The 116,655-nt window shown below is 50.6% G+C and overlaps 2 protein-coding genes and 2 long non-coding RNA genes across 10 annotated transcripts; 2 read left to right on the forward strand and 2 right to left on the reverse strand.

Annotated features, from left to right (window-relative positions):
* Positions 1-13,673: 13,673 nt before the first annotated feature.
* On the forward strand, positions 13,674-44,639 carry HMGXB4 (HMG-box containing 4). Of its 7 annotated transcripts, XM_032416645.1 has the most exons (11): positions 14,221-18,373; positions 18,726-18,830; positions 19,026-19,174; positions 19,420-19,498; positions 19,606-19,720; positions 20,270-21,225; positions 33,584-33,665; positions 34,650-34,714; positions 35,712-35,817; positions 36,475-36,644; positions 41,895-44,639. In XM_032416645.1, exons 6-11 carry the CDS (start codon positions 20,338-20,340, stop codon positions 42,168-42,170), a joined length of 1,587 nt encoding a protein of 528 aa, XP_032272536.1. In that variant the 5' UTR covers positions 14,221-18,373; positions 18,726-18,830; positions 19,026-19,174; positions 19,420-19,498; positions 19,606-19,720; positions 20,270-20,337; the 3' UTR covers positions 42,171-44,639. The 7 variants fall into 7 exon arrangements, with proteins under 7 accessions (XP_032272533.1, XP_032272538.1, XP_032272536.1 ...); XM_032416642.1 differs by lacking the exons at positions 18,726-18,830; positions 19,606-19,720 and adding an exon at positions 13,674-13,754 and having other exon boundaries at positions 18,275-18,373; XM_032416644.1 differs by lacking the exons at positions 18,726-18,830; positions 19,606-19,720 and having other exon boundaries at positions 41,895-42,017; positions 42,509-44,639.
* Positions 44,640-48,194: 3,555 nt separating this feature from the next.
* TOM1 (target of myb1 membrane trafficking protein) lies at positions 48,195-85,918 on the forward strand. Its single transcript, XM_032416500.1, has 15 exons — positions 48,195-48,478; positions 65,419-65,503; positions 67,949-68,027; positions 68,935-69,084; positions 69,430-69,564; positions 69,667-69,813; positions 72,641-72,757; positions 74,710-74,843; positions 76,492-76,525; positions 76,845-76,938; positions 77,795-77,915; positions 79,660-79,735; positions 83,776-83,835; positions 84,882-84,921; positions 85,005-85,918. The coding sequence occupies exons 1-15, from the start codon at positions 48,427-48,429 to the stop codon at positions 85,157-85,159; spliced, it is 1,479 nt and encodes a 492-aa protein (XP_032272391.1). The 5' UTR covers positions 48,195-48,426; the 3' UTR covers positions 85,160-85,918.
* Positions 85,919-86,572: 654 nt separating this feature from the next.
* On the reverse strand, positions 86,573-89,387 carry LOC116639836. The gene is made up of 3 exons (XR_004300932.1): positions 88,959-89,387; positions 87,646-87,685; positions 86,573-86,655 (listed from the first exon to the last, which is right to left on the reverse strand). It is a non-coding gene; the product is annotated as an uncharacterized LOC116639836 (long non-coding RNA).
* Positions 89,388-100,039: 10,652 nt separating this feature from the next.
* On the reverse strand, positions 100,040-104,167 carry LOC116639951. Its single transcript, XR_004300948.1, has 3 exons — positions 103,260-104,167; positions 100,909-100,992; positions 100,040-100,392 (listed from the first exon to the last, which is right to left on the reverse strand). It is a non-coding gene; the product is annotated as an uncharacterized LOC116639951 (long non-coding RNA).
* Between the last annotated feature and the right edge of the window lie 12,488 nt (positions 104,168-116,655).

A 116,655-nucleotide genomic window follows, 5' to 3' on the forward strand; every position in this document is an offset into this window, starting at 1 on the left:
TCCCTCTCTCGCTGTTGTCTCTCTGTCAAATAAATAAATAAAATCTAAATAAATAAGTAAATAAATAAATAAATAAGATTGTCTACTTCGGAGGGTGGTTCTAAGAATTCAATAAGATGATTCACATGTAAGTGCTGCCTGATACAAAGGGCATTTTGATCTGTAAATTATGTTTTAAGGAAAATGTACTGACATGGGCATACTTTTCTGCCTCTCAACCAACACTTCTGAAGAAATCGCCTGTACTATGCACCCAAGAAAACCCACCCAAGGCCCCAGTGACACTGCACAGGGTAGAGAGGGTGTGTGTCCACCTCATGCATCACTCTGCAGACCCCAGAAGGGGGCGTGACTCTTCTCCAGAGGTCCCCCGCCCCCCAGCATGTCCCTGTCTCCCAGGCCATCACAAGCTTTAGAAAAAACCCACCACGTGGGGCGCCTGGGTGGCTCAGTCGGTTAAGCAGTTAAGCGGCCTGCCTTCAGCTCGGGTCATGATCCCGGACTCCGGGATCGAGCCCCGTGTCAGGCTCCCCGTTCAAGGGGGAGCCTGATTCTCCTTCCCCTCCGCCACTCCCCACTGCTTGTGCTCTCTCTCTCTCTCTCTCTATGTCAAATAAATAAAATCCTTATTTAAAAAAAAAAAAAAGCACCACGTGAACAGAAGCCTGGAAGTCCCCTACACAATGCAAGATGGATGGGGCTAAGGGAGCATTTTCTTTTTTGACAAATTTTGACATAATTTCAGATGGAGAAAAAAAGTTGCAAGAATGTAGCACAAAGAATTCTCACGTGCCCTTCCCTCAAATTCCCTACACGTGCACTTGTATCACACAGTCCTTCTCCGTCTCTCCGTCCCTCCCTCTTGATAGATGGGTGTCTGTGCTGTCTCCAAACCATCTGGAGAAAGTTGCAGGCGTCATACTCCTTTGCCCCCAAGTCTTCAGGGCGTGTTTCTCAGCAAGGACATTCTCTTACACAACCACAGCCCAATTGTCAAAATCAGGCAATTAACATAAAAGCAATACTATCATCTACTGCAGGAACCTCATTCAGAAGTCACCCACTGTCCCAATAATGTCACTCATGCAAAAGAAAATCCAGGATCATGATTGTGCTCAGTTGTTACGTCTTTTTAGTCTGTTAACCTGCAACAGTTCTTCAGTGTGTGTGTGTGTGTGTGTGTGTGTGTGTGTGTGTATGCACATATCCATATGTGCATGCTTCATGACATTTTTTAAGACTATTTTCTAAAGCAGATTTAGGTTTATAACAAAACTGAGAAGGAGGTTTCCCTCATAACCCCTGGCACGGACATTTTTTAATAATACAGGCCAGTCATATTGTGGAATGTCCTTCGTTTTGAGTTTGTCTGATGTTTGCTCACAATTAGATTCGGGTTAAGCATCTTTGGTAAGAACATCAAAAATTTATCGTGCCATCAATTTATCATGTGACCTTGGATATATCACTTAACCTTTCCGAATGTCACTCTCCTCATCTGAGAAACCAACAGGATGAGACCAGCCAGGTACCAAAAGGAGTTCTTATGGGAATAAGATGTGTATCTCGAACTACCAAGTGGACTAACTGGTATCTATGAACGTGATCTTCAGTTTCCTGGTTAGCGGGGGAATGGGCAGATACGTACACCATGCTGATTTCTCTTATGCTGGACTTGACCAGGAAATTGCAGCTTTGAGAATGTTTTGGAAGACTGAAATTCAAGAGGTATTTAAGGTTATTTCAGGTCTGGGTGAGAGGGGCAACATTGTTTCTATCACCTAGGATCAACCTTGATCGGCCGTCTCATGGATAAGAGGAATGGAGCAGAGGGAGAGAGATGGAAGCCCCCAAATCAGGCAGAACAGACCTCAGGAAGCCAAGGGTAGGAAAAATACAGAAATCCACTCAACCACTTTGGAAAGCAACTTGACAATCTCTGGCAAAGGTAAATATATGTCCTAGGATATAGCATTTCCATTCCCGGGAGTCTCCTCAAGGAAATTCTCACACAATTGCACAAGGGACTTGAACAAGATTATAGTGCTACTGCTTCTAATAATCATTTAAATGGATACGATGTAAATGCCAATAGTAACAACAATGAATCAATCAAATCTGGCACACTGCAAAAACAGAATAGTATACAGCTGCAAAAATTAATTACCTGGACGTACCTGCACCAACGTAGACTGAGAGCAAAGATAATTGTGTGTGTGTGCGTTTTATAGCTTGATCTCTGATCGAGGTATTTTATGCCTTCTTTTCTTTTTCCTGATCATTCCAACTAGGGATTCATCAACTGTATTGGTCTTCTCAAAGGACAACCTGTTTAAAATAAGCCCTTTGTTAATTTTATTTTTTATTAACATATAATGTATTATTTGTTTCAGGGGTACAGGTCTGTGATTCGTCAGTCTTACACAATTCACACCGCTCACCATAGCACATACCCTCCCCAGTGTCCATCACCCAGCCACCCCATCCCTCCCACCCCCCACCACTCCAGCAACCCTCAGTTTGTTTCCTGAGATTAAGAGTCTCTTATGGTTTGTCTCCTCTCTGGTTTCATCTTGTTTCATTTTTCCCTCCCTTCCCCTCTGATCCTCTGCCTTGTTTCTCAAATTCCACATATCAGTGAGATCATATGATAATTGTCTTTCTCTGATTGACTTATTTCACCTAGCATAATACCCTCTAGTTCCATCCATGTATTGCAAATGACAAGATTTCATTTTTTATGGTTGCATAATATTCCTGTGTGTGTGTGTGTGTGTGTGTGTGTGTATACACATATATATATGTATATGTATATATATATACCACATCTTCTTTATCCATTCATCTGTTGATGGACATCTAGTTTCTTTCCATAGTTTGGCTATTGTAGACATTGTTGCTATAAACATTGGGGTGCACATTCCCCTTCGGATCACTACATTTATATCTTTGGGGTAAATACCCAGTAGTGAATTGCTGGGTCATAGGGTAGCTCTATTTTCAACTCTTTGAGGAACCTCCATACTGTTTTCCAGAGTGGCTGCACCAGCTTGCATTCCCACCAACAGGGTAGGAGGGTTCCCCTTTCTCTGCATCCTCGCCAACACCTGTCGTTTCCTGACTTGTTAATTTTAGCCATTCTGACTGTGTGAGGCGGTATCTCATTGAGGTTTTGATTTGTATTTCCCTGATGCCGAGTGATGTTGAGTACTTTTTCATATGTCTGTTGACCATTTGGGTGTCTTCTTTGCAGAAATGTCTGTTCATGTCTTCTGCCCATAAAATAAGCCTTTTATTTGGAATAATTTTTGACTTAGACAACTTGCACAGACAGAAGCAAAAGTTCTCATACACCACTCACATTGTTTTGGTTTTCCCTAATGTTATTATTTCACATGACTGTTGTAAATCCGTGAAGTCCAAGAAACCCATGTTGGTACGTTACTGTGAACTAAACTGTAGACTTTGGGATTTACCAATTTTCTATCACTGACCTTTTCTGTTCCAAGGTCCAGGCCAGGATGCCACTTTGCATTGAGTTGTATTAATCTCCTCTGATCTGTGACAGTTTATCAGTCTTCTTGTTTCTCATGACCTTGACAATCTTGAGGAGCATGTCCCTCAATTTAGGGTATATCTGTGTATTTTCTCATGATTAGGCCAAGATTGTGGGTTTGGGGAAGAATGCCACAAAGGTGAAATGTCCTTCTTAGCTCATGGTATTTGAGAAGCCTCCTGCCCCCAACTCCCCCCCACTCCCCCCCCCCCCCGACCCCCCAACCAAATGCCAAGTTCCCAGACATCAGCCAAGGGCCAAACTCATTCGTAGACTTTTCTAGGGATAGTAGCCTTGGGCCCACAGAGGTAAGCCCTGTGTGCACATAATGTTTTTTTTCCTATGGATGCTTTTTTTTTAAGATTTTATTTATTTATTTGAGAGAGGGAGACAGCATGAGCGGGAAGAGTGACAGAGGCAGAGGGAGAAGCAGGCTCCCCGCTGAGCAGGGAGCCCGATACAGGACTTGATCCCAGGACCCTGAGATCATGATCTGAGCCACAGTCAGACGCTTAACCAACTGAGCTACCCAGGTGCCCCTCTATGGATGCTTTTAAGGTTTTTCCTCTATCCCTGGTTTTAAGCAAGTAGATTATGATGTGCACTGGTGTCATTTTCTTTATGTTTGTGAGTTTGGAAATTCAGAAAATTTTCTCTCATTATTTTTTCTAATATATATATATAATAAAATACATATTTTTTTAATCCACTCTCTCCTCTTTCAGAGACTCAAATCGCACTTCTATTAAGCTTACAGTTTTCCCACAGTTCACTGATACTCTTCGTTTTGGGGCGTCTTTTTTCTCCGTGCTTCATTTTGGATTGTTCATCTCATTCTATCTTCAAAGTTCATTCACCTTCCCTTCTTGAGTGTCTAATTGGTCATCAACCCCATCTCTCACGTTTTTCATCCCAGATGTTATAGATTTCACTTCTAGAAATTCTGAGTCTTTTTTTTTTTTTTTTACATTTTTGACACCTTTATGTCAGTATAACTGACATGTTTTAAACTGCACACATTTAAAGTGTGATATTTGGGGCACCCTCTCCCACTCCCCCTGCTTGTGTTTCTTCTCTCGCTATCTCACTCTCTGTCAAATAAATAAATAAAAATCTTTAAAAAAATAAAATAAAATAAAGTGTGATATTTGATGGTGTTTTGACATAGGTAAACACCAGTGAAACAATCACCACCGTCGAGAGAATGAAATACTACCCATTGTGTTGGTGGACCACAGTGGAATCAAACTAGAAATCAAGAACAGAAAGATAACAGAAGAATGTCCACATGCTTGAAAACTCAGCAACACACTTCTAAAGAATCCTTTAGTTAAAGAGGAAGTTTCAAAGAAATGCACAAAAGCACTGAACTGAATGCAAATACGATATACCAAAATTCACAGGACAGCAGCTAAGCAGGGCTAAGAAGGACACTGACAGCAGTAAATGTATACATCAGAAAGAAAGATATGTCTAAAATCGGTCCTTGAAGCTTCCGCCTCAAGGACCTAGAAAAAGAAGAGAAATTCAAACCCAAAGGCAGCAGAAAGAAGGAAACGATAAAGAGCAGAAATCAGTGAAATTGAAAACAGAAAAACAATGGAGGAAATCAGTGAAACAAAGATCAATAAAACTGACACAGGGAGAGAGAAAACACAAATTGCCAGGATCAGGAATGAAACGGGGTATCACTACAGACCCTGCAGACACCAAAAGAAGGAGAAAATATTAAGAACAACTCTACATACGTTTGCAAGTTTGACTCTTTCTTTTATTTGACAGATTAAAAAATTACATATATTTAAGGTATACAACATGATGTTTTGATATATGTATACATTGTGAAACAATGAACACAATCAAACTAATTAACATCCATCACCTCCCATAGTCATTGTGTATGTGTGTCTGTGTGTGTTCCTATACTTGAGATCTACTCTCTCAGCAAATTTCAAGTACACCATACACTGTTACTAACTACGTCATCATTCCTTACACTAGGTCTCCAGAACTTAGCCATCTTTTAACTGGAGATTTGTACCCTTTGATCAATATCCCTCCTTTTTCCTTGCCCCACCTCTAGCCTCTGCGAACCACACTCTACTATTACTATAAGTTTGAGGAGTTTGGGTTTGGGGGAGAGAGGACTGGTTTTTTGGTTTAGTGGGGTTTTTTTTTTTTTTTTTTTTGGTTCCACATATAAATCTTTCTGGCTTATTTCACTTCACATAATGTCCTGATATATATATCTATATACACGTTTCGTTTATCTATTCATCTGTCAACAGACACTACGGTTGTTTCCATATCTTGGCTATAGTGAATAATACTGCAGTGGACATGAAAATGCATGTATCTCTTTGAGATGGTGACTGTGACTTGATTTCTTTTGGGTATATACCCAGAAGTGGGATTTCTGGATCATATGGTAGTTCTATTTTTAATTTTTTGAGGAACCTCCACATTGTTTTCCACAGTGGCTGTACCAGTTTATATTCGCACCAACAGTGCACAGGGGTTTCTTCTCCACATCCTCCCAACACTGGTTATCTTTTGACTTTCTGATGATAGCCATCTCTAACGGGTGTAAGGTGATCTCTCGTGGTTTTGATTCGCATTTCCCTGGTAATTAGTGACACCGCACATGTTTTCATGCTTCTGTTGGCCATCCGTGGGTCTTCTTTGGAAAAACATCTATCGAGGTCCTTTGCCCATTTTTTTTATAATTTTTTTTTAAAGATTTTTTATTTATTTATTTGAGAGAATGAGATAGAGAGAGCATGAGATGGGGGAGGGTCAGAGGGAGAAGCAGACTCCCTGCTGAGCAGGGAGCCCGATGTGGGACTCGATCCCAGGACTCCAGGATCATGACCTGAGCCGAAGGCAGTCGCTTAACCAACTGAGCCACCCAGGCGCCCCCCTTTGCCCATTTTTTAATTGGGTTATCTGTTCTTATGCTATTGACCTGAATGAATTCTTTATATATTTCAGACATTAAACCCTTACCCAATATATGATTTGCAGGGGTACATGGGTGGCTCAGTCAGTTAAGTGTCAGACTCTTGATTTCGGCACAGGTCATGATCTTAGGGTTGTGAGCCCAGACCCCACATTGGGCTCTGTGCTGGGTGTGGAGCCTGTTTAAGATTCTTTTCCTCATCCTCTGCCCTTCACCCCCCAAAATATATATGTGTGTGTTTATGATTTCTGATTATTTTCTCCCATTCCATAGGGTACCTTTCCATTTTGTTAACTGTTTGCTCTGCTGTGCAGAAACTTTTTAGTTTGGAGTCCTACTTGTTTATTTTTGCTTTTGTTGCCTTTGCTTGTAGTGTCATATACCCAAAAATCCTTGCCAAGACCAATGTCAAGGAGCTCTCCCCCTGTATTTTCCTCTGGCAGTTTTATAGCTTCAAGTCTTCCAGTTAAGACTTTAATGTATTTTGAGTTGATTTTTGTATAAGATAAAGGAAGGATACGTTGTTTAGGTCCTGAAATCTACATTCTTCTCCCCACCTTTCAGTGTCTTCTTAATTTGTTTGGTTTTGTTTTGCTTTAAGATTTTATTTATTCATTTGAGAGGGAGACAGAGAGAGCAGGAGCAGGGGGAGGGGCAGAGGGAAAGGGAGAAGCAGACCCCCAGCTGAGCACAGAGCCTGACCGCAGGGCTTGATCCCAGGACCCCAAGATCATGACCTGAACCAAAGGCAGATACCCAACCTATTGAGCCACCCAGGTGCCCCTGTTTTGGGGGATTTTATTTACTTAGTGGGAGGATCTGCCCAGAACCTGGTGACTTCCTGGACCCCTTTTATACCTTTCATGTCTCTGCTTAACATGCTTAATCTTTGTTCTCTCCTCTTGAACATATGGAATATAGTTATAATTACTGTTTTAATGTCCTTGTCTACTAATTCTATCATTTGTGTCTCTTATGGGTCTGTTTATATTGATTGATTTTTCTCCTTGTTATGGGTCATAGTTCATTGCTTGTTTGCATGCCTGGTGATTTTTACTGACTGCCGGAGATTGTGAATTTTAGCGTGGCATGCACTGGATATTTTGTATTCCTATAGATAGTCCCGGGGTTTGCTCTGTAATACAATTAAGTTACTTGAAAACAGTTTGATCCTCCTAAGGTTTGTTTTTAAGTTTTGTTAGGTGGGATCAGAGCAGCCTTTATTCTGGGCTACCTTTCCCCCACAACTGAGTGCTCTGCAAGACATCCCATGAATTACAACGTTTTTCCACTCTGGTTGATGAGAACCTGAACCATTCCCAGCCCTGCATGAACTATAGGAATCGCTCTCTCTAATCCTTTTGAGTTCTTTCCCTGGCTTTAGGTAGTTTCTTCACATACATGCACTGATGCGTCCTCAGCAGAAGACTCAAGGGGGGCTCCCTATGGTGCTCCGGAGCTCTTTCTGGACCGGGCTCTCCTCATTCATACTCCGCCCGAGAATCCGTCACCCTGACCTCTCCAAACTCCCAGTTCCATCTCCACAACTCAGGGAGACCACAGGTGCCATCTGGGTTACCCTTCCCTACGCTGAAGTCTGGACACTTCAGGCGGTAAACCGAGGCAATCATAGGACTCACTTTGTTTGTCCCCCCACATCTCAGGGACTGCTGTCCCGCGCTGCCTGATATTCAAGGTCTGAAAACCCTTGTCTCTTATATTTTGGTCTGAATCTTTTTGTCGATTGTTTCGGGCAGCAAGAGAAATTTGGTCCCTGTCATTCCAATTTGGCTAGAAGCAAAGTCTCCCAAATGTGGTATGTTGAGTGAAAAACACAAATTGCTACCCAGATGGTTCTATACCACTTAGCTTTGTGAAACAATGATGGTATAGTGCGATACAACGTAACACCATATATTATTCGTGCATAACAGTAACTAACACATACAGCACCTTCCAGGTACCAGGCACTGCTGTGTAAGGGCTTCACTTTCCTTATTTCCATTTTGAGAAGATAGACATTAGGGCCCAGAGCTCTCTAGAACTTGCTCAAGATCACAGCTAGAAAGTAACGGGGTTAGACTTTAACCTAATAAGTCTGGCTCCTGAATTAATGCCCTGAACCATTAATTAGGCTACTCTCACTTCCCATGCATATACGTGATCAGAACATGGACAAGAAGGACACACACAATTTCAATTCTTCTGAGAAAAGAGGGAAAGGAGTGAGCTATTGGTACTGGAGGCGGAGATGCGATTCAAACTGTATTCATGTTTTCTTTCCTAAAAAATTTTTAAATTAAATAAAATTTAGAACAAGCCAATATAAGTAGAATAGGGGCACCTGGATGGTGGTCGGTTAAGCATCTGCCTTCCACTCAAGTCATGGTCTCGGGGTCCTGGGATCGAGCCCCATGGTGTGAATCCCTGCTCAGTGGGGAGTCTGCTTCTCCCTCCCCCTTGCTCTTTCGCTCTGGCTCTCTCTCTCTCAAATAAATAAATAAAATCTTTAAAAATTTATATATATATATATATAATGTTAACATTTGTTTCATCCAGGAGGTGCATACATGAATATTTGTACTTTGAACTTATAAGTTTAAAATTATTTTCCTGCGGGGGTTGGGGGGGGAGGAAAGAAGAAACAGAGGGTCACTGCCATCAGCTAGAAATGTGCAGTGGGGGAGAGAGACAGCCAGGTGGGGTGCTGGTCCCTGCCCTTTCAGATGAAGTACAAACTCTCTGGGTGGCCCCAACCTCCCTCAGCATTCCCACTGCTGACCCCACTGCTTGTCATTCTGAGGATATGATACGGCCCTGAGCCTCCCTGCCTCCTTTTACCCGGTTTCTTCCACCAGGAATGCCTTCCCACCCTATCCCACCAACCATACCCCACAGACACGGATCAGCTCAAGGGGTCCCTCTTTCTTGAAGCCTAGGGACTAGGGAGCCCAGAGGGGCTCCAAAGGACAGGGAAGCCCCCAGCCAGCACACACCAAGGGGGAGGGGGGAATCCCTGGTTCGCACAGTAAAGCATGGAAGGGGCAGGAGACAGCCTGATCTAGCCCCAGGAAAGCTCAAGCTGTGGATTATGATTACCAGGCTGGAGTCACATGGCCATCCCTGAGGTCTGCACACTGACGTCTGGGGCAGAAGATGAGCGAGGGTGTGGGCAAACCAAACCCAATGCTGCCATACCTTCTGTAACTCTCCCAAGCAGCTTTCATCTCTCTTGCCCAGAGTCCCAGGAAAAATGGTCTGTCCCACTCTTCACTCAACAACATTTCATCAAAAGGATTCACTGAACACCTACCATGTGGTTGGAGGGACAAAGATCCTACACTTGAGGAACAGGGAAAGGACGTATGTCAAAGGATGACTGCAGTGCAGGGTGGGAAGTGCATGTAATCAGGTGCGTGGGAACACAGAGCATGATTGGAGAGGGGGCATCCAGGCTATGTCTTGAAGAATACATAGGAGCTTTCTGGGCGCCGAGATGGCAAAAGCAGTGGAGTGGGGGAGACACATTACACATAAGGACATGTGTGCACAATGGCATGGGTGCACGACAGGGCACCACATGCTTAGGGAATCGGGAGAAGGTCAGTGTGGCTGGGGCAGGTATCAAGGGATGAGCCGAATCAAGGCTGCACACAAGATCGGGGCTACTCAGAAGCAGGAACAGAGCATCATTGCCTCATCACAGAGGATTTTTTTTCAAGGTTTTATTTATTTATTTGACAGAGAGAGAGAGCATGAGCAGAGGCAGTGGCAGGCAGAGGGAGAGGGAGAAGCAGGCTCCCCACTGAGCAGGGAGCAAGACGCGGGACTCGATCCCAGGACCCTGGGATCATGACCTGAGCTGAAGGCAGACGCCTAACAACTGAGCCACCCAGGTGCCCCTCATCACAGAGGATTTACTATTTGTTGTCCCAGAAGAGATTCCTGTACCCTTTTGTGGATCAACTCTCACCCGGTTCCAACTTAATGGTTCTGCTGGGAACGGTCCATCACAACACGGAATGACCAGTGACCCCAAGCCAACCAGTCGTTCCTCCCTGAGATTCCTTCCCATGGAGCAGGTGTGGGGAAGCCCTCTTCCCTCTCTGGTCAGGAGATTGTAAGCACAGAAGCCTGGGCTACCTGCGGCCATGACTCCAGGCCCATGAGGACGGCCAACTTAAGAGAACAGAGCTAGGAGGGAGGGATCTGAATCCCTGGACCCGGAGGCCTAGACAGCCAGCTTCTCTCTGACTCTTAATGTTTTTTCACATGAGCCATAAACTTCCTGTTGCTTATGGTAGTTTTAATTCGGTCCCACCACTCCCAGCCAAAAGGGCCTTGTCATGTGCATATCCATTGGGCCTGACACAACAAAGCTGCTCCAAACACAGCTGCAGAGGGCAAAGCACAGGAAAACAATCCGAAGAAGAAAACATCCAAATCAAGCACAACTTGATGGCCACCTGTTACTACCATGTGCTGGGCAGCTTACTGGGGTCCAGCGGGCCAGAGACCAGCCCCAGGCCCAGGGAGCACCCAATCTTCACACATCTCAGATGCCATCACAGGACAAGATGTTCTTACTCACAAAGCCCACCGTGACCAGGCCCCTCTCCACCTGGGGCTACCAAGCCATCCTCCTTTCTCCCTTTGCAAGTTGCAGAAACAAAAGAACCAGGGCAGGATATTCAGTCGAGAATATTTTTCCATCAAGGCTCAGAAGAAGGCCTTGCATCCACTCCAGAAGGCTTTGGCCTCCCAGCCCCCACCACCAGCCCACTTCTGACTGAGCCACCAGCCTCAGCCTCCGGTGTGCACCCCATCAGAGGAGCCTCCCTGATCACATTTTAATAAAAATCCCCACCTCCACTCCCTCCTGGTATCACTTACCCTACCTGGCATTTTTCTCCACCTTTGATCACCACCTAACATGGTCCTTATTTATTTATTTTCTGCTCCCCACCCCAATTAGAATGTAAGCTCGGGGGCGGGGGGGAGTGATGTCAAAGACTCTCAGTTTTGTTCATTGTTCTCTTCTGAACAGCCAGGACAGTGTCTGACCCATGTCATGTTTCCAATCAGTATTTGTTAAATGAATGAACATACACACAGTGATACAAGACTGGAGGAAGGGAACAGACTAAGGAGCAATGTACTTCAGGTCTTCAGGAGGTTAAGATGGGCAATAACTTGATATGCCCAACCTCAGGTGGGATAAAGGAAGGGACTGGACAAACAGGACCCTGAGGCAGGCAGGTCCACGCTAGTGGTAGAGCTGGGTGGACACCTTCCCTACCTAACACTCCTTTATGCATCTGACAATAACCCCTGATTTTCCTTGAGTTTATCCTGCTTTGGGGGGTGAGCCTGTGACCTGATTTAGCCCATCAGCATGCCCCACACCTTTGCTCATACTGATTGCTGATCCAATTCAGGCAATGAGAGTCTCCCAAAACAAATGGGTAAAAGAAACTTCCTGTCCAGGGACACTGGTAGTTGGAAGGATGGTCAAGCCGGGAGGTGGAATCATCACCTGGAACCCGAGAATAAAGCCAACTCAGAGGAAAGCACCTCTGTTGAGAGATTTGAGTCCCTCCCTGGATCCGGCCATGCCCACAGGAACATTTCAGTAATGTCAGCCAATAAATTCTCCTTTTCCAGTGAGCTATTTTGAATTGGGATTATGTCATCCCCAACTGAAAACATCCTGACCAATACTGAAGAACAGGGGGGAAATACGTTCTCACGGCTCTTCAATACCTCGCAGGGAAGCCTAATGTCAGGCAAGGTGTCCCAGAAGAGCAATCCCATACCTTTTGGTGAAACTTATTGACTATATTTCTGGTGAGCAGGATGGGACCATGGTGGTCATTTTATTTACTATTCGCAGTTACATTTGGGGAATAAATTCAACAACTTTGAATGTTTCTTTTAGCATCTCAGCATCTCACAACTATAAAAGCAGATTAAACAGAATCCAATATTCCACTCAGCGCAGAGGGAGAGAAAGAGCATTCAATCTTGGTGAAAAGAGCACTGAGTCAAGAGTCCAATAATCTGGTTTCTAATCCTTATCCAATCACTATCTAGCAGTGTGTTCTGAGTCAAATCATCTGCTTCTCTTGGTCGCAATTTCTAAGTCTGCAAAATGAGCAGCGTTACTACATCCCCTTAAAGCACCCATCCAATTCTGGACTGGAAAGCCCTCTAAAATAGGGATTCCTAATCTTTGATAGGATCTAAACCCCAGAAAAACACACAGTTGCACAAAAGCATAATTTTGCACAGAGTTTCATGGGGTTCACAATGCTAGAAACCAATCTAGATCTCCAACCTCTCCATTCTACAGTAACGAAGGCACTAGCTTCTTCTTGAATTCCTTTGGTAATGGGGAGCTCACTACCTTACAAGGTAGCCAAACACGACTTAACTGCTCTAGAAAAATGAGTTTGTCTTCATATGGAACAAAGAGCTTCAAACAGTAATTTCTACTTATGAGTCCAAATTCTCCAGAGCAAATCAGAAAAACCCCTCTTTCTCCTGTGTGTGGCATCCCTTCGTTTGTCTGAGGACTGTTTCCAACTTTTAAATGCAAATAATTTGTGAGGAGAAATGCAGAGGATTCACCATGCAAATTATGTTATAGTGCATTGTTAGAAGAATATGTCCTTCCACCTCATCCGAAATATGCCAACCACCCAAACATAGACGCCAAATTCCAAATAAGCACCGATGCTATTAATCTGCATGATCTAGGTTTCGCAGAAAGAGCATTTATGTACAAAAATATCTCGAAGGAAATGGCACAGTCTTGAGGAAAGAGCACTTCATTAAGAATCAGAAGACTTGGAGTAGTATCTGCCTTCTCCTCCAACTACCTGTGTACGGTTGTGCAAGTCACCTAACCTCTCTGAGCCTGTTTCTCATCTGTAAAATGTGATCAAACCTACCTCACAGGGATGCAGTGAGGATTAAATGATATAATGTTCATAAAGCTTCCAGCCCAAGCCTGGCCCCACCGCAAATTCTCAATCAACTCGGGTTCCCGGGCTCAGCAAGCAGCGCGCTTCTTTCGATGCGCTCGGCGCTCTGTCAGGAGCGGGATTCCCCTTCCCCGAGCCGGAGCCTGCGCTCTGGGCTCGACTGAGGCTCCCTGGCCGCTCGCGCTTTTCTCTCCTTCTCCAAGATGGCGGCGGTCGGCGGCGCTGAGGCGGGATCCGGGCGAGCCGAGTGAAGGTAGCGGCGAGCGGAGCCCCCACGAGGCCGGCCTGGGCCCCCTCCCCGAGGCGGCAGCGGCCCCGCCCCGCCGCCACCCGCCGCTTGGGCCCGCGACACCGCCGCGGGGGCGCGTCAGGCCCGGTGCGGCCTAGCCCAGAGGCCGAGCCGGGGACTGGAGTAGCGGCCGCAGTCCGCCCCCGGGAAGGGGCTGGAGCGGGCCGCCGAAGGAAGGCGGGCGGGAGCTGTTCAAATGGGGAAGGCGGGAAAGCTGCGGGGCCGGGAGGGGGCGTGCGGCCGCCCCGGGGGCCTGCGGGCCGGGGCCGCCCCTCCCCCTGCCGGGGCCGTCTCCGCCCTCGGGGGCGCCGGGAGGCCGCCGGGGACGCGGGGACCGGGTCGGGGCCGCGCTGCGGCTCGGGACCCGGGGTGCGGGGTCTCCGGGCTGTCAAGGCGAAAGGGCCCCGGGGTCGGGGCGGCGGGAGGGCAGGGCCCTCGGCCAGCGGGAGAGGATGCGAGGAGCTTTCTTCTTTTCCTCTTCACAGAGCTTTGTTGAACTAGCTGTTGCTGCAAAACGGCCGGGAGAATCCCATTGGTTTGCGTGGGGACCGCAAAAACGGTGGTCCTGGGGGCTCTCTGTGTAAATAACCCGGTGTTGTGTGTCCTTTTTGCGGGCGACCCAGTTGGAACGTGCCTTCGTAGTGCGATCTTCTCCGTGCAGGCCCGTTTCCCCCCACAGCTATTACTTGTAGATTCACTTTATATCATGCACCATCTCCCCCTCTCTCTGCCGATTAAGCAGGTGGCTGATTATATTCCCTTATAGCAGAACAAATAAAAAAACTCAAAGGAAAGCTTGTTGATTGGACAAAGCTTGTCAAAATTTGTATTGGTGGTTTTTTGGAAATGTGTGTTGTCAGCCGATCTGTGCGGTGGTCGTGGTTCCGTTTAGCTGCCATGCAGTGATAGGATTCAATCCCCATCCCAGGCTGCCGGGATCTCTGCAGTTTCCAGAGCTGGCAGGGGCTGTGAGTGCTGCTTAGGTAGGTTCCTGGAGAAGGGAGTGGCAGGAATTCGGAGTATCTGTGTTCTGAGATTGGAGGAGATCTCTACAAAAATGACAAGACAGCACCTGCGCTATCCCAGAAGTAAACAACAACAGCAACAATTTAAAAACTGCCAACAGCTGGATGTGCACCTTCCTTCCTTTTCCTCCACGGAGAGGCGATTTCAGTTCGTGGAGGGAGTGCTGGAAGAGAACGCGGACTCTTGAACAAGGCTCTCATCCCGGACTAGACCCGGAATTCAGGATTTTGCTTACTGCTCGGATCAGGGGGATTAATTTGTTCTTTTTCAACACTCATTTACATTCTGGAATGAAGAAGCTTGTTAACGATTGCTGGGGCTCAGATTACCTCAAACAAATCACCTTCTGAAACTTTTTTTTTTTCCCCAATAATTATCATTTGGACCTGCAACATAAGAAAGTACTATACCTGATGATTTTTGCTTTTTCATTCATCACTTTGGTAATCCCGAAAGCTGTGCTGAACAAAATGTGGACACTTCTCTACACGTGGAACAGCAGCTCCACCTCCCCTTTTTCATATCCTGAAGAGTCCCAGAAGAGCCATTTAACATTTTGCACATTGCAGAAGTACGCATTTTTTGTGATGGCATGTATCTGGCCTCCGTACGCAACATTAAATAATGAACTTTCACTTATGTTGTCATTTCTTAGCACACTGAGAGGAACATAATTGTAAAACTATCCCTGCCTCTTGAAGTTGACAACATTGAATTCAATGGAATTCAGGAGAATGGGATTTAACACCTGTTTTACTATTGCCAACATTTAATATAATTATGGCCTCTGCTTTCTAATGTGAAAATCAAACCTAATATTTTTTTTACTTTCGTTAATCCTACAATCTGCTGCCTAACCCTGAACTCTGAGTTTATCATGGATAATATGCAAGACCTGGAAGGAATATCAATGGGTCATCTGATCCTATATAAATGTTGTCCTAACTCTGCCTTTCTTCCACACTGTTGCTTGAGACTTCTTTATCTGGTTTCATCTTTCCTTTATGAGTCAGCAACCAAAACTAACCCCTGAGCTGCAATAATATCTTGATTTTTAAAGAACCTAAAAATTCAAGGTCCATCAGTCTGCCCAGGCTGTGAGTGGCATAGTCCATTGTGTTTAATTTTATTTTTTAAACTCTTGACTGTTCAGTTCTTTAGCGAATGGGCCTTGCCTTCAGGCCCCACTCAGTTTTTTTCTCTACAGGTTATTTAATCCTGTAATTTATAAAACGCTTTTCCGTGTTTTTATGAAAATTTAAACAGCAGCAGGCCTAATTTCAATACATAGTGCTCACACCAGCACGTGTTTTCTGTGTTGCCTGTGCCTCTGAAGATCAACTGATTTCCTGTTCCCTTTCACAACTTTTTAAATCCACTGGTTGTTTTTCAAAGCAGTCAGTTACGAGACCATGAACATTTTTTTCATAGTTCAGAAGTCACATCATGGTTTTCTTTCTCTTACTGTCTCTGGAGGTGCTTATTCCCACTCTGTTAGATTGTTCAACTCTGTTTTATGTTAGTTTTGATGTTACTAAAAAGAAGGCTGGCCTGTAAGTCTCAGGGCCTGCCTTTGCTTCATTTAGAAGTGAATTTTCTTGTTGACAACAGATTGATGGCCATATTTATGACAATGAATGTTTAAGATTGTTTCCTTGTCAAACATTCTTAGCCAAAATTCATTTGGCATGAAAACATTTAACTTGAGGTCTCAAGTTGTCGTATTTCTTGGCATTACCAGCCTATGAAAACTAACGGGACCTATATATTTTTTCTAATGAAGTCAGTATATTGTAGTGCTAGTGAGAGGGCATACAATTTTCAAATGAATGGACGTGATTCCCTATGACATTCCCCCTTCCTTCACTACTTTTGGAGTCAGCGCCACTTGTGTGGAAAGGGGAGGACAGTAATTTCTATTTGAGAAAGTTGAGAATGCTGGAGCATGAAAAACTGGCTACATGATGTACATTACTTCGTATTTCTACATGAGCTCTGACCTTATATCCCCTTCATTTCCTGTGAAAGCCCTGGGAGCAAGCAGTTCTTTGGTTTATCACTAAAATAATTGAATCCATTTGGTTTCTTTACTTCACTCTAGATTCTCTTAACTTTGGCCAAGTCCATTCTTCCTTCTCCTCAGGGAAGTGGAGAAATGCTTTTTTATGTTACTTTTCTTTATGTTCCTTGTAAATCATTCTTGGTAATGCTTTTTCTCTTTGTTCAACTTAGGCATGTCTGCGCATTGTATTTTATCTGACTTGTGCAGTTAGGTCTTTTTTCCTTTCATTTATTTTAAATGTAACTCTTAGGAGAGTTTCCCTTGTTAATCAAATTTTCTTTGACAAGAATTACATACTTCAGTATTACCCATACCCACCTGAAGGGACTGGCAATGTCTCACTGAAGAGCCCTTCAGCATTTCTAAATCCCCATATAGTGATGAAGGTAAAATAAAATGTAAATAAATAACCAATCCAGTCACCTTGTAAGCATTTCACTAACCAGATGAGAACATTTTCAATATATTTAGAATGTCATTCTTAAATTTCCTGCAAAGAATTCCTACAGGATTTGTGACACTGCCTGTCCTTAAAGTATTTGAAGAACTTTACCTTAGAGTACAGTCTGTGGCTTGTCATTGTCAAAGTCAGTGACATAAACTTGGATGTCCAAAAAAAAATTTTTAACGAATACAAAATAATATTTAGAACATTTAAATTACAGTAATTCTTCAAATCAGTGAAAATCTTAATAATCATAAAAACTCACCACCAATGGACAAATGATAATTCTTCCTTATTTTCACCTAGTCTTTAAGAAAGGCCTGATAGCCTTGAAAGCTGTCATGTGACCAATATAAGAAGTGTCCTTGCTTTTACACTTCTGTGGTTTTGAGCAAATTCATATAAACAAAATGCATACCAAAAAATTACACTCTAAATCTCTTTAATATCCCTTTAATCTTATCATTTCTGTTTAAACTGCAATACAATAGATTTTAGCCTGTCACCAATCCACATGGTAGGATTTTATGGTCTGGAATGTTTGCTGTAATCTGTCTTCCTCTGCATCCTGCTTTATCTGTGCATTTTGTAACTGTGATTGAACTTATCCCTCTGACTTAATGTCAGTATTTACCATCTCAGTGTTGTCAGTCCTGTTGGCATTTCAGAAATTCTCATTAATTTTGAGATATTTTTTATTATATGGGGGTATTTTATATACTTCACCAAACCACAATTCTAACTCATAAATCAAATCAAATTAAGCCCAGTACACTTCCTGCAGTTTCAACCCCAGTATATTTACAAACAGAATGAGGAGGTGACAAGACACTCCTTTATTTCTTGCTGCCCTTCCAGTCTGCCCTTGGATCACTACGCATTTCCATCTGGAAGGTTGCTTCTCCACAGTGATTTCGCATTACAGGAGGGTTTTCCTTCTTTGTTTCTCAGACCTGGTCCTGTAGACGGGAAGGAGCCTGGACACAGTGACACATTCACAAAGGCCCTGCAGGACCGCCATGGCTTATGATGACTCCATGAAGAAAGAAGGTATGACCCCTTAATCTGAGAAGCATTCTAAAGGGAGTTTCCTCTTCAGTCCTTGCAGCCCATGGACATAGAGACCAGGACTGGCCATCACAGCCTGGACTCCCAAGTGATGGCCTAGAGCAGTATTATGACACTCAGCCTCCACATCATCCCCAGACTGGGCCCATGGAAGCGAAAACCAGGACAGGGTTCCAACATGAGAGTCTGAAATATAAGTCTTTGTAGTCTATTGGGGTGATCCCCTGCAGCACTCGTGGTCCTTGCCAGCTCCAGTGTGCAGGAGTCTGGGGATAGGAATCACATTTTGGACTCCCACAGAGCAGCACAGCACGTGAATCCTTATTCTTTTCAGCCTTACCTCTGCAAGTCTGTGTCCACCTGCCAAATCACAACTAAGAAACCATGTCTGAGGATGCACACTGGGCCTTTGCATAGCGTGGAAGCATTGTTTCTTCAGGTTTGGTTCTTGTATTTGCAGCCAGGTCATCAAGAAATACTCTTGTCCCCCTGGATCTAGCCCTATATTCCAATGGACTTGTTGAAACATTATATTAACTTGGAAATGGAGGGACTGTTGCATTACATATGTGGTTATTTGGTTGTCACTTACTTGCCTTTCTCCTTCCCTTTCCCAAACGAACCTGGCTTTCAGATTGCTTTGATGGTGATCACAGCTCTGAGGATACAGGACTAGCCGCTGGCCGAAGCCAACGAGAAAAGAAACGTTCTTACAAAGATTTTTTAAGGGAAGAGGAAGAAATCGCTGCTCAGGTCAGAAACTCTTCCAAGAAGAAGTTAAAGGTAAATTCTAAACATGTGAATTAGGAGAGTTTTTAACTATCTCACGTCCTGTTTCCTAGTACTTGAAGAAAGAAGCGTATTTTTAAAACTTTAAAAAAATAAACATCGTTTGCTGTCTATTTTTAATATTTCCCGTGTTTTACTTTGTTTTCCAAAGTCAGAAATCAGAGAACAAAATTGGTTCCAAACTGCTTTTGCCTCATCATCTTATTCAGTGGTCAATTCTTCTTCCTCTTCAATTCCAGGATAGTGAGCTTTATTTCTTGGGGACGGACACGCACAAGAAGAAGAGGAAGCACTCCTCTGATGATTACTACTATGGAGGTAAGGAGGGGAAGGGGCAGCAGGTGGGATGAACACATCACTGGTTCTTGGAGTCGGGGTAGGGGAAAGGGATCCAGATGTTGCTGACTCAGTGGCCTATTTAACAGGACAGTGGTTCTTGTTCTGAGTGCCGATAAACCAGTGTGAAGGAGGAGAGAGGTGGAGGGCTGGTATTTTGGAGGATTCAGCATAGAAGAACAGTCTTCATTTGTGATACACCAGGTACCAGGTTCCTTCTCCCCCCAATCATCCACTTATCTTCTGCCCATTGTTACCTAGCATCCCTTTTGCCATATGTAGTCCTGGGCCCTCTGGCCTGCACCTGTGGGTTACTTCTCAGTCCAGTGCATAGCCACTCACAAGACCAGTTTTTCTTAGCTTTCTTATGCGCATAGCTGATGAGACTAACCCTTTACTAGAATGGGCTTGTCCTGAACACAGAAGCAAATGACACTCTGTCTACAGCGTAACCTAAATTGTAACTGCTCGTAATCCCACAACTTAGTCCGTTCTTCTGGGTCTACCCTCTCTGGTTACTGTGAAGACTCCGTGAAGAGAAGCAACTTTAGTGGCAAGAACTGTGTCCAGGGTCAGGCAGCATTTACCGAGCCAAGAAGCACACGGGCGTCATCAGGAATCAGTGGAAGGGCCTCCCCTCAAATCATTTCTCTTAGCCTCTTCCTCATGTTAGTTGAGTGTTTTTTGGTGAGAGAGGAAACTTGTTGGAAGTTGGTTTGTCGTGTGGACATTACTTCTTTCGATTATTTCCAGACCTTTCGTCTTTGGAATCGTCACAGAAGAAAAAGAAAAAGTCCAGCCCGCAGTCTACCGATACAGCCATGGACCTGTTGAAAGCCATCACTTCCCCGCTGGCAACAGGCTCCAAGCCCTCCAAAAAGATGGGGGAGAAATCCTCTAGTTCTTCAAGTCATTCAGAGAGTAAAAAGGAACACCACAGGAAGAAAGTAAGCGGAAGCAGTGGGGAGCTGTCCCTGGAGGATGGTGGTTCCCACAAATCAAAAAAAATGAAACCGCTCTATGTGAACACAGAGACACTGACCCTCCGCGAGCCCGATGGCTTAAAGATGAAACTGATTCTCTCACCAAAGGAGAAGGGAAGCAGCTCAGTTGATGAGGAGCCTTTTCAGTACCCCTCTCAGCAAGCGACTGTGAAAAAATCCTCTAAGAAATCAGCTCGGGATGAGCAAGGTGCTTTATTCCTAGGACACGAGTTACAGAGCTTTCTGAAAACAGCCCGGAAGAAGCACAAGTCCTCCTCAGACCCACATTCCTCTCCCGGCCCCGAAGCCTGTGGGGCGGATGGCTCCCAGTTCCCAGAATCCCACAGTGCTAACCTTGATCTTTCAGGACTTGAACCTATTCTAGTAGAATCGGACTCGTCCTCTGGTGGGGAGCTAGAGGCTGGGGAGTTAGTCATTGACGACTCTTACCGGGAAATCAAGAAGAAAAAGAAGTCCAAGAAGAGCAAAAAGAAGAAGGACAAGGAGAAGCATAAAGAGAAGCGGCACTCCAAGTCCAAGAGAAGTTCAAGCCTTGCAGCTACCGCCGTGGGAGAGGTCGCGGTAGCACCTGGCCCTCCTCCCAGCGTCCCCCACACTGGAGCCGCTGCCCCTCCCCAGCCACTGCCTGGCCTCCACACAGACGGGCATAGTGAGAAAAAAAAGAAAAAAGAGGAGAAAGATAGAGAAAGAGACAGAGGAGAAAAGGTAAACCATTTTTTTAAAGTGTGGTGGTAAGAGATGATAGTAGTAAGCAGATTTGGAATTAGGCAGCGGAGGTGAACGGCGGGGAGCGTGGTGAGGCCAATCTGATGGGATGACAGGAGGTAAAATATGGCCAGTGGCCAAGTCTCTCTGGTGCAAAAACAGGAGTAATCTTAATTTTTCCTGGGTTTTCTTAATAGAGTTGTTCTCCCATCGTGCCAAGCGTAGGCTTAGGGATACTGTTGAACTTGGAATTCACAGGATCCAAACCTGGTTTCTTTCACTGAGCAGCACTGTCTGCCTGGGGCAATTGAGAGAGATGAAGAGGTATTCTCTGAGTTCCTTCTGAGAAACAGATCTTCAAAATTAGGAAAATAATGACCAAGTTCATGGGATAAGCTAATGGCTTTCCACTACCCTTCGTGGGCCACTTTCTGGTATTTTTAGTGTTAAATGTGTGTTCTTTCACTATGTGAGTGCTTACTGTTTGCTGGGTCCAGTGCTCCAGTGGGTGGAGAGAGGTGCAGAGCTGAGGAGGACATAGCTCCTGACCTTAGGGAGCATGCTGATTGCTGAGGAGGTAGGAGGGAGAAATCAGCCACCTTGGTTTAACTTCTTTTCCTGCAACTTGAGAAATCTTCTAGCAGTTTGTACTTTAGGGGCTGACGACTATGTCATTAAAGGTTTTCTGTAAAAAATAAGCTTTTTTCCCCCCTGCTATCAAAGTAATATATTAATTTTATAGAAATTTAGAAATTCAGAGTCATGGAAAGAAAAAGGTCAAAAAGGTTAGTTTCACCACCTAAGGACAACCATTTTCTTCCCATGTTTAGAGTTCTGCAAAAGGAAATGTCAGATAAAGTCTGAAAGAGGCGCTACTAAGAAGGAGAAAGTCAAGTGTATTAAGAATTTGGGAATGGCGGTTTCACGTCAGTCTGTAATTGAGGTTCAAGTCATGTTTCCCACTACAAAGAGTGCCTTTTTTTTTTTTTTAAGATTTATTTATTTGAGAGAGAGTGGGCACGTACGTGTGTGCCTGTGCACACACGGGGTAGAGGGAGGAGGAGAGAGAAACTCTAAGCAGGTTCTGGTGCTCTGTCTGACTGACGAGGGGCTCGATTTCAACAACCCTGATATCATGACCTAAGCCAAGACCAAGAGGCGGACACTTCACTGACTGAGCCCCCCAGGCACCCCAAAGAGTGCCCTTTAAGTATGTATACCTCAGAAATTAAAAACAAAACTATACCTTCTGAGCCGAGAATGAGTGTGAGCATAAAGAACTGGATAGTCAAATACTAGGTCAGGTTTTATTCATTTATTTATTTGAAAACTGCTTCATGAAATCATATATATTCTGTGTAAGATTCTGTTTATCCAGAGAACTTCCATTCTATTAATGTATGATAATGCCATGAACTAATCTTACGGTGTTGAATGCAGGAGGACAGGGTAGTCAGGGAAAGCTTACAGAAGAAAAAGGATTTCACTGGAAGGGAATACAAGAAGGCAGAAAGATGTTTAGGAAGTAGCACAGCAGAACAAATGAACTCTAGTCCTGCATTTCTAACTGCCTGATAAATATTTCCACCATAATGCCTTGGATTCCTCAGACCCATGTGTCACTGATTAATAAGCTCATCATCCAGCCTCCCAAACCTGCATCTCCTCCTCCATCTGCTTCTTTGTCCCCCGTGTCCTTCCAGTCAACCCAAACTCAAAACTGTATGCTTATAAATCATTTTTCTCAACACTTCATTATGAAATTTTTCAAACAAAAAGCTTTGAAATCATACAGTGAACACCATATGCCACTCAATGAGATTCTATCGTTACTGTTTTGCTGTTTGCTTTATCACACATCTGTCCGTCCATCAATCCATCTTTTGTAATGTATTTTGAAGTGAATTATAGATATCATACACTTCACCCCCAAACACTTCAGCTTACATATCATTAACTTAAGTTCAGTATTTGTTTTCAGGGTTTGTTTTTTGTTTTTTGTGGTTTTTTTTGGTAGAATTTACTTATGCACAAGTGTACACATGTTTACCATTTGTGTGAGTTTTGACAGTTGCACATACCTGTGTGACCAAACCTCTGTCAGGATATAGACATCACCATCATCCAAAATAGCATTCTCATACCCCTTCCCAGTCAGTCCTCACTGTTCTGATTTTTTCCCAGTCTTACAGCTCATTTTTACATCTCCCTCTTCCCTGCTTGCCCTCTCCTCTATGTCCACTCAAGTGTTGAGCCTGATATTCTTCCTCCTTCATAACTTCCACACCTTTATGTCCTCCATTACCACTCCCCCACCTTGGGCCTCATCCCTCCCTGTACTTAATGTAATAAATGGCCTCCTTTCTGTTTCTTCCCCAATGTAATTAGTATACATTGATGCCAGAATGTTCTTAAGTACGACTTTGTTGTGGACAGTCCTCTGGTTCAGCATCTTCAGTGGATCCTTACCTCCTTCACGTTAGAGCGTAAGCTCCGAGAAGACCAGAATCATGTCTGTCATGCTCTCCACTTCATTCCTAGCACTGAACCTGCAGTCTGGCCTGTCATAGTTAGTCCATAAATACTTGTTGAATGAATAAATATCAAAGTCCAAACCCTTCGTCAAGCATTCATAATTGTCTGGGATTTAGCCCTAAACCTCCCTTCTCAGCTCTACCTCTTAGTCTGCGTTACACACACTGTATGGAAACCAAACTTAGCCCTTACAGTCTTACCTCTTCCTTTGCTTGTTTTTTATAGTGATCTTCTTTGTTCTCCTTCATCTACTGAAGCTCTGCCTTCCCTTCAAGACCTAATCAAATGCCGCCTCTTCCAAGGCATCCTGATCCTCCAGTCAGAATTAACTTCTGACTTCCCATAACACCTTGCTATGGGAAGTCACTGCACTTATTGTCCCTTATGTTGGAGTTTTCTTTGTGCATATTCCATTTCCTCTATTAAAGACTATAAGCTCCTTAGGGACTGTTTTAGTCACCTTACTATTATCTTCAACTCCTCAATGTCCTTGGTTGGCATTTTGTCATAGATGTCAAATGAATGAATATATGGATGCAAACATAAGTATTGAAAAGGTAGGTCAGGTGCAAATTGCAAAGAATCTTGAATTAAGGCTTTGGCAGCAGGCACTCTGGGCTTATGAGCAGGACTTAGTAGATGTGCTTTCAGTGATCGTTTAAGAATAAAATGATAGCACTGCAGCGGATGGGTGAGACTGAGGAGAGATTGTAACAGACCACCCAGGAGCTTATTACAGTCTGAGGTTTTGAATACTATAAAAGCCTCATGGAAACAGCCGAAGAGACATTCAGGAGAGGCTCTGAAGGAAAAACTGACAAGATCTGGCAGTAGGGCTTAGGTCTGGGAAAGCAGAAGCATAAATGAGTATAAAAATGGCCCTTAAAGGGGCACCTGGGTGGCTCATCGGTTGAGCGTCTGCCTTCAGCTCAGGTTGTGATCCCCGGATGGGATCGAGCCCCGCGTCGGGCTCCCTGCTCAGCAAGGAACCTGCTTCTCCTTCTCCCTCTGCCACTCCTCCCCGCTTGTATGCTCTCTCTCTCTCTCTGTCTCAAATAAATAAATAAAATCTTTAAAAAAATGGCTTAAGGTTTTGAACCTGGGCGCCTTGGAAAATAAAATTATAATCTCCTCCAGTGTAGGACTTATTTATAATTCCCCCATGTAGCTAGCAATTGCTAATAAAAAAAAAAAAGATACTTTGATTTATAGCAAAAATTTTACTAGGAATCAGTATTTGATCATGACTGTCCAAACCTGAGGTAGTCATACTAGGAATGTAATCATTTATTTATCCAGCAAATATTTATGGAACATATACCATGTTTTTTAAAACCTGACCTATACATAAAAATTTCCTGTGGAGTTTGTTTTTTGGTTTTTGGGTTTTTTTAGAGAGGGCTCAAACGCATATGCGCAAGCAGGGGTTGGGGGTTGGTGCAGAGTGAGAGCGAGAATCTCAAGCAGGCTTCATGCCCAGCGCGGAGCCCAATGCAGGGCTCAATCTCATGACCCCAAGATCATGACCTGAGCCAAAATCAAGAGTCGAACACTTAACCAACTGAGCCACCTAGGTGCCCCATCCTGTGGAGTTTAAAAAAAAAAAAAATCCTTCCCTTGGTTTTGTTTCAGTAAAAAAGAACTATCTAAAAGTCCACCAAAAGATAGAAGGGAAGGCTTCAGGAATAGCATTCCTCCAACTACAGTGAGCAGAGATGGGAAAGCCAACTGGTAGGAACGCTGAAAGCCTCTGTGTGCCCTTTCTACTTTGGGTCCTATGACCAGGACTGGAACAAAAATAGACAAGCAAGAAGGATGGCTGGTTTCGGAGAAGATAAGTCAGGTTAGATTTTAAGATATACGTGTCAGGAGATTCAGCATCTCTCAGGTTAAGTGTGTGGGCTGGGGAGCCAAACCACTTGAGTTCATTTCTTTTTTTTTTTTTTTTTTTTTTAAAGATTTTATTTATTTATTCATGAGAGAGAGAGAGAGAGAGGCAGAGGCAGAGGGAGAAGCAGGCTCCCCGCAGAGCGGGGAGCCCGATGCGGGACTCGATCCCAGGACCCTGGGATCATGACCTGAGCCGAAGGCAGACACTTAACCGACTGAGCCACCCAGGCGTCCCAAACCACTTGAGTTCAAATCCTGGCTGTGCCAGTCACAAACCATGTGCTGTTGGGCAGGTTGCTTAAGTTCTCCATCTAGAAAGTATGGATGACGACAGGCCTACCTGATGGGGTTGTTAAGGGTTAAATGAGGTGATAATAGATGTAAAAGGGTTTATTTAGGGCCACAGTGTGCCAAGGCCCTCTGCGGCCACAGCCAACTCACAGGGGCACCACTGGATATTTTAAATATATTAAGTTTTCAAGAGAAACAGTGGTATGTGGCATCGGTCGGACACCTTAGGAACCACTAGCTCAAGGTAATTCATGGTTGCAACATCTTATCCTGTTCCACTCCTTTCAATAATGCCATGTCTTTTCAATGCTGTCTGCCGTAATGGCTGTGGTGAAAAGCCAGTACCACATGAAAACCTACATGGGCACCCAGCTGAGTTCAGGAACTCTGGCTTTGCACATTCGTGAGCATCCGGTAAAAGTTAGTTGTTAAAATCATCATCGCGGGAGAAGTTCCAGAGAGCGATGGAAATGCAAGACCTGGAACTCAGTAGAGCGGTTGGAACTGGGGTGAGAGCTGGAGTGTTCCTGTGCACCAGATGAAATCCGTGAGCGGGGACAGGGAGGAGAGCCCAGAGCCAGAATCCTGTAGGGCGCGCAGCTTGGGGCACCGGAGAAGGAAGGGGGGTGCAGTGGTGTGGGAGGAGAAACCAGAGAGCGGCCAGTGTCACAGAAGTGAGGGAGCAGATGGTTCGAGAACAGACTGGACTCCAGTAGAGAGGATGAGGAGCTCCAGTGCAGCAGGGAGAATGGGAACCAGCCTGGCCGAGTCCATGCAGGAGTGAGAAGTGGAGGCAGCAGGGGCGGAAGTTCTCACTGGAGACTCTTTATACAGACGAGGGGACTGGGCTCTGTCTCTGGGGAAAGGTAATGCTCTCAGTGCTGAGTTTTGTTTGGGGAGGGGCTTTTTGTGGTTTTATTTGTTTGCTTGTGTGTTGGTTCGTTGTTGAATCCTGCTTTCTGAGAAGGAGTAGAGCAATCAGCTGGTAATACCTTGATGTCCCCTTTAAGATCATCCCAGTGGCGTGGGAGTCTTTATCTGTATTGGAGGAGCAGGATCCAGTAATATTGCAAAGATACCTTACTTTGGGTTTTACTAAATCAATAAAAGCCCATTCACTACTATTCAAAATAGTATCTGTGATGTTGCCACTTCAGAGGCATGCCTCCAATTATCTGTATGTTTCCAGAACGTTCATGTTTCCTCTAAGCAAGCTGAGGACAGCCAGGTGGCCTGGTATCTGGCACACACAGACATTGTTGTTGATCAAGTGATACCCTGAAGTCTCAGCTATAGCTAGACTTGTGATGGTATTACACACATTCTCCCTCTGGTAAAACCAAAGTTGAGTGACAATAGCGATAAATGGTAAAAGTTAGTAGCTGCCATCTAATGTGTGCCTGCTCTGTGTCTAAGGCATATGACATCCTAGGCATTTGGCATCTCTAACGGTCTTCACTGATAGGTATCAGTAGCCCCATTTGACAGAGGAAGAAGCTGAGAAGAAAAGACACAGAGCTGGAATTTTAATAGAGGTTTCTTGAACCCCACTCCCATAGTCTTTCAGCTATACCACATGGCCTTCTAAAACTTCGAGAGATGGTCGTCCAGTGCCGTGTGTCTTCGTCAAAGCTAAAAGTAGGTTCTGGGTCAAAGGAAACTGACGCCATGTGCTAGTGTCTGAGATCCGTCCCACTGAGACATACAGACATTGTTTCTAAGTCGAAGAGGCAGAGTATGATGAAGTGCAGACAGCTTGGGCTCAAGTACCACCAACTCGGTCCTTGTTCTAGTCTGCTACTACCAGCTTTGTTCTTTGGTGATGCTTCCTCACAGCTCACTTGTAAAGCACGGTTGTTTTAGATTAATAGCAGATACACAGAACACGCTCCACACAGGGCCTGGCCCCATAAATAGCCGTGGTTACAATTACTGTTTTTTATCCCAAGTTCTTCAAAAGCATAAATATGCTTGAAAACATCTTTTTAAAGCCTTTTTCTCATCTGGTCATTTCACATATTAGACCAAGCAAGGAGACTATGCTTTTATGGTTTTGTTTTTGTTTTGTCTTGCTTTATAATATAACACCTACCTTGTAGGAAGCAGACTCTGCAGTTATCTCACCTGTTTGGACAACCGTGAAGATCTAGAAAGAAAACAGGGTCTGCAAGGAGCAAAAACAAGTTTCCTGCAGCTCTTATGAGCGCTTCCTGGGCGCTGGGGAAAGGAATGCTGGCCAGAGATGAGTCACGTGACCTCCCTGCCCCTGTTCTGTTCTTCGTAGAAGAGCGAACTAGCACCCAGCCTATGGATTCACACTCTGCCCTTTTCACACACAATTCTGAGACTTTGTTATCCATCTAGTGCATATTTCTTCTGCACTTAAGTTGTGCCGGGCACTGGCCAGGTGCTGTGGATTAAAGATGAGTAAGATGCCGTGCCAGCCAGCATCCTGTCAACTCAATGAGCACTCTGGGTGTAGGAAGAGAGGTCAGAAAGTATTTCAGTGAGTCGAGCCTCAGCGCAGGCATGTGCGGAGTGCCGAGGGAGTACAAGGGAAGCCTGGGTTGTCAGAGGTTTCCTCAGGCGGGCCATATCATCTGAACCGAATCTTAGGGCCAAATAGGAACTATCGGGTAGAAATGAAGAGTAGGTATTTCATTTGAGGAATGAAAGGTGTGTGTGAAGGTACTGAGATGCCAGAAGGCAAAGGATGTTCAGGGAACCACAGGAAGTCCAAGCGACTGAAGTAAAGCCGGCAGAAGGTTAGAGTGAGCACGTAAAGGCGGAAAGAGTTGCTGCCGGCCTGCCTTCTGGGAAAGGGTTGTGGAGCTGAGTCACAATTAGTACATTACGACAAGAACGGCTATATCTATGGTTTGCAGTATGTTCTAAGTGCTGCCCTAAGTGTTTTATCAGTGAATTTTCATAGGAACCCAATGAGGTGAGGACAGTATCATCTCCATTTCACAGAAATAAGCTCGAAGAAGTGAAAGAACCTGCCCAGGGCACCCTCCTGTTTCAGGGGCAGAGCAGGAATCTGAACCCAGGTTTTTGTGATTGCACAATCTGTGCACTTTCCACTGTACAGAAAGGTTGTTTAAATTATATTCAGTGGTGTATTATGAGAGATAACAGAAGTATAGAGTATGTTTCAGAAAGATTTCCATTCAGAATGGTTCAAATAAAAGCTTTGGTGTGAAAACCTTACTTCTCTGGTACCCTTTCCTTTAGCCAGATCAGATTTAGGGATCTCAGTCAAGTTAGTTCAGAAGAACATCAGATGGTATCATGGTTACAGGTACGGGCTCTGAAGCCAGACCGCCTGCATTCAGATGCTAGCCCTGCCACTCCTAATACATACGACTCTGGAGCTCAGTTTCCTCATCTTTAAAATGGCAGTAATGGGGCGCCTGACTGGCTCAGTCAGTAGAGCATACAATTCTTGATCTCTGGGTTGTGAGTTTGAGCCCCATGTTGGGCAGAAAGGTTACTTTAAAAGATTTCTAAGTTTGAGGGGCGCCTGGGTGGCTCAGTCGTTAAGCGTCTGCCTTCGGCTCAGGTCATGATCCCAGGGTCCTGGGATCGAGCCCCGCATCGGGCTCCCTGCTCCGCGGGAAGTCTGCTTCTCCCTCTCCCACTCCCCCTGCTTGTGTTCCCTCTCTCACTGTGTCTCTCTCTGTCAAATAAATAAACAAAATCTTTAAAAAAAAAAAATTTCTAAGTTTGAAAGATAAAATGGCAGTACTAATGGAATTTACCTCATAGGGTTATGATAAGGTTTAAATGAATTTCTACAGATAATGCTTTTATACAGCATCTCCTACATAGTATTAATATCAATGAGGCAATTGGATTCTTGTCATCAGCAGAAGAAAGCCAGTTTTTTGTGGGGTTTTTTTGTTTTCTTTTTGTTTTATTGGGGGGGTGTGCAGAGGGAGAGGAAGAATCTTAAGCAGGCTCCACACCAGCTGTGGAGCCCTATGCGTGGCTCAGTCTTATGACCCTCTGAGTTCATGACCTGAGCTGAAATCAAGAATTGGATGCTTAACCAACTGAGCCACCCAGGAACCCCTTGTTTTTGTTTTTGTTTTAAGGTTTTATTTATTTATTTATTTTAGAGCAAGAGACAGCTTGTGGGCGTGGCCATGAGGTGGGGGAGGGGCAGAGGGGGAGGGAGAGAGAATCTTGAGCAGACTCTGCACTGAGCATGGAGCCCAACACAGGGCTCAGTATCACGACCCTGAGATCATAACCTGAGCCAAAACCAAGAGTCTTAACCAACTGAGCCAGCCACCCAGATGCCCCAAGCCAAGTTTTATTTTTAAGATTTACAAGTTATGTTTTGCCTTAGGCTCCAGATGTTTTTTATCCTTTAAAAAATGTTCTTAGACTAGAGTTTTGAGTGGGCTTGAAGAGGGATTTTCATCAGATTGTCAAAGAGTTCTATTGTCCAAGACTTGAGCATGACTGCTTTATAAAGAGCATTATTAAGAAGTTACTCTTTGAACGGTCTTGATATTGTGGTATATGTCATCAAACACTTAAAAGGAGCTTCCGGCTGCACAATTACAACATTGTGAGTCACACTTAGTAAGTGGATTTGTTGGCAGTCATTTGCTACTAATAATAAAGTATCCAAGTTTTTGAAATATTACCTTTGTATTAAGGGGAGTCCTGTTACTCCAGATGTAACCACTGTGATTCACTTGCAATACTGTGTGTTTTCTTGCATTAGAAAGTCTAGAGTGGAATTACGGGCCTTGTCTTTGGAATCATGTAGAAATGTTTTATATGCAAAGAGATCATCCATTATTTGTATATTTCTAACTACTAAACTACATTTAGAAAAATCACTGTACCCTGGAGAAAGTTGAACCCTTCAGTTTGAATTCCCAACTTTCAGTCCACAGAGGGGAGTTGCATTTTGCACAGTGGTTAGGTTCTAAGATCAGCACATAAGGTGAGGATTTTAAGTAGTCCAAGTTTCCCTGAAAATCCCTTAGGAAGGCCGGCTTCACAACGAAGGCTGACAGACTCTGAGTCCGACAGAATGTCAGCCCAGTGCAGCTGGTTTCTTCTTAGCACCAGGTGAAGTCATTGGCGTAGGTTCAGGAGCCATAAAAATTATTTTTTTTAATTATGTTAACTACAAATATCAGAATCACATTTGAGTAGTGAGTTGCACACACTAAGAGGGACCTATAGGAACTATCTAGGGAAAGCAGATTTATGCTGTTTGTCACACTACCTCCAAAAAATAGGTTCGTGGAATCACCCAGACTAATCAGTCCATCCCTCTCTCTCGCAAATGGCCAAATGTAGAACTTACATGAACTCCCGTCTGTGCAGCGCCACTCCATTGTATCTGGGGCCCAATAAAGGGGATTTGAAATAATCAAACCTTAGTTAGAACCCTTAGAACATTTGTGGATATGCGGCTGCTCCTAAATTAATAACAAAGATGCAGCACCCAGAACTCACTTCTGTAGCATCTCAAAACAGGACTGGCTTCACCAGAACACCAAAAATAGGACCTTCACTATTCAGATGAAATGGTTAAAGTAAAGGCCTTGCTGCCGTTTTCTTTATCTGGTTGAGGTCAAATGATTTTACCCTATATCCTTCACCAACATTCCTTATTTAAATTAAAAAAAAAAAAAAGGCTTGTATTGGCTTTTTGGAGGGAATAGAAAAGAACTCACAGTAGTTTTCCATTGTAGCCTAACAAATTAGCACAAATTTGGTAGTTCAGAACAACATCCATTATTATCTCACGGCTCTGTAGATCAGAAGTCCAGGCAGGGCTCCACTGGGTTCTCTGGACTCTTACAAGGCTGTACCAAGGTGTTGGCCGGAGTAGGGTTCTCTTGTGAGGCGAGAGGTCTTCCTCAGGCCGTCAGCAGCATTCGGTTCCTTGCAGTTGTAGAACTCTTGGCAACTGTTTTCCTCAAGTTCAAGGCCAGCAGGAGGGCGTCTGCTGTTGTGTCTCATCTCTTTCAGGGGCTCATCTGACTTACCAGGATAAGTCAGGCTTACTCAGGATGCTCTCGCTTTTGATTAACTCACATTCAACTCTCTGGGGACGTGGGGCGCCTGGGTGGCCCAGTCGGTTAAGCATCCAACTCTTGATTTTGGCTCAGGTCATGATCTCAGGGTCGTGAGATGGAGCCCCACATCAGGCTCTGCACTCAGTACGGAGTCTGCTTAAGATTCTCCCTCCCTCTCCCTCTCCCTTCCCCCGCCCACTCGCATGCATGCTCTCTCTCTCTCAAATTAATTAACTAATTAATTAATTAATTAAATCTTAAAAAAAGAAAAAAGGTCAACTCACTGGGGACCTTAACTACAGCTGCAAAGTCCCTTTTGCCATATAACAACAATCACGGGAGTGATATCCCACCATATTCACCAGTCCTGCCCACACTCACTGGGAGGGCATTATGCAGGGTGTGTACACCAGGGGGCGGAAATCTTGGGAGCCATCTTGGAATTCTGCCTCTCAGAGAAATAATACTGTAATAATGTTACCAAGTACCTACTGAAGTGCCAGATACTGTTTGATTAATTCCCACCTCTGGGTTAAATGGTGTTATCCACGTTTCACTTACCAGGAAACTAAAGCTCAGGGAAATGAAGCAGTTTGTGTTGCTAATAAGTAGTGTGGTCAGGATTCTAACCTAGATCTTGTGGCATCCAAACCCCAGGCTCTTTCCATTTTGCTATATTGCCTTGCTAAATCCTGTCACTCTTCCCTTCCTGCTTGTGGAGGTGTCATAATACAGTGAAGAATAAACATGCTTCAGGTAGCAAAGCAGTTTGTTGAAGTGAGAGAGGATCATCTTACACTGACTACCAAAGAATTGTCTTCAGTTAGTTATTTACTTCTCACATTGGACCACAAGAATGTGAGTAATAAAATAATGATAAACTACAAGTAATAGGAAAAGCAAGATCAGGAAACTTAGAAGACTAGAAATCAAAACCAGAGGAACAAAACAAACCATAGATTTGGCTCTTGGCTTTCTGGTCCCAAAGTAAAGGGAAATTGGGGCGCCTGGGTGGCTCAGTTGGTTAAGCGACTGCCTTCAGCTCAGGTCATGATCCTGGACTCCCAGGATCGAGTCCCACATCGGGCTCCCTGCTCAGCAGGGAGTCTGCTTCTCCCTCTGACCCTCTCTCCTCTCGTGCCTCTCTCCCCACCTTCCCCTCTTTTAAAAAAAAAAAAACTTAAAAAAAAAAAAAAAAATACAAAGTAAAGGGAAATTACATGGTTCTTCTTTTCAAAGACAAGAAAAATAACCCAGGAGAGGGTATAAGGTTTTCTCAGCATGTAGTTCTCAAAGAAACATGTAACATGGGATTGTATGTAGGAAGAATGAATGGCTTTCCAAGTAATTATCAAGTAGTTGCAGCAACTTGAAAAATCTAAAAATCATTTAGCATGTGATTTTATTAAATAAATATAATTACAAATGAAATATAATTAAAAATTATCCTGTTTAAGAAGCTGGTTAGGGGTTTAGAACTCTTCCCTTGATGAAAAAGTATAGGTCTCTTTTCTGTTTTGTAACCATGGATTCAGGGTTACCCGACTTGTGTTCTAATGAAGTCTTACCCTGTTCTATTTTTGTCACACTAGCCAAAAAAGAAGAACATGTCAGCCTACCAGGTGTTCTGTAAAGAGTATCGCGTAACCATCGTGGCTGACCATCCAGGTATAGGTAAGAACATTTCCGATCTTCAGTTTTGTTACTTTCCATTTGTATCTCTGCAGCAGTGCAGTTAATTCAGCCAATCAGCAGGCAACTTCTTCCTATCTTTATAACACACATCTCATTTTTCCCCTCGGTTCTGAAGTCACTTTAGATTTTGTCTTCGTCCACCCCATCCATAAAAGAGATAAGCTTTCTGTTTATATCTCTTAAACTGATAAAATGGGAAACTGAGTAAGATTAACTGTTCTGAAGCGTAGTACATAAATCCTCGGTTGTTTGTTTCCAAGATCCTACAGCTGACCTTTTCCTTAATCTGGCCCTTGGGTGTGAGTTACAGCAAGAGGACTTACATTGCTCATATTTGTCTCTGTGTCAGAAGTTAGTGAGGTGAGAAAAACACTCCGCCACAGACCTTGACAAGTCACTTCACCTCTACAAATCTCATTTGCCTAATGCGTACGATAACTTCCCAACCTGCACATCAAGGTTGTTGTGAGGCACCATGAAGTACCATAAAAGATCTGAGTGCTTTATAAAGCATGACCTTGCCGTACAAATGGAAGGGCAACATAGCGCATCTAGAGGACTGCTCAAGGGAAATTCTTTGGTTCTGTGCTCTCAAAACTCGGTAAAAATCTGACAGCTTTTATCAAATTTTACAGAACATGTTTTCTTTAACCTAAGTTGATAAGCTCTGTAAAATGAGATCAAATTAAAAGACACCAGAAAGATGTTTAAGGGATAATAAATCCCTAGAGAATAGATGTGTGAAAATTTGAGCCTGTCTCATGACCACTAAAATAGCCCCTTCCCTCCCTAGAGAAAAGAATCAAGAAAAGTGATGGGGTTTTAGTTTGGTTTTCTGAAAGAACCTTGTGCTATTTAAATCTGAGTGGAAAATCCTTTTTCTAGTTTTTGCTCTTATCAGTCTTCTGTTTGGTTTATAGTCAAGCCTTTACTGTGTTATGTTTTTTTACTCTTTTATGCCAGATTTTGGGGAACTTAGTAAAAAACTGGCTGAGGTGTGGAAGCAATTGCCAGAAAAGGACAAACTGGTGAGTACACTTCCTTACGAACACTGTTTTCATTGCTTTATGCCTTCCAAAATGTGTCATTCTCCTGTAGCCCATCCAGCCAACAGTGAAAACAGCGGGGGGGAAAAAAAAAATCACAAATCAATAGAAAATGGTTTTGCAGAGGGCGTTAACACTGGCTGGTGCCAGTTTACTCTAGTGAGGATTCAGCTACAGGAAGGCTATCTTTTCTAGCCTCATCTAGTTATTTTCCACAACCTTACATTTGAGCCAAAAGACGACCTAACTTGGGCAGTGATTAAGGGTGAAAAGAGAATCTAAAATCAGCCCTTTCCTGCAAACAGCAACTGGTGAGACCAGATCTGAGAATGGAGAAAGGTCACCTGCCTCCTGATTACTGCCAACCATAAAAGTATGGGCTGTGCTCACTAGGTGAGCTGGTTGCAGGTCATCATTCTCATCAGCTGTTACCAAATAATGTACCCCACTATCAACAAACCAGGAAGGCAATGGTAACTAATCCTATCGGAATCATTCCCAGTCACTCTCCAGTCAGGTGATGTGAAGGTGGTCTGGGAATTCATCTGGGTGAAACGAAAATATTTGTCACCCAGGTTAGGTTATTTTTTGTTCCCATTTCCGTGTCATTGTCATCCTGCAATTGGCGTTGCCAACCAGCAGGTCGAAAGAACTGTTTGAACCCCATGGACAGCGTACTGAGCCACTTGTTTACCCCATGATTTTACATTTCGACCTTCGAGTGATCTCAAAATCCATGCCGAGACCTGCCTGTTAGCACAGAGGAACGTTTATAGAGTCTCCACTAAGATATCACGGTAGTCAGCATCTGAGGCCTGCCTGTTTAGTAAGCTTCAGCTTCTAAGTTGCCGTCCAGCCCCTGCCCTCCCCCCTCCAGGCTTCCCTTTTTTTCCTTCACTCTCCTCTCCCATAACTGCTTTTCCTTTTATGTCTTGTCGTTTCATTTATCATAATTTATTTGGTCCTGATCTGACTGCAGATTTGGAAGCAAAAAGCTCAGTATCTGCAACACAAACAGAACAAAGCAGAAGCTACAACTGTGAAAAGAAAAGCATCCTGCTCAGAAGTTCCCGTGAAAGTGAAAGGTAGTGACTGCGACCCTCTCTTCCCTAGAGCATTGTGAATCTTGTTCCTTACTAGGAATCGGGAGAACAGTCTGTTCAGAAGTGGATCTTGATACCCAGATGTTATTACCGAATATTACAGGTTGCAAAAAAAATTTAGAAAATGTGAATCAGAAGTCAGCAAACTTTCTGTAAAGGGCCAGAGTAAATACTTTAGGTCTTGTGGTCCATACCGCACTCTGCTTTATTTTTTTTTTTACAACCATTTAAAAATATAAAGCCAGGGGTGCCTGGGTGGCTCAGTTGGTTAAGCGTCTGCCTTCGGCTCAGGTCATGATCCCAGGGTCCTGGGGTCGAGTCCCGCATCGGGCTCCCTACTCAGCAGAGAGCCTGCTTCTCCCTCTCTCTCTCTGCCTGCCTCTCTCCCTGCTTGTGCTCTCTCTCTCTCTATCAAATAAATGAATGAAATCTTTAAAAAAGAAAAATAAAAAATAAAAATGTAAAACCATTCTTAGCTCACGGGCTATACAAAAACAAGCCATGGGCCAGATATGGCCCACAGTCCATAGTTTTGCTAATGCCTGATACAGCTCATAAAAGGGGAAAAAGCGGGAAGAACATTTTTGTGGTGTTCCAGGCCATAGGCAAGCTTTATCTCTCTATTTCATCTGTTCTCAGCTTCCTCTGCAGGAGTACTGTCACCCCAAAAAAAATCCCCGCCCACTACCGTGCTGTTGCCGTCCTCTCCAGCCAAAGCCCCTGAGACAGAGCCCATTGATGTCGCTGCTCATCTACAGCTGCTGGGAGAGTCCCTAAGCCTCATCGGACACCGCCTGCAGGAAACTGAGGTGAGTATGACTGTCAGCGTAGCTTATTTCTGATAGGATGTGAGTCCGTTTACTCCTTCCACGTGCATCCATTGAGCAACTACTGCTGTGTGCTAGAATATGCCAGGTGCTCAGGAGACAGTCACAAAGAAGATATATGCTAGTAAAAACATCTAGAGATTTGGAATCTTCCTACTGGCTCTCAAAGTTTACCCTTACACCATCCTATTGAACAATGGCACAAAAAGGAGTTAGAATCTCCTATAACTTTTTTTCCCGGTTTTTATTGAGATAGAGTCGACATATGATCCTGAAACTCATTTTGATTTTTTTTTTAAATGACATGGGAAAAATGAATACAAATCCCATGGAAGTTTCAATCACTTGTACTTCTAAGATGGTTTGAATTTTTCTGCACATTTCCAGTAAGGTCTCGGAGAGACAGAGTAAACTGTATAGGGGATTAAGGGTGCCTCTACTTCTTTGAAAATAGGTAGCAAGGGGCACCTGGGTAGCACAGTTGGTTAAGCGTCTGACTCTTGGTTTCGGCTGAGGTTGTGATCTCAGGGTCTGAAATCGAGCCCCACGTCGGACTCCGCGCTGAATGCAGATTCTGCTTAAAACTTTCTCTCCTTCTCCCTCTGCCCCTTCCCCCGCCCCCCCCCCGGCCCACATGCTGTCTCTCATGCTCTCTAAAATAAATAAATAAATCTTTAAAAAAAAAAAAAAAGAAGAAGAAGAAAGAAAAGAAAAGAAAATAGGTAGCAAATAGGGAAATTGAGGTTCTCAAGCTCTTCATTACTCCACGTTGAATTATACAGCACTGTGTGCCCTAGGGAGATCTTTGTCCTTTTAAGCTTCAGTTTCAAAATCACTTAACCTGCAAAGCTGTCATGTTCCATTTCTATTACCATATTCAGTTTCTAATCATATTGCCCCCCTGGCTAACACAATAGTGTAGTATTTCAGTTTTCCACTGGGTCCTAATAGGACATTCCAGCAAGGAAATCAGTCTCAGCTGCTAAAGCCATTTCTAAGCTGAGAAATCAGTGTAGGAATATAAAACTATTCACTTGCTTCTCTGTGGAAGTCGAATTATTATTCAACAAATAAAATGGCAAAAGCCGCAAAAGATGAAGGTTATCCAGGTTTTTTGACTAATTTCAATAACTTAGCAGATTTCAAAACAACTAGGGTATTTTCATATAGACTCAGATATTTAAATAAATATAGATATTTCCAGAGTAAAATATTCTGGGATCCTTATTTATTTTTCATATTTAGTGATTCTTAGTTTCCTAAAAAGTTAGAAGTTAAAATGATTTGTTTTATGCCCCTTCCATATTCCACACTTCCCCTGATATTTCCATTTAGTTTAGCAAATATTTGTTGAGTACCTAGACATTATTCCAAAACTTGGGGGAGTAGAAAATCTGATGCTCTTCCTGATGGTTTCCTGATGATATCATTAGGAAACTTAGAGTCTCATTGGAAAGGTAGAGCATATACATAATCTGCAATTAAAACAAGCCAGCCTCGGGGCGCCTGGGTGGCTCAGTCGTTAAGCGTCTGCCTTTGGCTCGGGTCATGATCCCAGGGTTCTGGGATCGAGCCCCACATCCGGCTCCCTGCTTGGCGGGAAGCCTGCTTCTCCCTCTCCCACTCCTCCTGCTTGTGTTTCCTCTCTCGCTGTCTTTCTCTGTCAAATAAATAAATAAAATCTTTAAAAAAAAACAAAACAAACAAAAAAAAACAAGCCAGCCTCTATGAGCAGCTGCTTGGAGAGAGTTACACATACATGTGACCAGAAGAGGGAAAGACTTGCATAAGTTTTCCAGCCACTTTATTTTATGTAACAAATGGTCTTACCGAGATCTAATTCACACACTGTAAAGTTCACCTTTTCAAACTCTAGGATTTAGTGGTTTTCAGTATATTCACAGAATCATGGCCCCATCACTACCTAATTCCAGAACATTTTTGTTACTCCCAAAAGAAACTCTGTACCCATTAGCATAATTCCCCATCCCCCTCCAGGCCGCTTTTTCCCAGACTTCAGTCACTTGCGTATATCCTCACGATTTTGCAATTTCCTTGCACCACTCACACTGTTATTTACCTTATATTTTTATTTGAATAAATCTATCCATGCTTTCACAATGATATCCTTGATGTCACAAGTCTGAGATTCTAATATTTTTCTAATATAGTACATCCCAATGGGTATGTCAGAATAATTAATGTACACCTATATGCCACCTGAAATTGCATACTATGCTTTAAGGAACATTGATTTCTACAAGTCACTCATTTATAGATTGGATACCAGGAGCCTACTAAAATTAAGTGACTATTACAAGTTGACACACTGTGGCAGAGCCCAGCATGCGTTGCTCCTAACCCTGTCTCCCTCTTTGCTCTATGCTCACTGATGCAGTGAGAGCAGCTAGAGAACAAAGAGAGTTAGGGGGAGTCAGGAGAGGTTTTGTCAAAGGGAGGTACTCTTCTAACAGGGCCTGAAAGGATCTGGAGGGTTTTGTCTCATGGAGACTTTGGAGAGAGACCTTCCAAAACCAGAAAATGGTGCACATCTCTGTTTCTCGACCTTGCGGTCTTCTGCAGAGATGGATGAAAGGAGCCCCACTGGGGCCGTAGACCCCACTCCCACTTTAACCAGATCTTCCAGCTGTTTTATATATTGGATTCCATATCAGGGTTTCTTTTAAGTTTTTTTTTTTTTTAATTCCAGTTAGTTGGGACGCCTGGGTGGCTCAGTTGGTTAAGCGTCTGCCTTCGGCTCAGGTCATGACCCGGGGTCCTGGGATCAAGCCCTGCATCGGGCTCCTTGCTCAGCAGGGAGCCTGCTTCTCCCTGTGCCTGTCGCTCCCCCTGCTTATGCTCGCTCTCTCTCTCTCTCTGACAAATAAATAAAACCTTTTAAAACAATTAAAATTTTTAAAAAATAAATTCCAGTTAGTTACCATACAGTGTAATAGAAGTTTCAGGTGTACCATATAGTGATTCAACACTTCATACATCACTTGGTGCTCATCACAACAAATGCACTCCTGAATCCCCATCACCTATTTCACCCATCCCCCTGCCCACCTCCCTTTTGGTGACCATCAGTTCTCTATAGTTAAGAGTCTGTTTCTTGGTTTGCGTCTCTCTCTCTCTCTCTCTTTTTTTTTAAGGATTTCATTTATTTGAGAGAGCACGAGCGAGAGGGGCTGAGGGAGAGGGAGAGAGAATCTCAAGCAGACTCCACACTGAGTGTGGTGCCCCGACATGGGGCTCGACCTCAGGACCCTGAGATCTCAACCTGAGCCGAAACCAAGAGTTGGATATTCAACCAACTGAGCCACCAGGCGCCCCATCTCTCTCTTTTTGTTTTCCCATTGCTCGTTTGTTTTGTTTCTTCAACATCAGGCTTTATTTGAAAAAAGGGTTTTACTACTAAAATGATGAAAATCTAGAACATCCAACGTGTAAGGTGGAAGAAGGCTGAAAATTAAGGCTGTAGCCCAAATTACAGAAGGCCTTGGATGCTCTCAAATGTTTATACTCTGTTATGGAGGAACTACAGGGATTTTTTTTTTTTTTTTTTTTTGAGTAGGGAGGGATGTGATCAGAGCTTGCATTTGGTTTTCTCTGGAAATATCTTCTATTTCAGATTGGGAGTGAAAAGAGACCAGAACTGGGGAGACGTTATGTAACAGTAATGCAGTCCAGAAATGACAAAGATTTGAATTAATTCAACAAATATTTATTGAGGGCTTACTGTGTGCAGAACACTAGTAGTTCTTGAGAGGATATAAAAAGGAATAGGACATGATTCCTGCCCTCAAGTTGTTTATAATTCATTAGGAGAGTCAGATATAAAATATTAGCTATAATTAACTATAGGGCAAAAGTAATGGAATAATACTATTAATTGCTAACTGGTTGACTGCTTCCTCAGCCAGCTTTGGTTCAGGTGCCTCATGTGGATTCTTTCATGTAATTCATACCGCAGCTTCATGGGGCAGAATTTGTGTTCCCCCTCTTCTACAGAAGAAAAAAACAGACTTAGAGAGACTAAGTAACTTGCTCTGGAGTTCAGCCCCAAGTGCTAAAACAGAGGCTTGAATTTGGTGGCATGACCTTGAGGTCCAGGCTAATCTTAACCCCTTGCTGCACAACCTCCCTTGGGAGGAGGAGAGGGAAGCCTCCTTAGGACAGGGGGAAAAAAGAGTCAGTAATGGCAAGGCCTTGAGACTGGATAGTCGTGTGAGTGGTGGTGACTTTAGCAGAGAAGGGATTCTAGGAGGAGAGGAGGTGATTTCTCTTTACAGCATGTTGAGATCTGGAAACACAGTGAGAGACCTAGCAGGCAGACAGAAATGCAGTTTGGGAGACGAAGATTTTGGTAATAATAATAAGAACTACTGATACTTTTTGAGCACTTACCATGTAACTGGGACCATCCCAAATACCTTATACCTTTTATTTCCCTTAATCCCCTCTGCATAGGCTCGTTGACAGCATAGGAAGCATCTTGCCCCAGGACAGAAGCAGTGAGTTGGGGACCCAGCAGTCCTGAGCCCAGAGCTCATTCTCTGAAGGACTGTGCTGTGCTGCCTCCCTAGATGCCATAGTACGCCAGTGCTTCTGGATAAAGCAGATGATACCAGAGCTGGGCAGGCACACTGGCAGCAAGCAGTCTTATTTCTTACCTATTTGAATCACAGAGAGAGACATTATGAATTGTGCAAGATGTTAAAATTTGACATGAACTCAATTCACTTCTTTCTGAGAGTTAACAGTTCAACCCAGAAAAGTGGTATCATCAGCTATTAAAAAGCCACGTAGGTGGAGAAGTACACGTATGTGTGTGTCACATGTTAGTTGGGTAGGGCTGTAGAACTCTCGTAGTTATCACATTTGAGCTATGCTCGTGGAGTTCATAAGAAAAGTACTTTTGCACACATGACCTCCACAAATCTTCCCAGGAGCTCTCCGGAGTAGGTTAGTCTAAGTGACTGACCTTAGGTCGCACAGAGGGTAAGGGGGTTGGGAATATAGAAAAGGAACCTGGGAACGTACTGTAAAAGTTTTCTTTTTAAACAACTTACAGAGTTTTCAAAGCAGATACCTTCCCATTTCTGCTGCAAGTTGCAGAGAAGTGGCAAGACTTCAAGAACAATGTGAGGAAAGCGGCCAGAACATGGAGGGCGTGTCAGGAGTGGGACTCAAGTTACAACCCGCTCTCCCTTACTGCTCTCCTTTCAGGGTATGGTGGCTGTGTCCGGCAGCTTGTCAGTGCTTCTGGATTCCATTATCTGTGCGCTTGGCCCCTTGGCCTGTCTGACCACACAACTACCTGAACTGAACGGCTGTCCCAAGCAGGTCTTGGTGAGTTTTCCTTGGATTTTTTCAACCAGACCCCTCGGGAGCCACAGAGGTCCTGCCTTAATGAGCTCTGTCGGGCACAGGCTCATAGGCTTCCTGGCAGATGGTGGTGCTCCCTTTGTCTCTTGGCCCACAAACACGGTACCGTATTGCTGAGCGCAGACCATGCCTTCAGGGCAGCTAGAAATCCTGCCATTTCCCTAAACAGTCCTTTGGAGGGAAGCCTTCTTGCCCTCGAGGGGCTGCAACGCCTCTGTGGCCTAGTTGCTCTTCTACACACAAAGAAAGTACCAGGAGTCTTCTGCCTTTTCTCCGAGGATCAATGGGAAGAGCCAGCAGAGAGGCTCCTAGCAGAGCAGACAGCAGGGTGCAGCTCCCGCTGCTTTCTCGAACGCTCGGTTTCCTTTCTCATCTCTTGCCTCTGAACAAAGAAATAGGTCTCGGGGAACTAGGGTAAAGTACTCTTCAGCTGAACCTTTTCCCTTGTTTTGCAGTCAAACACACTAGACAACATTGCTTACATCATGCCTGGACTGTGACAGCAAGGAGTCCCGGGACAGAGACCTTATCCTCCCCCATTGCTGGTTTGTGTATATATGACTGTTCCAGATCCCTTCACTGGCCTCCAGGTGTAGGTTTTAAATTTTTATATATATACATATATATATATATATATATATATAATGTACAATATATACATAGGACTGCAACTACTTTGCTTTTAATAATTTTATGAAATGGCAAAGGTTTAGCCAAGAAGAAACCTTGGCATGAATATGGGCTTGGGATTCTTTTTTCTCCTGTGGTGGATAAATCTGCCTTAAAAATCAGTGTAACTTGGGGGCTGGGGGCTTGTTCTGGGTGCCAAGGGCATCTCTTTATGGACAGCTAAAATGTGATTTTTTCCAAACTCAGTTGTACCTCCAGACCCATCACTGACCATTTGCCTTACCTGTCTTACAGTCGGAAATGTAATAGGAAAGATTATGGGAAGATGCCAGTTGACTGAACGTACAAAGCCTTTCAACTTAAGTGACCTAGATAGGAAGTGATGAAATCGTTCCCATCTTACAGTTACTACAGTGGCTTAGGTGAACTTCGTAGGGGGTTCATTCCCATTCCTGCTCTACAGGTGTCCGTGTCTCAAAATTTCTTGTAATCATTGGTACCATTAGCAGCCTCAGTAGGGGCCAAGGAGTTACATGAGCCCCAGCAGCATAAAACACCTTGGAGAGGGTAAAGCTGTTATTGCACAAGTTGAATTGCATATATTGTGAGCTGACCCAGAATATTCCATCTACAGAACTAACTGCTGATATCTTCCATCGGCAGCATTAGCTCAGTCACTGAGTCCTCAAAGGTTTTGCTGCTTAGTTGCTTGATGGTTGGGGAAGATGAACTTTGCCCAGCATGATTCTTGGGTTCATCCTGTTGGCTCCCCTGGTGGGCAGATAGATACCCAGTGTTCTGCATTCCACACATAAGTGAATTGCGAAAGAAAGTACTCGATTCTCATGTAGGTTTATTTATGTGCGCGTGTGAATGTGTTTTAATTATGTGTATTTAACTCTTTAAAATCTCTTAGATTTTAATTTATCCTGTAAATTTCTGTATATATAATTTAATAACAAAAGCCTCCACCAGCAACAGCATGTGGAAGATACAGATTTGTCATTTCTTCCCTCCTTCTTTTCCTCTGGTCTCCTCTGAGAACTTCAAATCATCTACATTTTAAGGTATCGTGCCTCAAAAAGGAATCATTATGTCAGGATTCTAATTCTTTATAATTCAATAATGTCAAGAAAGCAAAATTAAAAGGAATGTTACCATTCCCAGCTGCCCACTTTTCCAAAGAACCAGACTTTTGCTTCCCAGTTCCAAAGAAGACAGTTGAGCACTTCAGGGTTGTTATTCAATCTGGTGTGAGATTCCCTGCCAAAACCAAGCTCCGGGGTAACTGTGCTTTCTTCCCCTGGCCTAGACGGAGCACTACAGCATCAGAGTAGATCTTTGAGGACCGTGCAGCCAGCCTGCATCTGACTTAATGCCTTCCCTTCTCCCCACCAGTGTGGTCACAGGGCTTTGTTTCCTGATGGTACTCTGGCTGCTGATCAGCCCTCAGCTCAGAGCAGTTGTGAAGTTTAATTGGGGAAACAGAAGGAAACGGGTATGTTTGGGAACCAAAATCAAGAAGAGCTGAAATCTGGGTTTGATTTCGTGTGTTAGACCCTGTGCCACGCCTCATCCGTACCCATGGAAGTTTCCTGTTTGACACAGGGGCCTTGAAGACACAGATTAGTACGGAAGAAGTCAATCCTACGCTTGTCATTTGTGCACATTAATGAAATCCTGATGAGGACCTGCTTTTTGTTTGTTTGTTTTCCTTTAAAACCCAACCCTATTGTATTTGTATTTAAATTTGTACACATTTGTATAATAATCTGTACCTTGTGGTATTTGGTACTACTAGAGGAAAAACTTTGGATTCAGACCTTCTTGCAGTTTTTATATCATTGTTTTATTTTGTTTTTTAAATAAATTCTAGCGGTTTGATCCAAATCCCATTACAGTTGTATAAAGAAATAAAATTTTGTACTTATATTATTAAAAATCACATTTTTAATATTTGTAGTCCGGTCTCTGGTATCTTTTCCCTGTTCCTGGCCAAGTTGCTATGAAATTCTAAAACCTGTCATTTTCCACCTATATCCCACCATGATTTTCTTAAAAAGAAAAATCTGTCCGGACTAGAGGCCAAGTTTCTGATCTTAGCCATTTTCCTAACATACATCTTGCTCTGTCTCTATTAACTTTTACATTGTAGAGTCTCGTGTTCTCTCTCTTGCAAACTAAAAACCAGTGACTCTGATAAGAGAAGCTGTATTCACTGATAAATGAAATTGTATGTACACCACAGTGTTGGCCTAACACAAGAAAATAGCAGTCGTGTATTAAGGGTCACATCTGAACCATGTGCTTAGACATGACATATTTCATGCCGTTTCAGTCCTCTCCTGACTAAATGAGTGATGTTGGATAGGTCACTTAGTCCTTATGGGCGTCTGAAGTCCCACCAGTAAAATAGTGTTCAGGTCACTCCCACCCCCAAGCCTGCGGCCAGCCAGCCTAAGTGTCTAGTAACACTGTGAACATTTAATATATGGAGACCTGACCTCTCAAGGTAAAAATTTCAATGCAAACCCAAGGTGTTACTAGTCAGAAATAGTGGAATATTCGATCAATGGGAAGGCTGACCTCTTACAGAGAGGCTACAAGAAAGAGACCAAGACGGCTGAGTGACTAGGAAAGAGCGATTTGCATGTTTTCTCTCTCTTAATCCTCCCACGAGCCTTATGAGTGTTACCCCCTTTACAAATGAGACAGATGCAGAAAAGTGCTCCTCCTTGGGTCGCACAGCTAGTGAATGGCAAAGCCAGAAGCAGCACACTGGCACAGCTGACCCAGGGCCTAGGCTCTCTTCTGCCCCAAACCACATTCACAGTCGGATCATGTATGGAATCCATCAGAATCCTTCTCTGTTATCGACAGTCCTGAGCAAATGAGATCATAGGAAGACTACCCAAGACTTTTCCATTGTTCAAATGTCTGCTTGTCCTGGCTGGCTTTTGCTAGACAGGCCTCACTTTTGTCATACTCTTGTCTTTCAACTTTGGAGGTAGAGGATCTTGATTTTTGTCTAAAAGGACTTGAAGGATATAACAGATTACATCCCATTTATGCAATATGTCAGTCTTAGGGACATATTTGCCCTCAAGAAGGCATTTTATATCAATATTACTAAAATACTTAAAAAATTAAAACACTGTTTACTAAATGAGTTTATTCCTTGTTGGCAAACACTTAAAAAAAATAGGCTGGGGACACCTGGGTGGCTCAGTCAGTTAAGCGTCTGCCTTCGGCTCAGGTCATGATCCCAGGGTCCTGGGATCAAGTCCCACAATGGGCTCCCCACTCAGCGGGGAGTCTGCTTCTCCCTCTCCCTCTGCCCTTCCCCTCTGCTTGTGCTCTATGTCAAATAAATAAATAAAATCTTAAAAAAGAAAAATAGGTTCTCAGGACCCTGAGAACAAGAGTCACATGCTCTACCAACTGAGCCAGCCAGGTGCCCCTTAGCAGTCACTAGTTTTTTGTGTTTTTTTTTAATGTTTTATTTATTTATTCATGAAAGCCAGAGAGAGAGAGGCCGAGGCAGAGGGAGAAGCAGGCTCCCCGCATAGCAGGGAGCCCGATGCGGGACTCGATCCCAGGATCCTGGGATCATGACCTGAGCCGAAGGCAGATGCTTAACCATCAGAGCCACCCAGGCACCCCAGCAATCACTAGTTTTAATCAGTTTTGCACTACACTTAATGTTTGCCATTTACATTCTTATCTGTTGTGTTGACAAATCCACATACTTCCACTTCTAATTTAAGAGCTATATTGTATTCTGTTTGCATGGAGTTGACATGATTCCACTCCCTGTTTGGGAGTATGTGGATTGTTTCTGCTTTTTCACCATGAAGGATATAACTTGTGGCTGTTTTATTCTTGTCAATAAAGCCAAGATCTGCCCATAATCACTTTAAACCAGAATGGTGCAAGGAGGCAAGAACCTCATTCAGGTAAATCACCACCAACATGAGCATGTTAAAGGTTGCTAATGGAAGAATCCAAAAGAAGTTTATGCTAAAATATCCTCCATACAACCTAGCAATATGCTTAATGAAGAAAAGCATGGTGGGTACCTGACATGGAAGTCATCTTAAATGTACGTCCCCCCCTTTATAGTCCAAATACCATTATTTGGTAGATTGATTTAAATTTCAGGGGCACCTGGATGGCTCAGTCAGTTAAGCATCTGACTTCGGCTCAGGTCATGATCTCAGGGTCCTAGGATCTAGGATCTAGCCCTGCTCAGCGGGGGATCTACCTGTCCCTCTCCCTCTACCCCTCCCCCTGCCACTCGTGTTCTGTCTCTCAAATAAAATCTTTGAAAATAAATAAATTTTCATATATTAGTCACCATGCTAGACAACAGTGGTGAGCAAAGTAGACAGTATCCCAGCCCTCACAGAGTAGCTAGACTAGTGGGGAGAAGGGTATTTATGAATAGGTCTCATGAGCATTATTAAAACACTTCAAAGCGCAGGAGTACAAGACTTCCATAAAGTTCTTATACTGTACAGTAGTAAAGTTATCAGCCCCTGTGGCTGCTCAAACAAGGTAACATAAGGAAGTGATTAAGTTTTAATTTAGGTTCTCCTTCATCCTAACTTTGTACAATTTACTAGCCTTTCTAATTAAAATCACAATTACTGTGATCAATTAAATATGAAAGCACCCTGCAGTAGCCCAGACTACCAAAGCAGTGGTTATTGTATCTTTTGGACTACATATGATCAAAAAAAAAAACATAATAGGTCAGATCTGATCTAATGTGTGGGTGAAATATCTAAAACCTGGTACATAGGAAGGTTGAAGAAGATACTAGAATCCTAGAACTAGGAAAGGCCTTTGAGAGTCAAAATTTGTAACTTGGGGTCTACTGCTGTACTTCGGGGACCCCAGAAAGTCCCTGAAGTTAAATTGTATCTCTGCCCTTTTTTCTTCAGAAAGGTTGGTGGTTTTCTTCAAGTTCTCAAAGGAGCCTGTGACCTAAAAAAAAAAAAAAAAAAGGTGTACAGTCCTTGATCTAATTCCAGCATCCGGAAAAAATGGAAGCTCGCTGTCTGAATCACACAGTAAATGGTAAAGATGAGTCCCAGGCCCCACTTATGACTACATCTGGGTGCTTTCTGCCACTCCGGGCTCTAGCCCATTCTCGCTGCAGGTCACTGAGTGGGTTCTGTCAAGGGATAGCAATCCCCTGGTGCTGGCTTCCAATTTGAGATAAGCGAATGCGGGCTGCAAGCAGCGTGCATCTTGCCACCGGGAGGCCCGGACATCAGATGGGAAGAGCTCTACCAGGGCAGGGAGACAACAGGCCAGAGATGCTGTCAACCCCAGCGATGGGGGCGTAGTCTAGTGAGGTCACTAGAGTGAGAACTGATCTGAGCTTGCTGTGTAACCTTACCCAAGTCATTTCCCTGCCCTACGACTCTGACAGCAGCGCCCTTAAAAAAAACACTGGGGCGTGGCTTGGAGAGGCCACGCCCCCAGATCCGCCCAGCCCTACGCTGTGCGCGATGTCCGCAGGCGCCGAGTGAGTGGCAGTGAGGTCATCGCCCTCCGACTCCGGGCACCAGACCCTCCACGTCAGGGGTGGGGCCTGTGGCCGCGCTCGACTCCCTACGCCCCGCCTCCACGGACGCCTCCTCGCGGACCTTCCGGCACGTCACGTGACGGGTCGGCGTCGCTGGCGGTTGCTGTCAGCTGATTCCCCGGGTTGGTGGCTGGGGCAGCCGCAGCGATGGACTTTCTCCTGGGGAATCCGTTCAGCTCTCCGGTGGGACAGCGCATCGGTGAGTCCCCGGAGCCCCAGCTAGCCCCACCGCAGGGCCCTGCACCCGGCCTCAGTCTCCCGTGGCCCCTCCAGATCCCAAACCACCCTCTGGAGGGAGGCTGGGAGGGGAACGAGGCTGGCGTGTCTCTCCCCGACCTGGCCCCGCCCAGCCTCCCGCCTACCTTGATTGACAAAAGCTACGGTCCATTAGGAAGCCTGGACTTGTAATGGATGCCTACGCCAGCCAATAGCTAAAGAGAGAGGGCGGGTCCGGGCGGTTGCGGCTCAGCCAATGTGTGGCTGCTGGGGTCGGTGAATCCAGGGAGAAAGTTTTGGGGGTGGAAGGGGCTGCGTGGTTTTACCGTTTTGGGGCCCCTGGCCTGTCTCCTTCGTCGCCTGCCCAGCCCGGAGCTTGGCGCCTGGGCTCTTGCCTACTCCCTCCTGGCTCGCCGCGCTCTCGGGACACGGATACCGGAGAAGGGCTATAAGTCCCTTCTCTCAGGACCAGGAGACCGGGGCTTGGCGTCTGGGCCGGCGACTTGTGGGAACGGGGACAGGCAACCCTGCTATTCCCGGGGCCCGGCCGGACGCTGGCGAACCTGCCAGACCAGCAGCAGGTCGACCGCACGGTCGCAGACTCCTCGAGCTGGAAGTGATCTCAGGAACCACCTAATTCCGCCTCCCTCGTTTCTCAGTAGACGGGTGGGCCAAGCACCCTGGCGGGAGGCACAGACTCGCTGAGAGCCCGGGTCTCCTGGCTCTCCTGCCCCCTGTTGATGGGAGACTTACTAGCTCTGTGACGTTGCCTCCTCCCTGTTTCCTCACTGTAATTAGGGGTATATTAATGGTCCCTGCTTCCGTGGGGTTGTTGTGAAGGTTCAGCTCGCTAATAATTGTAAAGTACTCAGAACCGTGCCTGGCACATGGCCCTGCTATATAAAAGAAAGTGGTAATATTTATCCGCATTGTTACTGAGATACCACCAAGTGAGGGTCGGGAATCCCTGGAAATAGCTGGGCGGAGGGTTTCATAGGTACTCCTTGTGGTGCACCAACAGAGGGAAGAACCACAGGCCCTGGCCCAAACAGCCAGCACTTCCCCAGGGGCAGTCTGGATGTGCCTCCTCGAATTAGGAGACTGTGGCCATTACTGTGAAATTCTTCCTTCATCCTCTTGATGGCCTTTAGCATTCAGTCCAGACTGGAAAAATTGGAACTTTTAGACGTTCTTTCCTTTCTTACTGTCTTGGAAGCGAAACCTCACTTAACTGTCAACCCAGGTCTGCAATGTAATCAGCGCCATGGCTGTCTGTGGCTCTTCTGAGGTTTTGTAATCAAATTTGTCCAAAGGGGGGTGGGGGGAAGTCCAGGATTTATTTACAGCCAGAAAGCTCCTGGACCAGAGAGGGGAGGCTGCTCTCTGAGGAACACCCTCCCAGCTCCTGGCCACCCACACCCCGCAATGAGTCATTGTATTGGAGCTGAAAAGAGAAAGCGGCTCTTCCCTCATCTTTATTTCTCCAACAACAGATACCGCTCTTTCATCACATGCCAAGTTGGAGACTTCTTACTTCTTACCTTCAAAGTCAGCCACATTTTCTGAACCTTTCTAGAAAAGCTCACCTGAGCTCTGGGCCTTAGTTTGTCAAAGAAAACAGCTTCTCTTCTTATCCTGACGGTTGCCTGTTTGTCACAAGAAATACTCTGCCCAGAGAAAATGCTACTAAGTTATAATAGCTTAGATCCCAAACAAAATTTTACTACTGAAGCGGTCTTTACCCTAGGGGTCTTCTAACTCAGGGTTCTCCTCAGAATTCCCTGGAAGACTTGTTAAAGACAGATGGCTGGGCCCCACCCCCAGAGTTTCTGACTCTAGGTTCTGGAGTGAGCCCTAGACTATGCATTACTAACAAATTCCCAGGAGAGACTAATGCCACTGAATTGGAAACCACATGTTGAAAAGCTCCATTCTAGCCCATCCCCTTCATTTTACGCAGGAGAAGACTCTGACTCACCCAAGCCCCCAGTGAATTGGTAGTGAAGCTGTGATGAACTCCCCAGAACCCATGAAATTATGAAATTTGAACCAAAGCTGAAGAGGCTCTAAAAGTAGAATTAAATGAAGAATAGCTGCCATTTGAGTAAATGCCGTCAGTATTCTTTTTTTTTTTTTTAAAGGAGATGAGTCTTTTTTTTTTAAGATTTTGTTTCAGAGAGTGAGAGAGAGAGAGCACAAGAGGGGCTAGGGTCAGAGGGAGAAGCAGACTTCCTGCTGAGCAGGCAGCCCGACGTAGGACTCGATCCCAGGACCCTGGGATCATGACCTGAGCTGAAGGGCAGACACTTAACTGACTGAGCCACCCAGGCGCCTTGCCTTCAGTAGTCCATATGTTTTAAACAAAGAGATGGAAGGACTGCTGATTGGCTGTGATTATTGATGACCTAGTAGTTCTATAAGCTGTAGGAGTAAAAGAATCTCCAGGCTGCCGACTCCATCCCCTTTATTGCAAGTAGGGCCCTGTAGAGTTGGCCTCCCTGAGCACAGAGAGTTCCAGTGATGCTCATCAGGGGTGAGTGTCACTCAACTCACAAAGCCCACATCTTCCCACACACCCAAGCACCTTTCTGTTTGCTGCTCCCTCTCCCCGGCGTGCCTGCTCCAGTGTGCATCCTTCAAAGCTCAGGCACTGTCACCTCCTCCCTGAGGCCTTCCCTGACCCCTTTCCTGACCCCTTCAGATCCAGCCATTGCTTTCGTGCCCTTGCATCTCCCCCGCTCCTCAGGCTTCTTCACTCTGCCTTTGGGCCCTGAGCCTCCACTTCCTCCTGGCTGGAACGGTGGCTACAAGAGCATCCACCACCTCTCCGGGTGGTGGTGAGAATGAAGCAAGCCGCCCCCCACCCTCCCCGGGAGTGCCTGGCACATTGTGGGTGTGCAGGAAACATTAGCTCTTGCTGTCCTCACCATTGTTTTTATTATTTCCACCATCGCACGCTAACAGAGCACTGTCCCGTTCTATTAGTACTTGTGCATGTGTGTCTCCCCAGCTAGACTAGACTTCCTGAGAACAGGGACTGGACCCCACTGGTCAGGACCCTCGGCACCTGGCATGGTCCCGGGCCCATAATAGGAGGGAAGAAAGGAGAAAAAGAAAGTAACATCCTGGGGCGCCTGGGTGGCTCAGTTGGTTAAGCGACTGCCTTCGGCTCAGGTCATGATCCTGGAGTCCCTGGATCGAGTCCCGCATCGGGCTCCCTGCTCGGCAGGGAGTCTGCTTCTCCCTCTGACCCTCCCCCCTCTCATGTGCTCTCTCTCATTCTCTCAAATAAATAAATAAATAATCTAAAAAAAAAAAAAAAAAAAAAGAAAGTAACATCCTGGGAGCAAATACCATGGGCCACGGACCATGCGTGGTTATTAATATTCACAGTGACGCTGCAAGGTTTTGCTGTTTTTTCCATTTCACCAAAAGTAAGTGTGAGGGAACATATCATTTCACAGTTACTTGGGGTCGGGATCCAGACCCAGGTTTCTCTGGCTCAGAGCCCCTGTCCTCTCCTACCCCTCACCACGCTGTATCTGGCTGATCGGTGCCTATTTGGAATTCACATTAGTCCAGCCCTCCAAGTTCCACAGTCTCTGCTCTACCCACAGATTAGCTTTGCTGATGATCACGTGCACGTGAGTCCATGCCACTGCCAGGTCACTCAGCCTTATCGTTCAGTAGGAGAGCTTCCCAAGTGCAGCAGCCTGTGGCTGAAAGGATGCCAGATCATTAGAACGAGGTGGTATTGACACAGCTCTCTCCTTGCAAGGATTTCAAAACCCTTTCCAGTATCCTCTGAGGACACATCCTAAGGGTTGTTTTATAGACAGATGTCAGAAGGCAACCCAAGAAGCGCATGGCCCGTTTCTGACTGTCAGCTCAGCCCTGGCGCTTTGAGTCAGAGACCCGACTGACTCAGAAAGCACACTGCACGCGACAGATGCTGTCAACATGGGCAGTCCCCGAGGACCAGCTCCCAGGGCTTGGGCTGGAGGTGGTGGCTGCTGGATGCTGGATGACGGGAGAGCTCTGCGCCTAGGGCCAAGCCCTGGGATGGACGGGAGAGGGGAAGAAGTCAGGCAGAGCTGCCCTTGGGGATCCACAAAGGCCAAGCCAGGGGAGCCACAGGAAGGAATCGTAGAGGGAAGACCCCAGGTGTTAGTAGAGGGAACACCGCGGGCCTTCTGGAGGGCCATTTTGGGAGTGATGAGCTGGAAACTGGCCGCCCAAGCGACGTCGTTAAGGGAACGGCGAGCTGGGAGGCAGGAGACCTGGGCCCAGCTCCAGTTCTGCTCCTACCTATGGCACGTCCCCCTCGCCGTTGCCCGTAGCCTGCCTGCAACGTGCTGCCGTTTTCCCTTTCCTTCCAGAGCACTGAGGAGGAACAGCCGAGGGAACGGAGGAGGACGGGGAAGGGTGGGCCCTAGAGAGAAGAAAGGAACCAATGGCCTCAAGAGGAGTGGTAGAGCGACTCCACAGACTTGGAGGGCAGAGAGCGACATCACCAGAGGGGAGCTCAGGGTCAGCACACACAGCCCCAGCCCTTTGCATCGGTGTTGCTTGCTCTCCACCGCTGGAGGGGCGAAGGTAGAGGCTGGAGGGAGGGAGGCTGTAAGGAGGATTCCCGCAGTGGCTGCCAAGAAGGACTAGACCAGGATTTGCAAACTTTCTGGAAGGGGCCAGAAAGTGAATGTTTACGGCTCTGTGGGCCTGTGGAGTCTGTTGTGATTGCTCAGCTCTGCCGCTCTACCGGAAAAGCAGCATAGACTGTGTGTAGGTGAATGGGCAAGGCTGTGTTCCAGTCGGACTGTTTGTGGGCACTAAAATGTGAATTTCATATCATTTTCACATGCCATGAAATGATATTATTTGGATTTGTTTTCAGCCATTTAAAAATGTGAAAACCATTCTTAGCCTTTGGGCCATACAAAAGCAGACTTAACTGGCACGTGCGTTCATAGTTCGCCACCCTGGATCAGACCAGCTGGCCAGATGCAGAATGATGGAAGGCAGTGTTCCTCAGAGTGGGATCCCAGAGAACCCCAAGTCACAGATGCCTGAGGATGCTCCAGCACTGGGCCTCCCAAGTCTAAATCCCTCCTACTTCCCAGAGTGTGCCCTTCGGGGCGTGGGGGGTAGAGGGCTCATGTCTTAAAGCTCTGGGTCCCTGCTCTCTAAGTGCTAGAACCAGCTGAGAGCCCAAGTCTCTGTCTTGAGGACAACAGGGAATGATGTCTAGAAAGGGCTTTGGGTCAACTGGGGCTACATAGTAAGGCATCCAGGATGAGCTCTTGAGTCACACCAGATGGTCTGAGTCCTGGTTCAGCCTCCACCGGCTTTGTTACCTGGGGCGAGTTACATAACCTCCCTGTTCTTCAGTTTCACATCTGTAAAATAAGAATTTTTTTACACGTTATCACTTGGGGTTGCCATTTTCCTGTGTTGGGCAGCATGCAGCCCAGGGCCTGCCAGGCAGTAAGTGTCCGTAGCTGTCAGCCGCTGCGATTTCTTTACTGGTGTTATCCTCGTTGCTGGGGCATAGTCTAAATTATGACAGAGCCAAGGTATCAACCCAGGGCTGTGGCTCTGGTGTTGGTCTTGCTCTCCCTGGGTGATGAGCAGTCACTGGCTGGTGGCAGCCACATTCATAGACAGGTCAGGTTTCAGGCTGTGGGGTGGATCCCATTCTTCCTTGGGAATTAAAGCCTTTGCCTGACCCTGCGGATAGAACTGGTGAATAGGTTTTGTTCCCTCGCTGAGCTCAAAGAAATAAGAATAAAGTGCCGGATTTCCGCTCTTCTGGTTTTAGAAAAAAACGAAAAACAAAACCTTCAGTGTCTTCTAATTAGCTTGGGACCGTTCCCCCCCCCCACCCCCCCACCCCCATGAGAAACAGGGATTCAGGACAAGTTAACTCTTTACCTTCTTACCAAGGAGGTCTCTCTCTAGGCTAGCACTCTGCAGACTTTTGTCCCTCATGCACCACCTTTGTGGTTTATATCTGCCCTGTGCCACCTTTCATTTTATTTTCATAGGGTTTTCCTTTTATTGGCTCACCATTGTTAATATGACCTCATCCTGTGTAATTATATCCATGAAATCATGAAGGAATTCGTGTTTGTTTTTCTCGTCCACGTTCAAGTAAATACACAACTCTAACAATGTCCAAGTTGGCCCGTGAGCCCACCTGATGTGATCCTGCGTAGCACCTTCTGGTCACTCCGATGACAGCAGTGTGAACAGGGTCAGAGCTTGGATCCTGCATCAGGAGATCTGGTGTCAGCACCAGCTCTGCCCTTTCCTGGCCCTTTCTGTGCCCCCCAGGCAAGTGACAAAACCTCTGAGAGACCCCTGCCTCCGCAAACGGGGAAGGTGGAGGAGGGAAGGGAAGAGCCAGGGACAAGGGCGAGAGGAGAAGAGAACAGAGCCCTCCAGACTGCGTGAGGCTGAGACCTGCAGAATCTCAGAACAAACAGAGGTGTCCCCTGTTCAGTGGGAACTTGTTGGCGTTGAGGCAGTATAAACCTGGGGTGGTTAACTTTATGTGTCAACTTGGCCGGGCCATGATATCCACAGATATTTGGTCAAACATTATTCTAGATGTTTCTGTGAAGGTATTTTTCAAATGAGATCAGTAGACTTTGAGTAAAGCAGATGATCCTCCATAGTGTGGGTGCGCTTTGTCTAATTAAGTGACGGTTTTGATAGAAGAAAGGTGGCTTCCCCAGGTGAGGGAATTCCACCAGCAGACAGCCTTTGGACTCGAGCTGCCTCTGTTCCCCGGGTGTCCAGCCTGCTGGCCTGCCCTGCAGACTTTGAATTTACCAAGCCTCCACACTCACAGGAGCCAATCCAATAAAATTAATTTCTCTCAGTAGGTAAAGAGAGATGAGAGAAAGAAGGACTGAGGGAGGGGAGAGGGTGTCGTCAGTAACGTCTTTTACACTCACAAGTTGGAGGAGGGAAAAAGAATGTCACAGGCACTTTGGCCAGCCACGTCAAGCCTCTGCTTTTACGGCCTTGGCTCCTCTTACCTGGACAGTTTTACCAAACCCTCCTCCTCGTAACCGAAACTGTTCTTCAGTTAGCTATTGTAGTTAGCTACATCAACTTTAAAAGTGTGGGTTGCAGAAGTAATGCCCTCTCAAGGTATTTTAGAGTTCCTCTTGTGGCCTGTGGTTAGAGTGGCAGGAGAGAGGGAGCCACGGTTTTGAGGAAGGACGGCTCAGCAACTTAGGAAACTGGTAGAACTTTCCATGCTGGGTCTGGAGAGACTTGTTCATTTGGAGTGTAGGCCTCAAGACAGTTTGCTGGCCGAGAAAAAAATGGCTTCTGCATGTATGTGATTTAAAAATCTAATTTGTATGGGGCGCCTGGGTGGCTCAGTTGGATAAGCATCCTCTTGATCTCCACTCCGGTCTTGCTCTCAGGGTCATGAGTTCAAGCCCCATGATGGGCTCCATGCTGGATGTGGAGCCTACTTAAAAAAAATAAAAATAAAAATCCATTTTGTGGAGTGCTTGAAATTTTCAAACATTTTTTTATTGACATTTTTGTAGTTGATAACGTTTGTTTTCATGATCACTGTGTGCTAGGATGCAAAGCACTTGAAATGCATTCTCTCATTTCCTCCTCACACAATCCTGGAAGGTGAATATTTTCTTTATCCCCATTCTGCAGGGGACAAACTGAGGTACAGAGAGTTTAAGGAATTCATTCAGGATGGGGGCTCCTGGCTGGCTCAGTCGGTAGTGCATGCGATGCTTGATCTCGGGGTCATGAGTTCAAGCCCCACGTCAGGTGTAGAGTTTACTCAAATAAGTAAATAAGTGAATAAATATATATATATTTTTTTTTAAGAAAGGGGAATTCATTCAGGGTCCCACAGCCAGTGAGTCGGGACTTAAAGTGGGATTTGTCTTTGTCCAGATCCCACTCTTCTAACTTTTTCGCCTCATTGCTTCCCCTTAGAATTGGAAGGAGGGTGCTGGGTTTCCTTTTGAGTGAAAATGTCTGCGTCCATCTGGAATGATTTTATTTGTAATGGTCTTTCTTTTTTTTTTTTTTTTAATTTAAATTTTTTTATTGTTATGTTAATCCCCATACATTACATCATTAGTTTTAGATATAGTGTTCCATGATTCATTGTTTGTGCATAACACCCAGTGCTCCATGCAGAACGTGCCCTCCTCAATACCCATCACCAGGCTAACCCATCCTCCCAACCCCCTCCCCTCTAGAACCCTCAGTTTGTTTTTCAGAGTCCATCGTCTCTCATGGTTCTTCTCCCCCTCCGATTTCCCCCCCTTCATTCTTCCCCTCCTGCTACATTCTTCTTCTTCTTTTTTTCTTTCTTAACATATATTGCATTATTTGTTTCAGAGGTACAGATCTGAGATTCAACAGTCTTGCACAATTCACAGCGCTTACCAGAACACACCCTCCCCAGTGTCCATCACCCAGTCACCCCATCCCTCCCACCCCACCCCCCACTCCAGCAACCCTCAGTTTGTTTCCTGAGATTAAGAATTCCTCATAGCAGTGAGGTCATATGATACATGTCTTTCTCTGTTTGACTTATTTTGCTCAGCATAATACCCTCCAGTTCCATCCACGTCGTTGCAAATGGCAAGATCTCATTCCTTTTGATGGCTGCATAATATTCCATTGTATATATATACCACATCTTCTTTATCCATTCATCTGTTGATGGACATCTTGGCTCTTTCCACAGTTTGGCTATTGTGGACATTGCTGCTATAAACATCGGGGTGCACGTAGCCTTTCGGGTCCCTACTTTTGTATCTTTGGGGTAAATACCCAGTAGTGCAATTGCTGGATCATATGGTAGCTCTATTTTCAACTTTTTGAGGAACCTCCATACTGTTTTCCAGAGTGGCTGCACCAGCTTGCATTCCCACCAACAGTGTAGGAGGGTTCCCCTTTCTCCGCATCCCCGCCAACATCTGTCATTTCCTGACTTGTTAATTTTATGTAATGGCTCTTTCTATAGTTCTCCCCCACCCCCATCATTAGCATATTGCTTTCATCCTCATGCTTGTCACTTGTCCCTGTGTGGCAGGAGGCGCAGGTGAAGGGGCCAGCTGCCCTGCCCCTCTTATCAGGGGAGCAGAACCTTCCTCAGGAGCTGGCCAGACCTGCGTCACCTGGCCACTTCTAGCTGCAGGGGAGACTAGAAAAGCTAAGTGCTGTGGCCAGTGGAGAATGAGTGCCTTTCACAAGGACAAATTCTGTAGGAGTCAGCTCCACAAGGTGGAATTAATAAATATCTCACATAGTCACAGAGTGCGTTAATACAAATACAGTATCCAGTGTGGGCAGGTGAGTGAGTTCCCATGCTGCATTTCCAGAAGGACTGGTGAGCTGGCCTGCACCCCAGTGGCAGGAGCTGGGGTGCCCAAGAATGGCAAGGCTCTAGAGATCACGTCTAGGGTGGCATGGTTGCAGGGACTGAGGACGTTAGTGTAGAGGACAGATTAAGGGGGGACGTGGCACTTTTTAAAAATATTCAAAGGAGGGGCGCCTCGGTGGCTCAGTCGGTTAAGCCACTGGCTCTTGATTTTGGCTCAGGTCATGATCTTGGGTCGTGAGATCGAGCCCCATGTTGGGCTCCTCGCAGAGTTTGCTGGAGATTCTCCCTCTCCTTCCCTCTGCCCCTGCCCCTGCTCAAGCACATGCGCGCTCACTCTCTCTCTAAAACAAATAAATAAATCTTTTAAAAAAATACTCAGAGGACTGCCAGTTGGGAGAAAGATTAAGATTCTACACAGTATCTACTAAGGGATCAATGGAGGCTGAAGGGTGGGAGTATTTCATTTAAATTAAAATGTTAAAAAGGTTTATTATCCTGGTGTGTATGACCTCATCCTTCATTCAGTTAGTTATTCAGCAAACACGTACCACAGGTTTATCAGGGGCCAGGTTCCGTCTGATGTACCGAATTCCTGAGCCATAATAATCTCCACCCTTGAGCTCACAGCCTAATGGGAGAGACAGAAACAAAGAAATCGATTCTGTAGTTATTTTAACAGCCCCGCAAGCAGAACTTAACAGTTGGGGCCTGTGCAAAATGCTGTTGGCCCCAGGAGGGAAGGAGCAGGCCCTCTAGGGGGTCAGGGCAGGCTCGGCATGGTGACCTTGAGCTGGGCTTAGGAGCATGATTTAAGGTGGGGAGGCAGGCAGGAGCACATTCCTGGAAGGGGGACAAGCTCACAGCACAGAGCCCTGAAGGAGCAGGACCCGGGGGTGTGGACAGAAGGCCTGAGTCGGGTCTCCACCCCAAGTCCTGCCGCCAAGCCCCGGTGCAGCCCAGCGTAGCTCAGGTCCCACAGCTGAGTCTGGTCTGAAGTTGCAGGGTTGGTTTGTTCAACAGTGTCTTTAAACACCCAAGGTGGGGCGCCTGGGTGCCTCAGTCGTTAAGCGTCTGCCTTCAGCTCAGGTCATGATCCCAGGGTCCTGGGATCGAGCCCCGCATCAGGCTCCCTGCTCAGCGGGAGGCCTGCTTCTCCTTCTCCCTCTCCCCCTGCTTGTGTTCCCTCTCTCGCTGTCTTTCTCTCTGTCAAATAAATAAATAAAATCTTTTAAAAAAATAAACAAATACCAAGGTGTTTGTCCTGAGCTTGTCACCTCCTGGGCTCAAGCTGCAGGCACCACCCTGGCTGGCCTCCGAGAAGAGAGGGAAAAAGGTGAAGGGGGAGAAAAGGCTTGCTCCTCCCTGAGTGCCTCTGTGTTCCAGAAGGGATGCCTCTCCCCACCACTGCCCAGCAGACAGCCCTCTTCCCCCCAGGAACCAGAACAGGGTCTCTTGCCCACTTCTGGAGCAGGTGCTGCGAAGGGGAACGGTATTGGCGCTCTGGGTGGGGCAGGGAGGATGGCTGCTGGGTAGACTGCACAGTGTCTGCCGCTGTGGGTCTTGGCACGGGTCCATGCCAGCTTTGAGGATGGGCCATCCTGGGCTGCTGGCATATTTCCCTCTACCTCAGCAGCCTCACCTTTCTCCTCCGGCTGCCTCACTCCCCCTGGGATTTTCTCCCTCCCTCAGGTCACTTCTCCCCAGTGCCTGAGACTGACCTGCAAGCCCCTCTTCTCTCCTCTTCTTCCCGGCATCCTCCGACTATCATTGATTCATTCATTCAGCAAATGCCATTCCTCTCCCAAGAACCTCCTTCTCTCCCCCCCCACCCCCCCACCCCTGCCGCCCAGCCCAATGCCTTGTGCTCTGTGCTCAGCTCAGACCTTTCCTATTCCCTCTGCAGGTGTTCACCCCTGCCTCCTGGCTCTCCAGCACCCTGAGCTGGCCTCAGTCATGTCACTCTGCTCTGAAAATGTTTGTCTAGCTGCCATCCCTGACCACTTTAGGACCAGGATTCTGTTCTTCATCTTTGCCTCTCTAGCACCTGCCACAGGGCTGGACGAATAATACAGCTCCAAGAATGTTGTGGGAGGGCAGAGAGAAGGATGCGAGGGAGATGGGCGGGAAGAAGGTGTACAGAAAGCAAGTAGAGGGTGGGTGGTGGGATAAGGGGCACTAGGCAGGGGATGGAGGCAGATGGCAGATGGGTAGGGAACAGGGAAGCGAACAGAGGGCGGGTATTACTTACAGCAAATTCCAAACATCGTATCATTTCACTCATAAATATTTCAGTGTATCTCTAAAAGGTAAGGAATCGGATTCTTATTTAAAAACAAACAAACAAGCCTTAGCCACAGTACCAGTGTATAAAAGTATATAAATGTTTTTTAAAACCCCCAAACAGTAAAGCCTAGAAGGAAGTCCCCGGAGGGATCACTGTGGTTCCTTTGAGTGACATGAGAGGGTGGTGTTTCCGATGGAAAGATGGTGTTCAGTAAATGTGGTCTAAACGGAACATGGCTGCGTACGCCCTTGCTGGGCTAGGGTCTCGAAGAGGGCCTATGGGAGCCACTCGAGCTGATCTGCCATGTCATTGTTTTTCTTATCACGGTCAGCTGACTCCTATTTGCATCTCTCTGCCCTGGGTCTGGAACCTGCCCTAGACTGGGTCGGAGCCTAGGGTGGGACCAGGTCTGCAGGTTGTCCGTGCCCTTTAAGGCCATCCCTCACTGCTTACAAGCCACATTTCGTTCAACCTAAGACACCATGGAGAATGAAAAGAAAAAAACTGGCAGCTGAGCTCTGGCAGGTCATCGTTTGTAAGAGCCACCCCAATATGAGAGGAGTTCAAAGTGGAAAGGGGGAAGGGAGCTTACAATCAGAGAAACACCGTGTGTGGCATCGGGGCAGGTGGAGCGGGGAGGGAGGGGGCAGGTACTCAGAGCGGAACCAGAGCATCAAAGCAGTCTGAGGGCTGTTGGCCTCCCACAAACACTGAATGAGCCTCTACTCTCCATCCCAGCAGAGGTAGGGCCCTGGTGAGAGAGAGAGGCCCCCGAGAGCTCAGGGCCCGCCCTAGTTGGGTAGAGACATCCTTGAAGGGCCCGAGCAGAGTGAGAGGTGCAGGGGTTCAGAGCCACACACTCCTGCGCTTCCGGGTGGTGGACCTCAGCTGCCCCCCTCCATGGTAGGGACGGGGGGGAGGTGACCTGAGAGGAGGTCTACTGAGCAGCTTGCACAAGTGGACAGTCAGCGGATGCCAGTCGTTCTGCCACTGTTCCTCCCGGTGTTACTGTCACCATGCGGGATGACAGTGCAGGTCACAGTGACCCAGTCCGCCCGGTTGGCAGATACACTGAGGAGCTGGCACTGGGGTTAGGGCCTCAAAAGATGAGCCGGGATTAGCCGGCTCATTTCCTTCTCTGTGTCGGCACATGCGATCTCCACTACCTTCTGTGCCTCCTGAACACACTCAGTGTTTGTTGTCGTCCAGGCACAGAAGGTAGTGGTAAGAGTAGAGATTTGGTAACCAGACCTCGCTGAGTCTGAATCTCTGCTCTGCAGTGTGTGAGCTGTGTGACTGTGGGCAAGGCACGGACCCCTCTGTGCTCCTCAGTTTATTCATCGTCTTTCTTAAGGGTGTGGTGAGGGGTTAGTGCGAAGTGCTGAGTCCCATACTTGGTGCTTACTGAGTGTCGGGTGAGTATACTGGTGGTGGGGGTTGTCATCATCATCTGTGACGCCGGCGCCCTAGCAAAGGGAAGAAAGGCATGCCAGGCAGAAGCCCAGAGGCAGGCAAGAACAAGGCCCCAGAGGGAGGGGAAGACAGCCAGCTGTGGCCGAGGTCAGTCCCACATGTCCCTCTCCGCCCTGCAGAGTTCAGGTTTTTGACCCTCAGGCAGTTGAGGGGGTGAAGGGACAATTTTTAGATGGAAGAAAGTACTAGTTGGATTTATGTTTGAAGAGAAGAGTGTGGAGGTGACGTCCAGGCCTGGGGGAGGTGACAGGGCCTGACTGAGAGCCGCCACAGTGATGACAGAACTGGGGACAACTCAGAGGTGCGTTGACCAGCTGGAATTCACAGACTTGGTGGCTGTTTGAGCATGCAGGGTGGTGGGGAGAAGGCTCTAGGCTGCTGCCCCCAAGGCTGACGTGGGAGCACATGGTCAGTGGGGTTTGAGTGCGTGGTGCGGAGCACCTGCACACGTGGACTTCTCCAAAGCAGTGGAAGGAGCCGAGAAGGCCACTGTCCTCCAGCTGTTCAGAGCCCCCCCAAGAATGAGCAGGCTGGACCAGGGGCCTGGAGCTGGCGCATCTTTGGGGGCCACTTTTGCCTGCTCTCGGCCCGGGTCACAGTCACGGTAATTAGCAGTTACTCAGGACTGCTCTTTACCCGAAAAGTCGCAGGGCCTGTGAGGCAGGCCGTCTTATCTCCGTTTCACAGAGGAGAGAACAGAGACTGAGTGGCCTGCGGTCCCCGAGTTAGGACAAGGGGCTAGACTCATCCCACTCCAAAGCCTCTGCCACTGCCCAGCCTGACTGGGCCTGCCACCGCACCAGGCAGACTCTCTGGAGCCTTCCGGAAAGGTGGTGTCTGCACCCAGCCTGACACAGAGAGGACAGGCAGACCGGGGCGGGGGGGGGAGGGGGGGGGGTTGGGCGGTGCAGGGTCTGGCGGCCTCAGGAGCTAGGGACGAGAGCAGAGCAGCTGCCCGGGACCTTGGGAGGTTACAACCCCCAGCCCAGAGGGCGGGAAGCCGGTTATCATTCTGGAACTGATGACCAGTGCCAGTGTTTTTCTCCCTCCTTTCCAAAATTGCAAAGCTGAGCTACTTCTGTGGTTCCAAACAAAAACAAAACAGATGTCCCCAGATTCCTGTGCTCCGGGTCCTCCTGCACCCGCCCAGTTCCCGGCCGCTGCCTTCCTCTGGCTTATAAATGCCCCAGCTGCCCCTTACCAGCCTGCTTGCCTTTCCAGAATGCCCTGAATCCCTTCTAAAACCGTAAGGATCCTCCCCCGGGAGAAGCGAGGTGCCCCTCCTTTTCAGGGGTCACTGGGAGGGTCCAGTTGAGGAAGCATCGAAAGGCCTGCTGCTGGAGCCAGGGATCCAGGAGGAGGGGGCAGGAGGACGCTTTTGGGATGGCAGAGCTCCCTGGCCCCTGGTGACCACTGTGTGACCTCCCCGCGTCCCCATTCCCTCACCACTTGGATGAGGGCAGTGATGCACACCGCACGGGGTTGGGAGGATTCAGCTGTGTCCGCGTGTCAGCAGCTCACGGCGCTTGGTCTGTAACTGGGGAGTGAGTGCCCTGCTGCTGAGGACAGGCATGTGGGCCGGGCCGAGGGCCGTGGAGCCTTTGGAGCACTGGGGGCACGAGAGGAGCAGGGTCACTTCCAGGGTTCAGAAAGTTCAGTGTGGGGCAGCAGGGGGCATGGAGGGGGAGGAGCGAGGCCGGATTAGCGGAGGCCGTGGTCTGCGGGGAAGAGGCCAGGCAGAGGCAGACGGCAAGGCGAGAAGGATCAGGTAGGATGGAGAGTCAGGAGCTGGAGGTGGCAGAATATTGTGGCCGGAAGTCTGGCCCACGTGACTGGGGGTCGCCAAGGTGTGGTTTCTGAAGGAGCAGCAGATCCCGCATGTTTGATTAGCACTGTCCCCCCAGACCCTCCAAAATGGAGCGTGGCTCCCTCTGCCCAGAGTGGCACTTGTCCAGCTCTCTTTAGTTCTTCCCACGTGGCTCAGTAAGTGTGTAAGTCCCCAAGGGTGGGGAGTGTGACACAAAGAAGCCACACTCAGGACATCATTGTGGGATGAAACAGCCCACCTTTCAACCCTTTTAAAGGAAGCCTTCTTCTTCCCCTCCTGCAGCCATAGTCTAGGGAGAAAAGCACCCCGCCCTGCTGCTGGGTCCCTCCCTGGACGCCCCAGCTGCCAGGCTTGTGCCCTGAGCTCCCCTAGCGTCCGTCTGTCCGCAGGACCTAAGGCGGAACTGAGGTCAGGCGAATTTCAAAACCGACATCACAGAAGCCACAGTTCTAGGGAGCTGACCGCCAGCCCAGCCCAGGCATTGTCCCACAGGATGGGCCCTGCCTGGTCACAGGGCCTGGGCTCAGAGGACGCCTCAGCCCCTCTGGGCACCAGTTATACAGCCAGTGAGGGGGCAGCTGTCGGTGTGAACAGAGCGAGGGGGCCTCCCGTGCGGGACGGCTGTACAGTCACGGGGGATAATGAGCTGCACGTGCCTGGTCCCGCAGGTGCTGTTGGTATATGACAGATGGCCGGTGGGGACACTGTGCCGGCAGGGCCAGGTGTGGGAGCCGGATGGAGGGGGACTTGGATAGAGCCCAGGGTCAAGACACCAAGGGTTTTACTCCCTGAACCTTAAAACATTGACCAGCCCTGGCTAGTCCCAGAGTCCTAACTAGGGTACAGCGCATGCCAGCCAGGGGTAATTTGTGTGGTTGAACGTCAGCTCCAAAAAGCGGGGGATCAGACTGTCTTTGTGCTGTGGTGGAGCTTATTTAATGGGGCGCCTGGGTGGCTCAGTCAGTCAAGCATTCGACTCTTGATCTCAGCTCAGGTCTGATCTCAGGGCTGTGAGTTCAAGCCCCACGTGGGGCTCCACACTGGGCGTAGAGCCTACTTGGAGTGACCCTGGCCTTGACAGCCTCGAGAATGTCCTAGCTGACTCCGGCCTGGAAATCTTATCCTGATTCAGCCCAACCTGACCGAGGTAGAGGTCACGATTGTACAGCACTGTGAGTGCACTAAGTGCCACTGGATGGTACACTTCAAAATGGCTAATTTTATGAGATGCGACCTTCACCTCAATGTAAAAATAAAAGAACCGCCTTACCGAGCACCTGTGTTTTGGCAAGAACATGCAGGTGGCCATGTACTGTACGATTCCACATAATGAGGTCTCTAGAGAGTCAGAATTGCAAAGACAGTGTAGTGCTGGGGCACCTGGGTGGCTCAGTCGGTTAAGCGTCTGCCTTCGGCGCAGGTCATGATCCCGGGGTCCTGGGATCGAGTCCCACATCGGGCTTGCTGCTCAGCAGGGAGCCTGCTTCTCCCTCTCCCTCTGCTTGTGCTCTGTCAGATAAATAAATCTTAAAAAAAAAAAAAGTGGTAGCTACCAGGGCTGCCGGAGGGGAGGATGGGGAGGGGGAGCTGCAGATTTAGAAGATGAAGAGGGTGGTGGGCATGGCTGCACAACACTGAGTATATTTGATGCCACTGAACTGTACACTAAAAAATGGTTGAGATGGCAAACATTATGTGCATTTTAACACAATTTAAAAAGTAAAAATAATACAGAGATAAAGTACAGCCAAAAAACACATCAAATGACAAAACAGGACAAGGTAGGTAGCCGTTTGCGCACTGCCCGGCCCTTCCTTCTTGGGTGCCCGGAAAGCATCTGTCGTCTTCCTCCTCCCTGGCTCTTTCCTGCCCTGGCCCCGCACCACACACCTGCACACAGCTAAGTTTATCTGTCTGGGCGCCCCCACACTGTGACTTGTGGTTTCTCCTCCACAGAGAAGGCGACAGATGGCTCCCTGCAGAGCGAGGACTGGGCCCTCAACATGGAGATCTGCGACATCATCAACGAGACAGAGGAAGGGTGAGGCCCGCAGGGGAGGCTGGGGGTGGGGACCCAGCCTGCCCTCTGCTACGGAGCACTCCCATCCCACCCCTGCTGTGGTGCTCAGGTAGACCCCGCTGGTGGTCCTTGGTGCCAGGAGGGCTACAGACATTGTCTGAATCCCACCCTAGGCAACAGTGTGGCATTTTAGGTATTTGGGAACCAAGATTCCACACAGCCCTGTCATGAGTTAGACAAGAGAGACACGCCCCAGGAGGCTGCCAGCCCACGCGTGTGTCTCAGCAGCAGCCTGGCCAACTGGACCTTTTAGAATGTCACCTGGGCCACATCCTCCTGGGACAAGGCCAGCTGGCAGCCCCGGCACTGGGACGTGGCCCCAAGCACCGTTCTGCATTCTGTGAGCTGGAATGGGCAGGGGGACTCCCAGCTTTCTCTGTGAGCAAGAATAGACTTTCATTTCCTTAAGATTTGGGTCAGGGGACACTGAGAAGGCAGTGACAGTAAAGCAGAACTGAGAGCCCATCAGCGTTAGCCTTTGCTGAACATTTCCCGTCTGCAGGTCACACCAGGGCACGTGCTGTGGAGGAGGCATCGTGGTCCTGGGCTCTTGGTCTCTGACTAGCTGTCACTGACCAGCTGTGTGACCTTGGGCAAGGCACCGTACCTCCCTGGGTGTTTATCCTCAGACATAAAGCTCTTTTAGATTCTTCCAGCAATAAGACCAAGATCCTAAGGGGAGCAGAGAGGCAAAGCAGGGTCACTGTCCTTCTCAGGAAAACCCAGGAAGGGTGGGATGTGGTGTGAAGGCCAAGGTGATCGGGAAAGACTATCTGACAAGGCCTTTGTTCCGGAAAATCAGAATCTACAGCCAGAGCAGACCTCACTTCCGTCTCCATTTCTCACTGGGATAATCCAGTTGGCCAGCGAGGTCCCCCTCAGCCTGATAGTGCTTTGTGGGGAGAGGGGCACCTAAGCCGGGACTTCTGATTCCCAATGCCATGCCCTTTCTCTGGGCCACACTATGAGAGGCGGGGACAAGTCCTTTTAGCTGAAGTGGCCACAGGCGAGGAGTCCTGAGGGTGAGGAGGGGCCCCAGGGCATTGGGTTGCAAACTGCCCTCACACTTTTGGGACAGGGGCCCACCCGTCAGGGACCACGGTGCGTGTCCTCTCTGTCACAGCCTTGATAGGCCTCCATGGCACCTCCCCACCTTGCTTGCCGCCCGCCTTTCCTCACCTGCCCATGACGGGGTCAGCACCGTACAGACGGATGCCTGGCAGACAGCAGGACAGGCCCCTGGGGCCACTCACCAGCCTAGGAAATGCTGCTTATGCTCCTGTGGGTGGAGAGTGCTCCTCTGGGGAGGCAGAGTGTCAAAAGGGTACCCCATCCCCGCCCTCTGGGAGGCAGCTTCTTTAGCTGTGCAGCGCTGGTGGGGGCCGTGTGGGGGCCGTGTGGCAGTGCGCACCAGGGAAATGGGGGACTGGGAAAGAGTCGTGCGCAAGGCGGATTTTAGCTGTGCCTTCACCAGCTAGACGTGGAAGTTGGGGGCCACAAAGGCTTTTAGGCCAGAGCCGTCGGGGCAACATTGATTTCACCTGTACAGTGCTGAAGGGCAGGATGCAAGGGCGAGGCAGTGCGGGCAGCAGGTGGGGCGGGGGGCAGGGGGAGCAGGCGGCCGCCAAGGCCTTCAGGGCTCCCCCTGCACTTAGGTGTATCCACCCTCCCTACCGTGACCACTGGGCCTCTTCAGCCTCTCCCTCTGCCTCCCCGCACAGCCTCCATTCAGTCCCTCCCTCCTCTGCCTGAACCCCTTCCCCTGCTCCCCGCAGCTGGCTCCAACTCGTCCTTCACACCCAGCTGTGATGCCACCTCCTCGGAGAGGACTGCCCTGAGCCGCCCTCCCCGACCCCCACTCACTCCGACTGCAGGCCCCTCTTCTTTCCCACGTTGATGTGGGTCTCCCGGGAACACGTCACCCCGCACAGTGCCGGCCCATGTGGCTACTTAGCCAAGTAGAAGGATGGGTGGAGAGAGGAAGTGGCCAGGATGGGGCGTTGGGACTCTGTGTTGGCAGCTGACTGGTTCTTAAACCTCAGTATGTACACGGCGCTCCTGGGGGCCTCCCTGAGAGCTTGCTTCAGGGGTCTAGGCTGGGAGCCCAGGGTTTTGCATTTTTAACACATCCTCACACTTCCCCCCAAGGGGATTCTGGTGCAGGGGGTCCAGGGTCCACGCAGAGAATCTCTGCCAAGTATTTATGATCTACTGAGGACTTTGGTGCAAGTAGTTTGTGTTGTGATTAGAACTCGTGTGTTCAACAGGAAACAGGACACAGGGAAGACAGATAAGTAAAAGCCATCCCCGTGTTGCAGTGCCTCCTGATCTTAGGTAGGCAGCCCCGCATGTTGGATAGGAAGGTTCCATTCCTCAGCCCATCCTTCCTTTTGTCCTTCTGCCCAGTCCCAAAGATGCCTTCCGAGCAGTGAAGAAGAGAATCGTAGGGAATAAGAACTTCCACGAGGTGATGCTGGCTCTCACGGTGAGTGCCCCATCCATCCGTCTGTCCATCCATGGTAGAACCACACGTCCCCCAGGCCCAGCAGGACTCCAGCCACCCTGCGGCTCCTCTTCCAAGGGCTGGGAAGGAAAGGTCTGTGGGCAGAGCGCTGTCCTGTCTACAGTGCCGGCAGACACGGAGCGGCAAGAGAGACCGTTTGGAAAAGTTCTCTCCAGCCCGCGGGCATGGGGAGCAGACGCACTGAGGCCCACATCCCTCCAGAGCCAGACACGGAGAGCTTGCGCCGGAGGACCTGCCAGGTGACACAGAAGCTCAGTGAAGCCAGGCGTTGGCGGGGCAGAAAGCCTGGCAGGCCACACTGGGTGCTGCTGACTGGCACTTGGTACCCTGAGAAATGAACATAAAGCAAATGCCAGCGGCTGAGGACAAGCCAGGCGAGAGTGGGCATCCTGGCTGCCAGAGGGGCTTGGCTGGGGTGGAGATGAGAGCAGGGCTTACAGCCGGTGAATCCAGCTCCCCGGAAGAGCAAGGCACCTCCTGCCGGGAAGTGGGAGCAGAAATGGGGAGGGAAGTTCAGTGCCTTTTTTTCTGGGGCTGCAGGGTCACCATAGGATTATGAAAGTTCGCTTTGGTTTCTACTCAGAGAGCTACCTTCCCTCTAGGCTGTGGCCCCCTCGGAAACGGCATCCGGGCAGGCTTCTCTAGGCACTGAGGCCACCCCGCGGGGCGGGGCCGCTAGCCAGCACACCAGCCCCCGAATCAGGGCACTGTCCCCCCTTCTCCATGTTCCAGGATCTCACTTGAGGGAGCCCCGCCTGGACTCAGCCTGTCCTCTGGGATGGAGGCGGAGTGCCAGGGTGGGAGTCCTGGACACCCCCTACCCCCCCCGTCCATGGATGAGTGCTCACGGGCACCTCCCGGCCTCCAGGTCTTAGAAACCTGCGTCAAGAACTGTGGGCACCGCTTCCACCTGCTGGTAGCCAGCCAGGACTTCGTGGAGGGCGTGCTGGTGAGGACCATCCTGCCCAAGAACAACCCGCCCACCATCGTGCACGACAAGGTGCTCCACCTCATCCAGGTGAGCGCGGGCAGGTGGGCAGGCGCACCGGACCGAGCTCCGGGCCAGCTTCCTGCCGGGTGGAGAGCTGGTGCCCCCTGCCATTGCTGCTCTGTGTCCCTTTGCTTCCATCTGTTTCTTGTGCGGGGCCATCTTGGTCGTCTGCTGACTGGAGGGCTCTGCGTGTGGGGAGGCCTGGGCACAATAGTCCAAGGACCAGCAAGTCAGCGAGGGAATTTCTGCTCTCCAGTGGCGGGGGGCGGGGGGGCGGGGGGGGGGGGGGGGGGGGGGGGGGGGCAGGGAGGCGGGCTTGCAGGGGAGACTGTGAGCAGTGGTTACCGGCCATGTCCCCTTGTCCCCTCTCAGTCCTGGGCTGACGCGTTCCGCAGCTCGCCCGACTTGACAGGTGTGGTGGCCGTCTATGAGGACCTGCGGAGGAAGGGCCTGGAATTCCCGATGACCGACTTGGACATGCTGTCACCCATCCACACGCCCCAGAGGGTGAGGAGACACAGCCGGTGGGGGCAGTGGGAAGGGGAGCCGGGGGTGGGGGAGCTGCCTCCTCCCTTACAGGCCTCACTGATCCCGTTTTCCACCGTCTAGACCGTGTTCAGCTCAGAGGCGCCATCAGGGCCGAATTCAGTGGGCACGGACGCCAGCCATGGAGGAGACTCCACCCCGCACACCACCCCTCTGCCCGTGCCGGCCACACTCCCCAGTGACACACCCATCACACCCACCCCTGAGCAGGTAAACAAGCCTGAGTCAGAGCCACGCGGGTCAGGGAGCGCCCCTCTCAGTCTGAAAAGTACTGTCCTCGTAGCAGCCCCATGTTTCAAAGATGAGGCTTATATAAACTCACTTGCCCAGAGCCACACACAGCTCATCAGAGATGGTGGTGGGACTCAAGCTCAGGTCTGCCTGACTCCCAGCAGGCTCTGTCCTGCACCTCAGCCAGGCCAGCCCTTTGCCAAGCTGTGTTGTGCGCGGAGCCCTTCAGGCAGGACCCCTGAGGGGGTGGGGGTGGGGAGTGCCCAGCAGGCGGCCTCCTCAACAACAGCATCTCCATTTTCTTTGTGGGGTTTGTTTATGTGCTCAAATAAGATTCCATTTGAAGAGATGTTCTGGCTAAAAACAGTTTTAAACCATCTGCACACAGAAAAATTTTTAAACCCTTCATTTGCACCATGATGCTTCCCACCAAGCCCCAAGAAGAAGGTTTGAGGTGTAATGTGAGATTCCAGGGGCCGGAGTCTAGGGCTCTGTGAGTAGCTTTGCAGGCTTACCCACCAGAGACTCACAGCCACTGACGTAGCTTCTGTCCCTCATTTTCCTCCACCGGGAACAGGGGGGCAAGGCCACCTGCTGAGACTGCTCGCCCCAACAAAGGGTGTCTGCTGCCATGGCCAGCGTGCGCTGGGTGTGTGCTCATTTTATTTATCTATCTATCTATCTATCTATCATCTATCTATCTATCTATCTATCTATCTATCTATCTCTACACCCAACACGGGGCTCGAACTCACAACCCTGAGATCAAGAGTTGCACGCTCAGCACCCTAGTGCACTCTCATTTTAGCCGTGGCTGTTGGGATGCAGGTGGAGGCCTTGCGTGGTTGGGGTGCTCGCTTTTGAGGCGTGTTAAGAACTTCAGAGCCATCATACCGGCTAAGTGTGAAAGCTCAGCTGCTAAAGGTACTTGGGAGAAAGACACAGGTGTGTGATAGAAACAAAGTGAAACTTGACCTTCCAAAGCGCACCTGCTGATCTGCACTGTCTCATTTGGATTTATGAACAAACCTCCCAGCAGCCCTTCCCACCCCAGCCTATCTGAAGAGAGACTTCCGTATTCGATACCTTATAGCAAGTTATAAAATCACCTCCCAGATTCACAAGTATTACTAGAAAAGTTTTCCTGACCGGACAGACAATTAAAGGTATATAAAAATTGTAAAATCAGGGCGCCTGGGTGGCTCAGTCGATTAAGCGACTGCCTTCGGCTCAGGTCATGATCCTGGAGTCCCGGGGATCGAGTCCTGCATCGGGCTCCCTGCTCAGCGGGGAGTCTGCTTCTCTCTCTGATCCTCCTCCCTCTCACGCTCTCTGTCTCTCATTCTCTCGCAAATAAATAAATAAAATCTTTAAAAAAAAAAAAATTGTAAAATCACCCTGTGATCTAAATTTTATGTCACCAGGTTATGATTTTAACCAATTTGCCTGAAGTCTAGCATCTGCGTGGATTAAGACTGATTACATCCAGTGCCTGCTCAGTTTGCAAAACCCAACTGAGTGGGAGTTAATGTCCAGCTCCCCTTTTGTCTCCTGGGGCATGTTAAGGCTTTCAGGCATGCAGTGATATCACTCCCGGACTCCGTTGTAATTAGGTCCCATCTGACCCGGACACGCTGGGCTTGTGGTCAGTAGTCTTTCCACTTATGTATACCGAGAGCATTCATTAGATAGGCCAAACACACCAAACATTTTGCGGGGTTTCGAAGGTGTCCGTGAGCCGCAGGGTCTGCACCCCCATTTCTTCACCTGCAGAGGCTGGGATAACGATATGTGCCTCCTAAGACTGTGGTGAAGTTTAATTAGCAATAAAAGTTAAATGCTTGGCACTTAGTAGGTGGTCAGTAAATGGTCACTGCTCTCACAGGCATTGTGAATTTATCTAGTGACACTCCTGTTCTGGAATTAGCGGGGTCACATGCATTTCTCAAAATGTAGGCCACTTAATCCTAGACCCATGCGGTATTCCATGGCAAAGGGTTCTTCGTCCAGATTAATTTCAGAACTTCCATACTGATTGCTTCCTGGACATTCACAGTGTCCATAGTGCTCCTGAGGAGACCTCACTCCCCACAGAGCCCCACAGCATAAGACCCTTCACCACCTCCCCTGTGTGGAGACTCTGCAACTTGATTTTCACCGATTCCCCAAGCCAAGACCTTGGAACCCTTTGGTCTCTGAAAACCTGCTACCGTCTTTTTAACCAGTGCTAAATCTCAGTGTCATACTCAAGAGGGCGGGTGGCACTGGGACTCCTGCTTGGAAGAGCCCGGGACACTGAAACAGACCAGGAGGAGCAAGCCAGGAGCAAGACAAAATCCCGTCCTCACAGGACAGGACGGGGGAGTAAAATCCTGCCGTCCTAGGAGACAGAGTGAGATCCTGTCACCCTAGGGAGGGAAGCAGGCCTGCTGATTGTCCCCTCTCCCCGTGGCAGGGAGCTGCCCTCCAGGGCCTTGTTAGCTGCTGCCTGGGGCCCAGGGAATGCTGGCGGCCTCCAGCCGTACTCTGTGTGCATTTACTCTCAGCTCCGCTGCTTTTGGCCTTCCCTGAACCAGGCTCCCCAGTTTGGAGATGGTAACGGTTGGTAGCACCTCTGTAAGGGGGTCTCAGGGTGGTGGGGGCAACCCACCAAGGACTGTGGCTCAAGAGCCTAGAGCGCACTGGCAGGTCGGCTCCTCTGGGTACCCCCCCACCCCACCCCAGCTCATGGTGCCAGGCTCTCCTCGCTAGCGACAGTGGCTCTGGACCCCTGGCTTCGCTCACCAGGGCCGCCGGTGTATTTCAGATCGCAAAGCTGCGCAGCGAGCTCGAGATGGTGAGTGGGAACGTGAGGGTGATGTCGGAGATGCTGACGGAGCTGGTGCCCACCCAGGCGGAGCCTGCGGACCTGGAGCTCCTACAGGTGAGCAGGCACCCTTCCGCCCCCAGGTGACTTCTCCAGCACTTGCCCACACGCATTTCTTCCCCAGCCGCGCTGCAGTTCTCACGGCTTACTCAGAACTTTGTGGTCACAGTGGGAGAGATTGAAACCGGGCAGAGACTTTGGGCTCCACTGCATTGGAATTCAGGGCTCTGGCATTTCCTGGTTTGAACAGAATAGCTTCTCTTGCCTCAGTTTCCTCATCTGTAAGATTGTTCTGATTTCCCCCTTTCAGAGTACGGAGCTTAGCAGGCTGGTGTGAGAGCAGCGCCAGCTTGGGGAGGAGAGGGCAGCTGGTCTCGGGCCCCTGGGGCCGGTAGGAGCCACGGGTTTTCGCTCCACGTGTCACACAGTATTCCCACCGTCCCATCCCCAGCTGGGGACCACTGAAGGCCCTACCCTACCTGTGGAGGTCAGTTCATAGCGCTACCAAGAAAGCTGGGGGACCCTAAGGCCCAGGAGCCACCAGGTGTGAGTGATTACGTTTTCATGGTGACAGCTCACAAGTAATGAGCACTTCCCGTGCACCGGGCTCTGATGCAGACACTTGATAGACAGTCATTCACCTAATCTTCACCACCCCCCACAGGAGGCAGGTACTGTCATTATCCCCGTTTCCCAGGTCAGCAAACTGAGGCGAAGAGAGGGCACGTAATGTGCCCGGGGTCACATGGCTGGTAAGCAGCAGAGCTGGAATTCGAACCCAGGAGCCTGGCTCCGGCCACTGCTCTTCTGCTCTTCAGCGGGGAGGGTGAGGAAGTGGGGACAAAGCCACAAGTGTGCTTGGTCACAGGAGGAAGAGAAGGGAGGCCCACAGGGTGTTGAAAGTCACTCGGGCCCGCCCTGCCCCACAATAAAGGCAGATGAGGAAATTCTAGGAGGGGGGGTAACAGGGTCCAAAAGAGAACCGAAGTCAGTCGTGGGGCAGCGTCTGGTCTTCACGGTGCTTGTGGGAGAAAAGTGCCGACCGCTTCCTTGCACCTTGAGACTGTGACCCAGGCACCCGGCCGCCTAGTGGCTGGTACCTGAAGAAAGAGTCCGTCTTACAAATGAAAAACTTACACTGCTGTAGCGTTTGGTTTTTTTCTCTTTCCCAAAGAGAGTTTAAATATATAATTTACCAATTAAAAGTCAGTCAGTGACACGGCGACTGAGTGCAGTGTGGGATCCTGGAGCAGAAGGACATTAGTCGGAGAACAGCGAGACTGAAGAAAGCCTGGAGTTGAGTTCGTAGCGTTGGGTCGGTGTTAATGTCTTCGTCTTGACAAACGCCAACCTGAGGAGAAGCTGAGTGGAGAGCTCTACTATCTTGGCCACTTTTCTGCAAATCTAAAATTAGTCCAAAGTAAAAAATATTTAAAAAGAAATTAGGGAAGGGGTACCTGGGTGGCTCAGTCGGTTAAGCACCTGCCTTCGGCTCAGGTCATGATCTCAGGGTCCTAGGATCGAGCCCCACGTTGGGCTCCATGCTCCGCTGGGAGTCTGCTTCTCCCTCTGCCTCTGCCCTCCCCACAGCTCGTGTTCTGGCTGCCGCACACACGTGCATGCTCTCTCTCTCTCTCTCAAATAAATAAAATCTTTTTTTAAAAAATTAGGGAAAATAATGAGGGAAAAATTCAAAATCAGGGTTTGCAGATAATAGCTGGAGAGGTCTGGTTTGGTGTTTTTATGTCTCGGTTACGAAAAGATCCCAATCACCCAGAGAAGTTGCGGTGTGTCCCACCGACCACTGGCACTGTTGGTTTTCACCCGAGCAAAGGCGGCAGCGGGAGGTCTGCACGCACCGTCTCGCCTGTGGCTTGTCTCCCCTGTGCTCATTGTTGGCGTAGGACACTGGCGGCGGGATCCAGAAGCGCGTAAGTGGGGCCCGGCCCCCGGCGACGGCCGCGCTCTGGGCCCAGGGGCTGAGGCCATCTCTCCCCCTCCCTCCGCAGGAGCTCAACCGGACGTGCCGAGCCATGCAGCAGCGGGTCCTGGAGCTCATCCCCCGAATCGCCAATGAGCAGCTCACCGAGGAGCTGCTCATCGTCAATGACAACCTCAACAACGTGTTCCTGCGCCACGAACGGTAGCCCGTCACCTCCCCCGGCCTCTGGCCGGCTGTGCCCCAGCCCGCTCCCTCCCCAGCCTGCCTGTCTGCACCATCTGGCCTCCTCCCGCTGCCCTCTCAGACATGCGTGCCGTCAGCTCTCTCCCTCCCCGGTGGGCATGAGCTCCACACAGCCTGCCACCGCTGCTCTCCAGGCCGGAGCGTGCCCTGCCGCCGCGTCCCTGCGTGCGGGCTGCTCTGTCCTTGCCGTGGGCCCGCTACGTACTTGACTTTGGCTCTTTGCACGCTACACGAACTCACTTAAGCAGGAAAAGAATTCATGAGGAGAATAGCCTTTACGGACAGGAGAGCTTTCAGAGTCCACAGAAGAGTCAAACAGCGAGTCCCGCCAGCAGAGCGGGAAAGAGAGATCCCAGGCTGGCTCGGAGGTCTCAGGGCAGAAACTCCCGGACCATGTTCCTAGGGTGTGGCCATCAGGAAATGGGCCCCAGACACTTGCCCACTTTCTGTCATTCTGCTCAAGAGTCAGCTCCCCAGGAGAAATGGATTTGCTCAGCTTTGTTGTACCCACCAGTTGGCGAAGGGAAGAGGGCCCCTTGCAGGTGGTTGTACCAGGACCCTAGGAAATGGGGGAAGAGCTGCTCCCCAGATGGCACTCGGGTGCTATTACCAAAGAAGGGAGAAGGGGGTGCCGGGCTCTCTCTTATCTGCCCCGTGGGGTGACGAAGAGTCCGCACAGTGATACCTGTAAGCACTTAGCAACCAGGGATGTCTGGGTCAAGACACAGTTATCCAGCCTTCTCCAGCCTTCGTTCATTTCCTGTCTTTCTGCAGCAACAGACCCCGAGTGATTCTGAGTCAGTGGAGAGTAGGGGAAGGGGGGGTGGCCTGCTGTGGGCCACGTCTGCCCAGCCCTTCCTGCACCCTGGCCCAGTGGAATAGAAGAGTCACTTTCTGCCATTTTGAGGTGTAGGCTGAGGTGGCCCAAGGGCCCAATCTGGGGATGACTAGGACCCCTTGACACGCACAGGCGTCAGGCCTGACATGCCTGCTGCCTCCTAGTTCACGGTCCTACCTATAGTCAGGGTCTTCGCTGGATCCTCACATCTGGGAGGGAGCTTCCGCTGTCCCCTTGTAATAGACGAGGAGGCTGAGGTTCAGAAGGGACGTACCCACGGTCACTCAGTAAGTGACAGGGCCAGGCCTCAGCAGACCACGGCCTTCTGCAGCCACCTCGGCAGCCCGGAGGCTAGTCCCAGTGGCTCCAGGAGGCAGCATAAGAGATGCGTGTCTTCTGACACCACTTCGGAGAGCCAGTGACACAGGTACACGTGTGTAAGCAAATCACCGAACACGTTTGATAAAACAGCACTTAGCTTTGCCATGTGCTGTGCATCCCCATTTTCCTCTTTTCTAGCCTATTTCTGTTGGTTCGTTTACTGCTGGTCGTGACAAGTGGCCAGATGATTGATCATTCAAATTGGGACAGTCTGGCAAGTGAACAAGGGGCGCTGTTAACAGTTCCCTGGGGACAGCAGGCATAAATTGGATCGGTCCCCCTAATCGTGACTCACTGCCGTGGATTTGGTTGCCAGCAGCGTGAAGAGCTGGGCTGTGCTGAGGGGCCTCTCTGTCTCTCTGACCCGCCTTGTTTCTGTCTTCGTAGGTTTGAACGGTTCCGAACAGGCCAGACCGGCAAGGTAAAGGCGCTTTTCTGGGACCAGATCATGCCTGTGTTGATGGGAAGGAGGAGGAGGGCTGTGCTCACCTCCCTCCGTGGACATCCTGCATAGGATGTGCCTTCTTATCCAGGCCCAGAGAGAAGTCCCCTTCTCACTTTTTCTGTCACTGTTCCTTTAAGGTAACTAAGGCTCTGCCACCAGCTGATGCCCCAGGGTCTTCCCAGCCTCCCAGGGGGTGCTGCTGAGCTAGAGGCAGAGTGGGGCTGATTCCCAGTCGTAGCTGCTGGGGCCCTCGTGACACATCCTCGAGCAACGGTGGCATCTCCCTTCTCCCCAGGCCCCACGAGAGGTCGAGGCGGCGGCTGACCTGATCGACATGGGCCCTGACCAGGCGGCCACCGGCAGCCTCTCGTCCCAGCTGGCGGGAATGAGTAAGTGCCGTGTGGGGTTTCTGGCCGAGGGCACATTATGGTGCTGTGGGCACCCCTGCAGTTTGGGGGTGCCCTCCTGTTAGACTGTTGGAGCTGGAGTGCCAGCAGCAGGAGGTCGGCCCAGACCTCACCTCGCTGGGCCGGACCCCCACTGCAAGGTTGGGTGCCCAGGACCGAACACGTGGAGCTCTCCCTCCCAGCCCGCCAACTCCCGAGCGCCCTCGGACCTCAGAAGCCCAGTGCTCTGTGGTCGCCCCTCAACACCGAATTCTCTGTGGCCCGAGCCATCCGGGCAAGCTTGGGCTAGTCACTTGAACGCCCTGTGTCCCCCTCGCTGCCGTGTAACAGGCAGGGTCGCCGTGAGGACTGGGTAAGCACACGCGCAAAGGGGGCTTAGACCGGCGCCGGGCCCGGGGTGCGCGCCCCCAGCACGCCAGCAGTCGCCATCACCATCGCTGCGACTAGTGTCCCTACAGCTGGCTGCGTGCTTGTGCCAAGCCCTAGGAAGTAATCAAGAGCCCAGAAGCACTGCTGCTAGGCTGTTTGAAAACTCAGCCGCACGTCTCACCTCCCGCCCACTGCTCAGCCATGTACTGCGCCAGATGCGCTGGGCCGCGTTTTACCTGCTGTCCGCACAGCTGCCGTGGGAGGGGGCCTGGGTCTCCGCCTTAGGGAGAGCAAGTCACGTGCCCACGGTCCCTCAGCCAGCAGGTGGCCTGCCCCCTCCTACGCCCGCACCGTCCCCACCCCCCACCCCGCTGCTTCTCCAGAATCATCCCTGGGCCTGGCAGCTCAGCCCCTGCTCAGTGTGCAGGAATAGGTGGCGGGCCCTTCATGTGCCTTTCTGTCCTTGCAGACCTGGGCTCCAGCAGCGTGAGGGCTGGCCTGCAGTCTCTGGAGGCCTCTGGCCAACTGGAAGGCGAGTTTGACATGTTTGCGCTGACCCGGGGCAGCTCTCTGGCTGACCAACGGAAAGAGTGAGTGGCCTGCCCCCGCCCCACCCCATCCTCCACAGTTTGGGCTGCCCTCTGTCAGGGCAGAGCCTCTCTGGGCCCCTGAACCCAGTTGTTTGGCACGCCACGTGGAAGGACACATAGCCCCCTGCCTTTACCCCTCAGGACGGCAGAGTTCTTACTCCCTAGATCAGTCCTCGTGGCCCAGATAGCCCTGTGGCCAAGAGGTAGACTTCATGCCCCACAGGCAGGCCTGGGAGGGGGAAGGGACCCCTGTGGTTTGATGATCAACTGTGTGCCAGAGTCCTACATGATCTGATCAGAGGAGGAAGCCGAGGCATTGAGGGGCTGGGTCATTTGCCCCAAGTCAGGCCGTTGATACGTGGCAGCACTAGGTTGAGAGCCCAAGGCTGCTGGTTCCAGAACCGTCTCCAGCCCGACCCACCTCCCCACTACACTATAGGCCACACACCAAGCCCTCCAGGGCAGGCAGGGAAGATCCCTGATAAAACCTCAGGGACTTGTCGAGTCATTTCTTGTGATCACTCGCCACCCTTAACTTTCCCCCAGAGGTCCCTGTTGCTCTACTCGGATCTGATCCCTCTGCACCAGAGCTGGGGTTCTGTCCTTTCCTGGAGACAGTGTTTTCAGGGAGGTGCTTTCAGCAGCCCAGACCAGCCCCTTGCCTCAGCTTCTCAAGACTGGCCCCACACAGGCTTGTCCGGGGAAGCAGTTGGCTTGGTATTCTTAGCCCTTTGCTCAGGACCCAGGACTGAGTTCTGGGCAGCCAGGATTTACAGCCAAAGGAAGCTCTGGATTAAGGGATCCCCTCAGCAGTTGCCCCTGGCTCCCCAGTGGTCATTCTGGTCATTTGAATGACCTTTGGCCTCCCCACCTTGCCCTGTCTTTGGGAACTGTCAGTGGGCCTCCGAGGGCCCAGGGATGCCCTCTGCACACCACATCCAGGTCAGATCTGAGAGGCTGGCCTGGCTCGGTGAGGTTGCTCAGCCCTGCCCACTGACCAGAGGCAGCCTGGGCTATGAGCTGCATCTTTAGTCTGAGCAGTCTGCACTCCCAAGCTCCGGTGCTCAGGGACCAGCAGCTCACGGTTGCCATGGAGTTTGGGGCACTGTGAGGCCGCTGTGTGGGTGGAAGCTAATGAGTCCAGTGGGATTTGCAGCCAGGAGGGTGGCCCGCCCACCGGGCCCCAGCGGGCAGCACACGGGCCGTGCCAGAGAGCCCCTGGCACTTGGCCTGGCCCACCAGCCTGGCTGAGGCTCGCTGTTATGCCATCGCTCCTTTCGGAAGCAGGGCCCTGGGTGGGGCAGAGAAAAGCATACCCGGCGCCTGCTCTCCAGAGCCCGCGGTCTCATGGGGAGACCGTGCTGTGCTAACCGCTATCCTGGAGGGGCGTGCCAGGCACTGTGGACGCATGCGTGGTGGCTGGCAACTCTGCAGAGGGTGCTCAGGGCTGGACCTCGGGGATGAGAGGCAGGAAGGCTGTTTCAGGCTATAGGAACAGTGTGTGCAAAGGCTCGGAGGCAAGGAGAGCATGAGATGCTGGGGGGAGGGCACGTCCTGCACGCCCTCCCTGGGGACTGGCTTCCCCCACAGCAGAAGACAGCCCACAGGGAGGGGAGTGCCCTAGCGTCGAGTTCCTCTTTGCTTTGTCCTGCTTCGGAGTCCCTCCCTTAGGCCCCAGCTGGATCCCGCCATACCTGGAACAGCAAGAGCAGTGTTCATGGTGGCGGTGGCCTCTGTGTTTCAGGGTGAAATACGAAGCCCCCCAAGCAGCAGATAGTCTGGCGGGAGCCCTGGATGCCCGACAGCAGAACACCGGAGCGGTAAGCAGAGGGTCCTGCGGCCACTTTTTCCAGAAGGGAAGCCAAGGAATGCTTACCCACCGGTGTCCCCCCCCCCCCCCCCCGCCCCGTGTGCTGGGCCCTTTGCCGCTTATGTGGTAATTGCCATCACACAGCGGAGGCAACGCTCCGAGAGGTTAAGTCATCTGCCCAAGTTCACCCAGCGAGGAAGGGTTGGAGCAAGGACTCGGATGCACCTGGGTCTGGGCCGGGAAGCTGGACTCCCACAGCCTGGGTTCCCGTCCCAGCGCCATGGCTTGCTGGCTGTGTGTCCTGAGGCACGCCGCTAACCTGTACGGTGGCTTACAGAAGGACGTGTGACAGGGAATGTGTAAGGTGCTTGGCAGAGTTTGAGCTCCGTCGACACTCTGCCTCACCGCTTCTCTAGAGCCCCGCTATTGGCAGGAGTGTGGACAGAGAGGACCAGAGGACAGACCCTAAAACTGCAGGGAGGCATCCAGGGGCACCATTTTAGTTCCCTCGAAGTACTTGGCCACGTACAGAGTGAGAGCCACGTGCCCGGCACTGAGCGTGCTCTCTGGGTGGCCCCTCCCCCTTGGCAAGAACTCCAAGTCTGGTTCTCGTCCCTTTGAATTTGTCTCTGGATGCCTTTGGGGCAGCGAGAGTTCCTGTTCCAGTAAGTGGACAGAGTGGCTCCTTGGGAGGCGGCTAGAAACGGCAGGGCCCAGGAATCGGAGAGGCAGGGGTGAAGGGTTGGCAGAGGAGAGGCCTGGGGACAGCACAGGTTTCTGAGGCCAGGGTGGGACTAGGTGACGGGAGACAGAGCCTGAGAGGCAGCAGGGACCAGAGGGCCTCCGGCAGCCAGGAGCACTGTGTGAGGTGGAGGCCATGGTCAGTCTTGAGCAGAGGGAAGGTTTATCTGTCCATTTTAGAAGGATCCAGTGTGGGAGGCTGGGAGAGCAGCTAGGAGGCGGAAGCTGCCCAGTATGCCAGTGGGTGGGGCATCCCAGAGACTCACCAAAGGCGTCCCCAGCATCTCAGGAGGCCTTCCCAAGTGAGAGCAGAGCAAGATGTGGTACTCTCTGGGGGCAGGAGCAGCTAGAACATGACATGTCCCCCGAGCGTGCTGCGTGGCTGGCTCCAAGCAGAGCGCATTCACACCCGTGTCTCAGAGCCTCCGTGATTTTCCTTTGTAAGCGGTCATCTGTCCAGCCTGTGCCCTGTGCCAGACCCTCTACATATCCCCCTTTCTGAGTCCTCACACAAACCCTTAGGGTGTGTTGTTATCCCCTTTGACAGGTGAGAAAACTGAGATTCAGAGACAGGCCAGGGGAGGCAGCAGGTGTAACATTTTTAGCGTGGTACCTGGCACGTAGGGAGGCGTTTGATCTTCCCAGCCCTGCTGGGTGGTTACCCCCACCTACGGATGGGAAAACCGAGGCTTAGCATGGCGAGGTCCTTTGCCAAGATCTCACAGCCGTTGGTCTTTCTGGCTCCATGGCTGGAGCTGGTAGTAAGAGGCCCAGATGGCTTGCAGAGTTCTAAGGAACAGGGGGGAACACCCCAGAAAATCTGGCGCCCGGAATCCAGATGAATCCAAACACTCTGGAAGCCTGTTAGAAGCTCTTCCCTCTCGGGCCACCTGGCCTCTCATGCGCAGAGGCTAACTCCATAGCCAACCCCTTCTAGTCGCAGATGAAGGGGCTGCTGCCCAGGACAGGTGTCACTGGCCCAGGGGCGCACAGCGACTCGGGCACACGTGTCGGGGGCATGACAAGAACTAGAGCCCAGATCTCCTAGCTCCAACATGGCCTCACAGCCCCAAAGAGGTCACGTACACACAGCTCCACTTGCACAAGAGCAGAAGCTGCTAAATGATTGCTTATTCCTCTCTGATCCCTCGAGAGATTTAAGCGGCTTCCATTAGATCAGGGTATGATGTTCTTAAAACTGTCCCTACACACCTGCTCCCGACGTGGGTACGTCTGGCTGGGTGCTGGTAAGGCTTTCTCCCACCAAGCTGTCAGGCTGTGATTCCAAGCAGCCAGGTGCAGAGTGGCATCCAGTTCCAGCTCTGGGGGCAGCCAGGGTTTGCCCCCGGGCTCCACAAGTCGCGGGGGTGTTGGACAGCGAGTGCCCGGCTCCGGGCCGGTCTGTCCAGGATCAGGGAGGCAGGACTCTAGCCTGTCTCTGCACCAGTCATCTCTGGGGTCCTCGAGAATCCCGGTTGCCCATCGATACACATGAGGGGACTGGGTAAGCCCGTGTTCTAATCCTGGGACACCCATCAGCATCGCCGCAGAGCCACCAGACCCACCAGACGGGCTGACAGCTGCCTACTCCGCCCTTCTGGGCTTGCACAGGCCCGCCCCCAGGATCGTTCTGGAAAGGGAGGAGAAGCTTTGCCCAGCGTATTCAGGACCCTGGGGTCCCAGGGCCGTTGTGGTTCATCCCACAGTGAGACACCCTCTGCTGCTTCCTGTCCCCCCCCCCCAACTGCCACCACAGCCCCAGCACCTGCAGAGGTGTGCGTACGCACGTGCACGCCCACACCCAAACACATGCGCGCACGGCCTCCTAAGGCAGTGATCGGCCTGCCGACCTGAGAGGGGCATCCGTGGTGGAGAAGGCTGCCAGCACACCAGCGGCCCTGACCCTGCTTTTCCCACCACCCTCGGCGTGACCTTTCCTTACCCAGATGGGAGGCAGCAGTGAGAAGAGCCTCAGTGCCTGGATGAGGAGACAAGGCATGGTGAGGAGAGGCCAGGCCGGCCAGCCCAGAGAGCGGAGGCTGCCACTGGCAGGGGTCCCACCTAGTGGTGCCATCGGTGGGGGCAGGACCGTGAGACGCAGAGAAGAACAAGGGATGCTGTGGGTGCCCCCCCACCCAGCATCAGCACCGTCCCACCCCCTCTGCTCCTGCTTCCACGGCCCCTCGGTGCCCACTTCTGGCTCCTGCCTCGGAAGCCAGGCCCAGGTGGCCCATCTGGCAGCCGGGAGGTGACTGGGGCTCGCCGGTTCTGGGCTGAGTGGCAGCAGAGAGCTGAGGGGGAGAGGGGGTAGTGTGGGCAGCCCAGAGCACACGCCGCCGCCGCCGCTGCTAGGAAGGGGGCTTCTGCTCCACTCCGGGCTCTCCTCGGGTGCCGGGGACAGAGCCCGCCTGGCTGGGGAAAGACTGTCAGTCTCCCTCTCTTGCCTGAAGGAGGTGAATAGTAACTAGGGCTTCTCGAGCACCCCCTCTGTGCGAGCCCTTCTCTCCATCCCCTCCTTTCATCCCCGCAGCAGCCTGGCCGGTAGGTTCCGCGTCACGGACCGAGCCAGACTGCGGTCTCTGACTCTGTCCCCAAAACCCCCCCCCCACTGGGTTCTCCCAGTGTAGACGGAAGCCCCCCGCCGCTGTGTGGGAGCCTCTGTGGCAGAGCCCGTGTGTCGGCGCACAAAGCGAAAGGCCCCGCGAGTAGCCACAGCGCCTGAGCGCACCAGCCTGGCCTGGTCTGGGCATCTGGGCACATCCCTGCGCTCTGGTGCCTCTCCGCCCCTTCACACGGGAGCTCTGAGTCTGCAGAGGGGCTGCGGGGACAGAGGCTGGCTGCCCCAGCCCCGCAGCCGTTCCTACCCCACCCCTGATGGCCGGCCCCTCCCCGGGCTTCAGATACTCTTCCATCAGATGCTCCTGAGCAGCCGTGCTTAGGCCCGGCCCTGATGCCCGGCACCTCCTCAGCGCCCTTGGCATGAGGCAGCAGGGGGGGTCCGTTCTTTCCTCATGTCCGTGCTCCAGCTGTTAGGAGCCCCCTCCCCGCGCCCTGCCTAGCCTAGTGGCCCTGTAGCCCCCTTGCCCACAGCCCAGCCCAGTGGGGGAGGGAGCTGGCAGGAGCCATGGTAGAGGGGCTACGAGGATCTTGACCTCCCCAGAAGGGTGTGTGGCATGTGTGGCCCCATTTCATGGGGGGGGGTTGACAGCTGTAAGCCGGCCAGCCAGTGGGCTCCAAGCTGCTGAGGCCTTCCATGTTGGCGCCCAGTGCTCTGCCCCTCGCTGCCTCACCCTCTGCCCTTCCTTCCAGATCCCTGTCACCCAGGCCTGCCTCATGGAGGACATCGAGCAGTGGCTGTCCACAGACGTGGTAAGCCGGGGCCCGCCCAGCCCAGGAACAGAGGCTCAGGCGCATTCCTCACCCAGCTGACCGCGGGCTCCCGTTCGTCTCACGAGGAAGTAACTGTCACAGGGCAGGGCGAACAGCTGGTGGGGAGGGGAGCATCAGCGTGGGACACCTCCCACCACCCTCTGGTGGGCACTCCCTTCGGAGGAGGGCCTGGGCCCTGCACGCCTCACAGCTGCTGGAGCGGACCCTTTCTGAGCGTGCCACCACTGTGGGTCCCCGGGAGTCTCGGCCGGCTGGAGGGAAGGCAGGCCAGGCTGAGGGTAACCGTGAGCACGCTGCGCCCTGCGCCTGCGCCAGCCCGGGGAGCCCTCCAGCACCTGTCCGAGAGAAACCACCGGCAGCCCCATCTTACAGATCAGGAGGCTGATGAGCAGCCATGAGGGGTGCTGAGCCCAGGAGGAAGCAGGGGCCCAGGCTGTCTGCAGAGCCCTGCGGCCCCCAGGGATCAGAAGGGGTGACCAGCCTCAGCCCTCCCGTCCAGGGCTCCTTCCCCCGCATCTGCCGCCTCACATTTGGGCAGCAAAGACCAAGGGCCTGAGCGCTCCCAGGCCCAGAGGCTGCCTTCTGCCGGCGGCCAAGACCGTGTTTCTGCCTGAGGTCAGGCAAGGGTCCGTGTCGGGTGGTGACACAAGGCACCCCCACCCCCAACTTTAGCCTGCGTGGTCTCCGTTTCTGGGTCCCTTCCCACCACAAGGCGAAGTCTGTCCACCCTCTACACACTGGAAGGAAAGGAACTGGTGTTTATTGAGGACCCATGCACCCCACACACTGGGCTTGGCGTTCTGTGTAATATTCCATTTTAGCTTCCCGACAACCAATTTTGCCACGCAGGAAACTGAGGCACAGAGCAGTCAGGCAAAACCTAAGGCTGCAGCTCAGGAAGGGGTGGGCTGAGGTTCAGGTTCTGGGCCCAGCCGGAGCCTGAGCCTGGCCCACTGGGGTTCAGCAGCCTGTGCCTGCCTCGCAGGACCACCCTGGCTAACCTCTGCCTCCTTCTGCATTCTCAGGGGAATGACGCAGAGGAGCCCAAGGGCGTCACCAGCGAAGGTAGAAGGCCCCGGCCCCCTGCCCCTCCGCCCCCCACCCCGGGGCCGCAGAACCCACCCTCAGCCCCTCTCTTGTTCCTCTAGAATTTGACAAGTTCCTGGAAGAACGGGCCAAAGCAGCCGATCGGTTGCCCAACCTCTCCAGCCCCTCAGCCGAGGGGCCCCCGGGGCCCCCTCGTGGCACTGCCCCTCGAAAGAAGACCCAAGAGAAAGATGAGGACAAGCTGTTTGCCTTATGAGCGTGGGGCCTGGCGCCTGCAGCTCAAGCCCCTGCTGCTCCCGCACCCCTTGGCCGGGGCTTCTTTCCCTCCTTTGGTGTTAAGGCTTCTTTGAGGATGGCTTGTTATCCCCGTCTCTCCTCCTCGAGTATGGGCTGACCCAGCTGTGGCTGGGCCACGCTGCCTGGGCTGTGGAGAGGCAGCTGGATGAACTGGGGTAACGGGTCAGTTCCACGTTGGAATCTCGGCCGACTCCTGCCTCCTTCCCTACCCCGACCGACCACTACTTTGCTGAGAAGCGGGAGGTCCTGTGACAGGCTGACTGCTTGGTCTCCCTGGTGTGACTCCTTGCCCTGGGTGATCCCCTCCCTGGACCCATCCCCAGAGGGGCCCACACTGTCAGCTGAGGCTTCGGCTGGGGGCTGGGGACAGCAGAACCTTCTGTCACGGGCCCTGGGCCATTCCCTGGCACCTGCCTCGTGGAGCCCAAGGGCTCTGGCTAGCTGTTGAGGGGGCTGCCAAGCTGCACGTTGTCCAGGTACGAAGCTGCATATGGTGGGGGTGAGACCTCCCCAGGCCGCAAAGGGGAGGCATCTGGGGCTGCCTGGAGCACCTGTGACCCCCACGACCTCCACTGCCTTTTCCTGCAACCTTCCTGTGTTCCTCCCGGGCAGGGCTCCACCGGGCACTGGGCCCACCCACCTGTTGATCGTTCCTCGTACTGGGAGAGGTGCCTTTTGTATCCCCAATTAAAGGTAGAAAAGCATCCTGCTAGTGACACTGTTCATCTCCAGCTGGGAAGTGGCTTACGGGGACTGCTTTGGGCTGGGCTGGGGGCCGTCCAGGAGACGGGCACCTGCAGATGGTATAGGACGAGCAGCAGGACGGGGCATCCAGCAACACCTGTCACCAGGTACGGGCAGGTCAGCCACGATTTGCCCTGCCAGGAGGCCGCACTGCTCTCTAAATGGCATCCCTCCATCCCAAGGGCACCTCCACCCTGCCGTGCCCCCTCAGGCCAGCTCCTGCCTGGCAACAAGAGGCACATGGGAGCAGGTGTAGACAGTGCGGGCATCCACATGGCCTCATGGAGTTGTCACGAAACGCCGGGGGAAGTAAAGTTAGCATCTCATCTTACAGATGCTGAGTCTGTGACTCAGTGGGTCACGTGAGCTGCCCCGGCCCAGAGAACACGGCATAGATGCAGTCGTTGATCATGTGCTGGGCGTTTCCTCATGCGTCGGTACCTTGTCACCATTTTCCAGATGGCAGCACTGAGGCTCAGTTTGGGTGACTTGGCGCACAGCTCGGGGAGCTGAGCCACAGGCCAGGCGTAGGGTGTCCGTTCTTATTCAGTCATGCAACATGGCAGCTTGAGAGCTCCAGGTCTTGGGGAACCACCTTTCCCAGTCTGGAATCTCCACGCCAGGCTCCCCGAGAGTCAGTGCTTAAGGCGTGTGCTGGACCCTCATGGCCTAGCCCTCTGGTGGAGCAATTGACCTGCCTGAAAGGTCAGCCTGTGGGAGAGAGCACAAGTCAGAATGCCTGGGTCCAGGGGGGCCTGGGGTGTGGCCCGGGTCTGTCTCTGAGCAGCCACGGGCTCCCATCTGTGACAGGCAGGCAGCACCTATGATGTGAGGGGTGGCCTGGAGCTGAGCAAGCAGGAGACCGGGCCCTGCCAGCCCTCCAGGTGGAGGTGGGGCGAGGAACTCCAGGGACAGCCCTAGGCCTGTCCATCCCTGAGCAGGGGAGGCGGGGGTCTCCTTGTCTGGGCCAGGCTTCAGAGCTTGCAGAGAAGCCAAGCTGGAGGCGGGTGGCAGCCACACCCTACATCTGATCTCTTTTTCCAACCTAAACCACCTCTTTTTGGGGACGAGGGGGGAGCAGCTATGCCACTGCCCCGGGCAGCCAGCCATCAGCCTGGTCGGATGGCTTCGGTGAGCTAGAGGCCCCCTGGGCCTTCCCCCTCCACTCATACCAGGCTCGGCTGGTCCAGACTCGAGCTGCCCTCCTGCCTCCTGCACATCTGAGCTGCGCGTGAGCTCCGGCAACGGGAAGGCTCTGGTTTTAAACAAGGTGTTAAGCGGCTCCTGGACACGGGCTAGTCCTCGGGCACGTGACCCCCAGGCCAAGGTGTGGAGCCCTGCCAGCCCTGGCTAGGCTGCTCTGACTCACAGCTGGGAGGAAGCCAGAGTGGCTTGGCTTGGCCACTTCTGCTCCCTGCTTCCCCTCGGGCATCAGCACCCCCTCCATCCTAGCCTGCCCCAGCACTCAGAGGGGACCAGGTGTTGGCGACTTTGGCCTCCTCCGAATGGCCCTGGATGGCTTTATGTCGCTAGCCCCGCTGCCCCCTTGGGTCCGCGCTCGCGCCAGCACATGGCCTCCAGAGGCCCCCTCCTTGCTGGCGGCCAGCAACAACACGGCAGGCCACCAGCGTCAGGCACTGAGCTGAGCTGTGTGCTTGATTCCACGTGCGGGGAGAAGTTCACCTTCAGCGGCATACGAACCTTCTCCGGCTGGCCCCTCCATGGCTGAGGTCGGCGGCAGCTGCGGGTCAGACAAGAGTACTATGGCAACCATAGAGGACCACTCCCCTGCTCCTGGCTTGGCTGGACCGCTGACGGCCACACACACTTACACAGACGCATGCCCGCTCACGTGGCAGGGCACGGGGGACACACGATCCTGGTGCTGCTCGCAGACCTCTGTCCCCAGGCCTGACCTCCCTCCCTCTCCCCTGCAGCTCCCCCAGCCCTCCGCACCTCATTCAGCGGAGCCTGGGCCTTTCCACAGTCACGACAGCCCTGTGTGGTCGATGGTTTTGATCGCCGCTTAGCCGTGGGGAAACTGAGGCTCAGGGAAGCAAGGACTTGCCTAGTCACCCACTAAGTAATGGAAGAGTCCTCTGCACTGCTGCTTTTCCTCCCTTTCCGACTCACCCCCCAGTGCCTGCCTCCTCCCTCATCTGTCCCCCAGGTGAGTGACAGCACCGTTTCAGGGGTCCCCTGTGGGGAATGGTGATCTTATGGGAATCCAAGCCCCGAAGCCCGGGGGACCTTCTGTGGCTGGCTCCAGGGGCTCGTGGCCCAGTTAATGGCTAGAGCGGCCAAGTTGTTGGTTCTTTCCTGTGTGTGGGATCCCCCGAGCGCCGGCTGCACACCGGGCGTGGTTCTAAGCGCTGGGAGCACGAGGTGACCGGCCTGGTGGCAGGCCGGTGGGTCACTCGGCAGGGAAGGGGGCAACAAAGACAAATACAAAAGCACCACGTGCTGCTCTGGATGCAGGAAGGAGACTGATGCGGTGACGGGGCTGGGAGGCCAGGGATGGCCTGAGGCTGGACAGGTGAGCCGGGGCAGGTGGCAGGGCCCGGCAGGAAGGTCTCCGGGCTCCCCCTGCAGGGGGCAGCACTGGGGGACCCCCCCCAAGGGCAGCCTCCCCCCAAGAGCCCGCTGCTGCCGCAGCAGGCTGTGTCTAAGGCCCAGGCCCAGGCTCCAGGCTGTCACTCGGCAGCGGCCGGAAGTCGCGCGGCCCCCCAGGAAAGAGGACCCGCGGCCGGCGGGGGCCACGGGGGCGGTGGGACAGGATTAATGAGGCACCAGCCGCTCCTGCTGGGCCCAGCTGCCTCGGAAGGTGGCACCAGGCCAGGGACGCGGGAAGTTGAATGGAGCCCAGCCCGCTGGCAGGGGAAGGGGCTCCCAGGAGGCGGCCCCCGGGGGCTGTGGGAAGCTCGCCCCAGAGCTGCCGGCAGAGCCTCCACCCGCCGCGCTCCCTCCCGGCTTCCCGGAGCCTCCAGAACCCCGCCCTGGGCTTCGACACTGACCTCCCGACCTGTCCCTCAGCCCAGTGTCAGCATCCAGCCTCGCCAACCGTCCTCACCGCAGATCCAGGCCGGCCGCTCCAGAGCTCTGTGACCTTAGGCAAATTAGTAGCCTCTCTGTGCCTCCGTTGCCTCGCTTGTAAAACGGACTGTGGCCTTTGCTCTTTCGGGGGGCTGTGGTAAGGATTCACTGAGACGACAAGTAGCCCAGCCCCTGTCAAAGTACCCCCTACGTATTGCCAGGGGGGTACCCCTTCCTTCCGGAACAGCCTCTGCTCCCGACACCCCGCCAGGGGCACTGGCCCTCGGGCTCCCGGGTCATTCCAGGGACCCCAGCTCTCCAGGGTGCTCGCTGCCTCCAGGACAAGCCCAGTTCCTGCGACAGTGCCTTTGTGCCACTCACAGGCCTGGGCTGCCGCCCCAGGTGGCCGCGCGTGCTCAGCGGACGGTGGGTGGTTTGCAGAGCCCACCCCCCCCGCCCCCCGCCTGTGACAGGGGCTCAGGGCAGTGTCCCAGGGTGACCACGAGATGGCAGCAGCGCCGCACGCACCGGGCCTGCAGCAGCAAGTGGGGACGGGGTCCACCACCGCCCAGGCGGCCCTCCTTCATCCCGGTGTTGACCCCGAGAGGGGCGAGGTGGCTGCCAGTTCCAGCACTGCCCCCTCCCCGCCCTCAGCGCCACCGCACAAGGGTCCTTGTCCCCGAATCCAAACCACGCAAACTCCCTTGCCCTCTGCCTCCGGCCCCAGGACACTGTCTCTGACTGGTGCGGGGCTGGGAGCTCCAGTGGGAAGGATCCTCTGTGGGTCTGGACAAGGGACCTCAGCCCTTTCATTCCGTCCGACTCACAGGGTTATGGGAAGGATTGGATGAGACAAATGGGGGGGGCAGCCAGTAGCCCTGTCCTCTCTGAGCCCGCAGAAGCTGCCGGTGCCTCCTGCAAAGCACGGGGCGCTCTGGCCCCGCGCTTCCCACTGGACGGGGTGTGCAGATCAGGTGGTGCGTGCCCGGTTCTGCCTGTGCGTGCAGAAATGCACGCGTTCACACCGGCCTCTCCGATTACAATCCAGCCACGCGGGATTCCTCCCGGCCTTCCCTTCCCTGTCTGTTGCTTCCTTCAACAGAGTGGAACCTGGCCCCCCACCCTCGCTGCCCCCACTGCCCTGCCCCGCAGGTGTCCTCCTCACCCTGCTTGGACCCCCCAGAGCCCCTGCTCAGACCCCTCCTCACCCTGCGCAGGCCCCAGCACCCCACTCCGAGCTGCGGCAGCCCACCCCGCACCCCGCCTGCCTTGCTGGGCCCATCCCCATCTACTGGCTTCCAACCCACTGTTGGGTCAGGAGCAGAAGGAGAACGACGAGGACGTTTGCTTCTAAGAAGGATGGTCCGAGTAAGCCTCTCTGAAGTGACGTCCACGTCCCCACTGTCCCCACAAACCATCCGAACGTTTGTGCGGTTCTGGAATTTCTGCCCCCAAACTGCCTCTGCCTGCCTCCTGTGTCAGAAAGCCCCCCAAAGCCCTGCGTTGTCGGCGTGTTAAGTAGGGTCGTCCTCACAAAGGACCACAGGCTGAGGGGCTTCAACCACAGCAAAGGTGTGTGTGTCCGCCGTGGGGGCCGCCGCCTCCCTGCGATCCCGCGGTCCCGGTGTGTGCAGTGTCCTAATGTCCGGCCAGGTCAGGTCAGGGCCCACCCTCATGACCTCAGTTAACCGTAATCCCCTCTTTCAAGGCCCATCGCCAAATACAGTCACATTCTGAGGGCCTGGGGGCTAGGACTTCACAGATTAAATCAGGGGTGGGACACACTCAGCCCAGCAAGGTCAGATATACCGAGCCCTCCAGGCCCGGGCCGTTCTCCCAGGCCCACCTGCTCGGCACGGGGACACGGGCTCTGCAGAAGGGTGACCCTGCGGAACACCCACCACTCCCCTGCCCCCCTCCCCTGGGACAGGAGTGGGGGTGGCTCGAAGGGCCATCCTTGGGCCAAACTGGCCTTGAGAGCCCAGGAAGGAGCCGTCAGTGGGGCCAAGGGCAGACCAGGGTTGGGAGAGTAGAGGAAAGGAGGTCACAGGTGCCCACATGGAGCCTGGACTATGGGCTGTCCTGGTCCCCACGCCACCCAGTATATGTCTTAGAGCAGACCCAAGACCGTGAGTTTGCAGGGTTCGCTCCTGCCTACCCCAGGGCAGGACCCCACTTGGGGAAGCATCCTCTCCCCTCTCCTCTGACTCAGGGCTGTGGCCTCTCCCTGCCCCCGCCCTAGGCCACTCCACACCCCACTCCTCTTTCCCCCCACTGTCCAGTCTGGCTCCATGCTCACGTGGCACCTCTGGACTTGGCTGACACCGGGAAGAAGTCCACACCTACCCAGGCCGCAAATCCCTGATAATAAGAGTCACAGCCGGCGGGGCCACTGTGATAGAGCCACGGACAGCGAAACAGAGGCCCAGGGAAGGGAGGGGCCTGCCTCGGCACCGCGCTGCCTCCCCACCCAGGGCAAGGTGGCTGGGGGCTACCTTGTTCCAGCCTGGCCTGGGGCTCCTGGGTCAGGCTGGGGAACCACCTGCCGGGCAGGTCAGCAGCAGGCGTGGGAGGCGGGGGTGGCTCTGAGTGACAAGGTCCCCAGGCAATCCCCCCTCGCTAGCATGCTGGGTGCCCACTGGGGAGCTTGGCCCGCTCTCTCGGAAGCAGGAGGGAAGTGAAACCCAAGCTGGGAACACGCTGGCACCCAACCCCTGGCCCCACCCCAAGCTAGCCCCCAGAAAGGGGAAGCAGCTGGTCTACTGAGGAGGAGGGCCAGGGGGCTGTTGACGCTCCCTGCCCTTGGGATGCACTTGAGGCGGTGGGACCCTGCCCTTGCCGCTCCTGAGGCTCCTGAGACGGAAAGAAAAGGACTCTTCATTTTAAAGAGGAGAAAAGTAAGGCTCGAGAGGGTCAGCCGACCAGAGCAAGGTCACACAGCTGGGGAGTGGACAGGCCTTGTTGAGTGCTCTTTTCTGGGGAGAAAGGGTCCTTGCGGGAGTAGGGGTGAGGTGCAGTTTATTCCGGGGCTGGGGCTGCTTGGGAGCCAGCAAAGGCACAATGTGTGTGAGCGTGTGTGTGTGTGTGTGTGTGTGTGTGTGTGTGTGCGCGCGCGCGCGCGCGCACGCTTGCACAGGCAAATGCAGGTGGGGTCCTAAGCTGGGGGGCGGGACTGCACCATGGAGTCTGGAGAAGCTTCCTGGCCACCTGCAGGGAGGGGGGACTAGAGTGCAGACCTCCCACCGACCCGCCTAGCAAGAAGGGGGGCTAAGGGCACTGGAAGTCGCTGTGCAGAAACCCTCTTCGGCACCCCCCCCCCCCCCACCAGATTCCTCCAGAATGTTACACCCGAGACCAACTGGCCCAGCGGGGTGTAGACTTCTCCACCAAGGACCCTGGATTTGGAAGTTTTCTTGTCCATTTTGGTTTGTTGTCTGTAAAACATTTTACAATGCGTGGAGGGATTAATATATTTTTCTTTTCCGGTATGCATCGTCATTGGACTCTGTGTCCTGCGTGGCTCGCCGGGCAGTTTCTCCTTCCAGCCAGAGCATTCCAGGCCGCCTTGTCCCTGGGAACTAGGGACGTTCGTCCAGCCCCACTGGGCCCACCCACCCAGAACCCCGACCCACACTGGCAGGAGCCGAGGACAGCTGGGCTCACCCTGGCCGGGGCACCACCATGGCTGCCACAGGCCTTGGCCTTACTCTTCATCGCACACCACCTGTCCGGACCACCCTGGCCTCTGCACTGGTCCCTCCACTCTGCAAACTTGGCTCTAGGTTGGGCGCCTTGACTCTCAGATGAGCTACTGGTTCTCTCCCCTTGGCCCCGCCCTCCCCGGCACTTGGGGATCTTGGCTTTTAGCCTCCCAACTTCCAGCAGGAAGCCCCTCTCCCTCCCTCACCCCCCAGTTATTGTCCCACCAGCCCTTCAGCCGTGGCCGTGGCCCTGGCCGTGGCTGACCAGCTGAGGGTCAAGAGCAGACAGCGTTGGGCTGTCTCCCGATGCTGCAGCAGAGCTAGGGGGCCAGGAGGGGGTGGTCGAGCCCCCTAGGCTGAGCTAGCCAGAGCATTCCGTTCCAGCCCCACCTCCCTCCCTCGTTCATCCTGCCCTGCGTCTATTCATCCAGCACAGACGCAGATGGAGCCATGCCTTCTTCCACTCCCCCCCCCCCCCACCCCCGTCCATCCAGAGCCTGCATGGACACCGGCCACACAGAGGACATCAAGGGCCCGCCAGAGAGGGGTGTCACGCAGCAAGAACCAGGGTGGCCCCTGCTGATGAGAGGCCCCTCCGTCTCCCTCCTCCCTGCCACAGCCCACCAGACAAGAAAGGGACCCGGAGGACAGAGCCAAGGGGGGCAAAGGAGCAGGCACTCGACCCCCCATGTCCCTCCAGCAAGGCCCCGAAGTACTGAGGGGCAGGTAGGTTGGGGGGGGGCGGGAGGGGATGTCAAACCAGAGGAGGATGAGCTTGGAAAGGGAATTTGTCAAGTTTGTGAGTGACGAGAAAGTTAGCAAAACTGCCTGAGGCGTCACAAAGGCTGTGGAAGGGAGGCTGGGCCTGGATGAAGGCAGCGGTGGGAGAAAGTGAACCGCTGTCACCTTCAGGTTTGTGAACGATGACTCGGATGTGTAAGCGTGGGGATGGGAGGCTGGGGGGGGCTGGAACCGCTTTGCCTGTGACAGGGAATCCCAGGTTTCCAAAACCACCTGCGAGAGGGGAGGAGGAGCCGAGGGTGCAGGGAAGACCCAGGGAGGGGAGGGAACAGGGTATCCCCAAAAGGTCCGGAAGAACAGACCTATCGCAGTTGCCATGTGAAAGTGTCTCTGTGACCTCAGGATCTTTAGTAAATCCTCTGCTCACAAGTATTTGTCAAGAGTAGGATTGTGTAAATGGAGAAGGGGTGAAGTTTCACATCTGAGTCAGCACAGGACCGGCAGAATCACTGAGGAAGAAGCAGGAGCCGTGGGGGCAGGGGAAGTGGTGAAAACGTCAGCATCCAGGCTCTGAGAGATCTTCAGAGGGCTTCGGACTTGGACTTGGCGTGAAGCGAGGGGATTAAAGCATCAACCCTGCCCTCCCCACAACGCCTTCCTTACACGCAGCCAGAATAAATGCCAAAAGGCTAATCTGACCGGGTTTCACAAAACCCCCACACCAAACCCCAACACACACACACACCTAAAACCCTTCACTTGCTCTCAGGTTAGAGACCCACTTCCTAGCCTGGCCTCCCAGGCCCTGGGGTGGGGGTCAGGGGGTGTCTACGCCCTGCCACATTCCGGATCTCTGCACTCTACACACACAGGCTGGCTTTCACACCTCAGACGGTTCACACCCTGACCACAGGGCCCTTGCACGTGCTGTTCCCTCTAGAACTGCCCTACCGACCCCCAGTTAACTAACTCACCCTTCAGGACTCAGCTCAAGACAAGTCACTTCAAACCTCCTGACCATGTCATTCCTCCATCTGGGAATTCACCTCCATGACTGTGCTGGCAAAGAGGAATGGCATAAACCACAAGATAGCTTAGCGTCCACACCTTAGACCAATCCTGATTCATGCCCTGGCCCTGGGCCCACCTTCCCTGAGCATGTTTTCATCTGAATCCTGAACAACTTGGGAGTCTTGTCATCAAGGGGAAGGGGGGAGGCTGTGGAGTAGAAAACCAACATTTTCCCTCAGATTACCATACACTACATACTCTCCTACTCCTTGCAGAAGTGGAGGGGGCTGTTCGACGTTTCTGGAAGGCAAGGCATGGGCAGGAGCATGAATGAACTTGCCACGTCTGGGGGCTGGACCCAGACTGGCCTGATGAGACTGGGGGATGTGTGAGATATAACGGAGCCTCATTATTGAGCAGCTTGTTTGTAACGCAGATAAAGTGCAGGTCAAATCATGTCCCCTGGGACACAAAAAAACCCCCACTTGGCAAAACTTCTCACCTCAGCAACAGGTAAGGCCTTTTGTCTCACCCTCCAAGAGAAACCTGGTAAGGACAAGTTCACAGTCATAGACTGGTGGTGCCATTCTGCTAGTCAAGTCAGTCTTGGCTTGCATGCCTCCAGTGATGGGACACTCACCATCTCCTATGGGAACCCTTTTCACCAACGCCAACCCATCAATGAAGCCATAAACTCTAACTGACATACTGTTCAATGTGTACTTTGTCTCAGTTTGGGATGATGGAAAAAGTACAGGAGCCTGATGGTGGTGCTGGTCACACAATTGTATGAATGTCTTTAACGCCACTGAACTACATGCTTGAAAATGGTTAAAATGGTAAATTTTATGTTATGTGTATTTTACCACAATGAAAACAAAAAACAAAAAAAACCACCACCTCTGGGCTTCACAACCTACAAGCTGTGTGGCTTTGATTACTTAAGTAACCTTTTTAAAGGTCACTTAAAAAAAAAAATCGAACTGGTGGTTAGGGCAAACAGACACACCCCACCCTCTTTGATCCTGATTTGCCTTCTTCAGTCTTGTTCCCCCAGCTCAGAAGGCCGGGCTCAGTATTCCCAGCGTCCGTCGGCCTTGTCCCCACAGGGGCTGCCGTCGCTGTGACCCTGCCCTGCTCTGTGCTAGGCTCGGAGGACTCAGCGAGGAGCAAGCCACAGCCCTTGTCTTCCCAGACACCCAAGGAATGAGCAGATTTTTCTTTCTTTTTCTTCTTTAGTCGAAGCAGGGCTCCAGTCTCCATGAAACCCAGACCAGCCACTGAACTCCCAAGGGACTGGACCATGATGACCTGTCCCTGAAGACCTCACTCGGCTGGAATGATGACAACAGCGCAGATGACACTGGTCCCCCGAACGCTCGGCACACACAGCATTGGCAGGATGAAGTCTGTGGCCCCCCCGGGGAAGGCCGGGTGACACAGGGCAGCTTGGTGACATGCCAAAAAACAGGAGGCAGGAGTGACCATCTCCGAAATCCCCTCCGGGATCAGCCCCACCTGACCCCCCCCCAGGAATCACAGACCAATCAATCAGAGAAGCAGCCGGAGAGCTGGAGGGAACCCAAACCCCAGAGGCCTCAAACTGGCCGCCGGAGGCCGTTTCAAGTCCTGGAGTGGTTTTTTTTTCTAATGGAGTTTGCTGTTTCAAGTCCTGGAGTGGTTTTTTTTCTAATGGAGTTTATTGCCAGTGTTTGAAAACCAATGTGATATTTCTCATTTCTCTTTTTAAAAAAGAAAAAAGAAATAAAAGGGGATGTCTCACATGGCCAAGAGTTGGCTGGAGCTGAGTTCCAACTGCCCCTGACTTGGGGCATGTGGGCCCCAACTGGCTTCCCTCACTCACGCTGCCCATCGGGCCCCTGGAGGCCTCCGATGCAGCCCTCCTGACAGAGGACCCGGAGGTGGCCCAGAGGGTGAGGGACTTTCCCCAGTAACTCATCGGGGACCAAAAAGGTCTGGACTCTTGGGGGGCCACCCAGCACCCACTCCAATCCTCCAGAGAACCTCTGAAGGAGCCCTGCCATGGGCGGCAAGGTGGGCTCACCCGTGTGGCTCGCTGGGAAACCTGAGGAGCCGGCCGGGCCAGGCAGGCTGGGGGGTCAGGGGGGACCCCGGTCAGCCACAGACCCGCTCCCCTCCGGGGGGGTCAGGGGAAGACACACAGTGAGCCACGGGCTTCATCCCTCGCCACCATCCTGTCTCCCCTGGTCTAATCCTGACCCCGCGTCTCTCCCTGTCCGCTCTGTGGGCCCTGGTTCTTCATCTGTAAAAGGGGGGGGGGGGTCCCGCTGCGGCGGGCAGAACCGAGGCCCCTCCCAGGTAGGTTTGGAAGCACCAGGCGGACTGTTGGGTGGCCAGGTCGGCAAGGTGAGAGGCATGGGGGGGGAGAGGAGCGGGGGGGGGGGGGGGGGGGGGGGGGGGGGGCTGGTGTGGCCGCAGAGAGAGGAGGGGGAGTTGAGGCAGCCCTCGGAAGGGAAGGGGGAAGCTGGGAAGGGAGCAGCGTGGTTGAGGGACCGCAGGCGGGTGGGCTGGGTGATGCTGAGGTCATAAACAAGCCTCCCCCCTCTACTACTCCAATAACAAAGCGTTTCTTTTTTTTTCCTTCCCAGTTTTATTGAGATGTAATTGACCTAGAACTTTATACTAGTTTAAGGGGCGCGATGCGATGATTTCATATATGCATACCTTGCAAAATGATCACCACAAATGTAGTTAACGTTCATCACCTCACAGAGTTATCTTTTTTATTTCTTGTGTTGAGAATTTTTTTTAAAGATTTTATTTATTTTTCAGAGAGAGAGCAAGCACAAGCAGGGGGGCTGGCAGGCAGAGGGAGAGGGAGAAGCAGGCTTCCCGCTGAGCAGGGAGCCCGATGCGGGGCTCGATCCCAGGAGCCCGGGATCATGACCTGAGCCGAAGGCAGACGCTTAACGACTGAGCCACCCAGGTGCCCCTGTGATGAGAATTGTTAAGATCTGCTCTCTTAGCGACTTTCAAACATACAAGACGGGGTTGCTGACTGTAGTCGTGCTGGACACGACATCCCCAGGAAAGGGTGGTCTTCTGTGCACACACGTGTCCATGGCGGGCTGGCAGGGAGAGGCACCTGGGGACCTAGGCAGGGGGAGAAGCCATCATCTGAATGGCCTGTTCCAAGCCAGAGGACAAGAGCCGTGCAGGGTCTCACACTGGCCACAGGATGCTCAGGCCTGAAATTTGACATGATTCCTCCTCCCCCAGGGGAGGCAGGAAGTGCAACCCCATCCTTCACCAGGGGTACATGGAGAATGACCCCCCTCCAGGGGCTCTGGGGAAAGAGGCTGCTCCTCAGACACCACTCACAGGGTCCACAGTGTGCAGCCCAGAGTCCTGTGCCCCGCGGAGAATCCTGGGACACTCAGGCTTCAGGCCACATCCTTCCTCCTAGCGGGGGCTCCCTCAAGTTCAAGCTATGGCCTGCCCACTCTTATCTGCCTCTACCTCGTTCCTGCTCACTTGCTTCAGGGAGTGGGGAAGCACGGAAGTGATAAGGCCAGGGCACTTTTATTTGTCAATAATTATAATTATAAAAACACATCCATGAGAATAATTACTTTTTATTGGGCAGTTAATTACAAGCCAGGCACCACGCTAAGTATTTGACATGGATAATTTCATGTCCCACAAGCCTGGGAGGTAGGTACCATTATTATCCCCATTTCACAGATAAGAAAACCGAGGCCCAGAGATGTTAAAAGACTTATTCAGGTCACATGGCTTATTACAAATGAGATTCAAAGCTGTGTCCTACGTGTGTGTTTAACCACCAGGCTTTACAAGGAAGAACAGCAATGCTTATATTAATAGATTCTGTTTTCCTTTGTTTAATGAACACCCCCCACTTGACACAAAGGCGCTTTTCCTGTTCTACACAATCAGTCACAGGCTTGATAAAGGCAAATAAAAAATCTGGTACTGAAGGGCGCCTGGGTGGCTCAGTCCGTTAAGCGTCTGCCCTCCAGTGGGGTCATGATCTCAGGGTCCTGGGATTGAGCCCTGTTGTCATTTGGGCTCCCTGCTCAGCAGGGAGTCTGCTTCTCCCTCTCCCTGTGCCCCTCCCCACCCCGCTTGCTCTCTCTCTCTCTCTCTCAAATAAATGAATAAAATCTTTAAAAAAAAATAATCTGGTACTGAAATGCATCTAAACTCTGCCACTGGCTAGCTGGGTTTCAGTTTCCTTGGTTCTACCCGATGAGGAGACGCAACATGACCATATAGGACTCTGTCCAGGCATGTTCCACCAGAATCTCACCGTGAGGGAAAAAGACAAATCCAAAACATGGGACATTTTCAAGGCAACTAACCTGTCTCTTCCAAACAATTCTTCCAGAGTCAATGCCACGAGAGACCTAAGACATGACAGCAAAAAGGTGGGCATGAACCTTGACTAGATTCTGGGAGTCCTCCAAAGGACTGTTTTTGGGGGATCCCTGGGAAAGTGTGACAGTAAAGTAAAGGACGTTAAGGCGTCAGCCTTATGTCTTTACTGTGATGATAACAATGCGGATGTGTCCTTGCTCCTACAGGTGAAGTGTCAGGATGTCCACAACGTACTCTCAGATGGTTCTGGAAAAATAATAATAAAAGAGAAAAGGAGAGGGGCGCCTGGGTGGCTCAGTAGTTAAGCGTCTGCCTTCGGCTCAGGTCATGATCCCAGGGTCCTGGGATTGAGCCCCGCATCGGGCTCCCTGCTCAGTGGGAAGCCTGCTTCCCCCTCTCCCACTCCCCCTGCTTGTGTTCCCTCTCTCACTGTGTCTCTCTCTGTCAAATAAATAAAATCTTAAAAAAGAGAGAAAAGGAGAGAGACACACAAAAGCAGCCAGTTCCCGACAAGGTGTGATCCCAGGGAGGGGTGTACCGGCATGCAGTGTCCTGTTTGCGTGAGCCTTTTAGTAGGTCTGGCATTTTTTCAAAATAAAAAGGGAGAGAGAAGAGGAGAGGAAGGAGAAGTTGAACAAGGCTGCTCTTTCAGGGGTCCTTCCGGTCTTGAGTCTCGGGCCCGGTGTCAGTGTGCCAGCCACGGGCCGTGACCCCGCGCCACAGACTGGGTGGCTCAGACGATCACAAGCTCATCTTCTCACACTTCTGAAGGCCGAAGGTCTAGATGTCAGCAGGTGTGGTTTCTTCCGAGGCCTCTGCCTGGCTTGCCAACAGCTTTCCTGGTGTGTCCTCACAGGTCCTCCCCCTGTGCATGCGCCCGGGTGTCTTTCTTCTAGAAGGACACCCGTTCGACCGGATCGGGGCCCATCCGAAGAGCATGGTTTTATCTTCATCCCCTCTGTAAAGGCTCATCTCCAAATACAATCACGTTGAAAGGTACTGGGGGTTAGGGCTTCCACAGGTGAATTTGGGGAGGGACACGGTTCTGCCTATAACAGACCCTCAGGCTCCCTGGAGCTTCACCCCAAATTCCACAGGGGCATAAAGAGGGCTTTTCAGGAAATCAGAGCACTGAGGCTGAGCTCCGGGCAGGAGGGGGCTGCTGCAGGCACCTGCCAGGAGAGAGACAAAGAGAGAGCGTTTCCTCCACCTTCGACGACCACCAACCTTCTCATCCACTCCTGCCACCTCTCCCCACCACACTCCTCCACCCCGCGCCACCCCACGCACACACACCACGGACACCCAACTGCCCAGTCAGCTGCTCAGGGGCAAAGTCATGCCAACCAACCTGTGATAGGGCTCCTCCCAGCCCTGGGTACAAGGTAAAAGGCCTCTTCCTGAAGCCCCAGTGCCTGTTCTTCCTACCTTAGGGGGTGAGTCCCAGACCCCTCGGTGCCTTCACTTGCAGCCAAACAGCACATCATCCCACAGAGTGCTGGGGTGGTCCTTCCTCCCGGCTGTCACTCAAACAAAAGCAAACTGCCCCCACTCTGAGCCCCAGTGGCAAAAATCGTATTTACTATAGAAACATGAGAAATAAAGTTACAAAAAGTAATCATTTACTTTTACCCATAATTAGGCAAAAGACTCTAAAAGCGTTTTTGGGGGGAGGTGGTGCCTCGGCTCAGTCGGCTGAGCATCTGACTCTTGATTTCGGCTCAGGTCATGATCTCAGGGTCCTGGGATGAAGCCCTGCCTCAGGCTTCATGCTCAGTGGGGAGTCTGCTTCTCTCTCTCTCTCTCTCTCTCCATCTGCCCCTCCCCCCCCACTCTTTGTCCCCCCTCAAATAAATAAAGAAATCTTTTTTAAGTCTTTTTTTCAAAGAGCTTATTTATAAGTAATCTCTACCCCTAACGTGGGGCTCAAACTCACAACCCCGAGATCAAGAGTCACATGCCCTGCTGTCTGAGCCAGCCAGGCGCACCAAGACTCCAAAAGCCTTAAAATTAGTTAGTTCTATGCTTGGCCCAGTTAGTAATTCTGCTCTTGGTTTTCCATCTAAACCCATAGTCAAAAATGCAGGAAACACTTCACCTGAAGATGTTCCTTTTGCTGTTCTTTACAACGATTTGTAACCCAGTGTGTGCTTCCATGGTACCCCCAAGTTCTTGGTGTTCCCTTTAATTAGGAAAAAGGAAAAGGAAAATTAAACGCCAAGGTCCCAGCCCCACCCACCCTCCAGGGAGCTCACTGTCCTGCAAGCCCCCCTTGTTCCCCTGGCCGGTTTCGGACCCCTCCTCCATCTCTTCTCTGCGGGCCTATTCCTTCATTCCCACAAAGAACCCCATCGGAGCCCTGGTGAATGGCAGATCTGACGGAGGGTTTGCAGTGAAGGACCACTGCCGGGCGCACCACCCAGGTAGCTACTAGGAGTCTAGAATCAGCCACTTCTGCTGGCAAGCCCACGGGCCATTTCTCACCCCTGGCAATTTCTTACTGCTCACTTTCTCATCCTAGACCCCAGCTTACCAGCAAGGATGCATTCTGACTTTCATGGGCCCAAGGCACCTTTGTCTTTGAGGACCCTCTCCTCCATTTAAAAAAATAAAAAACTAAATAACTAAAATTAAAAATTAAAATTAAAAATAGCATTTTAGCACTGAAGTAGTATAGAGATGAATACACTCTCGACTGGATTCATTATTCTATATTTATTATTATTGTATTCTTTTGTTTTCTTCTGATTTTATTATTTTTTAAAAGATTTTATTTATTTATTTGAGAGAGAGGCGCGTGCACACAGGGGGAGAGGGAGACGGAGAGGGAGAGGCAGACTCCCTGCTGAGCAGGGAGCCCGACTTGGGGCTCGATCCCAGGACGCTGAGATCATGACCTGAGCGGAAACCAAGAGTCAGGTTTCTGACGCTGGGACTGACTGAACCGTCCAGGCCACCCCTGTTTTCTTCTGATTTTAAAAGAAATTAAAATTAAAACATTTCTGGGGCGCCTGGGTGGCTCAGTCGTTAAGCGTCTGCCTTCGGCTCAGGTCATGATCCCAGGGTCCTGGGATCGAGCCCCGCATAGAGCCCCACATCGGGCTCTCTGCTCAGCGGGCAGCCTGATTCTCCCTCTCCCACTCCCCCTGCTTGTGTTCCCTCTCTCGCTGTGTGTCTCTCTGTCAAATAAATAAATAAAATCTTAAAAAAAAAAAAATTAAAACATTTCTGTGGCCCCCTTAAGTATGGTGAACCCTAGGTAAGCCTCAGGGAGAAGTCAGTTTACCTGCTTTCCAGCATCTGTTGAAGGCCCTGGTCTCAGAAGTCCCTCACAGCCCACCCTTCTTCCTCCTTTGTTTTTAACCTTTCCATCCAGATCTTGGGGAGCAGGGGAAAGCAAGCAACGTATGTTCAAAAATAAAAAAAAGACAATTCTCGGGGCGCCTGGGTGGCTCAGTCGTTAAGCGTCTGCCTTCGGCTCAGGTCATGATCCCAGGGTCCTGGGATCGAGCCCCGCATCGGGCTCCCGGCTCAGCGGGAAGCCTGCTTCTCCCTCTCCCACTCCCCCTGCTGTGCTCTCTCTCTCACTATGTCTCTCTCTGTCAAATAAATAAATAAAATCTTAAAAAAAAAAAAAAATTAAAAAAAAAAGACAATTCTCTGATATGAAAAACGCCCTTCCCCTAGTATGTGAAAGCCACTGAGACTGTTTTAAATACTCCTTATCTTTCTCCTTGAATAGGAAAAAAATAAATAGGAAGCAACCCAAAGGTTTAACAGTAGGCCCCAGGCACTAGGGCGGGATACTGTGCTGAATGAATGAATGTCTCCTGAATGGATTTTTGTGAGGCCTTTGAGATAATGCTTACAAGGGCCTTGTTATAATTTGGGAAAACAGTTGTGTTAATGAAGCAAAAGGAAGACAAAGGTATACCATAGACATTAGGATCACAATCATATAGAATTTGCATAGAAAAAAGAGAAAGAGCTGCTTCATAAGCTGTGTTCCCCTTATCACTGTTCCTTGCACAGAATCATACTGTAGAATATACTCCTTTGTGGGCATGATAGAGTTGATTATTTTTTTAATCCTAAGAAATACACTAGAACGTTAGCAACGGTGGTCTGCAGGTTGGGGATCATAGACTTCAGTGCAATACAGTGGCCGGGCAGCGTCTTCTAACTAGGGGATAAAAATGGATTATTTAAAGTATAAACATACACCCACGGAATGCCTTCCAGGGAAGGGAGCTTCTCTCTGCGCCTCAGTTTGAAGATGGGGACACTGAGGCAGCCAAGCGTTGGCTGAGCTGGGCAGAAGGAAATGGTGGGATCACTCAATGGGGCCGAGGACCCTCCCAGGCCGCCGCAGCCGTCCCCACGCTGCCCACGACGCTGGGACGGGCCGAGTTACCTGCTCCAGGTCACCTGCTCAGGTAGCCCGCGTACCTGCCACTCCCGCGCTCCCCGAGGCCCGGCCCCGCGGGCGCTGGTGGCTGCTGAGCTCAGCGGGGGCTGGGGGCAGGGGTCGGGGCGCGGACGCCTCCCGCTGAGGAACCCTCTCCCCCGCACCCCTGCCGCCCTTTCCTGCTGAGTCACACCGGCAGGCTCGGCGCGGAGTCTCGATCTCAGGTCTGTTGTCGCTGAGTCACGGTCCCGAGGTCTGTTTTCGCTGAGTCACGGTCCGAGGGCCGCTCTCGCTGAGTCACGGTTCAGATGCTCCGGCTCCCTCCCCTGGGGGGAAATCCGGGCCGCCGCGGCGGCGGAGGCGGCGACTCCCTGGGGCCCCCAGGTCCCGCAGGCGGCCGCGTCCCCGCAGAGCCGGCGTCCTTCCCTCCACCCCCGCCACCTGCTCCGCGGGTCCTCCCCGGCCTCCCCAGCCTCACGTTAGGGACCCCGACCTGCTCAGCGCCTCCGAGGGCCGGCTCTGCAGACCCGGCAGCCCAGCGAGGTGGGCGTGTGATCCCACCTAGAGGCGGGGATCTACTCAAAACAGGGGGTCCAGTGCAAAAAGCAGCCCCTTCCTATCTTCCCAGCCACAAGCTCGTTGTCCCCAGCACGCTAGGAAAGACACGAGTTGTGTCCTTCCATGAGGTCAGCTTTATTCAGTCATAAAGCAAGATTAACATCATTATAAAGCAGGTTCAGGATTCCAAACTCAGTGGCATTGGAAGACGTGATTGACTTGGCTTCTTACTGGCTCGCAAAGCAGAACACGAGACAAGTCACACAGTCACCAAGATAACAGAGTGGGTAGGAAGTTAATGAACCAAACGTGAAATCAGTCTGTGGGCACGCAGGGGAGATAAGACCTGGGTGGCGCCTGGGTCAGTCCTGGGCACCTGCTGCGTGTGATGTTCAAGCAGCAGAGCTCAATCCGGCGGAACCTTTGGCGGCAGCTGCTTTTTTTAAGTGGTCAGAGGGAGAGGGGTCATGTCTGAGGGGTCTGACCGTGTGCTGCCAAACTCCTCCCTTTTTAGAGGGATTTCAGCGGTCCCGGACCCCTGCAGACCCACTGTACTTGTGCCTGTTATCAGTTCTGGGGTGTCAGCTGATCTGGTCTCAGGATAGCTCTTAGCTGCCGTACCCTTAATGGCTTGCGTCACTGCTGGCACAGGCACCTGCTGGACGTGAGTGCCTCCATCTTGCTGTCTACAAAGGCTCGGGGGCTGTGGACAGCAGAGCAGCGGGGCGGCTCAACGCAGTGCAGGGTCTGGACTGGAACCCAGACAGTGGGAAGAACAGTTGGGGGGCAATTGATGACTTTGAATGTAGGCTTTTTTTTTTTTATTTTTTTATTGTTATGTTAATCCCCATACATTACATCATTAGTTTTAGATATAGTGTTCCATGATTCATTGTTTGTGCATAACACCCAGTGCTCCATGCAGAACGTGCCCTCCTCAATACCCATCACCAGGCTAACCCATCCTCCCACCCCCCTCCCCTCTAGAACCCTCAGTTTGTTTTTCAGAGTCCATCGTCTCTCATGGTTCTTCTCCCCCTCCGATTTCCCCACCTTCATTCTTCCTCTCCTGCTACATTCTTCTTCTTCTTTTTTTCTCTCTTAACATATATTGCATTATTTGTTTCAGAGGTACAGATCTGAGATTCAACAGTCTTGCACAATTCACAGCGCTTACCAGAGCACATACCCTCCCCAGTGTCCATCACCCAGTCACCCCATCCATCCCACCCCACCCCCCACTCCAGCAACCTTCAGTTTGTTTCCTGAGATTAAGAATTCCTCATATCAGTGAGGTCATGTGATACATGTCTTTCTCTGTTTGACTTATTTTGCTCAGCATAATACCCTCCAGTTCCATCCACGTCGTTGCAAATGGCAAGATCTCATTCCTTTTGATGGCTGCATAATATTCCATTGTATATATATACCACATCTTCTTTATCCATTCATCTGTTGATGGACATCTTGGCTCTTTCCACAGCTTGGCTATTGTGGACATTGCTGCTATAAACATCGGGATGCACGTACCCTTTCGGATCCCTGCTTTTGTATCTTCGGGGTAAATACCCAGTAGTGCAATTGCTGGATCATATGGTAGCTCTATTTTCAACTTTTTGAGGAACCTCCATACTGTTTTCCAGAGTGGCTGCACCAGCTTGCTGAATGTAGGCTTTTTATAATGTATTTGTGCTGAAGTTAGGGTCCCTGATGTTTATAATCGTACTAATTGTACTGTGGTTAGAAGAGGCTGTACTCTGGCATAATACATGTTAAAGAATTTGGGGCAAAGGGGCATGATGTCTGCAACTCACTCTCTAATAAACCAGAAATATATTTATATATGTATATAAAAGAGAGTGTGTGTATCTATAATCGAGAGAGAGAGTGATTGATAAAACCAATGTGACAAAATGTTAGCACATGGTGAATCCAGGTGAGGAATTCTATGTACTATCCCTGCAACTTTTCTGGACATTTGAAATTATTTCAAGGAAGTTTACCTATTGAGAAAAAAATTAAGATGAGGACCCTGAGGTTCTGGTGGGGTTTTGTTTGTTTGTTTTTTGAGAGAGCTAGCAGCAGGTAGGGGTGGAGGAAGAGGGAGAGGGAGAATCTCAGGCAGAGCTGAGATTGGAGCTGAGCATGGAGCCCCATGCGGGGCTCAATCTCACGACCCTGAGAGCATGACCTGAGCTGAAATCAAGAGTCGGATGCTTAACCGACTGAACCACCCAGGCGCCCCCAAGGACCCTGAGGTTCTGAACTCCCAAATGAGAGCAAGGTTTGTGAGATTTTAGTGAGCCATCCAGAAGTTTCTAGGTAGGAAAAAGGCTCTGGCGGAATCCTGAAAGGGGAACTGGATGCCACTCTAACCAAACAGAAGGAGGAATGCTTAGCGAAGGCTTCCTCTTCCCTGGGCCCCATTGTGAGCCTCTTACATATGTTAAACTAATTTAATCCTGACCACATTCCCTGGAGCTGATGCTGTTATTACTTATCGATTTGTCATATGAGGAAATAAAGCTTAGGGAGTTGACGTACACACATGTGGTAAGTCATGGATCCTGGACTTGCAATCTCTTCTAGAGTTCATTGCTTTAACCCGTCTACATCACCTAGAAGTGCCTTGATCCTGTTGAACCAGATTGAACCAGGTCTTGGAGCTGGAGTCAGGCTCCATATTGGCCAGGCTGTCCTCACAGCCTGAACTCTCCAGAGTCCAGACGGCTGCCTGGTCTGGTCCCCGGTCTTCAGTCACATGGATCTGGGCAAATGGAAGCTGGACAATGCCTGAGAAAGGTGTTGCTGTTTCTACTCCCTTCACTGCCCCGGGCCTGGGGTCTCCAGACAGCGGCTTGTTATAGAACTTGAGTGTGCTTGAAGGTGAAGGAGAGCAAAATATGCTTTGGCATATTGATTATTTTGAGTTAAAGTTACTTAAGAAACAGCCAGTGCCAAGGACACTCTGAATCTCCTTTGTCCCCCCTGAAAGCAGGAAATAAGTCTCCCATGTGAAAGGTGCCCTCCCTGTACCAGGAAAGTAGAAGGCATCCTTATCGCCAGAGATAGGGCATCCGAGGCAGAGAAGCCGGCATAAATAAAGCTTGTTACTTCCCCCAAGTAACTACTCCAAACCCGCACTTCCTTGGCTTGTCAATTGTTCACAAATTTATTGTTTCTTTGTCTGAAAGCTATAAAAGCTGCCTGATTTGGTCATTTCTTTTTTTTTTCCCCCCTTTTTTAAAGATTTATTTATTTATTTTAGAGAGAGAGCATGAGCATGAGAGTGGGGGGCGGGGGGAGAGGCAGAGGGAGAGAGAGTCCCAAGCCAACTCCATGCTACGCGTGCACAGAGCCCAGCGTGGGGCTCGAGCCCATGACCCCGAGACCACGACCTGAGCCGAAACCAAGAGCCGGCCACGTTCAACCGACTGTGCCGCCCAGGCGTCCCTGATTTGGTCATTTCTTTGAGTCCCGTATTTTTACAGGCTCTCATGTGTACAAAATTAAATTTGTTTTTCTCCAGTTAATCTGTTTTATGTCCATGTAATTATTAAATCAGCCTAAGAACCTAGAAGGAAAGAAAGTAAACGTTTTTCTCCCCTACAAGAGACAGATACACCGGGCCTCCAGTCCCTGGTGAGCTATGTGACTGCAGGTGGGGAGTTCAACCCGGCTAAGCCTCATTGGTTAAATCTGTTGTGCTTGCCCGCCCTATGCTGGGCTCTGGGCCTAGAGAGTGGGTCCCGTGCAGTCCTTGCTGCCTTCGTGGAGCTCACGGTTGGAATGGGGGGCGGCTGGGGCACAGGAAGCTCAGTGAGGGGCTTATAAGGTGAGGGGGAGAAACTTCAGGAAAGCCTGGACTCAGTCTGTTTTTCAACTTTATTTTTTTTCTTATTGAGATATAATTGACACGAACCCTACATACTTAAAGTATATAATTTGATGAGTTTTTGTTTTTCTTTAAAGATTTTATTTATTTATTTGAGAGAAAGAATGTGTGTGTGAGAGCACAAGCAGGGGGAGCGGCAGGGAGAGAGAGAAGCAGGCTCCTCACCTAGCCAGGAGCCCGATGGCGGGGCTCGATCCCAGGACCCCGGGATCATGACCCAAGCCGAAGGCAGACGCCCAGCCGACTGAGCCACCCAGGCGCCCCTTAATTTGATGAGTTTTGACGTAAGTATACCTGTGACGCCATCTCCACAATCAAGATAATGATTGTATTCACTACTCCCAGAAGTTTCCTCATGGTCCTTTGTTTTTTGTTGTTGTTTGGTTTTGTTTTTAAAGATTTTATTTATTGAGAAAGAGAGAGTGTGTTTGTGTGCACGTGCACATGAGCAGGGGGGAGGGGAGCAGAAGGAGAAAGAGAGAATCTCAAGCCGACTCCACACTGAGCACTGAGCCCGACCTCACGGTCCTTTGTAATCTTTGTAATCTCCCCTCCAACTAGGTAACCACCGATCTGATGAGATTAGCTTGCATTTCGCCGAATTTTGTAAAATCCTGTATTCGTTTTATATATAATTTTACATAAGTGTAATTAGAGAGTAAGAATTTTTTTCTTTTAATCTGGCTTCCATTACTCAGTATTATTATTTCGAGATTCATGTGTCTTGTTGCATGGAACAGTGGTTCTTCCTCTTCACTGCTGGGAATCCAGTGTATGTTTATACCACAGTTGTTTCTCCATTCACCTGCTGATGGACATATGGGTTGTTTCCAGTTTGGGACTATTAGCAATAAAGCCACTGTGAACATAGGCATACAAGTCTTTGTGATGAAACACGCTTTTATTTCTCGTGGGTAAATACCCAGGGGTGGAATGGCTGGGTTTTATGGCAGGTGTTTGTTTGGTCTCTTAAGAAATTGCCAACTCTTGGGGCATCTGAGTGGCTCAGTCGGTTGGGCGTCTGCCTTCGGCTCAGGTCATGGTCCCAGGGTCCTGGGATTGAGCTCCGCATCGGGCTCCCTGCTCGGCGGAGAGCCTGCTTCTCCCTCTCCCTCTGTCTGCCGCTCTGCCTACTTGTGCTATCTCTCTCTCTCTCTCTGTTAAATAAATAAATAAAAATCTTGAGAAAAAAAAAAAGAAATTGCCAACTCTTTTCAAAAGTGGCTGTACTGTAGAAGAGGTAGTTTCCTCTACCCTCCTAGGTTCTGGAGCCAGGGCCCTAGAAATCAAAATGACAAAGACAAATTAACAAGCAACAGTTGATTAACACATGTAGCACACACACACAGGGGAGAAACAGTGAGGAGTAACTGAAAAGAGTCCGGGAACTGGGGCTTATATAGCATCTCAACAAAGAATAATGCAGCTGAGGCACGGGACACCCCGCACAGTTGAAAATCCGTGATAACTTTTGACTCCCCAAAAACTTAACTACTCATAGCCTACTGGTGACCAGAAGCCTTACTGAGAACACAAACCATCAATGAACATGTTTTGTATGTTCTATGTATTCTGTACTGTATTCTTAAAATAAAGTAAGCTAGAGAAAAGAAAATGTTATTAAGATAATCATAAGGAAGGGGCACCCAGGGGCACCTGGGCTTCGGCTCAGGTCATGATCCCAGTGTCCTGGGATGGAGACCCACACTGGGCTCTCTGCTCAGCGGGAAGCCTGCTTCTCCCTCTCCCACTCCCCCTGCTTGTGTTCCCTCTCTCGCTGTCTCTCTCTGTCAAATAAATAAATAAATAAAAATCTTTAAAAAAAAAAAGGGAAGGTGCGCCTGGCTGACTCAGACAGTAGAGGGTACCACTCTTGATCTCAGGGTGTAAGTTTGAGCCCCACATCGGGCGTAATTTAAGATTACTTAAAAATAAAATATTAAAAAAAAAGAAAACCATAAGGAAGAGAAAATACATTTACAGTACTGTACTGTATTTATCAGGAAAAAAAAATCCCCGTATAAGTGGACTTGCACAGTTCCAACCCATGTGGTTCAAGGGTCAACCTTGAAGTACATTCGCAGAGAAATGAGCAAAGGAAAAGGGGTTGATTTGTTAGGGGCAGCAAGCAGGTGAATACTTGGGGGAAATTTAGGGAAGATAAGGGTTAATACACGAAGGCTTATTGTTTTGATTCCTCTGGGTGCCATCTCTGAGCTGTTAAGAGTCTGGATTCATCTCGGCTGATTATGAGTCTAAGCCTGCTTTTAGGCAAATAAGGCAGAAGGCAGATCGCTTTTTTTTGGCGTTTGCTGTTTCTCAGTTGTCTTTAGCTCAAAATAAACCTTATGCAAAGTGGCATATTTCCAGGTGGCATATTCTGACCCCTACGGTATCAGGTTCAGATCCCTTCCCCAGCAGAAAGTGAAAGTTCTGGTTGCTTTACAATCACAACAGGGTGGGGGGCAGTCCTTCTATTTTTAGCCATTCAAATAGGCGGGTAGTGCTATCTCATTGGACTTTGAATTTCCCCGATGATATATAAACTTGAACATCTTGCCATGCACTTAGTTAGCATCCATATATTTCTTTTGATGAATTGTCCATTCAAACTTTTTACCCATTTCAAAAATTAACTTATTTGCCTTCTTAACATTGAATCATACAAGTTCTTTACGTATTCTAGAGACGCAGGACACGTCCTTTGTCGGATATATGTTTGCAAATAATTTCTCCTAGTCTCTAGCTCGCCTTTTATGTTTTATAACAGTGTCATGTGAAGAGCAAAAGTCCATTTTGATAAGGTCCCGCCGATTAATATTTTTTCTTTTACATTTTGTGCTTTTAGTGTCATATGTGAGAAATCTGCCAATCTAAGGTCCCTGAGACTTTCCTTTATGATTTATTCTATATATTTTTAAAGATTTTATTTATTTATTTGACAGAGAGAGAGACAGCGAGAGAGGGAACACAAGCAGGAGGAGAGGAAGAGGCAGGCTTCCCACTGAGCAGGGAGCCCGATGCGGGGCTCGATCCCAGGACCCTGGGATCATGACCTGAGCCGAAGGCAGACGCTTAACGACTGAGCCACTCAGGTGCCCCGATTTATTCTTTATTTTTATAAGCTTCACTCTTTTTTTTTCTAAGATTTTTATTTATTTATTTGACAGAGAGACACAACGAGAGAAGGAACACAAGCAGGGGGAGAGGGAGAAGCAGGCTTCCTGCGGAGCCTGATGCGGGGCTTGATGCGGGGCTTGTTCCCAGGACCCTGGGACCATGACCTGAGCCGAAGGCAGATGCTTAACGACTGAGCCACCCAGGCGCCCCTATAGGCTTCACTCTTTCATTGAGATCTATTATCTGTTTCCGGGCTGAGTCTTGAAAAATGAAGAGCTTGACAAAGGAGCCCGAGAGGCGGATGTGTATTCTAGACGGGAGGGACCACCCTGAGCAAAGAGCCAGAGGGGTGTGTGCCTGGATAGTTGGGAGGGGGTATTTCTAAGAGTGGCATGCAAGGTGTGAGGGAGCAGGTGGGGTGAGGCCCTCCTGCTGGACAGGTGGCCAGGGCCCAGGGCGGAGGGCCAGATGTGCCAGGCAAAGGAGCTTGCATGTTATCCCAAGGGCAGTGGGAGCTAGTGAAGGGTGTTGACCAGAGAGGGGTGATGTGGTCACAGTCACCTTATCTGCAAAACCCAGGGCCGGAGGAGTGAAGGAGGTAAGGAGCCAAAAGGTGTTCCACTGGCAGGTTGGAAGCTGCTATTCGCTCCCCAGCCCTTGCAGGAGGCTAATGATAAGCTCCCCGAATTAAATGTTAACATTTCCTGGTGACTATTTGTCCTACTGCTTTTGGGAGATTTTATTTATTTATTTGACACAGAGAGAGCGAGCACAAGTAGGCAGAGCGGCAAGCAGAGGGAGAGGGAGAAGCAGGCTTCCCACTGAGCTGGGAGCCCGATGCGGGGCTCAATCCCAGGACCCTGGGATCACGACCTGAGCCGAAGGCAGACGCTTAACCCACTGAGCCACCCAGGCGCCCCTTCGGAGCTCTTTTATCACTGTTAAAAAACAAGATTCAACTGAATACATTTCAAGATCAAATTGGCTTTATTGGTGATTTGGGAATCGGGCAGTATCCCACCTGGCAAACAGAAAGGAGCTCTGAAGGGTTCTTATAGGCAGAATTGGGGGGGGGGCAGGGAAACAAAGCATGGATTGTTTCAGGCAAGGTCACCTTCCTTTAGTGGAAGGGTGGCAAGGGTCTACCAGGCTGATCACCTCACTGGTCCGACCAGGGGACTCCACTGGGTAAAAAGGTAACATTCCTAGAAGAGGCAGAAACTGAAATTAGGTCAGACATTAGCCTTGGTTTGCTGACACGGGGCTTAGCCCAAGTGACTCCATTTGGGGCCTGTCCTGTCTTTCTTTTTTAATATTAGGAATGTTCAGTCTCTTGTCTGTGACACGTGTGGCCTTTTCTCCCAGTGTTTCGTGGGGTTTCAGCCTTGCGTATAGGGGCGCTTGTAACCCAGAAAGCGTCTGTTTTGCCGTCCTGTCTGAGGATGTTTTTATGGCTTGGGCTTGTCTGCCTTGCTGAGAAAGGCTGCACCTCCCCACTGGGCTCCCCCCCCCCGCCCCCCCCCCCCCCGCCCGCCCAATCCCTCCACTGGGTCAAGGGCATGGCCTCTTTGGTCTTTGTGGGGTAAGGGGTGGTCAGGACACCCTGGGTCACCTTGTTAACTTGGGATGCTCCCTGCCTGAGGATATCCAGGCGGGTCTCCTGCTTCTCCCTGAACACCATCCAGCCCAGGCCAGCCCCCCCGTATCCCCCAGCCTCAGCTGGGGCCTCACCTCTGTTTTTCACCATCAGAGCCTTGGGAGACGGCCGCGCCCGCCCTCCGTCCAAAACCACTTCTGTTTTCCAGGCGAGCGATGGGCGGTGCCAGCCAAGTGCTGAGTCCAGATTTCCACATTCCCCTCGAGCAACTGCGATTCTGCTGAGTCACAGTTGGGAGGGGGGCTCGCGGAGACAAAGGGAAGGAAGGCGGATTTTGCTGAGTCACCGGTGACTTCCTCAGCCTCCCTCCGAGCGGTCTCGGTGAAAGGGCAGCTTTCACAGCAGTCTGGAAGAAGAGAAGCTTCCAGAAAAGAACAGAAGCCTCCAGTATATCTCTAGTCTTTGCACGTTGTTTGCAAAGCCCCGTCCCAGGCATCTCAAAGGCGGTTCATCCCAGACTGTGCCGCTGAGCATCCCCCGTGGTAGTAAACTGGCAATTCCAAGTTCTCCGGGACTCCTCTCCATCCTCACATCCCACTTCCTATTCTTCTGACATTCTTGATGGCTCTGCCTTTAGAATGCGGAGGTCCTAGGCTGCTTCTCAGCCTGTCCTGTCCGAGCCCTGGATTACGGTGATGGGCAGCCTTCTGCCCCTCAGCATCCACAGCGATCCATCCCAAGTGAGACCTCCCTCTCTCTGCTGCCGGGTTTGTCCCACCTGCAGGCCTCGGTCCTGCCTCTCCCCGCCTGCCCGGAACAACTTTCTTCCCACACCTCCCAGCCTGTGAGTCCACCGTGACCTGACCCTGACTGAACACTGCAATCCCTGAGTCCTCCTGACCCTACATCAGACTTCTCCTGCCCTGTTCCCTCTGCCTCTCTGCAGGGAAAGCTCTCAACCTTTAGGACTCTTGTGAATAGACTGGGCCCACCCAGAGAATCCAGCAGGATTTCCCCCACTTTGAAGTCTGCAATCTTCATGACAGAGGCAGAGGGCAGTGAGCCTATTCAACCAGTCACATAACCTAGTCCCAGGTTCCAGGTATTAGGGCACGGGCATCTCTGGGGGGGGGCTGTGATTCTGCCCACCACAGAGGAACTCCCGCCTCCTGGGTTTGGTGAGGATGAAATGAGACCATGCTGGGAAGAATGCCTGGCTGACGGCAGACCTCTGGATTCCTTCCCGGTTTCTACCCACATTTGTCTTCCGTGCCCCCTGCCCCCATTCCAGATCATTTTCCCTTGGTCCCAGACTTCTTCCATTAGGATCCTGAGCACACATGCTCTGTCGAGGTGGGCTTCCAACCTCTTCAGCTTTGTATCTCTAGCACTCGAATGAAACGGGCCCATTCTAGCCGCTCAAGCATTTGGCCCCCGGGAGGAAGGCGTGGAGAAGAGGGGGTGGGTTCTCCGAGGGAATCAAACTCTTGTGGTAGAATGCCCCACGTCATGCTGGGAGGTGACAGAAGGGAGCAGTTGAGGGGGAACCCTCAGGGTCTATCCATCTGTGTCCTGCTTCCCAAAGCTGAGGCTCTGTTCCCCATATGAGGAAGGCAGGCCTCGAGGTGGGCCATCCTCCTTTCCTGTTGCTGTTGTAAAAATTCTCGCAAACACAGCGGCTTAAAATGACACACGCTTATTCTCTGGAGATCCGGAGGTCGGAAGTCCCGAAACAGGTCAGCAGGGGTGCTTCTTCTGGAGTTTTAGGGGAGAATCCACTTCCTCACATTTTCCAGCTTCTAGAAGCTGTCTGCTCTCCTTGGCTCATAGCCCCCGACTCCATTGTTCAACACTAGCATCTTCCAGTCTTGGAGTCCTGTTTCTCTTGTCATGTCCCGTTCTCTATCTGTCACCCTGCAGCCCCCCTCTTAGAAGGATTTCGGTGATTACATTAGGCCTACGAGGATAATCCGGGATAATCTCCCTATCTCAAGATCCTTAAATTAACCACATCTGCCAAATCCTTGTTACCTCATAATGGAACATATTCAAAGGTTCTGGGGATTCGGATGCGGACATCCTTGGGGGGAGGGGCAGTGCATTATTCAGCTTACCACAGGAGGAGAAAGAATACCATTTGGATCATTCCAGTTGCTTGAGGCCAGGGAAGGGGAAGTCAGGAAGCTGAATCAGCACGCGGAAGGACCACAAACTCAACACTGGGACAGAGGAAAGAGCCAGATCAGCTCTGACCCAACCTCCTCTGCCCCGGGGTTGTCGGTGTGTGGGGTCTGTTCTGGTCAAGTCGGGGGCTCTTAGGGCAGCAGTTAGAATGAGGAGCAAGCCTGGACTGGGAGCCGGGAACGCGTGGTCACTGAAGGCTCTGTGTTGTCCTACAGGGCAAGTCGGTCCCCACTTGGGGCCTCTGCTCCCCCATGTTAGATAAGAAGGAATCAGATCACACAAGCTTTGCTTTGTGGGGTTCCTGAATTGACAGGTTCTGGATGTGCTGAGGGAAGTGTTCAGACCTTGGCACCCTTATCCCCCAAATTCCTGGGGCACAGATGGACGCCTCTGTGACAGGGCATGTGGCCAGGGGGGGTTCAGGAGCATGGGCTCTGGCTGCAAAGCACCGTGGTTGGAATCCCAGCTCTGCTGTTACTAGCTGTGTGACTTGGGAAAGCTATTAACCTCTCTGTGCCGTAGTGTCTACGTGGACAAAATGGAGATGAAACTACAATAACCTGGAAGGCCAATGTCAGGATTAAATGAAATCCTGCACTTAAAGGCTCTGCCCATGGAAAGTGGTCCATAAAATTGGGCTAAGATTGCAGTTTGTAACTTGATTCCAGCCCTCTCGGGGCAGCCTAGCAATATTATCATGTTTACCAGAAAGATCTTGTGGTTTATCTATTCATTCTTTCCAATCAATCAGTGCAGACCAGTCAGCTACCTGCCAGGCATTGTTCCAGGCTCCGGGATTTACAGAACAAAGCAAAGTCCCTGCCCTCCAGGAAACTTGCATTCTAATGAGGCTATTGGTTTCTAATAGCCCTCATTTCTAGAAAATTCTTGGCAACACTTTTTTTTTTTTTAAGATTTTATTTATTTATTTGAAAGAGAGCACAAGTAGGGGGGAGGGCGTAGCTCTCCCTGCTGAGCAGGGAACCTGACGTAGGGCTGGATCCCAGGATCCTGGGATCATGACCTGAGCCGAAGACAGACGCTTAACCGACTGAGTCACCCAGGTGCCCGTTGACAACTCTTTTTTTTTTTTTTTTTTTTTTTTTTTTAATCTTCTAGTAGCTACAGCTTTACTTCTGACCTCTGTGAATCTTGTCATCTCTGGGAGAGGACACCTCACCTTGAAGTTTTAAAATCTTTGTCCCAGACTGGGTTCAAAACCTTAACTTCCTCTGCCTTAGTTTTCTCGTTTGTAAAATGGGAATAATAATACCAACCTTATGGGGTAATTGTGCGGATTAAATGAGCTAATGTATGAGTGTTTAAATAGTAGCTGGTGCATGGTTAGGGCTCGGTGGATATTAGCTATTAGCATGGTAACCATTGTTCATAGAAACAGAGGTGGTTCTATAGTTTGTAGACTAAACTCCTTGACATAGCCCCTCTACCTGGAAGGCTCAGCAACCTCCCGATAGCCGGATTGATTTGGTGACTGACACTCAGGTAAGTGACCCTGCAAGAGGGTGGCTCACGGGCCAGAACTCTGACCTCGGATTAGATGCACCCACTGCCCACTTCTTGAAGACTCCCTCCAAGCGTCAGGGCCTCCTAGACGCGCGAGGACGGAAGGAACGGCACGACTCAGCCACCACAGTCCCCCAGTTGGGGAATCCATGCTTGACAGACCATGCTCAAGCCTGTACTTGCATTTTTCCAGATGTGGGGCACCTGCTACCTCCATTTCCCAACAGCATCCCTGTCCTGAGCCAAAGTCACCTTTTTATAATTTGTTTTTTGTTTGTGTTTCTGTATTTTAATTTAGAATCCAGAATGGTGGCACTGGGACAGGACTTCAGGAATCATCCAGTTTTCTCACCTGGGCTCACCCAGTAACCTGCTCTCCCCCAGTCCTAAGTGATCGATCTCCTGCAGACCTAGTTCAATAGTGACCCAGATAGGGCCAGCTCTGTGAAGAGAGGAGTCAGCTGTGACAAGTTCTGGAAGAGCGCCCTAGGCATGCAGGCAGGGAAGTAGTTTGTGCGCTGGGCACGGCTCTCATGTTGCGTGTGCACCAAGTGCTAAG

Source organism: Phoca vitulina, unplaced genomic scaffold (assembly GCF_004348235.1).
Source record: "Phoca vitulina isolate PV1807 unplaced genomic scaffold, GSC_HSeal_1.0 scaffold19, whole genome shotgun sequence".
Classification (NCBI taxonomy): domain Eukaryota; kingdom Metazoa; phylum Chordata; class Mammalia; order Carnivora; family Phocidae; genus Phoca; species Phoca vitulina.

Excerpts from the sequence above, each read along its gene's own strand:
- HMGXB4 (XM_032416640.1), top strand. The coding sequence starts at position 18,959 with ATGTGGTTATTTGGTTGTCACTTACTTGCCTTTCTCCTTCCCTTTCCC. Across the intron at positions 19,175-19,419 it reads CTTCCAAGAAGAAGTTAAAG|GATAGTGAGCTTTATTTCTT; the intron begins GTAAATTCTAAA and ends CTTCAATTCCAG. Across the intron at positions 33,666-34,649 it reads GGCTGACCATCCAGGTATAG|ATTTTGGGGAACTTAGTAAA; the intron begins GTAAGAACATTT and ends CTTTTATGCCAG.
- TOM1 (XM_032416500.1), top strand. The coding sequence starts at position 48,427 with ATGGACTTTCTCCTGGGGAATCCGTTCAGCTCTCCGGTGGGACAGCGC. Across the intron at positions 48,479-65,418 it reads TCCGGTGGGACAGCGCATCG|AGAAGGCGACAGATGGCTCC; the intron begins GTGAGTCCCCGG and ends TCTCCTCCACAG. Across the intron at positions 72,758-74,709 it reads CGGACCTGGAGCTCCTACAG|GAGCTCAACCGGACGTGCCG; the intron begins GTGAGCAGGCAC and ends CTCCCTCCGCAG.